At 38.4% G+C, this 118,415-nt stretch overlaps 1 protein-coding gene across 1 annotated transcript; it reads right to left on the bottom strand.

Moving 5' to 3' along the window:
- Positions 1-4,524: 4,524 nt before the first annotated feature.
- LOC124164980 lies at positions 4,525-80,247 on the bottom strand. Its single transcript, XM_046542219.1, has 12 exons — positions 80,177-80,247; positions 78,603-79,217; positions 31,251-31,657; positions 30,486-30,818; positions 29,261-29,403; positions 27,739-28,041; positions 26,768-27,113; positions 22,674-22,882; positions 21,490-21,637; positions 19,262-19,466; positions 17,265-17,932; positions 4,525-14,756 (listed from the first exon to the last, which is right to left on the bottom strand). Exons 1-12 carry the CDS (start codon positions 80,245-80,247, stop codon positions 12,535-12,537), a joined length of 5,670 nt encoding a protein of 1,889 aa, XP_046398175.1. The 3' UTR covers positions 4,525-12,534.
- Positions 80,248-118,415: the final 38,168 nt, after the last annotated feature.

Genomic DNA, 118,415 nt, shown 5'->3' with positions numbered 1-118,415 from the left:
AGAAAATTTGGCCACAAGTTCAATGCGGTCGATGTGATCAAGGTTCGATGTGGTCGTTTTGGAGGAGGAGCATCTGTGGAATGGCTCACATTGTCTGCCTGCTCATCTTGTATTGAGCCTGTTGTTGAGTCATAATTTTTATTTTGCCCCTTTCTGATTTTTTCATTCACTACTATGACGTCTTGAAGGAATTAGAACAGTCGCGTTTTGTTTGCAGCCAAGGACCACAGCAAATATTTGTGAGCCAAATTCTGATTAATATCATTTTTCATATTCCATTGATTAAATTAGGAAGAAAATACTAGATAGTTGAGAAAAGTAAAATGCATACACCATGAATAAAAGTGTTGAATAGTATAAAGTGAATTTTTTGTGCTAAAAATTAATGGAAATATAACAAAATAAAGCGAAAAATATTAAAGTCATTAAAATCAGATGATATAAGGAAAAAATGAAAGGTTGACAAAAACTTAGTGCTTTAAATCAAAATTATTTGATTACAGACCCAACGACGTTTGGCTAACAAAACGAATAACCGCAGTTAATCATCGTGGTCTGCCATCAATCATTTCACTGACTCAAGTCTACGATTATTTTCCAACTTTGAGTCCCTATCAATCGCTAAGTTGCTTTAGTGCAGTGTTTCCCAAACTTTTTCGAGCCACCGCCCCCTTGGATCCATAAACCTATACTCAATGCCCCCCTAATCGGTATCTTTTAAATAATAATCAGAATCATATACTAATTAACCAAATGAGGAACATTGTAATAATTAAATTAAAAAGAATGATTAATTAAATTACTAATAAATAATTAAGTTCTCTGTGTCGTGAAGTTGTACCAACGATAGACCAAATGAAACTAAACCCCTTCAAACGTTTCCCTTGTGCAAGAAAGGCTTGGAAATATTTTTCAACAGTTCTTACTTTAAAATGTAAGAAAACGCATGGTTTAAATTACTTCCATAAGCAGAAAACAAAGTAAACTTTACAAGCAAAGCTTGAAAACGAAGACAAAAGGAAGGTCATGGAACCTTCGTATTTGTCACATTGTCAGGACCCTCAGGTGCCCCCGTCGCCCCCTTGGCTCTTTTCGCCCCCATAGACTACAGCAACGCCCCCCAGGGGGGCGGTAGCGCCCACTTTGGGAACCACTGCTCTAGTGGATTGATGAGTCTTCAATTAATTTAGAATCACAATAATGAAGTGATTGAATCACCCAAGTGACAATTGATCCATAAATATTGAATCTCTGAAGAGAAAGACTTTCCCCAACTGCGCAAAGCAACAACCCTTGGTAAGACCACATATCATAAGCCTAAAAAACCCTTCAGTACTACAGGATTAGGCTAAAGATGTTCTAGCTAAAAATCTCTTCTGTATGCTAAGAACAAAAAAAGTGACTAAATGTAGGCATTCTTATTTACAAAATTTTTCATTAATTGTTTAGATTAGCTTTGATGATTGCAACATAAACATGTTAACTTTATTCTCAAGTACAAAAATGTAAGCTGTCGTGGATTAAAACAAAAATGTAGAGAAAAGACAAGGATGTGGAAATTTATCTTAATGACAGACCAGCCACTAAATTGGAGGTTCCCGGTTCAAAAAACTAGCTTTTTCCTATTCTCAACTGGCCTGAAAATAGCCATCACAATGAAAGCAGAAGGAAAACAACAATAGTGGTGCTTGGCGTGACAGACAGAATTACAAAAAGAATAATTGAAAGGGTCAGGGAGGGAGGTCTCAGTAGGGATAGAATTTTCCAAAAAAAATCAACACAACATGCATAGGCAGATTACGGAGTATGGAGATGTAATCTGTACAATAATTGTTTTATGTTGTTCTTAATACCAAACATGAGAAGACCATTTTCCTTTCAGACTAATGTGGCCCCCCCTCCTGAAAAAATCCAGGATCTGCCCTTGCTCATATGAATGGAAAATCTGACCATCCAATTCTGCATTGAATTGTATGGCACATGTACAGAAAAAATATAGGTTTGTACAGATAATATATAAAGAATATGATTGAATTAAAGCTTCTTTTCATCTAGTCTCAATCAAGTCTAATTTTCTATTCTGTGCTGCAAATGTAATAGATCACTTGACCTAGTTGAAAATACAGTGCTCTAAATCTGTTTCATACCAAAAAAGAGGAAGGTGTTAATGACATTAACAAAATTCTTCGTGGTTCTTGCTTTACCCTACACTGGCTAGCTAGTTTTTCAGGTACAGATATGTTGATGATATAATTTGTTTGCAGGTTACAACTTGACTGGTTTTTATCCATTTTAAATGGCCTCCAACAGAAAATTAAATTAACCACCGAATTTGGAGGACCAATTTAAATTTTTTCTGACCTGACTATTTCCATTGAAAATAACAGGCATAAGTTTTCCATTTACCGGAAACCTACTCATACAGATGCCATCATACCTAACAGCTCATGTCAATCCCATTCTCATAAACACATCCTTTCATGCTATGGTTCATAGTCATACCCGTTTGGGAAACTGAGTTTAAACAGGAATTAAATATTATAAGACAAATTGTTCATAAGAACAGATATGAGCATCTTTAACTACCTGGATTTTATATAGAAAATTAAAATGGATTTCTTACTCTTAATAAAGTTCCTAGCTACCCATCAAGCCTAAAAAGTCAACCAAATGGTGCAAAATACCTTTTATCTGTTCCCTATCTTATGCTGTATCCCAAGCCATCCCGAAAAATAAATATGTACATACAAGGTATGCTTTTATCATAACAACACCTAGGGAAGATGGCTTAACAATCCAAAAGATGTAATTAAACCTAATTTAAAATCTGGTATGTATAAATTAAATTGTGAATCTTGCTATGTTGGCCAAACAGGAAAAAATTTCAAGACAGGAGTGAAAGAACACAAGACACGCTGGAAGAATAAGGATGATTTGTCAGTCTTCGCCCAACACCCATTGGAGATGAGACACCAAAGCGACTTAGAGCCGGTAATACTGCATTTTAACAGGGAAGGAAGGAGGACGGATTCGATGGAAATTCGGGTGATTACACAAAATCGAAACCTTCTCAATGATGAAACCTTTCCTAACCGAATCCCACCCCTTATCACTCATCATCCCATCTCCCACCACCCCCTTATTACTCATCACCATCCCAAAACCCTCACCCCCACAATCTGAATGACAAACTTTTTTCCCCCACCCTATTCCCCTCCGTGCTTCACCAATTCCCACCCTGAACCCCCCCCCCACTCAAATAAACTCCCTTAACAAATACAAACCTGTCCCTGCCATATTATTCCTTTGTGTTTATGTATTTGATAATATCTAAACTGAAACTGGTCATAATTTTGAAATAAATTGTGGAAGTCATGAAGGGTAATAATTGCTAAGTCCATTATTCTTAAATTCTTCAAAAATTTCAGATAAGGACAATCTTCTCTCCTCACGATGCAGATAAAGCATCTCATAAAAACTGTCAAGGATAGAACTCCAGCACAAGTCGAAGGGGTCAACTGAATTCATTGCCAGACCTTTGGGAAGAACTACATCGACGAAGCAGGTAGATTATTCAAAACATGCCTAGAGGAGCACGAGAGAGCAATTCGACTGGGGCAGTCAACTAAGTCCGCGGTAGCCAGTGCTGGGCCACACAATCGACCTTAAGGAAGCAAAAATTGTTGCCAAATTGAAAGGTTTCAAATAGACTCGTCGGAGAAGCCATAGAAATAACTAAAGAGGAGAACAATTTTAACAGAACCATCGGCCTTAAAATAAGTCATACTTGGCAACCCATAATCCAGAAAAACAATTAACAACCTACTTCTCCAACCTCTGGCTCCCCTCCCTCCACCCCCTGACACAGATACATGTACATATATGAATTTCAATTCCCAACTCATCAGATTTCCTTGAGAAAGCGACCAGCATCGGTCGGGAAATGTTGGGGCCACCCAAAAATTGATGCGGCAACATATCCCAAAAGTTTTTATTTAACAGGACGTCCATTAATTATATGAGGTGATTTTGGCAATCTTTGGAACCTCCCCTCCCCCCTTTGAGAGATATCATGAGATTTGGGTCGTTCTCCTCCCTGTAATCTGGCGTGAGATTGTTTAAAATGCATATTTTCAATGTAAATACGTTAGTCAATGTTTCATTGCATAGGATTTATAAAAAAATATTTAATGATTTTTATTTAACATAAGCAAAACCTAGTAATGAATATTGCAATGATTGTAGTCTAGAATCACATTTTACACTGTTTCTTGCAAAGAAAAAATTACGTGATACTTGACCCCTCTCCCCCACGTGAGATTGGGTGAGAATAGGCTGGACCCTCTACGTCCCCCTAAACACCTCAGATGGATGATCCCCAGTAAGGAGCCCTTCCACTACATTCAAGCTCCTAGTTTCGATTTAATTTATTTACGACTATTAAGCATGCACTTTGTAAACCTTCGATCAAATGATTGTGTAGAACTTGCAGTACTAAAAGGGAATAATAGAAAGAACACAATATCAGTATTATGATATTTATTTATGGTATGTACAGTTAGCACCTATACTACTAAAATCTCAAAAGCAAAAAAAATACTTAAAAGAATTTAAATTACATGGCCAGCAAGTTGTAAATAATGATATCACAACAGTTAGATAACACAATTTCTATACCTAAGAGACATTTTATTTTGAATGTGGCCAACAGGTATGAACTGATGTCACCAAATTTGTATGGATATTTACTTCTTTTGTTTAAAATGCTCCAAGTATCACAGGTAGTTTAGAAAGCAAGTTCCCATTAAAATTCCCTTTCATTTTTTTAAATTTTTTCACATGCCCTTTTTGTACGAGATAAAGTTTGAAAAGCATACCTTTCTGTAAATGCATGCCCACTTTTTGAAATTTCCATTAATAGCATTCACTCCATTCATTCAATACCAGGAGTCTTTCCAGCCAAATAACTTAAGGTTGCCATGTATACGCATTCTCCTTTCCATCATAGTTTGGAAAATAAAGAACTAATTCCAATATTCTTGGCATACACATGTCACAATGCATTAGCATAAATGAAAAGTAGAGCATATTCACTTAATTGTGATGATTAGTTATACAAGATTATTAAAAACTTATGTCGTTTCAATTTCAATTACCTGAGTTACACTGAACTACATAAAATTTATATTGACTAAAGATAACCTTCCAAGTACAGTAGAAATTTGTACTCGAGATAACATTATTTTGACCCAGAGACAGCAATTTTCACTTGAAAATTCAAATGAAAATACTGTAAACCCTCTTTAGTCCAATTTGCTAATATTGATAACAAAAAGATGACTGAATTAAATAAAATATAATGGTGGATGATAGCGTTACTTACCCCACTCACATAGTAACATGTGTTAATTCTATAAATCAAGTGAAACAAAATACATAGAAGGGAATCTAATTCACCTAATCACAAAACATTCACATGTTTCATACCAGCCTAAAAAGTTTCTGAACAATGTTAAACTTAGGTAGTCTATAAACAGCTGTAGAGTGAATTAATCACAAAATAAGAAAATGCCATTTGGATTAAAAAGGATTTACTGTTTACATGTTGTGCACAGTAATAGAGGATGACAGGTACATTCACGCAGGCTTTCCCCACAAACAATGTCAACTAGGCGTGACCCATCGTAACAAGACAAAACAGACATTACATCAAACATTCTGAGTGCTTTCAAAGCACATGACAGAAACATAAGTAATTCTTTCGATTGGCAAAAGGTTGTTCAATTCAACTTATATTGAATACATGAAACAAATGGCAGATAATTAGGAAAATCAAAAGACGACTTTCTCAAGACCATCCATTGATGTTGTAAGATTTGGTCAAAAGGCGTAAGATTGAATTTTTAAAGACAGTAAACTGATAACCGTAAGTGAAAATGCACTTGCCTATAACAGCTTATATACAGCTTTAAATATCATGTCGCCATGAGTAAATACCAAATCATCATAGATGGACACTAAGTCAGGCAAAAAAAGGCAATTTTTAAATTTGTATCCCATATTCCTCTCATAAGAAAGTAAAAAGGTTAAGGAAAAACTCCACTCTAGCTAACAAACAAATTCTGCTTCATTATTTTCCATATAGAGCAAAATATGGCAACACATAGCATCTGACGGAACATGAGGATGTACTTCCTCTTGTCAGCAATGGTCTTCATTCACTTAGAAACATATCCTAAAAAACCAAAGCAGCATGAAATCTGATACGTCCCACATCAGAAAATCGTCTACTTTATAATTCATGAATCACTAACCTGAACTTATGGCCAATTTATGAACATATTGAATATTTGTGATATGAATAAAAATTATACTAAACAAAATTGAATAATTGGAGAGAGAGAAATAAGAGGAAATTACATCAGAATTTGAGTAAATATTTTAATTTTAAAATCATGCAAGTATCCAACAACATGAAACAGCCAGGATAAAGCAACATACCTATATAAAGTTTTGTACACAATCAAGTGCCACCTTGTTTTGATAATAAAAAGTAATCAAAATTAAACAATTAGTAAAGGATGTGACTTTTGCCAATGCTTTAAATGAATTACATTACCTTCTGATCTTAAATTTTTTACCAATGAAATATCATTTCATTCCACAGAGTAACAACCATCATCTACTGATATGAAACCTTATTTTATCTTAAGCCAAACAGACTTGCAACTTTCCTGCCTTTTTGTTTACAAATGTTATATAAAACATTAATTAACTATTGAATTTAACATCAGGATACACATTTTTACCATTCATAGCGGAAATAACTAAGAGTCACTCACACTATTTTTTCGTGGATGTTTTTTCAAATGTTGTACAATATTGGAGCACGTGTGTACCCTTAATGGACTCTTTAACAGCATATGTCCATTTGGGGAAGATTAATATGCTCTCAATCAACAAGGAAAATATTTAGAACATGATGGACTTCTTTCAAACAATCCTTGAGACACAATAAAATGATTCTTTGGCACACAGAAGCACTCAAGGCGTGGAATTCACTTGGAATTTATAAATAATGGTACATCATGAATCATTATTTGTATGACTAACACTTAACACTCTTCCACAAGAGCATGAATAATCCTTCAAGTGGAAGACGTCCCACACACTGACTAACCAAAAGGAATCAGATTCCCATGGTATCATTGGAAACACTGTCGAGCACAACATTAGTGGAATGAAAGAAGAAATGCTTCAAAATATGAACTTGTTTGTATTATAATACTCATTACATTGAAAAGGGAGTACAAAGTTTCAATGCTTGAATTAACACTCTGCCAGAAGATTAATACATATGGCACATAACACCCCTGGTCAACAACGAAGGTTTTCTTTACTTACATACTGGCAGGTGCAATACTTTGTGGAGGGGAAATACAAATAGAGGTCTCCACGATAATATAAACTTTTACCTAATTTAACCTCAGATGTCAAATGAATATCAATAGTTTTGGCCCCCTTTGTGAGAAAATCTCAGCTACATGACTTAATATTAGAATGAAATTCCTCAAAAAAAACTGCCAAGAAATTAACAAGGACTAGATGGATTTTCTACATCATAACAATCAAACTATAATACCAACTACGAGGCAGACTAAAAAACTAACATTCCTCTAATGCTTTAATACTTGAGAATTCTATAATTAATCATGTGTACCTACATATATATGTGTGCATACAAACATGTATACAAGCATTATGCATACATATATATGCCAACACATATACAGATATCATACATAAAAACATACATACAGTATGTATATACATATGAATTTCTTATATATGTACACACAGTCAGTTTTAATACTCATACATATATGTATATACAAACATATGTTACCATAATATCTTCTTCCTACATGAATCTTATAAAGCATTATTTACTTTGCTGTGATTGCTCCAGGTTGTGCAACAATCAAAAAAAAAAATGAAACAAATAACTATGTGATGGTGTTTATCTCGAATTAAAATCACTAGCATTTAAACATGCCACAGTAGAATAAAACATTGGTGTAGAGCATAATAATAAAGCTCTTAGAAATTACATCTACAGCAAATATTGCTCCATAAATATAATTACAGAGTAAGCAAATCTGAGAGAATAATGTAAAACATAAATAATATCAAGCATTCTAGGATAAATAATATAGATAAGTATAAGATTAAGGATGGCAAATAGAAAACATGCTTGCTTAACACAGACAATGCTGAAGTCCAGAAACAAGGGCAGAGAACAAGAAAAATAAAACGAACAATAGATACAGCAATAATTGTCATAATAATAAAGAGTAACAAAAATATATAAAATTTTCAACATTTTTACTCCTTTGGCAACGCTAAATGCAAAATTCAATGAATGACAACAAAGACGAGGCAATTTCAAATAGGCTATCAAGAAATCTTACACCGAGAATATCAACCATGATTTATCATTTAGTAGCGAAATAAAGCATAGATAATTAGTGTATTGGTGTGCGTTAGTACAGATATATGAAATAAAATAGATCGAAGGGCACATTATTCTCAAAGCCATTTAAAGTAAATAGGGAAGAACGGAAAATATTTGTGCTCATATTGAAGAAAGATGTATACTGAGAATCAAATATAAGATATGTGAAATGGATTAGCCATGATTCAAAGACACGATGACTAGTCTAGAAAGTATTTAAAGGAGTTTTCATGACTGAATGTGAATCCAGCTGGATACTGGCAAATCTTCTCAAACAGAGGCAAGAAAGCTCTATTAATGAGAGAGTCATGAGAGTTCGAAAACAAGATACATATGTGAGCAACATTAATGAAAGAGTTAAGACAACGGCACTCCATCAAATTATTTTCTAAAACTTCAGCCACTCAATTCAAAATAAATGTTTTTCAGTCTCCCATATTTTTAGTCTTAAGTTTAGCCTATTTGTCACTGCCAGAATGACAGCCATTGATTGGTGTTTTCAGAAAAATGGGAGACAGTGAAATATTTCATTATTGCTTTGATTTACCTGCACAATTTGATGAAAACTTTCTAATTAGTGGCGTCAAAATCTTGTTAGCGCCATATTCCATGGCTGACAATAACAACAGTTCACACTAAAGACTGACAACGCATTTCATTGTACTTTAGGATTAACTTTCAATCGAAGCCATAATTAACATAGGTGAATCTTTACCTATATTTTTAATGTAGTTAACAAAAAAATATTCCCTCTCATCAAAACATAAACCATTACTTCCCTTTACAAGTTACATGTAATAAAATTTAGCCAATTTTACTGCATGATGAACAATGGACATTCATTTTCACCATTTCTTCATCTCGAAATTAAATTTTTCCTTCAAAATCAGAGCACAATTTGAAATGAGATAATACCCACAATAAATCAACCATGCAAATTAAGAGATAGAACTCAATTGATGCTTCTTTTAATGGGCATTACAATACGTCTATTATTCTGGAAATCCATTACTTACAGACGCTCACTCTACATCTTAAGAAAAATATAACTGATGACTCCATTATGGGCATCCAAAAATACCTCACTGTACTCTTAATTGCTCAGAATCTCAATAACTTGTGTATACTGATAGATTCACTACATTATGCTACATATTTCATTGAATTAAACAACCAATTACGCTACTTAATTATGTACTTTCAATACATGAAGTGCTTCACAACAACTGCACACATTGTTCATGCTACAAGGTGAATTCACAGGCAAAATGATGGCTTGTAACATTTACGATAAAAATAAAATTATAAAATTCAGGAAAAGAAACAAAGTCAGAAATTATATAAAGAATAAGATCATAAACAATACACATGAAAAAATGCATTTAATTTACTTTCACAAAAAAATAGTGCAGTACTAAATAAAATTAAGAAGTTGGGACTAATGATAGTACCCACTATTATAGGAAATCGCAATGAAAAAAGATAACCAAATTGAGTGATATAATTCAATCTTTTGATGAGCTCTTTGGTTTGACATAGTAATATCATTATCTACAATAAATATTAATTTGAATAATGAAAATTATGAACACACAATTTGAATGGAAGCATGTTATCTGGCGGCTTTGTCCCTCAATTTTTTTTATTTTTGTGATTAATATCGTACTTAATTTTTAAATAGGTATTTTGCACTTTGGTAACATCATAAAATTGCCATCAAATTGAGTGTAAAAACTCACATGGAAACTTGTATTAACAACAATGGGTTATATGGTAGTCGGTTTATCCATATATTGTTTTAAATATATATTCTTCATCAACATTAAAATGCATATAATAAAGTATTCAGTTCTCTGGGGTGGTAGGGGGCAGTACAAATTAATCTAATATAATATATACTATAGTCCATAAAATCCCCTGGAGTATCAGAACCACCACAACAATCAACTTTCAACCTGGCCAACGGTGAAGAGATACCAAATGCACAGCTTACATAATCAAGTTTCATGGTCAACTTCACATGCAAATAAACTCTTCGCTGCTAAGTTATATTGCCAGAAACTTTAAGACCAATCTTCAAAGTGAGCTATCTGTCAGTCCCACTGGCCGAAAGATAAGTTTTGTCAATTTTACCAAGAACTGAATAACACTCATTAAAAAAAAACAGAATTAGCAATAAAAGGTAACAAAATTTCTATGATATTCCTTCCAGCAAAAATACAATTGCCGAAGATAAAAAATGAATTTTCAACGAACAAAACTGATAGCTACCACAAGTTGTATCAATGGTAGCCTGAAAGGTAAGTCCAACAATAACAAAGTATTCCAACACAATGCATTTATGCATGGGATGAAAGTTAAAGTAAAAATGTAAATAACAATTATTGAAATTCATTCTGCCCGAAGATAAAGAAGTGGACAGAATGAAAAGGTAATAAGTTGGATAAATTACAATTTAAAAACAATATCTTCAACAGGCCGCATTTGACTTTGAATTCTAAATCTGACTAGCATAACATATTGTCCATTTTCTCCCTAGAGTGCATTGAATATATAAACCCAAAGAGATGACTTCTTGATAAAATGTGAATGATAATTGAATTATCAACTCCACTAATGAGGCCTATGCCCATTAATAAGAAAGTAAATCATTCACCACAAGAAATAAATTAGGTTAGGCATCCACTAACGGATGCATTATCCTATTCAGCCTACTGAAACATGATGATGCATAAAAGACTTTGTAGTAAGTGATGCTGAAAAAACACAGCCTTCATGCAAAAGACAGAAGGAATACAAGAAATGCTAACATTCTTCTCATACAGCCGATTATGCAACTATTTTTCATTCATTGGTACAATGAAATTTACAAAAAAGGAAATTATATTCCCTTTTTACTTTAACACGTAAACTAAAATACAGCAGCATTTAAATAATGGTCACGCTGCACAAGTAAAGGACCATAAATAATTAATAGAAACTCTGAAGCCAATTCAACATGATTAAAATAACTGTAGCACTTGAAGAATCCATTATTCTCTAAAAGTGGAGCAAAAATCTTAAAGCTAAATTATCTTCCAGCATACGGACATATCACATAAGAATGATTTGATGAATATGAAGCTAAGATAAATACTGTTAAATTGCCTTTAAACTGCTTAACTGCACTGAATAGCAAGCTATGAAGTCCACAATTTCAGGCATATAGAGAGGTATTTCAAACAATTATATTTCTATAACCATACAATCAAGATCAGATGCATTCCCGCAAGATAACAAAGGAGCAACTTGAAGCATATTTACTCCCTTCAACACCTCTGAGTTTCAAGTATTAAAATCACTCTACCGCATGCAACAACAAATAAAATACTACCAAATTATAAAAATCTCAGGTTTGTCAGAAGACGCATTCTTGTGCATAAGAGCCTAGACCTCATGTGTTTCAACATGAAAACAACTATAGAGGTCCACACTAACAATGAGATTACAAGGTCAAACTCTTACTGGGCGTCCTAATTGTTACCTAAGGCAATATAAACTGTAAAAAAATTAACACATGTTCAATAACACTTTGCTCACTTTCAATAGAAAAATGAAATATTTTTGTGCTATACTTTGTGTTACTGTAACTACCTCATTACTCCTCATAGAAAGAAGGAGATAAGATACACAGCAGATTATCTGAGCATCGGAAGAAAAAGAAGATATAAATGGTCCTAAGCTTCACAAATGACCCATTCAATTAAATAAAAAGTCTCAAGTCTCAACCTACTAAGTTGGATGAGTATCACATAATACTTAAAAGGATTGATTTGAAAGCAAACAGAGGTATAAGAAAATTGTAAACAAAGGGGAATTATGACATCATACAGCCAAGTAAGAATGAATGAAAACTATCAAATAAATCTAGGAAGGGGGGGCAGACGTTAATCAGCAACGTTAGGCAGTAAAACGAAGTCAACATGGGGGTACCATTGCCATCAAGGTCAAAACAGATGGGAGAATATCACCCAATCCCTCTAATAATACCCCGAGTAATGGTGATAGGGAGATGGGGAGGCCGCTGGAGGAGGGGGAGGCATATGAGGGGCAGTCCTTGCCTGTGGGTGGTACGGTGAAGGTGGGGGTGAGGGAGGGTGCTGCGCCAGGCCCTGACGATGGTACGAAGGGGGCCCATGCAGATAGCCACCTGCCGACTGGTATGACCCAGGGGGTGGGGGCGAGAGGCCACCGCCACTGCCACCCTCCCCCCCATCATCCCCAACAATGCAGCCCCCTATCCCATCCACTCCACCCCCATGGGGGTGATGGTGTACATGATGGTGCGGGGACACAGGCGGTGGGGCATGACACAGGTGCCGGTGCATCGGCGACGGTGGACTCTGGCCTCCGGAACTCTGCTGCGGCCCTCCCACCCCATCTGACCCAACAAGGGACCTCGGAAGGGATAGGTCAACGCTGTGCCTTGTCCTCATGGGGGTCAGGTCGAGGCTCTGTGAGTATGGAGGAAGGGGAGGAGACGTATACGCAAGGCCTGCCCTCCGTAGATCCACAGAGCGTGCCACGTCGGCTGCTGAGCTGGAACCGTCATAGAGAGGGAAACACCTTGCAGCCGCAGCCGAAGGCAGGGCGAATGAGAAGGAACCACGGCTCATGTCCAGCCCTCCTGAGGACTGCTCAAAGCGACCTTCCACCACCTGCGGACTGCGAAGCACACGGAAGTCTTGCAGGTCGTCTGCAGAGGGGTCTCCGGCCCCCACCCCTGGGTTGCCTTCCTCGTCTTCCTCCTGCATGTGGTGCGTGGCCAGGCCAGCAGTGGTGCGGCCATAGTGACCAGTGGCATGCTTGTAGCTCATGTCCAGGCCTTCCTCCTCGCCCTCCTCCTCTTCCTCTGTCCTCTGCTGCTGCATGGCAGCCATGTGTTGCAACTCTTCCTCCACTTTGACCGCAGCCTTCATTCCCAATAGAGTCATGTTCCGTGGAGATGGCAGGCTGCCAGCCGGTGGGAGTCGACCATGGGGTTCAGGCACATACGTGTCTGGGTGCAGGAGGTGGTGCATGGCCCTGACGCTTGGATGCGGCACCACCACTTCATCCCGACCATCCGTCTCATCGTCCTCTGCCAGGCTGGTGTTCACAATCCTCTCGACGATGGTGCCAACACTGGTGGCCTCAGAGCCAGGTCCCAGGCGGTCGTCGTCATCATCGTCGTCGGGGTGCAGGCCAGCGCCGGCGCTGCCTGCGTGGTGCACTGAGGGGTGGTGGTGATGGGAGGAGGATGCGGCTGTGTGGTGGTGCGAGGGGTGGTGTGAGTGGTGCAGCATGAGGGCACCACCCTGCACATGGAGATGAGAGGCGGGAGGTGGAAGGTGCACATGGGGGTGTGCCAGTTGCGGGTGCAGCGAGAGGTGGTGCGGATGGTGCTGTAGATGGTGGTGCGAGGGGTGATGCGAGTGGTGTTGCTGTAGGTGGGAGGAGGGGTGGTGGTGAGAAGGCTGTGGGTGGTGCAGAACCCTATGATCTCCGTCGTCCCCTAAGTGACCCCTCTGCTGGTCGGGACCATTGGGGCGGGCAGGTGAGGGCGTCAGCTGGTACCCGTCCGTATTAGGCTCTGGGTGTGGCTTCGCGTCATCTTCTGCCACGCCTCCACCACCTCCCGTCATGTCCCTCTCGGCTGCATCGAGTGCCGCCTCGACCAGGAGGCTCGCGTTCGACTCCTCTGGCCTGCGGAAGCCCTCCTCGGGGCCAGCCTCCTCGAAGCGGCCGTCCTCGGGGAAAGCACCGTACACATCGGTCACCTGCACCTGCCCGTCCGTGGGCACGACAACCACCTCCTCTCGCTTCACGGCCTCCTCGTCCTCCAACTCCTCCTCCTCGTCTTCCTCCTCCTCCTCTTCCTCATCTTCCTCCTCGTCCATCTCAGCTTCGGAAGCTGGTCGCATGGGCACTGACCCGTCGCCCATCCACTTCTTGCTGCCCTTGCTGACAACCTTGCCACCGGGGAATGAAACACGAGTGTGGTCGGTGTACTGGGCCATGGTCGTTGGTGGGCCCAAGACAGCCTGGCCACCGTTGTAGGCCTCGAGTGTGGGGGTCTGCGGCGCTACCTCCGTGGGGAGAGGGCCAGGCTGGGGCGTCAGGGGCGGCGGCTGCGAGTCCACCATGCTTCCGAGCATCGCTGGAACGGGATAGCGAGAGTAAAGCGACGGACTAATGAACGTCCTCTCTCTGCTACCGATATCTGGAGAGCAAGGTTTCACAGTCAACATTCTATTTCAATCTTTCCTTAGATTTAAAAAAGCTAGGAAACAGTTGTCATACGATTGAACAAAGATAATTGCAAATGCTGAAGAGTACCTACACATAAAGGACATACATATAAACATTAGCTCTCCAATAAAATATTTCAACAGGAATTGAGACAAATAAATAATATGATAAGCATTTGAAGCAGGCAACTGGTAAAAAATTGATAAGTGGTGGGAAGACATGGTGCAGAGAAACCTTGCATTTTTGTTTACTCACTCTTATTGAGAGTTGGCAAGGGGACCATGACTTAATGTTTCCACTCAACACACATTGGGGTGTATTTTAAGAGTGTTATGTATTTATGGTTTCTGAATTTTTTCCTGGTTTCTGATTCTGTTTTGTTTGTCATGAATAAAATAGTTTGTTTGTTTTTTCAGAGCTCACCCAGAAATGCCTGGAAATAATGGGGTTTACTTAATTTTCCCCAGCAACTTATACCAGTAATTTTGGAGTGAATAACCAAAGTGCCCTCCTCTTAGCACCCACATTGATTCAAAAGAGTATTTTCTCAGAGACCTATAATTCCAAAAAAATACTGAGTGTGTAATAAGATTTCTGAGTGAGTTTAGAGAGAACATTAGAGAGAGGAGACAACAGAGCATCTTATGGCTCCCGGAATTTTCAATTTTATACTCACTATAACTGAAATTCATAAATATATAATGCATACTTAAAAAAGATGTTACATACAATTTTTAACATAATTTGTAAATAACTCAATACCTACCTGCATAAACGCTCCAAAATCGCCCACCGAATCAAATCCACTCATCTAGATAGCCCTAATAGTACTAGATGAGAGGATTCTATTCGGGGGGCGATTGTAGGGTGTTTGTGGAGTGGAAGTATCGAACTGGCACGATAATTTAGATTATCACCAAAAGGAGTATTACTTCAAGATGGATGTACACTATGGTCAGTGGTCCCTACTACACCGTGGTCCTTATTTTTTAAGTTTTCGAATTTCTCTTGGGACGCCCCCAGATTTGTTCCATTTGGTTAAAAAAATAAAACATGAAAATTATTTTTGCAATCAGATACCAGGAAAATGTGTAGCATCGCATTTTAAGCTTTGAAATTTTGGTATTTTTGCATGTTTTTCGAACATAACTGAAGATGATGTCACTCTCAGATTAGTCTATCAATTTTCTGCTTTTTACACTGACTTGTTAGACATTTATAGTGTAAGGCCCCTCTCTCGCTATGCCATGTTGGGCCTTACTGCTTCATAGATGGTTTCATGCATTTTCATCAGCAGCTACTACATACATCAGCAGAGGTTGAGAGAAAACCCTGACAATGGCTTCTCCGATGTTCATCAAATATTTCTTGCCATCTGCCAATACAAAAAACTCAGTTCGGAAATGCTGCACTCCACAAAATCTGGTCAACAGTTAGCATCGAGGTTGTGGAGGGGTTTTTCAGTCAGTGCAATCTAGTTGCAATCGACCGATGCAACCAGCTGAAGGAAGAAAGTTTTGAAACTTCTTCTATTTTGATGTTCAACAAGTGTAAATGATATTGAGGCTATTAATCTCATATTTAATTATTTACTATATTTATTATTCATTAATTTGTCATTGCTCTACCCCATAATTATTTAAACTATTCCACATTTTGTAATCATCTTATAATGATAGATTAGGAAAATAAAGAAAAAAAAATAGATGCAACAAAATGCTATAAACTGTAATTGAAAGTGCTATTCAGACGCACCTCTAATCATGCATAATGCTGGACAACTGGAAAGAGGATCTTTGAGATTTAACTATAAATCCTAGCTGAAAAAAAATCCTCGTGGTGAAATTTTAAAGTTACGGGAAATCATAAATGAACCAAGGAAGGAAGTGACTCAGTGCGCAAAAATTACATGCTCAGCCATCATAAACCTATCAGTTTTTTCAGAAATTGAAAGGCTGTGATAAATTTTCCAAATTGCTTGTAGTCTAAACTTTCATAAATGAAAACAAACTACAATTGGAGGTATAGCTCAGGAATACTACAAAAGATGATCCTCAACTCAGTCTCCAGATGTAATGTCATCCACCGCACATTTAAATGACTTTACAAAAGCCTCCACTAACACTGCTAATGGGCAAAGTGATCCAAGTTTCACTGAGAAATAGGCCATAATCAGGGCTGTTAACTAAAATTCACATTCCTGATGAAGTGATCAATCAAATTCATAAATTTACAAGGCTATTCCTTGCAAATGCAGATACTGTCCTGCAAAATACTGAAAAAAAGTGGATCACTCTAAATTCATAGCTGCACTGCGGACATTTCTGAAAACCAATTAAAAAGTGATCGAATTGGCAACAGCAATCAACATCATATGGCATGGAATGGGGCCTCCTCCATGTGGTCCTTGGTATAGCTATTGAGAGATTAAGAGATATGTCTTCACCGGGTGAAACAACAAAATAGCACATTCTCTCACCTTCTTTGCATTCGACAGACCCATCAGGCAGGCCTGGGATGACGGGAGGAGGCGGGGGCAGCACGTCTGCATCCTGGTGAGGCGGCATTATATCCTCCGGAATGATTGTAGGTGGCACCATCGAGTCCACCACGACGAGAGCGTCTCCCTCCACAATGCCCTTCACGTGCATCCCACCCCCGCTGTTCTCCTCATGCAGCAACGTCGCCGCCGTGGAGTCGGGCGTGATGGCCTCTGGGGTCTCTGATGGCACGCCCATTACCACCCGCCCTGCTCCGCTGGGCCTTCCAGGTCGCCGCCCTCTTCCCCTGCCACCCTTCTCCCTCCTCCCCTCCCCTAACGCTTCCTTCCGAACCCTCGGCTGCTGCTGAGGGCTTTCCCCTTCCGCCCCCATACACTCGTCGTCACCCATCTCGGAACCGAGTGGCTGCGTCGATTGGTTGCTGTCCATGTCGTCCGCATCCTTCCCGAGGCGGGTGCCGGCAAACAGGGGTACCTTGCCCCTTCCAGGATCCTCGACCGTCCCACCAGAGTATGCATCGAATGTGTACGCCACGCAACGTTCAATGGAAGGCATGTTGTCCTCCCCATACCCATGCACTTTCTTGTAGTGGAACTGAAGACATTGTTTGGTGGTAAAAGCTGCAGGGCAATTGTCTTCGGCACAACTGTAATAAACACAAAGTTGAATTTCACCAAAGGCTGCATTTCATCAGAGTCACCCAGAGGTGGAAAAAGACAGTCAAGATTAAATAATTAACCATATTTTAAAAGTTCCCAGCTACACGTTGGCAGTATCATCTAAATCTATATCACCATGCATCTGCCTTCAAAGTGTACTTGAGTGGGGCAGGGTGCCCACTCTAACTACATTATAAATTTCACGGTTTTTTTCCAGGTTTTCATGGTATAAATGTCATCAAATTCACGGTTTGTAGATAAGGCATTTTAGGCAGAAATATTGATCACGTAACAACCATCGGCCGCACGTTAACTAAAAGTTTAACAAATGCAACAGATGCCTTGAATGCAAACGCAGCAATGGCAGTGCTATCTCTCATGACATCACCTATAGTTAGCAAAATACAGGTCCAGCTAAAGGGCGTGAGAGGGAAAATGGAGAGAGCAGGGTGGCAGGGAAGTGAAGAAGTGCCTGATTTTTTGTCAGGGTTAATGTCTTCCAATCGCAGGCTTAAGGTCAATGTGCTGTCATGGCACACGGACCAATTAATAATTGCGCTTCGAATACACGTGTGAAGATAAATGCGTGGACAGTATCTGCACGTGACTCGGCCTTGAAACCTGATCGAAACATCGATTTTTCTTTTAACCTGTCTATCGTAGTTCTACAATCAAGTTTGAGAGATTTCTAAGGTTTTATGATGAAATTCACGGCTATTTCCAGGTTTTTTCACTAGACAAAATTCACGGGTTATTCACGGTTTTAAGGTTTTCACGGTTGAGTGGGAACCCTGGTGGGGGCTTACTGAACAAGATGTTGGGGTCTAAAGACCACAAAGAGGCAAAGGAGACCAGGTTGTTCCCAAAAAGCCACCACCAGAGAGACAAAGCAGGATTTTTTTCCCAAAGCATCTTGGTTAATTTAGTCACATGCACAGTGAAGGTATGAAAAGCTTGACACCAGGGTATGTAGGTTACGAGACACAGCAGTAATGTGCTACATTGAATGGTGGGACATATTAGTCTCCAGGGGAACACCAACACATAAGTACTAATTTAGAATATTAAGAAGGACACGAGGAAGAATAACCAAAGGGACTGAAGAAACTGCCTTGGTAGAGAGAGAAATGGAGAGGTTTACTATGCCAATCCTAGGAATGAAATAATTAATAGAATGAATTAACATCTGTGCTGAAAACTCTTTTGACTACAAACGCTGACTGTGTGGTCTATAGATGTTCATCGTTATAAAACCATGAGAGGAATTGAATATTCTGAACAAGAATCATAAAAATATAACGATGGTCCAGTTTTACCGAAAAGGCTTGACTCCTGAGTGTGTGAGCATGTGAATTTTGAGATTTGATTTATTCTGGAAGGTCTTCCCGCATCTGTCACAGGCACAGGCTCCGACGACATCTCTGTGGTGGACCTCCTTCATGTGGCGCTGGAGAGCTGCTCGAGAGCCAAGGAGCTTGAGGCACAGCTTGCACTGGAATTCTCGCAAAACGTCAGCCATATCTGCAGGCAAGGAGAGGAGAGAGTCGATGAGTAAAGAAAGCATACAAGATGGTGCACTTCATATGGGCCAAACAGTTAATTTTGATAGAGAGTTCACATTCATTTAATATAACTATTTAATATTAATAAAAATAACTCAAAAATATGCCAAGGCATCATCTATACACGGAACAGGCAATATTTGTTTTCCAACTAATTCACTCGCATGAGGTTGAGGAGGGTCAGCACTGTCGATGTCTTGCCAATTATTTTCTTGAAAATTCAGAGCAAAATGAGAAGGTTCTTCAATCTCTCCGGAAATAGAATCCAGAGAGTATCCAATTGAAATTTCCGAAGTACTACATGAGCATTCTGTGCTCTCTTCTTCCAAAGAATCAAGCACTTGCTCATTATTACCTATTATTATTACTATTATTAATATTGTGGCATGTAGGCATGCCTGGTGGCAGCATTAGATTTATATACATGAGTAACAAATGTACCAATCTAATAACTAAGTAAGAAAAAGAAAAGACACCTATCGTAAAAAAATAAAACATTAACTCTTATTATACAACTAACAATTGAACTATGACCCCAATAACCCAATTCCAAGCATTCCATAAAATAAATTAATTCTAATGTCGTACAAATAATAAATGAAGATTGACCCAATTAACCCCATTTCACACGCTCCCTAACAAACCACTATCGCACAACTCACGCTAGCTAGAAGCCATGGTCAACTAAACAGGGGTACAGATATGGAGTGGACCCAAGGTAAAAAAAAAAATCACCAAAGCAAACATAGGGGTGAAAACATCCCAACCCTAAGCTTCAAACGTCGTAAATAAGATACTAAAATGTGGGGATGCTGAGTGACAATGCCTGGATAGTCCATGCCTCCGCTATCATTGCCTCGATGAAAGAGAAAGGAAACGATGAGGCATAAAAGCAGATGATAATGAACCAGAGAGGAAAGCATTCAGCATTCCCACACATCTCACACAATCGCTAAGAAAGCACATAAACCAGAGCTTGAGTGGAAGAATATCTTTCATTAGCATCCACCAGACGCTGACCCCAGAGGAAGCATTTCCTTCCTGGCATCAGTTAGAAAAAAATATTCTAAAAACATATGAGAACGCAAACAAAGACCACACAAGGGCACAGAACAAAACCAGGCATATGTGTCTCACATATATGCTCACTAAAAGTATATATATGGAAACTTAAGAGATAGGAATACCTAATGAAACATTCGGATGTCTTTGGTACGTCGGGCACGCTTGAGGCATGGCAATTGGAGGATGCAAACGCTGGGTTGCACAAGCTGAGAGAAGGACCACAGGCATTTAAACTTGAGAGGTTAAAATAGTTTAAAACCCTCTTCTTAGTACCCTGCTTTTTTTTAATTTTCCTCTCAGATTTCGGACCACCTCATGAACAAAATTCCTGGCTACCCCACTGCTTTCAAATACATATACAAAACTCATCAGTAACGCGTAGCCATCACAATACTGCTGCACTGGAATCAAACCCATTACTCATAACCTAGCCCTTGGTTGGTAAAACACTTGCTCTCCTCCCTGTAAATGATTGCCTAAGGCAATCAAAAAACTTGTTTTGGAAATATTTTTCCTTCCACCTTTATTGGCATTTGGTCGTCGGACTAATTTTCATAGCTGTTTGCAAAAACTGACTGAGAAGAGAGTTTATACTCAATCAGTTCTGCACAAAAATAAAGATTACTTTTCTCCTGATTTACAAGACATGAGAACATAGAATAACGCATCCCATTTAATTTCAGGTTGAAATAATATTTGATGGGCAAACTTAAGTAAGAAACTCATAATGTCCAAGGATTATGCACCTCATTATATTGCCATTTCAAAAGGTGCTAGGACTCCAGATGATGATATCCTCCACTTATTGGAGAGTTTGCCGAATAGCCTTTTCCACATGGCAATGAAACACTAAGTCCATTGAAGAGATGACTAATATTATGCATTATCATAAGAATAATATGTAAATAATCTCTTACCACTGTGCATCCTTTTAATATGAACTTTGAGCTTCTGAGGTTGACAAAACTTGCGACCGCAAAAGTCGCATAGGGGTCTTGTACGCTGTGGGTTAGCTGCACAACCATATGTCCGATGCATCTCGAGGTAGTTTAGGCGAAGGAAAAACTGTGAAATGAAATTGGAAATTGTTAGTATTATTCCAGCATCAATAAAAATTACTATTAATACATTGCAATGCAAAATAATATGTATATTGAAGAAAGATCTGAGGTTTTCCCAGAGTATGATGACATTGAAGTTGTTTAGGGTTTCCCACCGGGTGAGGTTTTCCATCTCTGCCGACGTTTCAATAGCCCTATCATCCACCGTCATCAGGGCTTGAATTATAGGATGACAAGCCATGAACCATGGATGACATGACCATCGAAACATCGGCAGAGATGATGGAGAACCTCACCCGGTGGGAAACCCAAAACAACTTCAACATCAATATGTATATTGATTGAATAAAGCATACAGGTCAATGCATGCCATAGAATCAGGTACAACCAAAGAGCAAAGAATGATTTAACTGTGTAACTACTTTAAAACTCAGAATAAAACATTACCCATCATTTCATAAATTAGTAGTAGCTCAAATTGTGCGAAAAATCCACAGAGGAAAAATCATTCACCTTGACCGGGATTCGAACCCGGATCTCTCGATTTCCAGCCAAGGGCTTTAGCCAGTTAAGCTACCGAGGCGTCATTCTCCCCTGTGGAAATTTCCCGGTCAAGGCGATTGATTTTTCCTCTGTGGATTTTTCGCACAATTTGTGCATTGCGGGTGACTCCGTAAAAGTTGGCCGTGGCTAGTCCCGGTATACTTAAACTAGTGGCAGCTCATTTCTTAAATTAGTATTCATATAAGAATTATAAATTTGATTCAAAACTTTATAACCATGGAAAAATTGTTTTCACAAAAAAGATCATACAGTTATGAATTACATGGTAACAGAATATTTTTTAATAAAAACATTTTTTGCCACAGCAAAAATATCAATTACTCATAATATCCCAACATATGTACATAATTTATAAAATGGCCACTTTTTGCTTGAGTTGAAGAATAATCAACTACATTAGTACCAAATATGACTCGGGTTCATAACAAATAAGATAAAAATAATCAAGGCATTGCTTCCTTCATATAAATACGCACCTTTTTGCAAAACTGGCATTGGTAAGCCCCTTTGCCATCATGGTTTTCAGCTGCATGACGCATTATATTTTCTTTCCCAAGTACAGCTGCTCCACAAACTTTACAGTGATACTTTCGAATAGTAAGACTGAAGTTGGGGTCATGGAAGACGGAGCAATGGAGCCTATAGTACAGGGGGTGTCCAAAACGAAGGTTGCAACCACCACAATCTACAAAGAAAAATGAAATAAATATAATATTATGTATCAATACTCACCAAGAGAGAAAAAATGATTTTGTAATAGTCAATTCACTTTCAATGCTTAATTAAATAGAATTGCAGTTCATATGATAATGCACAAATCAAAAAATTGAAACTACAGGGTATGTCCAGAAAGTAAGTAGTATACAGTAAACTCTTGATTTTACGAAGCAGGATTTTACGAAGTTTTCGATTATACGAAGTGATATTGCGGTCCCGGTGAAAAGCCTATGCTAAATACATGGCGCTATTCGATTATACGAAGTTTCGATTATACGAAATTTTTTGAATTTACGAACCTCGGCTCGGTCCCTAGGAGCAAATGGCATTCGTTTATACGAACTACGGCGAAAAATTTGTCAACAAAACTAGTTACGCCGGCGTAAGTAGCTAAAAAATCAGCGCTTCCAACTGTGGTCCATCAAAAGTGCGAAATCGTAAATGATAATGCAACTTTGGAGAGAAATGGGTCGCCAAAAACCTCACTGTGGGAATTTAGGGGGAGTAGGAGTTCAGTTAAAATATCGCGGCTGACATTATGCCCCTATTTACGTGCCTGTTCGTAAACATAGCATCGACAATAATTCGTAGTTTAACATGTCAGGAAGGTCGCGCGGAGTATTTCGTACACCCCTAATTAACCCTTTGCACTGCTGTGAACGTACTTCGAAGACTACTTGACTACTTTTCGCCGAAGCACTTCGAAGGGTCCCTAATCCGGGACCCTTTCCTCGACGAGCTCACCCTCGCTGGCCCCTGAAACTGGGCTATTTTTTAATGCATTACCTGACGCAACCCTGGGTTTCAAAGGGCAAAGGTGCCATGGGGGGAAAAAGAGTAAAGTGCGTGTTACTGTGGGGCTGTGCGTCAACCAAACGGGCACGGACAAAATAAGCCCGTTGTCATTGGGAAATTTGAAAGGCCACGGTGCTTAAAACATGTAAAATTGGAAGCACTCCCCGTTTTTTACCATGCAAATAAAAACAGCTGGATGACCCGAGAAATTTTACAGCAAACGGTTATACGTCTACAGAGAAAAATTGCTGGAGAGAACAGCAAAATTGTTTTAATAATGGATAATGCCACCGTTCATAAATACGTGGAAGATCTAAAATTGGCTAATGTTCGAGTCCTCTTTTTACCCCCGAACTCGACTAGCAAGTCCCAGCCCTTGGACCAAGGCATTATCCAGGATTTTAAAGTCCTATACCGGAAGAAGCTTGAGCGGTATTACTTGCAATGGATCGGTATGTATACATTCATCTATTTTGCTCATGTGCGTTTGGATATCGATTTAGATATTTTTATTCATGATTATCATTCTTTCAAATCTATTTGCTACTTTTATAAATGGGAACAGAAATTAATAACATCCCGAAATGGACGTTGATACATGCAATCCGCGCCATAATATCTTTTTGTGTATATATTGGCCTTTGTGAATGAACAACTTAAATATCTTAAGTACTGGGCTCTATTTACCGCCAATTTATATTTCAGGCTTCTCGTAATGAAGACGCACTTCCAAGTCTAACCATGAACTTTCTTCTCACGCGCTTCCCCGTTCTCCCATGCTGGGGTTCTGTCTTTAAAAAAACCTTTGTCCCTTCCCTCCTGCCGCCTTTGGCTGATCTTGCTGACACCCACCTTATGCATCCCAAACCCCTCCTTCCCCAGCATTTCCCATTCACTCCCTCCCTAAGGAGACTGAGCTTGTGTGCGTCGCAAAAAAATACTGCCCCCAAAAGTAGACTGAGGCAGAGCTGAAGGCCATTTCCCCACCCTTCTTTGTCCTGCCCCCTTCACCCGTCCTTGTGCTGACCACACTTCTTCCCTCAGGCAATCCCCATCCCACTCTTATTCACCCCACCCACTGGGAACATTCCCCGATTGTGGAGAAGGGCATGGTTCATCTTTACCTGCAACGGGGGGAAGTTATTAACCGGAGAGAGGCGGAAGAAGTATCTTCCACTATCGGGAAAATGGTGCCGCGCTTATAATTGTCTCTCTTCTTCTCAGCTGACTTTTCAATTGAAATTAATTTCTTTGCTCTTTCCACACTATATTTATTTACGATTATGGCGCGACTATTTTTTAGTGCTAAAACTAAGAAAATATTTTCTCTATGTCAATGATCCTTTGCCTAACTTTCAATACGGCGGAGAAAGGAACACGAAAACTAAATGAGGTGACGGTACAGGTTTTTGCGTGTCATTTTTTGGGAATTCACGCTAGCGAACCAATACTTAACCACGTTGAGAAATGATAAAACATCTCTTGTAGGAAAACAATCAATGTGGATAATAACGTTTCTATCTATATTTCTCCGATACTGTAAGATGTTTCTCCTGTCGTTTTCCGGTTGGAACCTTGCTCCTGTCGGCATAAAAGGAGAGAAACATACTATATGAACAGGTCACCTCACACCCGGTATGAAGAATACAGTCCTGATGAAGAATTAAGTCTTTTATGGCAACGTCTGCGAAGATGATGGAACACAGTAGTCGGACGGAGAACTCAAACAGAATTTACTTCAAATATTCGCCAGAAGATAATCACATCCTACGTTATTTATGATCGTAATTGAATCTCAGTGAAAATAGAGCACATTCTGCTGAAAATACGAAGTAACTCGAAATTTAACTTACGAAGGTTATTTTGGAAACGGGCTAAGACCCTTGTTTTTCTTTTTTTCTCGTCACTGAGCGATAGAGGGCGACATAAATGGCGGTTAGGCCGGCTGCCGCTAAAATTCCGTGGGTGTCAGAAACAAATATCTATCTTTTGCATACTTAATAGTAGCTATTGGCTCCTAACCACAAATTTATTACTGTTAATTCTTATAATAAACATTGCAATTCATTATTTGATTACGTTTTCTAAACTGGTCGGGAATTTCTTTAGCGATCGTTGATGTTGAAGTATGAACAAGAAATGGGAATTTTATGGTGGTATAATTATTTAACGATTTTTCACATCATAAATCGATAGCAAAAAGCCTTTTCTATGAATTATACCGAGAATAACCACCGAAAACATTTAAATAAGACCACTAAAGACAAAAAACAGCGGAAGAAACAAAAGCGAACATTTTTTTCGTGACTTATGAAAAAGGTTTGAATTTACGAAACTCGATTTTACGAAGTGCCAATTTTCCGGTCCCACTGACTTCGTAACATCAAGAGTTTACTGTAATTAGTTTTCCCTGACGACCCAGAAGGCTGAAGTGTTACGTCTGGTGGGGGATAAGTCACTGGGGGACTTAGGAATGTAACATGATCCTTGCTAGTTGCCTGCTAGCCATTTCCAAGTCCAGATTGCTGGTAGAGTGTCTCCATATTAGAGAGACTTGTAAGGAGATCAAAACGTCATGATTCACTGAACAGTGACACACCATTCAATTTTGTTTTAAGCGAGGGTTATCAGGCTCAAAGGCTAAGACGACTTCCATTTGATTCTTTGAGTAAATAGAAGCTGAAAGGATCATTGTTATAAGACAGTAGATGCAGTGAAAGTGGCTGTGACAAGGGGTCACAAGGGTATTCCTCTCAACATGTTTCTTGAAGCCTACCAGAGCTGGCATGATCAGAAGAAAAAGTGAATTAAGGTAAAGTAAGGTTGCTATTCTGAAGAAAACTTGTAATTTCATTTTCAATAAATTGTAATTTGAGGATTTACTCAGCGTATTTTCTGGACATCCTCTGCATTATTATGGAATTGAAAAGTCATTATTTCAACAAATAATAATGAAGAAATTCTGCGTAAGAGAATTCATTTTTTTCCAAAAAATCGATTAGGCTCAAGAGTTAAAATTTCTTAGTTGTGCATCTACAGAATTACTCATAGCTCTCACTTGTTTTTTCCATCTTCTTCTTGGCCCACCCTGTGCCACTCGATGAAGATGCCGACGAAGACGATGACGATGAAGTGGATGAAGGGTTTGAGGAAGCATTTGGAGTGGACGATGCTGCTCCCCCGGAAGTTGGGACAGCATTTGCACCGGAAGACTCATCGGGCCAGTAGAGTAACTCCTCCCCCACTTGCAAGGGTGCGGTGGTAACAAAGTACAGTCGATCCCCTCTCGTGACAGGGGCCACGTTTCGCTGTTCACGAGTTGGGGCTGGCCTGATAAATCGCAACCAATTGGAAGTTGTGGGATCCTCTGTGCTGAGGAGGAACCTTCCACTGGCCCCCATTACCTGCAGAAAAACATAGGAGGAAAAATAATGAAAACTTTTATCAATGGAGAGGTTTCTTGAAACTGGGAGATAACAGAAAATAGAATCCCATTCAAAAATTGATTGCAGAAGGAATGAGTGTTGAGAGCACTAAGCTTGCCATATAATCAGTGACATTTCTTGAAGTATTAATGAAATGCACATATGGTCATGAAGGCATTACGTTCATATAAACTTTAATATAAAAAATAATTACTTTAATGTTTATTCGCCTTCTCTAAATACATAAATATCAACAAGATGAATATAATCTGAAGCCTGGATTTTTCTCTATCCATAATAAAACCAGAGAAAATTAAACATGCACTTCAATCATTTTCAGTCAGACCCACAACAATGGGTCTTTTCCTTATTCAGGAACTCCATAACCATGAATCTGATTAGGAACACAAAACCACAAGAAACCTTTCACCAAAGGCATTGGTTTTTCACGTCATTTAAGAAATTATAAAGAGATACTATTTATCTTCTGAAAGTTCATTGATAGTGCCATTGTATATTAGAAAATAAACAGCATATCCTCGCCCAAACATTCAAATACAAATTTTCAATGAGTGGAATCCCAAAATATGAAGATATTCATTACCTCCCAAATGTGCCGCATCCCAAAGTCATCAGGAATGTCCATTTCCCTGATCTTTCTGCCGAGCAGTGGACCAAACTGAGTGAAACGTGCAATGGGCCTCTTAGCAGTTACTCCGGGTCCATGGCTGGCTTCCCGGGTCTCAAGTTTCAGAGCCATTGGGAGTGAAGCCTCAGCAAATGATTTCCCATTGTTATTATTGCCTCCACCAACTGTTGCGTCACTAGCAGAGATTGGGTCAGGCATTGGGATAGGTGATGGATGAGAAGCAAGGGTGTCCGTGGCTGATTCCAAATCATTCACAATCTACAAAAGAAGTCAGCGCAAATTAAGCAAACATTTTTATGATTATCATACATTATAAAGGTATAGGTAAGCAAATTAGAGCAAACACAATCGATATTCAAAGTGCACAATGCAGAAAGTTGCAGACACTGAAATATGCCAACGCGTGAACAGTTAATTTTTTCCTGATCATTTTACATATATGATTCTACTGCTCCACACTTCCACTGCACTCAATTGCCTCATGCACAAGTCATGTTTAAAATCTTGACTTTCGTGTAATTTTATTACTATATGATACCCTAAAAATGGAATTTTTTAAAGCATTAGGTAATTAAAACATTAACAAGAGCCATAAATATTCATGACGCATCGACCTTAGATATATTTAATGGAATTCATGTGGCTAGGCTCACAAACTAAATCAAAACCTTCATTGAGAAAGAGGAATAAAATTCTCAGTTATACCAGTGCTGCCTTATAATAATAATAATAATAATAGATTTATTAGTCGTTAAGTAAATAATTTACACTTGACCTTGTCAGTTCAGTGTTACATACATATAATTACAGTTTGCATACTTAAATAAAGAACAGGATTATTCAGAAAACCATATCTGCTTCCTGAGTAAAAAACTCATTTACGGAGTACAGTGCTTTAGATGCTAGCCAGGAGTGTGCAACAGATTTAAATTTAGTACTGTTGCTTCGTCTTGCAGACGCAGGTAAGTGATTGAAGAACTTAATACCCATGTTTGAGAAGGAATTTTGTGTTATATTTAGTCTCATTTGACCTGCAAAAAGGTGATTCTTTCTTCTAGTGTCGTGGTCATGTATGTCGGATCTAATTGTGAAAGACTCGAGATTGTCTTTCGTATGTACAAGTACTCTATACACATACAGACTGTAGACTGGGAGTATGTTAAGTTTCCTGAATAATGGCCTACAATGTTCAGTAGAGGGAGAATTAGTTATTATTCTTATGGCTTTTTTCTGTAACTGAAAAACAGATTTTGTACCTGGGGCATTACCCCAGATCTCTAGCCCATAACTCAAGTGACTGTTGAAAAGAGCATAGTAAATGGACTTGAGATGTTCTGTTCTTCTTATGATACTAAAATAAATGCAGCACTCCTGGAACCAGCTCAGCACCACGACATAAAATACAACAGGTCCAATTAGGATATTGCATGAGTATGACATACAGTATAAACTAAGAACTTCAAAACTTTGAATTTACCAAAGGCTTAGGTGACAGAGATGCAGCTGGAACAAGATTGGCATCCCCATTGGATAGCATATCCTCCTCATGAGCATCCAGTTTATTTTCAAGTCCAATACTTGACTCCTCTTTCACATCCTTTGAGTCAGTCACGCTAGCATCTTTTATCAGAGTAAAAGAATTTTTAATAGATTATGCTAAAAATAGTTATACTAAAAGTGGATAAAAAGAAATATTACAAAAGCCAGGTTCATTACATATTCCGTAAAGGAAAACAAATGTAAATCACATGCATCCTCACAAACATAAACTGACGACACACATGCTGCAGAATTAGTATTTCTTACTTATGATTCATTTTCTACCAGTAAGTGCAAACTGAAAGTATTTATGAGTTGTAACATGGAAATAGATGATCATTAGAGAAATCATTGGACAGAATACTATGCAAGATTTAGATTTAAAGAACGTTTATGAGGTGACCATGTTTAGATTTTATTCCCTAAAATTTACCCATTCAAGGCTAACCAAAAAAGGTAGTTAAAAAACATTACACCCAGTGCTACTGAAAGGAACATTCTCTTTTCAATGCCTCATCAGTCATATTTGATTGATATTAAGGATGTTATTCAAAGGGATATTTTAATGAACTATTCCACTACCACAGTAATCCTCGCCACTACCACACTTCTCCACTACTACAGTCATAACTTCAAACATTCATTCTCCTCTGCAAACGCATAACACACACTGTAAAACATAATTAACTAGACTCGATTTGAAAACAAGTGGAATTATAAATTAATGAAACTTATTAAGAGGTTGAATTTCTGAGATGATTAATTTTGAGTCCATGGGTTATTTTGAAAAAATTTTCATATTTATCATAAGGTAAATTCTAGAGATGTACGTTAAATAGACCTACATATATTTGCAAGCTGTAAATTTGATTTCACAATATTTGCTGTGCATTTTCTGTATGAAAATAGCTCAGTAAGACTTTTGTGTCTTCAGAGTGAGGTCAATACCAGTCAAAAGTCATAACCCCTTTTTACAGATAAATATCAAACAACTTCTTGATACATAGTTTATTAATCACTAAGAGGCCAAAAAAAAGGAAAACAATCTGGATGAAATAGTGGATAAAAAAATAATGTCTTTGGATGTCATTCTAGATTTCCACCAAGGTAATTCACCAACTAACTTCATGATAAAAATAAATACACCAAATACATTCACTCACCACTGTTATCTCCATTAACTTGCTTTACTTCATCCTGAGCTGCCATTACGACTACCTGACTCCTATCTCCACTGTTCTGCTGATATTTCCCATTGGGTACAGACAGACGGTCTTCCAAAGCCTCAGAGAATCCATTCCTTCTCCTCCTCCTGTCCTCCTGCTCCTTTCCCCCAGAAGAAATTAAGGCATCCTCATTGTCCTCACCAGACTTTTTCTTCTTCTTCCTGCAACTAGCATCTTGAGCATCTTGTGTATCATCAGCTTCTCCTTCCTCTTCCTCTTCATTAGCGAATTCCTTACTTTCATTATCACCAAATGGAATTCTCTCTGCCCCTGATATTGCAAAAGGACACAGATATTAAAAATAACCGTCTAAAATTTTTTTCTCATTACTGATTACATGTGACCAACTACATAAATGAAACTGATATTGACATTACAAGGGCAAGGCAAAATCATTTCTATGGCTACATTGACCTTTAAAAGCCATTCAACAAACTCTTCATTAACTCCCACACTTAATCTTATGAATCATTTTAACATACCAATGACCAGGCACGTTACTTGATAGACTAAGCAATGGTTTTCTTCACCAATATTTTTCCAATTTTACCTCTAAATCTGATATAATTAGCCAATTTAAAGGGGCTGTAACACTTCTGAATTTTTGATCAATTGCTCATTTCTTAAATTTTCAGGCACAATACATCAGGGTTATTGACCCTTTAAAAACCAAAATTGAACATGATTTTTTGAAATCCTTACCTGGTTCATCATCTTTAAGCTCCTCATCTTCAGTGGTTTCCCTAAGTACCACAGTGTCATGGATTATGGTCAGGGGCCTCTTGAGTGGGCAAGCATCCAGAACATGCCTAGAGTCACACTCGCCACACAGCGTGATGCGGATGGCAACCCTCTGCTTTGTGTCCGCTTGCGCTTTCCCCACAGCCCCAACAGCAGGGTTCGCTCCTGCAGGGAGGGAAGACTGGGCCTGCAATGGAGTTGATGAGGGCAAACTGGGGGCAGAGGCAGTATTGGCTTGGGACTCATGGGGAGAGCCCTCTGAGGGCTCCGGTGGTACATTTTCCAGGTTTGGCAGGGGAGTACCAGAATCAGGAGGCTGCTCTGGAAGAACACCGTCCACAGGGACTTTTCGCACGTCATGGTGTTTCCTGGAAGGAAATTAATCAAATAATGTAATATGGATGTACTCATACACTCTGATAAGGGCTTACCACAATTTTACCTACAATTACCATAGTGCACATGAGACAAAGGCAGAGGTTTGCTCTTAGCGGAAAATCTGAGGCGAGTAAGTGAATTTGATTTATTTTTGTGGTGTGTTGGTCACTTCAATAGGAGATATCCTAATAAACCTGAGTGCGTACGTGCAGGAGACCTACTCAGAAATTTGCTCCAAGAGGAAAATCAGTGAGTTCAGTGGGAGGGATTGTGTTTTTCTTTTCATTTTGCCTACTTTTTAATATTTCATTTTCATCAGTGTGGCGTCATGGAAGAATTCCTAACCATCATAAGATGTTTAAGACCAACGAGGTAATTTGTACCATTGGGAAAATCTGCAAGTCAAGTGAATGAGCAAGGGTGTGTTTGAGTTTTCTTCTGTTTAATTTTTTTATATACTGATTAATTTACAATGATTTATTTCATTACATTCTTTTTTACCCAAGACAATCTCTTCACTTTCCTACTGAGGATACAGCCTTTCATTTTCTAGATGAGTGTTAATTAGAAAAATCTCCAAACCGAGGAATCACATCTGCCACATAGTTTCTGAACATAACAAAACAAACAAGAGAACCAAAATATTGACTTGAACATTAGAAGACTTTAAGTCCCAAGATGTACTAGCGATTTTAGTCGTATGCATTTTAACTTTGTTAGTACGAATAAAGTCCAATCCAAACACAGCAAATAAGAGGCTTACAATCTCAAAACCATATCATAGACTTAAACTTCTGAATTAAATATTGGTATCCTGGGTGCTATGCAACACGTGCAACGGTAGGTCACGCCGTAGGTTTTACTTCAGGGGCAAAACTTGCATCTTCTGAAAGTCACAAATGGTGCACTTGCGGTTCTCATTAAATGACTTAAAAATAGGGGTATGCAAAAAAAGCTTTAATATGAGTGAATCATACCGTGAGGTTTTTCATCGCAGATAGACCTAATGTGCGACAGTCAAATTACGACACACATCCTATATTTTATGAAGGCGAAAACATTAAATATAGAATATTATTTTTTTTAATCGTCCATCCAAGAAAATTATGTGGTGAAAAATGGAAAGAGTACGGTGATTTCCGTCCTACCTCCGTGAAGCAAGCCTGCCAAATAGGGAAAAGATGATGGTGGGGGCACATGGGCCCGGCTAAGGGGCATGTCTTCGAGCGATAATATAGGGGCGTAAAAATATTTGCCGTGAAATTTTCGAAGATAATCTATAAAATGAACGCTAGATATTAGATATAATTAATTTCCTAATTCGAGGGATTAATGGCTAAAGAAAAATTAAGATAATACACCTCATTCACGAGAAAAATATAATCAGGACCGAGAACAGATTCGAAAACATCAGAAAATTTAATCGAAAGAGCAGAACACAAAGTAAACCGAGTTCTATATGCTCACGCCAGTATGAAGGGAATCAATCGAACTATTTATTTTATTTCCGTTAACGTTCAACAGTACGAAAATTAACAATTGAACAATATTTAAAAAGGAATTCATTAAAATATGCCCTGTAAAACTTGAAAATTGGTACCAATTAAGGAATTTATCATGGCACAACTTGAAAAGTTGATTAAAACTTAATATTTCTGTAGAGTAAATTTTACGCCCCATACAAACGTCATAATCACCTTACCATTGATATTCATAGTACACGAAAAGAAAATTTTTGAGCAACTCATCAATAAAGATGCACAATTCTTCAGAGAGAGAATTCTAAAATTTTTTTTTAACGAATTCCACTCGGAAAAACTCGTATACTTCCCATTATGAATGAACGACCATTACAAAAAAATGAATAAGCCATCACTGCAAAAATATTTACACTCAGTACGCCTAGTGAATGCGTGTTCCCCTTTACTAGAGCAGCGCACGCAGCGCCAATTCATAAAAGGATAGCTCCAAAAATATTAATTTCGATTTCCTATATTATTTTCCCACGAATTACAAAGGAATCCCAAAAAAATGTTACCTGTCAATCACGTCTTATCGAAATAAAAAGGAAGAGAAGGAAAATCAGGGTCATTAAAGGTTTGTGAGAGGCGACTGCTCAGTTAGCACGAAGCGCCGATAATTTAATTTAATACGCCGATGACCTCTTGAGCTTAGTCCCTTCAATGAAAGAGATTTAAGAACATCCGGTTGCACAAATTTTATACCGGAGGTCAAAAGGTATTCCTTTCCGTTAGACTGACCCTTGAATCACACACCATTATCGTAAATAAAATGACCTTTTTCATCCGCGAATAAACTTGGAATCGCTAATTCGATAAGTTACATTTTCATCAGGATTCACCTTCATCAGTCTTTATGTTATCGTTTTATTATTCAGCCATCAGCGTACACATGGTAAATTAAAATTCTATACATCGATATCAGAGAATTCCAAAATAACTAAGGTTTGATTTTCAAATATTATAGAGCCGAGGTCGGAAACATTTTAATTTATTATGTGGAAGCACCCTGAAACTACACGAGTTCTATTTATAAATATAACATAACAAATTTAAGCAATTTTCTCTCTCAATTACCATTATCTCTTAATTAAAAACTAAACAATCAAACCGACCAAAAAACGATTAAATTTCAAACTAATATCCGAATCAATTGATTTCATCAACTTCAGTTACACGGTTAACTTTTCGAATTAATTTTTTCTGCTTTATTCGATTCCAAAGTTTGTTCGTTCAATTTTCATTCCAATATTCGATTATAAATTTCGTTCATATCGTAATATGTATTTACATCAAAATAAAATTTCAAAATCTGATTCAATAATGTTTATAAATTCTAACACGGACGATTCAAATGATAATAAACATTAGAGATTAATTATGAGCTGGGTATGAAATCGAGGGAAGAAACAAAAATTTACCCGTCACTTAGTAATAATCTTTTTCCGATCGATGACCAACTTCTTATCTTTTTATCTACTGACAAGTTTTATAATCTTCTGCATTAATCTTTTTCACAATTTTCCCTAGTTAATAAAAATAATTGGAATTTCGTTGACTAAATTAACCCAAAAGTTTCTTAGACCAGTCGTATCTATATGAGATAAAGTGTCGCACGCTTAATGAAATGTTCTACTGAGTTTGTACAGAGAAATATTTTTTTTAATACGTACTTTTTTCCTTTGTTTTTTTCAGCAAATTAACAAGGGCCAATTCTTTCTACTGCTATAAATTAAATATAATATTCCTGATGAGTAAAAATCAGGAATTAGGAGGACTATCAATTTCAAATTTAAAAATTTGCACTCGAATGTATGAGCAAAGTGAAGCCAGAAATTTGAGATGTTAGTGACCAGTATTTTTTAAATCTCCGCACATAACCTTATACTGAGAAGATGGCTATAAACCCGGTAAGGGATTTCACGAAATTAAGAGTTCAACTATTCATGAAAACATACCCGCCAAGGTCAATTTTTAATTTAGTTAAAAATAATGGCCACTAATACTACAAAAAAGCCCTAAGAAGCACGCACAAAATCGCGGCGAGAATGCTGCTCATTATCAAATACATACCACTGGCACAAGTTACTCTTGCCAAAATATTAAACTGCGAAAATTTAATAAACCAGAGTTTTAAAAATAAATTACCTAACACTTCATGTCCCAAACAAAAATCATCGTGATTGTGATTTCTGATTTTTAACGCGCTTAAATTCATCCCACTGCGAATTCACGCCGGGCACCACATAATGATGCCTTTAATATCCTCTTAAAGGAAGAAAAACAGGCAACCCTGAATTAATCCAAGGTCGCTAGTCCACTTCATGGCGTAAGATGTGATGACGTGAGGTCGGCTAAGCGGAGACATGGCTGGGTCATTCGCAACGGCCGCCGCCGGGGGGGAATGACGACACGTTTGGCCGCATAGAACACGCCCCCTCCACAAAAGGAGCATCAACCTCCTCCATCTGTCCCGCGGGGATCCGAGGAGACGGAATAAAAATGGGTCGGCCGCGTACAGACTCGCAAACGAGGGTCCATGCAAACGTGACCCATCCCGGCAGCGATAACCTCCCACTTTGCCCTAATAGAGAGAGTTAAAGCAGCGGTGCAGAACAGGCATGGGGGGCAAAGTGGTACTCCAAAAAGCAACGGTACTATACCCAAGGCCGGATCCAGAATGTTTGACCGGGGGGGAAGACATAGGGGCCTGACAGGCAAACGGTCTTCTTAAATTTGAGATTAAAACTAACATACAACAATTACTATGCGAAATACTCTCTTTATTTTAATATGAAAGTTAGCAATATGAAATTAAATAATGAAGGCTCCGTAATATACAAAACAAAACGAACGTAATGATAACCGTATTAAAAATCTAGCATATTTTTCAAGCGTCCGACGGGGTGGGGGGAACGTGCCCCCGTGCCTCACTCTGTATCCGCCAATGACTATACCAATGAATATTGACGAACGGATAGGTTAAGGAATTCGTTTTTCCCCGAAAAATAAACGACTTTAATAAATGTCTCCTGACTCAAGCTGAACTCCGGCAATGAAATAACTCATTTCGAGCGCTATTCTTTGTGAGTGATGTGCAGAGACCATCATCTTAGAACCCCACCACATTTACAAATCCGACAAAAATGATAAATGAAGGGTGATATTTTTCCAAACGGATAGGTATCAGAATTCTTTTCCTCCAAAAATAATTTACTTTGATATATACCAGGCAAGATTCAGAATATGAATCTCCATTTCTTTTTGCACACTTTTTCTTACCTTGCCTAGTATGTTTCATCGATGGAATCTTGTAATTGATTTGTAAACCATTTCCCATTGTCATATCAGATTGAAATTTTGCTGAACTGAACTTGCTTGCTTCTAATGACAATATTATATTTAAAAAATACTTTTTTTTTTTTGGGTCACATCTGGAAATATACCTTTCCTTTCCCCTAGATCTCGAGCTTGCTTCACTTGGCACCCGCCTTTCACCGCTCACAGCAATGTTCTCGTCAAAATTCGACAAAATAATCTGACATTTGGAATTTTGTTCCATTGTGCTCAAATTAATTAACTGAAATTTCCAAATGGATTTTTTTACATATTCTCAATAGTGGGGCTCGTTATAATTTTTTAAGAGAAAATTCTTTACCTGATATGTTTAATCGATTACATGATTCATAACTAAGAAACAGAAAATTAAAAAAATAAATAGGGATGTTGATAAAAACAGGCTTATTCCAAAGACAGTATATCAAATGCATTAGAAAGTAAAAAAAAAATGCTTTTCTTCACTCGGAGAAAAAAGCGCGGGAGCTGATTAGTTTTATATTTATATACTAATACCGTATGTTTTGATGAATAATCATGAATTGATGTTGGTGAATAATCATGCGAATGATAATGCTGAATGATCATGCCATCATTCACGGGATCATACGGACAAAATTGAACTTGTTCTAATTTTCACTGAATGATCATGCGCATGTCGGTTCATTCGCGAATTTATCCGTTATACATGGCGATTGATTTCATTCGCATGATCATTCACCGTGTATAGCGGCCTTTACTCACTTATCAGGCTCTTTGACACCTATTTTAAATAAACCTAACCAGCAGGTACCCACCATTTACTCCCCGAGTAAAACCTCTCACAAGGCTTATTTTTTTTTAACTTTTTATTGCATTATATACTGTTTTTGGAAAAAAGTGTTATCTATTCTTTTTTTTTCTATTATTCTAGCTAACGGCAGGTTTCCCAACACCGTTCCGTATGGTGCTACATTATGGAACTAAGACAAGAAGAATTTAGGGGGGGCATTATATTGCAGTGGCGCAGCGAGGGGGTAGTGATTTTGGGGGATAACCCCCCCCCCCAGAGCTTAGAGAATATTTTTTTATAAAAATATTTTAACGTAATTTTAATGACAAATTTTGTAACTAACATTAGTGAGACGGATGACTCACAAAGAAAAAATCAAACTATACACACAGCCGTAAAACACCCCATTTTGAACCGTTTATCTTAAAAAATATTTGGGGGAGGGCCCCCGCGCCGCCTCGCTTACCATGCGGGTATTCCATACCCCCAGCCATACCCCGTTTAAAACCCTTCTTAGCCTTAATTCTTATCTGCACCCCTGTTATCTTGGAGACCCATAAAATTTATCCTCCAACATAAACGATAAATTAAGATGAATATTCGCAGAACGGATAGATATAGGAATTTGTTTTTGCCCCAAAAAATGAACGACTTTAATAAATGCTAAGTCGAACTGAACTCATGCAATCAAATTACTCATAGCGCGCATATTTTCTTCTTTTTTGTATTCTCAGGTAAAGGAATCCTCCCGTAAAGAAAACCTCCCACCACACGACTGCCGAGACGACTTGCATTAAATGGTAGGTACATTTAGATTTAAAAGTAAAAATAAGAATCATGAACTATATGAAATGGAATGCACGACCTATTAAAGCCTTCAGCGTCGATTATACGAATAAAACGATTTAAAAAGAATTATTAACTTAAAGCTTCATCCAATGTGTTTTATTCTCAATCGCCAACAATTTAATCAGGCATTGATTAAAGGTGGAAGTACCGTTGTTAAATACTCGTGATTAAAAGTATGGATTAATTACATGAAAATAAATATTGGTATAAAAATGTCAGTAGATCTGCCAAAATTCGTCTCACTTTGTGGGCATAATAGAACTTATTGGTACAACTATCAGTTTTAAGTTTAAAATTCTATCGTCACAGCACCTTAATGTGGGCTTAAATAAACATAATGCTCAACTCGTTCACAATGAAGAATCATAAACAAAATTATTTTAGTGGTGGGTTGATCATCTCTTTGCTTTTTTATTTCAATGGTGCCACCAAATACTTTTGGTAGTACTGGCCGGTACTTCCAAAATAAGAAAAATACACCGCGTGCTACCCCAGGACAGTATACTTCATTCACCTAGAGCAGAGGAATTTACAGAGAGAAGTTGCGATCCGTAATGCCACATGACAGCATACTATTTGGAAATTTCATTAAGATATCTTCCAAAATACCTAGTATTTTAATAACTTGAAATGATAAAATGACAATTTTTACACACACAAGTATATATATTTTCATTAGGCATTTATCAAGTGTGTTTTGATTCAGCTCATTTTTTTCAATGAGGATTATGTGGAAAGATATCTTCAAATATAGCATCTAAGTATCTTGAAATAATAAGATGACATTTAATTCGTATTAACATATAATGAGTTTAATTCCAGTAGAGGTTTGATTGACAAAAATAATCAAATCTCTATAGTGGATATTTATCTCTGAGTTAAGATATTCAACCGCTTTACATGGAAAATGTTAAACGGGTATTATTCCAGATTTGTTCCATTGCGCGTTTCACGGTTAAGATTGCCGGTGGAGTTAAAGGAGAGGTTTGATTGATAAAAATCATCAAAGCCCTGCAGTGCGTATTTGTCATTAAGTTAAGCTATATTCAACCAGTTTTTATGGAAAATATTTACATGGTGTTACACCAGATTTGTTCAATTGCGCGGCAGCTGCGAGCAAGTGGCCAAGAAGTGATCTCTTTAAGTCTTTAAGCTGGGAACACACAAGACCCTCAAAGCTGCTTCCACAATCCTGGGGCCGCGAATCTTGAGCGTGGAGGGGCGGAAGGTCGTGAATGAGAAAGGGAGATGATCCCCAGCGGGAGGGTTCCCAGGGTGGTGGGGGGGACGAAGGGGGAGAGGGGGGTTCACTCCCCCCAAAACCCCTGGCTGTCAACGCTCCTGAGTGGCTCACCCCAATTAAGCCTCAACACACACACACGTATTCGTCTTCCTGCCTTTATCTCCAGTTTTGATTGGCGGGGATGGCACTCCGCCAAAAGCCGAACGACGACAGTTTCGCCAAAAGCATTCCCTTTCATCTTAAGCTTTAATGTGACGCGTACCTTTTGACCCCCTTCGACCGTCCTTGGTACCTAACATTGCCGAGATCCCGAAGGAATCTACATCCCTTGAATACATTTGAGCCACTTGAAAACAGAGTTATCAGTCTACCTTTTAATCCTGAATAGAGCCATCTTTTTAAACTCTTGCGAGGGTAGGAAATACGGTAGTTCCCTCTGACCATAAAGCGAAATTCATTGAAAGAATTAGATAGATGGAAGGGAAAGATAAGTTACAACAAAAAAAACTCTCCCTCATTAGGCCATTCTCTTACCACTGTAAAATAACCCATCTGTATATTAACACCAACCAGGAAGGCCAACTGAGAAATATTTACTGTAGGTACTTTCCATCTGCAAGAATTACTCGATTCAAGAATCTCCGATTAAAGTAACTGGTAATAAATTTTAGAGAAAAATTTTTGTTTTCATAATCACTTAAATTATGCATGAGACGAACTAGGACATATTTTGAATTAAATGTCCCCACTAAAAATTCTTTACCTCAAAAAATATAATGTATCAAAAGATGAGGCCGTCGAATGCTATGTTTTGATGGCTAGGGGTGGTACATACTCCACTACGTAGCCGAAGGTCAATACTTTGCAAAATAAAATGAGTGTGCATTTGATGTCGAATGAGAAAAATGTGAAAGTAGAATATAAAATTGAATGTTTGATACCATTAAGAAAATTGTATAAATAGGCGACAATTTGTGACAACTTTTTCACGAGTACCTTTAATAGAACAGAGCAATAGAACTATTTAATACGCATGATAGATACCGGCATAACTGCTACGAATAAGAACGTTATGGTAAGTCTTATAACGTCCATGGTAAGAGTTCTTTGGCGCATATTCACCCTACCTTTCTAAATGATTTACCTTTATCAAATTAATATATAAAGAGTAATCTGATTTTTTAATAAGAATTTTTATTTTATTCTCAAAATCAGTTAAATAGAGCTGACTAAAACTGTAAAATTAAACTACTGTTCAATTTGTCCGGCATATTTGTATGAATAAAGTTGTGTCCAAAAGTTACACAACAAAACAAAATAATATTTAATGACGCCACCTGCTGTCAAGCCGTTTAGGCTATGTATGACCTAAATGGTATTTATTCTCTGTATTTACTTCCGTATTAGCTTTATTGCGTTGATTGGATGGTAATAATATAGTAAATTTCTTTTTCTTTTATTTCATGATTGACTACGGCTTAGAGAGAGTATTAAAATTTCATTACATGTATCACACTTAGTAATGTAATGTCTACCTTTGTAATAATATTATTAAAAACTGAATAGCCTTAAAAAATAACCGCGAACGTAGCCGTCCACTTTTCATTCGATTGGTCCTCACACTCTCGTTGGGAGAGGACCGCTCATATAGGGACGGGACCGGTCACCAAGAACGTAAACAGCAAAAATCACGCGTGGCCGAGGCAGGAGTAGGTTAGAAGTGGACCCCGCTCATCGGAAGCGTGCGACGTCATAACTTATCTGCGATACGAAGAGGCCGTATATTTGCCGCCACGAATAGCTCGAAAGTCTAAAAATTTTCTGAAACGGCTTTCTAAAACATGTGATATATAATGACGAAAAACCACGTTTGAATTAAAACCGAGTAAATGAATGTAACGCCGAATTAACGGCGATTACCCTTCAAATAACTTTCCTCTTACTTTCACTCCGATGATTAATATAACAATTTCATTAATTTTCCCCTGCTATTGATGCCGGTTAAAATAGGGTAGTTTCCTTCATCAAAGAAAACGATAGGCATTGATTGCGATTCGTTACCCACCATTAGTGTATTCATAATACACAAATTATTTGGTTTTTGAAATACCGGTTTAGACGAATGGAAAGGGTCAAATTTTATCCTCATTTGAAAAAGGCCAGATTGGCGCCCATGCGATTCCACTCCGCGTGACGTCACAGGGACCTAGTTTCTACACGAGAGGATAGGAGTTATACATCGTCTGAGGTTACCAATGCATGCATGAGGCACAGAGCTCAGGGAAACATGTCTTAATAATCACCTATTAAAACTGGCTGAGGTCGGAAAGTTTTCTTCGTTTGATAAGATATTAATAAACCTTTTTTAAGCCAAGCGCTACCATTCAGCAAGGTACTCTGCTATCCGCTAGCATCCTGCGTCCTATCAGCGCTCAGAGCCTCGATCAAGGTCACTTCACAAGGAGAGAGGGGGAACCAGAAATGCGTCGCACGGACTTTCCTACTTACGCGTCGCGTTTTTGCGCACTTGAAATTTTTCACTTTTCATTTGATCGCGAAAAATAGATATCGTCATTTAAAAATCTAAAAGCGCGAAATACGTACTCCAGGAGTAATAATCTTTCGATTTAGGCAATAAAAAAATAATAGGAAACCACCCTATTACAAAAAGCATAAAATGTTTCATATTTTTTCATAATTTCATTAGTTTTCACCTTTTGTTATTATTTTTCATTAATAACGCCAAACTAACGGCGATTTCCCTTCAAATAACTTCCCTCTTAATTTCACTCTGAAGATTAATAAAAATATCATTAGTTTTCACCGTGTTATTGACGCCGGTATAAATTAGACAAAGCATTAAATTTTTCATAATTTTCTTCCATTATGTCATTAGTTTACAACGTCTTATGACTACTTTTTATTACTAGCAGCGAGCTAACGGCGACCTTTCAAAAGAATTATCCCTTAATTTCAATCTGATGCTAAAAACAATTTCATTAGTTTTCACCGTGCTGAATCCATCAAATAATTACGAAGTATTTTTGCCAGCAAGAAATGTCGAGAATGATCAAAAAACAGAAAAATACGGCTATTTTTCAACCTTTATCCTAATCCACAATAAAAACATTGGTGAACGTGTCCACTTCCACGACTTTGAAAAATCTTAAGAGTAAATAATGAAAAGAAACCGACTTAAATAATAAAACATCGGTCTAAACCACCTTTTTGAACCATTTTGAGAGCTGAGAATTCCCACGGCTTTGCTGAATCTAATGAATAAATTATGAAAGTAAGACGATTTAAAATGTCTATAGCTTCAATTTTAAGGCACCAAGCAAAATTTATTCATTGAAAACTCATAAAATTCGTTCAGGTATTAACTAGTGGAGGGTTTCATCCGTCACAGAAATATTTCAATGGCAAGTATAATGTCCTAAGTGGTATATGTGCAGAGAATTAGGTACAGATTGAAACAGGGGAGAAGAAGTTTTTTCTTATTTCGTCACGAAATTAACATAATAAGTTCCACCTATCTTATTATATGTTTAGGCATTCAAAAAACTTCTGAAGCTAGCCTAAGAGTCAAAGAGCTGATTCTCTTCAAAGTTTCATGACAAGAGTAAGACGGGAATTATTGTAACCATAAGCAGGAAACTAAATAATCATATTACAACCTGAGGAACATTTCAAAACAAACGGAAAAACAATGAACAGATATCATACGGAAAGAAAATAAATTTCCCCATTTTTTTAAATAAATACTGACACTCAGCTAGTTTACAAGCGTTGAATTACGTAAACATTAAAATGTGATGCTTATGAAAATAGGTCAGTGACACATGAAATCCATTAACCAAATTATTTTAAATCAAATGCACATAGAGTATGTTATTTACTTAATTGCAGTACTTCGTTCATTCTTTCTAAGCAGTCTTTTAAAACGAAAATGAATACATACATCATTTAGTTTGAAATCACTAACTCACGATCATTTTCCGCTGTTTCAATACTAAATAAAATAAATGATGCCCTTCATTTCTGACCGTAAGCCAGCAGTCCCGGCTACCGCCACACTCTAAACATATACAGCAGATTCCGTTTAATGGGTCCACCAGTTACTTGGGGCAGCCGCTTAATTGGGGCAGATCTTGAAGAACAGAACCCAATAGAGGAATATCCCAGAGTATTCTCCGCTTAATTGGGACAGCATGCCGCTTTATTGGGCCATGAGTCGGCGACATAGACTATACTCGCGGCGAAATTAATTTTTTTGTTTTCAGAATACTATTTTTTTTTATTTTCCTCCTTTGATTTACTCTTATTTTTCACAAATGTTCCTATTCTTGCCCTATTTTGAAAGCTCTTGTTGTTATACTATCCGCAAGAGGATAAGACTTTTCTTTAATACGACTTAGTAAAAGACATTCATTCAGCGTCGTCCGAGGCTGTGAAAAATATTTTTAAGAAAAACGTTATAATTCTTTAAAATGATAATAAATTAACTAAACTCGCTGATTTATTAATCAAATTAATATTTTAATAAACTTATGTTGCATTATAAACATTCTTTAGTCTTTTTTCTATCATTTCAACGTTTGTTTATCCCATATACAAGAGAGTTCGCCTAATTGGGGCAGCCGCTTAATTGGGGCAAAAATCACAAGTCCCGATATGTCCCAATTAACCGGAATCTACTGTATGTGTAAATTAGAAGAATGACAAAACGACTTCATTTTCTTCCACGGAATAAGTTTTTTAGTACAACATGTTTCAACCTCAAGAGGTAATTTTTAACAACAATTTTTGTTTAACATCTGGTGTAAATGGTGACCATAACCGTCATCCATTACCTCTTCCCGGTCCCACCCCCCTCCAACCTTATCAAGTCCCTTCTGGGTATAAAAGATTTTTGTACTTGAAAATGACCTCTTGAGGTTGAAACATGTTGTACAAAAAAACTAAATCCGAGGAAGAAAACGAAGTCGCTTTGTCATTTGTAAACTTCAACTTCCACAAAGTTTAGCCGGAAACCATTGAACGTAATAGAATGATATATTTCATAACATGTTCGCTAATGCTCAACCACAGTACTATATTCCTAACGTAGCTTTCATTATTTTTCTTCAATTAATATACATTTATCAAAATTAAGAGTCACATGGAATTAAGTCATATATATCACAGAACGTACTTGAATCTGCAAATAAAAAGTATCAAAGTTCAGTAAGATTCGTCTGTTGCGACTATTATTTAGGCATGAAGTACATTAATTATGGAATTTAAACGTGACACATGATAGAGAATATTTTTAAGATTATATTTTTAATCTAGAATTCAACAGCTAACGAATTTTATTGTAATTTTTCAAATTCACAATAGCTTTCTTTTCACAGCAAGTTCTTCAAGAAATGTTTTATCCTCTTATAACAGATATGAGAAATTCCGAAGGGGTGCGTGGTATCCAACAGGAGAATCACGAGCGAAGAACAGCTGTGATACCATCCCAGTATTTAACCAAATCCACGTGAGTGATTCAACGAAGTGTTCATTTATTAATGCAACACATATTTGAGGAACAGATTAGAAAATAGGTTTAGTTTATATACGAGTCACACACGTGAACAGAGAATTCCCCATAACGTTCGTATAAACAGAGGATTGGAGGAAGTAATGAGTAGAGAATATCAACAAATGACATTTATACACGGTCACAATGGAACTGAACGACCCACTTCGTGGCCATCGCCACATTTTCTACGGTAAACAAGAACTAATAAATATTCCACCTTTTCATTTCAAAATCATCAAGTCATGGAGAATATCTATGAATGAGTCATATTTCTTGCACTGGTGTCTCTGAAAACGGTACCCATTGACGAAAAATTCTGATCAATATTGTAGTAGAAGTTATAATAACATTTCGCCAGATTCGAATATTATCACCCAATTTTCCCAGTAGCCCATAAAAATAACAGACAAATATTTTCGATCTGATATCTTCTTAGTGAGTAACACAAAAACGATGCAAAAGGATCAAAGACAGCAGAGTATTGTCTAAAAGGATAGCTAAACTGCACATTAAGTAAAAACATATCCCATATTAAATATTTTGAGCTATTCGGCGGTTATGCATGACTGAGAAACTAACTTTCACTTTCAATCCCCGGTAATGGGGCATTAATGAGTTTCATTTAAGAAATTATTAAGGATGACCTCTAGGATGACTTAATTTACACACAAACCGCCAAAATGGAAAATTACCTACTTGATAAAACAGTTTCAGCTGAATTGAAATGAAAATGGCAGTATTGCATTATATCAATAATTTATCTAAAATGGACGACGCTAATGAGAGGATTTTTCATACTGCTTAATGAGTGATATAGATGTACAAAAAACTAGTGACACAAGACATTCATTCAAAATGACTGATGCCTCCAAACCACATTAATGAATGAAGTAAAAAGCTAAACCCGTAATACAGTGAATTATTGCTAATCCGAACATCCGCTTAACACGAACAGCACCGTGATGAATGTTTTTTTCTTAACCTTTTGTTATTTACAGTACCGTTCTTTTATTTAACATTTTATCCTTAAACACAGTTCAATAATTCATTTGCGGGCAAATTTTAAAATATAAAACTCGATATAAACTATTAACAACGTATAATATTCAATGACTACTGTATTAAAAGTAAATTACAACACAATGTTGAAACTTATCACCTTGCTTAGTACGAGTGAATTGACGCAAATAAAATAAGTGACATTAAATTAAATATAAAATTCTGGTTCTAAGGACTACTACGGGAGCAGCGAGTACAGCCATGTCCAGCTACGTAGTCCCATGCACTGTGCACTTTCGTGATTCGTTCTTCCGTTTCAAAGCGCTGTTTACATTACTTCGGCAAACTCGAATATTCATTTAATCAGAACAGGGTTCGGTCCCTATTAGTTCGGATTAGCCGGACTCCACTGTATATGTTTTTGGGCCCTTGTCTTGCGTATTTGAAAATTCTACAGCAAGATTTTATGCCTAAGATTCTTGTTTTCGATATACCATATTCCTATTTCACCGGTCTAAGAAATTCCCGACGGGGGAAAGCAAAATCATTTTCTCTGAATTATAAGACGATATTTTCTAACAAATTCGGCGGCGCCTAGTGTTGCTGGCTCAAGTTTAGGCATTAAGGCACTGAGAAATTAAGAACCAACATTACCAAATAACAACCAGTCGCAATATTTGTTCTGATTTGCAACAATTTTTCGAAAAACTTAACGGAAATAATAATTTTAACTAATTTCAATTGTTTAAGCCTATTCATAGTGTAATATTATCTGAGTAGTGAGTAATATTCAATAAGGCCATAGAGTAGTATTACTACTTTTTCCCATAATAAGGTGCACTCCATCAATATCTCGAGAACTGATGACGATAAAAATTGTCAAAAGCTAGGTCGTCGACAAAACGTAAACCATTGAGATCCATACAGTTCTTATTTCCAGCATAGAAAAAGTTCATATCATTGAAGTTGTTTCGCAAAAACTTATTATTGACATTGATAACCTACCACTAAATGTATATTTTACTTATCAACTCCTCATTCCCCATTTCCTTCCACTCTTTTCCTTAACCTCATTGAAAATTAACTGAATAGGGACAAATTGTTTGGACGTGACATTAAATATTTTCCATTACATTCATATTGAAGACTAGAATACTATCTCTAGTATGAAACGAATTGACTCCGTTGAATAGATATCGCCAAAATTTTCGTTTGCATAAGTGAAAATCCGGTTTACGAGGCATTGAACTTATCTAACTTCATATAATGAAACATGGAATTAAACGGTTACGTATATTTCCTAGTTGCTTATTTCGATGGGACCCCAAAAGGTAGCACCACAGTCGTAAATTAGAAGAGTGCTTCCAGAATCATCGTCACACTCAGCACCTGGTCCAGGGCCTGGGTTTATCACCGATCGATACCTATCCAAGAGCTCCACCCGTTTGAAAACCACACCGCCCGCCCAGTGGCTCGAAAAGAACGCGGACTGCGCCGTTCATACACAGCGCGTAAAGCCATGCCGCGAACAAATCGCAAACAGTAGAATGGAAAACACAAAGTTATGAATCACCAACGGTTAATTTTGAAGGACAAGCCATTCGCAATTCCCACGGAGTAATCTACCCTAGGTGACTTAAGAAGCATGTTTTTGCAACACTCGCATATATGTCGAACATGAAAATTTTTACAATGGAGAATATCGAGGTAAATTTTTCAGATTAGAGTTAGAGGCAATATTGACGAATGTCTACTCAATATACCCTGATAATTTCAAGATAATAGCTTCAAGCAAGTTTAAAAAAAAGTAAAACGCCACGAAAAAGAATGATCAAGTAATTAAGACGCGTACTCCTAAGCGACGAAGGGAAAAACACAAAAATCTGAAAAAAATGCCCAACTACCAACTAAAAAAACTTTCACCAAACAAGGTTTCCCTACCCATAATTAGAAAGTCATTACATTAACATAAAAGTGCTCTAAATTATTTTAACGGGCCCATCATGTCAAGAAAAAAATTAATGCCAGACAAAATTGACGCGAAAAGCTCGTCGCAGATTTTTCTTAATTTTAGAAATAATCATCGTTAAATAATCGCATACTTTCCCCTTTTAGCCCTGTTGAATTTAAATCGAATGACTTTCATTCCAACTAAAAATTCTTTTCACTTTGTCACGAGACAAAATGTTTATTTCATAATTTCATTTTTATCTCCCCACAAATGCTCACTCGTCACGAAAATATAGACGCTTAAACGATCTGCACGCAACGGCAAGGTCATCGCAGCCCGTCTAAACATTTTTATTTTCAGACAGTAGGAAAATTTTTCATCGACTACGCTTCCGGTGGGTGATAACAACTCAAAATATATGATACCGCATTAATTAACGAAATATATTACATGAACCGTTACATCCAGAAAATCTGGCATTCCAAAGCTTTACCGATAACAAATGGGATCGAAAAAAATGATATCAAGTTATGAAAGTACAATTTAACAAATCATTTTGCTTAATTTCCATCTGTGCGTGCACATGATCAAACTTTGAATATATCGAGCCAAAAATTATGCAGAGGCATTTACTACAAAAATGACCCATTATAGTCTATAACACTAATAAACAACGTTTTTTCTATGGTATTTTTTCTCTACTTTTGGTTCACCTATTAGGCTTTTCTTCTTGCAGCGTATGCTTTCTATATGTAAACATTCTTAAGACATCGGACGTGTAACCTCAGAGTGAATATAAACAACAGATTCAGCATGACTAAATAATGCAAAAGTAAATAAAATAATAAATGCAAATATACAACTACAAATGTAAGGCTAACAAAGTAATCATCCAATCACATCATCACGTGAACTCGGGTTTTGTCATTTCAATCTCGGTCCTTTGCGTATCAAATTATCCCTCTTGTATATGTTTTCTCAGAGGAAATAACCAAAGAACAACTTAACCCTTAACCAATGACGTGCAATTCTTGTTACACTACCAGTGACATGCGGTCTGGGGGACCGAAATAAAAAAAATTCGTAAAACGTTGCAAAGTCATTTTTACTGTTTAGTTTCATGTTTCTTTGACTTCTCGACTATTATAAAACTTATATTTAATATTATGCATTCCAAATACGAACCAATTTTTTCAGTAAAAATTCTTATTTGAAACAGGATCAAAAAACTGATATAAAAACTCTTGAGTTATTATTTTTAATATGGCACTTTTTTTAATTAACTACTTAATTATCCACGTTATGCAACTAAAAAAGCTTCCTCACAAATTTATAATATAATAATTATTCCTGAAAAATCACTAGGAATTGTTTTTAACAACTTTTTGATTCATTTCCACCAGCATTACGTTTATTGGGTTTCCAATTTAGTGACGTGAGTTCTCACAGACCGTTACTCAGATTTAGTTGCAACTTTTCAGAAATAAATAATAAGAACGTTAAATTTTAAGAGTGCCATGTCCTTATTATGCAAAATTATGACGCTCACTATTATTATTGATATTTTGAAATAGCAATTTTGAAAGTATTCGTAATTTTAGAAACGCAGCGGTCTCTCAGACCGCACGTCACCGGTTAAGGGTAAAATCAACCTCGGTTACCTAACCAGCAGCGTACGAACGCGAATACGCCCCAGACCCAGAAAACAACGATTCTTTAAATTTCGAAAAAAAAATTCTATTAGGTTCAAGAGCAAACAAAATCGAGAGAAAAACTTATTTCAATGCAAAGGGCGCCTTGACGTATGTTACTGAGCCGGCCAGATATATATCTAAAAGAGCGTTCGATCACTATCATTGTTCCATCACGGGAAAACGTCTGGAGAAAGTAGACGGTCGACGAAGTCGCCATTAATCACTGTCTGCAGCTCCAGCGCGCGAGCGTGGATCCCGGACACTGTTGCTGCTGCTGCTGGCGGAGGGGCGAAAACGGGTCGAACCTTCCCGATTCATCAAGTGGCAGCCGAGCCCCATTAACTTGAAACCTCGAAAACTCGAGTTCTTCAATGGATAGATTGGGGCGACCGCGGCGTCTTTAACAAACACTGGAGTAGGGCTTTCAAGATCTCGCTTATCGTGGATCGAAAGCGGATAAAAAATGCATCGGAGGTCGATCTGTCATTGCTATCTTGCCAAAATTTTCACGACTCTATTAAAAACATTAAAAAAGGATGGCAGCAAGACTTGACTACAGTTGATTGTTTGAGGCGTAACTTGGTGAAAGCGATCCATTATTAAAATTAAAAAGAAGAACTTTGTGCTTTTACATTAATATTTATTCACACATTGACGACCATGGTTTCAACGTTAGACGCCATCATCAGGATTACGTCTAACGTTGAAACCATGGTCGTAAATTTGTGAATAAATATTAATGTGAAAGCACAAAGTTCTTCTTTTTAATTTTAATACTTGACTACAGGTAATTTCGGTTTAAGTAAAATAAAAGTTGAATGATACAAAATTTCCAGCAGGTGGGCTTCATAATAACGTTTCAAGATCAAATGAAAGGCTTTATCAAATACATACTTTATCCACGCACACATTTGTGGCAATTAACACTATTTACAAGCAAAGGAAAAATGCTATGAAAACCCCGAGTGATATTGGAAATGAAAGACCTGACTCATATTCGGCACACTTGAAAACAGAGGATTAATTTTCATTTCAAAAACATAATTCGTCTTTACGGAAAATAATAACACGATTTTGGAAGAGTCACCATTTTTTCAGTTTCTTTGTAAAAGGTAAAGAATACGACACATTTCGCAATGTGACCGATGTGCGCATAAAACTTTCAATTTTTCGTAGAATTATTATCCAGTTAATGCAAAAGGAGTTTCATTAAAATATCGCTAAGGAGGAAATATTAAAACTGGTAACAAAAAATGTTTATGACGGATCATCACTTGCCGTAAAAGTATAAAATAGATGGGGAAAATAAAATGAAATATTAATGTAACAAAGATAGTAAATGGAAAAAAATCACACCTATGTATGGAACACGACCTTATTTAAAAACTCTAGTATTTTCAATCTGTTGAGGAAGGGAACTTCCCTTCACTTGGCTCGTCCAGCTGCAACTCACAGCTGGAAACGCATCTTTGCACTCGCCTGCGCATTGAGCTTCAAAGCCAACGTGCCAAAAGACGCCGTGCAACGTAAACAAACTCTTGCACACACGACCGAGGGCCGACGAAAATAAAGCGTTGCTTTGGCAACGACAGGCGCTGAGGAGGGGAGGACGGGGGAGAGAGAGGTCCGGAGGCTGGTGCCTGCACCCCACGCCCGCACCTCGGCCCGACGCCGCCGCGGGGATATCATCATCTCGTTTATTGATCGCCACGTGGTGCGGGACAGCGGGTGAGGGGAGGGGTGCGGGGGAGGAGGGCGGGTGCAGCCGGAGAGGCGCTCCAACACCCCGTCGATATCCCCCACCCTCCGAGCTGCCGTCTCGCTACTATGGAAACGGTTCACGCTCGCAGCAGCGGCTGGAGGAGATCGACTACGTGGCGAGCAATGAAACGCGCTCCCACAGCCTGCAGTTAAAAGAGGTGCTATCACTTGGTTTCAGGGGCGTATAGGCCCCCACCAATGAGAAAAGTAAGAGAGTTTAAGCTGATAACTACCAGAGTACTTCCTATAAATCAACTATTACCTCGCACTTGTTAAATTTGTTTAATTTCACACTTAATTTACAAATAAATTATTATCAGATGCCCTTAATAAAAATTACTTCACCTGACCTTCCATTGATCTAGCTGCCCCACACCCCAAAGATGTAATTTATACACGCTCATGCTTGGTTCCATAGCATATAATAAATAAATACTTCGGAGTCAATAATATGCAATGGCATGGGATGTTCCGCGCTCATGTAACGGGCTTGTTCATTTATTCAATCCCTAATCAGTACTCAAACAATAATAAAACTTACCTTTTACCATCATTTTTCACCCGAGCATAATTTTCTCACAAATGCTGCGAATAATATTCGCCAAGTCGTTTATTTTATCACGCCATTTTCAATTTTTCAAAGTATAATAATCACTTCCACTTTCCCACTTTCTTGTATTAAATTTTGCTACGTTTTTCCAGTACATTTCGCCTGAATCGGTTGCACTGATAATAAGCAGACCGATATCAATAATCTCCATCTCGGATGGGGAAATTTTTCAACAGAGGGAACACTGAGGAAAAATTTGAATATTCCAGATATCAGCTATCAACGACAAGGATCTGGACTGAACCTGCTATGAAAGATGAGAAAACTATAACTGATGATTTCAGGCTTAACTGTGTGAAACCTTTCCATTAAGGGAAATGAAAGGTGTCATCGTCAACCTGACGATGTTACTATGTTATGAAACCCGGGTCGTGCCTTTTCAAATATATTAGTGAACCTAACAAAGTTCATTCTTTCGTTTTCCAAGATGTGATAACGTTTCAGCACGTGACGGGTCAATAGATTAGACCCGTCGAGAGGGAGTGATGCGTCTTCTTAAAGCGTCTTCCACTTATTGAAGTTGCTTCTACAGTAGTCGGATGCTTTCAAGTGGCACACTCTTAAGTGTTACATACAGTCGAGGTTATATATCTTCCACAGCGTATAATGTTTTCAGAACGTGAACACTGTTGACATTGACAACTGAGATTATGTTTTTAGTGACCATGAATTACCACAACATACCGCCAGAGTTGCCAAAATTCATCGTCAACACATTGAAGGCTTCCCTGTGGCACAATGCCGTTCATTGAATCTCCCTGTTCGCCATCAACATGAACAAGTTCCTAGACACCACAGAATCGGAGAAAGTAAGGATCGGGTTGACTATTGCCTTATCCGAAAGTGCCAAAGAATTACACACACCTTTCGAACAAAGTCGAAAAATAATCATCAATAGCAACTTCAGAACTTAAGTTCTAACTGATTACCTCTTGTTTATGTAATCTAGAGCCCGTTTACTTATTGAAGACAGCATCGTTGGCACTTTTGGAAACAGTACACGCCTTCGCCTTTCATGAGAAAATTCCACGGAACACATTCAGAGGGGCTTCAGAATTGCATGCTACGTGAAATGACTTAAGTCTGACTCCAGGTCCACGGCATTCCGCGTAATAAAATGGAAAAGATGAAATTTGGAGAGCCTAAGACGTCATTCCTACAGAAATTCTGGGACATCGGCAAGGTTTCAGTCCGTACTGACTAAGAGATTTACAACGGAAAACTTCAAAACTTTAACCTAACACTTTGATCAAAATATGACCCATCTTTACGTTGAGATCCAAAAAACGATGAAAATACAATTTGTAAATATCAAGTTAGTTAACCCCCATCACGCGTCGGGTCCTTGGTTTGGCAAAGTCAGTAAACATGAGTTGAAAATCACTTTTGGCTGTCATCCCGATCCCGTATACAAATGTCTCGACACTCAGCAACATCTGATATCTAAAAATGTAAGCAGGTATTAACAATACGAAATAATTTAATGATTGATAGGAAAAGAAATTCTTCCTAGAGATGTAAATAACACCTATCCTTGATAGGAAATGATTGAAGCAATTTCGAGAGTATCCTCAAAATAGAAATATCATCGGCTGATTGTATAATACACACATGACAGACTTGCCCTAACTCCTCTCTTGATTAAATATAAAATACATACACAGATCTTTCCCCTGAATATATATTCCGAAACACTTTACCAGTAGGTTCATTAATTAAAATTTAATACACGCAATTCTTCGAGAAAACTTTAAGCAGAGCAGTCGTATATAGTAACGCTCATGAGGGGAACGTTTTCCTTGAGGTCTTAGGGTGTCTAAGCCACGTGAATAGACGTTCGGGCTCCAGAATGATATTGCGCACCAAGATATACAAATAATAGTATTCCGAAGTGGCGTACCTAGGAATATGCTTTGGGGGATGTGGGGTTCTGGGGGGGATGAGGGGACTTTGAAGGGGATGAGGGAGGGTGATTAGGGGCTACCCCCCTGGAAACGGGGAAAAATAGGAAACATTTTGAAAATTAATATGCCTGAAAATGCATTTTACATCATTTTGGCACTAAAAATTTAACTTTAAGGAGATGAAGTTATTATATATCAAATCCAGAAAATATTTTTAAATAATTTTTTGATTTCTCTGAGGCTTTGGGGGGGATACATCCCCCCCATAGTTACTCCATTGATATTGCGCAATGTAAATACATATACATGTCACTTTCATGCATGTAGACCATACCGCGAATGGAGTTTAAACCCATATAACTATTCGTGACTCCATTTGGGATCAAAGAGCAACAGATATCACCGCCAACACGGGGATGACCTACGAGGCGAGGACCGATGAACGCCAGGAGTGAATGAAATCTCGCCGCTTGAATGGCCGAGAGGTCAACGACCCCTCATAATTTCGCGGGGAAATTCCTAAATCGTTATCTTTCGGAACCAATAGAAACTATGAAGGACATCAGCACAAAGGCACCTAAAATCTCTGCCATCATCATTCACTGCTCCACATGTTAACCCGTTCTACTTCAATTTATTTTCTGAATATCGTGCTCCTATCCTCTATTTATTTTCCTGTAGTGTTTTTAAATGAAATGGTTGGTAATGAAATGATATCTTGTAGTTTGTAATCAACGCAGAATAGTGAAATGAAAAGTGATTATAATTTCATATTGTAAACTATGTTTTAATAAATAAAAGATCGTAGCACTTTTCCACAATATGTCTAACTTCCACCAATTGAAGCATGAATTTGTTGAACTTAAGGTAAACTATGTGTTTAAATACATCGAGAACACGGCTATCGCTACTTGTATAAAATCGTTTTATTACTTCCCATGCATCATATTTCGTTAAATAGGAGTTCTTTATGCACACTATGGATTTTTTAACATTGTTAAACTTTGAAAATATTTATACTGTTCCCCTAAATAGTGCTAAAATTATGAAAATTTGATGACGAGCCGCTCTCGCCATCGTGCGATTTGGCATCGGGAGTTAATTACGAGCTAGACTTAGCGCAAGGGGTTCATTGATGACCCACAACTTTAAGGGCGCTACTAATCCATCCAACCCAAATACTATATACAAACTTTCCCCATATTATTCAAGTATTCTGAAGGTTAAGGTACAATCACTTTCAGTAGTTTTAGGACAAAATTTGTAACGCCACTTTTGCATCTCAAGAAAAATTAGTTTCCCTTACTCCTTTTGTTTTCTTTGGCCACGCACCGCAAATATTTCGTTAACAGCATATATTTCGCAAATCTAACATCAATTCTGGGTTTTTATCCACCATTTACCGCCGGATTACCCACTTTTACAAATTCCTAACCTTCAAAATGTAGCCATTCATAAAAAGGAGTCGTCAACTCTTGCCCTATTCCTAACTTTAGGCCAACGCAGAGCCTTGCAATGCAAGTCATATAATACGCGAGATAGAAATTGAAAGTAAAAACCAGGGTACTTACGCGGTTAATTCACACAAAATAATTACTAAATCCAACATAAATCGAAACAGAACGGTACATTTGCAATAGTGAAATAAATTTTCCCTTTGGGTGCATATATACTCACGCAGGGGCGCAGCTAGAAATTAAGGCTGGGGGGGTTTGGGTGCAACTAATACCGGGGTGTGTGGGGGTATGGACTACCCACCAGGATAAGCGGTATGCGTGAGATTAATAAATTGTGGAATTTTAAGATAAACAGTTCAAAATGGTGAGTTTTACGGCTTTCTGAGGGATATTTTATTAATCCTTATACTATTTTATTAGTTATATCAATCCGATTAAGTAAAATGGATTATAATTAAAAATTTCTTGGAGCTCTGGGGGGGTTTTAACTCCCAAACCCCCCCTCCCTCGCTGCGCCACTGTACTCGCGCACAACGAAGTGTTTACGGTGCGTAGCCAAAGAAAACAAAAGGAGTAAGGGAAACTAAATTTCCTTGAGAAGTAGAAGTGGCGCCACAAACTTTGTCCTAAAACTTTTGAAAGTGACTGTAGGTTTGCGTGAAGGATTTCACGAATCACTCCGGTCTTCACCCTCCACCTCACATTCAACTTGCTTTTATAATTCACAACAAGGGATATTACCACTTGTTCTACCCGTATACCCTTTTCCGCCCAACTTACTCAAAATTCTTCCCTCTCACACAGTTTTCAGCATCTCCTCCCCACTTACCACTCACTCCATTTAAACCTTATCTCCTCTGAATCTCCTCCAAAAGTTTCCTCTCCTCACTCAAAAAGTTTGGCACTCCCCCGTTCTTTTTCCTCTAAACCCACGGACAATGTAGGGGAGAGTGGGGCAAAACCGACCTGCTAAGCTTTTTCATGAGAAATTTGGCTTTCTGGTACCATTTATTACACAAAATTAGCGTAATTGCAATGTTTACTATTTAAAAAAATAAAATACTGATGCATTATTCTTTACTGATACAGGTTAAATTTATATGAATTTTTTTTCCAATACTGACAAAATGACGGTTTTGCCCCTCTTGTGGGGCAAAACCGACACCCATATGTTTTACATTAAAAAAAGTTTATAATGCTATTTTTGCGAATTTATATCACAAAGTCACTGTTTTTACAATGTACAGCAATATTTATTAATGAAAAATAAGAAATTAACACTGTGTGAATTTAGATTTACATTTTAGGAACAAAAGTCACATATGAAATTGTCATCTTCTTCTTCACAATTAGCGCTCACCTAATGAGCCCATCCTTTACAGTTCAAACACTGGTTGGTTTTCATTTTCTTCGACTTCACTTTGTATATTTGGGGGGCTGTGGCTAGGAAAGCAAGCTTTCTTTTAGGATTTTTATTTTTATCATTCTTCGCCACTGTTCCTTTGTTTTTAGCTTTCATTCTTTCTTTTTTAATATTCTTTTCCTCCTTTTTTTCTCGTCTTCCTCCAGTTCTACTTTATAAGGTGACGATATAAGTGTGGCTGTCTTTCAGGTTTTCTTCCTCCTTTCTTTTTAACTCTTACCTTTTCTTGTGGAGGTGGCATGAGTAGTTTGGGTGAAATGTAATATCGCAGTTTAAAAACTCAATTTAATGCGGGCAAAGCCGCAACGGGTACAGCTAGTACTTAATAAATTGGGTTCTATTATTTTATTAGGTATAGTGAAGCACAGCTGATAAGTTGAAATATCGTGGGGCAAAACCGACCCCGGTCGGTTCTGCCCCACCTTCTGTTGACGGTTTTGCCCCAAGGTACACAGTAAAACAAATATGGCAATTTGAGGTTATCCAAAATCATTAGCTAAGCTACTCGTACGTTAAAATATAAGTAAACACAGTAAATAAACACATGTACTCACCTTTGGTAAACCATATTGTGGTTACACTTCTCAAATCAAAATAAATATGACATTAAAGTTGTAAAATAAACTGGTTAAAACTTCAGAACTCTACATAACCCCAACATCGTCAAGCATGCCAACGAAACCAAGCTCGATCTGCTCGAAATGGCGGCCTCTTCCACTAGTTCATAGTTTTGCCGCTTGAAATCTTCACCTACTAGGAAATATTATAGGGGTCGGTTTGACCCGCCTGGTCGGTTTTGCCCCACTCTCCCCTACAATAGAGAGGCCATTTTTTTTATTTTCACGAAAATGACAATTAGATCCTTTTTCAGTGGAATTTTTTCAAGTTGAAAATACTTTATCAATTTGAATATAATGAAAGCGGATTTTATTTTGAACGGTATCTCATTAAATTAATAAAGAAAAATATTTAATTCTGATCTCAGGGTGGATGGTAAAATTGTTCAATTGTATTTGAAAAGTAAAAATGCATCACCACAAAACCGCACGTTAATCAAAGTAATCTGTAAATGATTATTTAATGCAAGGTACGCAAATAATACATAGGATGAAGGATGTTTCGCCTTAGCCTATGAATGATTTCGATAATTTCTTGCCGGATTTCCAAATAGGATTATTGCTCATATGATGTTCGACGTTTCTTCCATATTTTATCGAAATCCGGACGCCTGACTAACGAGTAAATAATGCTATTCACCATACACATTATTCCAAGAATAATTAACTATTGACAAACAAGAGTAAATTGTTATGATATGGTAATTTATATATTTTTAGTACACCTAAAAATAATAACAGACTGACTCTATAAATGAAATCTTCTACCTAAAGCTCTCCGCACATTCTGATCAAAATAGTTACTTCAAATATGCTTAAGTCCCGCCACTATAGTAAAATATATCAACGCAATAATGCGAATGAAGAATGAGTCATTACCAGATATAATTATTCTTTTAGGCACACAATGGATATCAATGAATATAATTACTTCAAAACAACTTATTTCAACTACGATCCATCCTCATACAAATGATTGCATTAAAGAAATTATTAAAGAAACAAGGACCGATGCTAACTGTAGAGAATTACAAGCATTAACCGGAGAGGATTTATTTGAGAATCAAGTATTCACTTTGAAAGTTAGAATAAATATCATTGTAGGTCTTAAGCCTGTGAAGAGATCCCACAAATAGAAATTAACATATTTTTTCGTAAAAAAAACTCGAAAAGGCACGCGAGAGAGTATACATGAAGTTTCTCACGCAATCCTTATTACTGGAATTATGAGATAGCTTTTATTTCGATCTCTGAAAGTAAGGATTTAAGTTTTGGGCGAGCTTCACTCAATTAAAGAAAAAAATTCAGGCTTTAAGTTCATTAAAGGAAAATTTCAAGGGTACAGAATAAGACGGCGGATATTTCTAAGCAGCATCACAGACGAGGGCGGGAATTATATCCTCCTTAAGCCTAAGTTGAGCACTAAGATTTCGTTTCCGACATCGTCAACGTGCTCCGTTCGCCTCAATCGGGAGTTGGGAACACCTCTGAGGGATGAAAAGATAAAGAGATCACACGAATTTGTGATTATCTTGCACCCGACAATAAGACACATTGTAATTTGAAATTCAAGAGGGATAGATCATACTTTTATAATAGGAGTGGACCCCAATACTCTTCGTAATAGTTGAATGTGACCGATTAGACGAAACGGCAAATATGTAGTACGCCGTACCTGGATTCGCATATACATGGGACTCATAAGTCTTCACACACATTCTTAAAAACTGTACGATATCAATTTGAGAGAACACCGCACGTCTAAAGTAATAATTTAAGAGAGTCATTATCGAAATCTAAACATTAAAATAATACAGAGTCGAAGGAACCACAAATACCACGATTTCCTATTTATGAACAATTATTTCATTTTGGCTGGTTAGAAACTTCGCTGACACAAATAGATAGGGAGTTAATGAACAACTAAATGCGCTCAACTGCTAATAAAACAATAACCCCAAAAGCAATGACCCGGAAAGAAAATAATGAAACGCAAGAATTATTTAATGCGAAATTTTTACACTTCCCGGTAAGTTAGATATAGTAAACTTTCCCCTTAATTCCGCACTCTACTTCCATCCATAAAAATGTCAATAATGAATTGAACTGAAATTTCATTACTAACCGATATTAAACGAGCGATCAAACAAAATACGATTAATTACCAAAATTAAATAATTTTGCAAGGCTTATTTATCGCATGTCAAACCAAAAACACTAATTAAAATATCCATCTCAAAGCGGAATTGAATGATTTAACTTTATACCAATTTTTATCATCTTATCAACGCTTAAACGTACGAAAAGCGAGGAATAAATTTAAACCTATAAATCAGCCCGAGCACTAGTTTTCAAAATTAACAATAGATCGAGCACTATACCTAGTTTGAAGGGAGATATTACGCATTACACTAGAAGCAAACTATTCATTTCATTTTCCGAAATAAACTATTGAGCTTGTACACTAGGCCGGCCCTTATTTTTCATAATTGCGAAAAGTTATGTTTTCCTAGTCTCAAAATGATCCAAATGAAGTTTATAATCATATGTTAAAATTTGGTTACTTTAAAATAATACAATGTACACCATATCCGCAAGGAAATTACTACGCACGATAAATAGATAAGACAATCGTCATTCGACCGTAATTAGTGAATAATTCGATAAATCACACCCAGTGGGAAAACCCGGTGCCGGAAATGGAGAGACCGCAAAATTAATATCCATTTATAAGGTGCTTGAATCGAAAATTCACTAATTCACTCGCATTCAATGCCGATGAGAAGTCGAGCGATTTGAAAACATTCACCAAGCATAGCAAAATACCAAAACCACCACAGCGAATTGTAACGATTTCGCTCGTGACCCACTTGAAGCGGAGTTCAACGAGGCGAAATCAATCCTTCTCGATAATGCACCCTTTCATCATTTTAATAAGGCTTTTCACTAAATGGGGCAGGTGGGTCGCGAAACGCCCACGAATCTCGAGGCCGTGAAAGTGATCGTTCCACTCACGAACGCAAGAGATACAACCATTTCCCTTTCAATGTGGATCAACAACGCAATTTCTCATGCAGCCTTCATAGATTTGGAAGCAGCCTTTGACCGTGTCTGGACACTGGGCCTCATTCACAAACTCTCCTCTCTCCAGGTCCCAACCTACCTTCTCAAGATAATGCAATAGGGTAGTTTCCTTCATCAAAGAAAACGAAAGGCATTGATTGCGATTCGTTGCCCATCATTAGTGTATTCATAATATACAAATTATTTGGTTTTAGAAATACCGGTGTAGACGAATGGCAATGGTCAATTTTATCCTCATTTGAAAAAGGCCAGATTGGCGCCCATGCGATTCCACTCCACGTGACGTCACAGGGACCTAGTTTCTATACGAGTAGATAGGAGTTTTACATCGTCTAAAATTACCAATGCACGCATGAGTCACAGAGCTCAGGGAAACATCTCTTAATAATCATCTATTAAAACTGCCTATGGTCGGAAAGTTTCCTTCGATTGAAAAGGTATTAATAATCCTTATTTAAGCCAAGCGCTATCTGCTAGCAGGGTACTCTGCTACTTGCTAGCATCCTGCGTCGTATCAGCGCTCAAAGCCTCGCCTCAAGGTCATCTCACTTGCGGCAACGGGAACCAGAACGACGTCACGCGGAGTTTTCCCGGCATTCATACTTAGCCGTCGCGTTTTCACGCGCTTGAAAATTTTCACTTTTCATTTAATCGCGAAAAATAGATATCGTCATTTAAAAATCTAAAAGCGCGAAATACGTACTCCAGGAGTAATAATCTTTCGCTTTAGGCAATAAAAAAATAATAGGAAACCACCCTATTCTTCACCCTCGTCCTTCTACGCCCAAGTCAACTTTGCAGCCTTCAGATTTCATCCTATGTCCTCCAGCATCCCTCAAGGCGCAATTCTATCTCCCAATCTATCTAACCTATACGGGAATGATACCCCAACCTCTCCATATACCAGCCCACTCCTGTGCGCATACGACACCACAATCTTAGCCCAGGGTTCAGAACCGGAGAAAACAGCAGGCATTATTCAGGCGCACCTGTACAACTACGAGGAGTGGGCAAATGACTGGAAACTTTCAGTGAATGCTGAGAAATGCGTGCATGTCTGTTTTTCAAGACCCCCCCCCAAAGCCGGTGATGGACCGCAACTTTCCTACGGCAAAAAAAGAGTCCCGAAACAACTATCTGCCCGATACTTGGGTGTTGATATGGAGAAACTTGGGCATTTCATATCTCAAAAACGATAAAGAAAGCCACTGGAATCAACGCATCCCTCTTCTCCGATCAAAATCTCCTCTGCCCACTTAGACGAAACTTCTATTATACAACGCCACCATTAAACCGCTCCTCTGCTATGCCTCGCCCGTTTGGCTACACGCAGCCGCCACTCGTATAAAGAAGATTCAGACAACGCAGAACAAAATTATTCGAAAAATAACACAGGCCAACAATGAAAAAACTTTTTTACTGAAAATACCTTATTCTTATGTTTTTTAAGTTGCTGAATCCAAATATGATGGTTTTAAAGTTGTATCACCTACCATTTAATCACATTATACAGTTAAATTTATGAAATCAAGTAATATTTTTAGAATTTAACAGCTTTTTTATAGTTATAATAAAATTGAAAAAGTAGATCTAATGAACGAAGATAGTGGGGTATTATTGTTGGTGCTTCACCGAGAAGTTCAACAAGCGATTCATCGCAGAAAAAGCTACACAAGAACCTTCAAGGAAAAAAAGGGGAAAAAATTTAAGACCAATTCCAGTTGACAAGTGAACCCTGTATTATCACGCTGTAATAAATACAATTTAATGACGATGTAGTGAACAGTAAATATAAACAATTTTATGATGTAACACAGTGTTTCATTGATTTCCCTATATACCGCATAGGGGTATTAGACTAAATATTATATACATATTACTTAGAAACTATGGGTGATACAAAAAATCTAAGGCCAGGTTTGGATTCGGCACATCAAAATCTATAAAGTTCAGCTATTAAAATAAAATATGTTTTCAAACGAAATTTTTTTGTTGGCCTGTGTGATTGGCGCGCCATGGTTCATTCTAAACTAAAACAATCGCAAGGATTAAAAAAATTACCCCAATACATACAAGCCAATCTTAAAACTGCTCTGGAAAAATTCTCACTCTCATTCAATAGAATTGATAATTCACTTTTGAAAAATATCTGGGACTATCTCTGGGACTCCAATAAAACCATAACACCTTGCCAACAAATATGCCCTTAACCCTTCCCATATTTCTTTTCCTTAACCCCACTTCTGCTTTTAAAATGCCATGACTCAAAATCATCTAAATGCGACAAAAAGTTTGCTCCTGAAACGAAATTCTAGATAAACGCCCAGGAGACAGCTAAAGCAGCTAGGAAGTGCGGCATTCAGAACACAGTCATATCTACTTGGACTTGGTTGGATCAACAGCTGGGGGAACTTAAGGACTCCCGTTCAACAATACGACTATCCTCCACCTGAGGACTTTTTACAAGTAAAGAAGCGGAATTGTGTCAAAATCAAATCAGGCTACCGTTTTCCACTTCCAGGGGCAGATTTTTAAAATACGTACATATATTCAACTATCGGTGAGTACACTACTTTTCCTACTAGTAAGGGATTAACTTTTACAATGGATAACCATATTAACACCACGGAAGAAAGCGAAAAAAAGCATGTAGGGCTAGGTGAAGTCACAATATATAGGATGTATAGCGGTAGATTTTCAGTGAATAAAATAATGTTCACTCACCATTCCCATCCAATCAACTCCATCACCGTTTGTTTTTGGCAATGAAAATGTATTTAACATGGCTTCCCTATCATTATTAACCCATGGCATGAGGTGGAGTTCTCACACTTCAACTTTTGCTAGCTAGTACACCGGTGTAGTAGATGCCTCTATAAAAGAAAGAAAACTCGATACTATCCATAATATTTTTCATCTGATCGTACACGCTGAACTGTATGAAGACCGATAAAATTGAAACGAAAACAAACAGCTACAATCTTTTGTAGACTAACACTTCAAAAATATAAAAATTTGAAAAGAATAGCATAAATCAAGTCCAATAATTTTTTATATTGAAAATAAACTTAAGGAAGGGGAAAAATAATAATGATTACTCTATTCGTAAATAAAAATACAAAGCCAAGCAATTACATCGAATTTATGACATAAATTTCCACAAAGGCCAAAAAATTACGCAAAAATTTTAGGCTAAAACTCAAGAGGAAATAAGGATTAAGATATTGTGTGATATACCTACACATTCGTTCTTTCTCACTCGAAAATTTAAAAACTTTCACTCTTAAAGAACTTAATATGGTGAACTCGAGAGTTAAAACATATTTCCTCTTTAAGATCTGCTGTTGAAGAAAATGACGTTTGGAAGGGGTCGCATCACAAAAGCCAAGTCCCATGAAAGTCAAGGAGATCAAACAACCACGTGAGAGCGAAAAAATAGCATTCGTACATCTCACTTTAAAAATACGGATTATCATCCAATTCTCCAGATCAAGGGCCCCGCACACACCATAAAAAAACAGCCATCAACTTTAATCGCTCAAGGGTCAAATTGCAACCATAAAGAATGAGCTGCCGCTGACTAGCCACTTTAAGCTGACAAACGATAACACGCCTTCCCATTTGAACTCACCGCGGATTCCAAACTCAAAACGCCACTCATGTGTATCACACATAACAGCGAATATAATGACATAAAAATTACGACGAAAGCTATTTTCAAAGGAATATAGAACAAATCTTTAAGAAGCGATTAAAATACTGTTTCACGACGCTTGGCGAGTCTTAGCAAGCGGGGGGGGATGGATTCAGTGAGTACAAACCATCTCAGAAATGTTTGGGAAATGCGGCCAGGGATGTAACCCCTTCTAATAACCCCTCTCCAAATAATACACCCCCCAAATTGTTTTCCTGGCTACAGCCCCGATGACTGGAACGCCACTGAACAATGAATTTCACGATATATTTAATGCATAGCGGTAGATTGTCAGTGTATAAAATAATTTTCATCGCCAAAAATCATCGAAAACCGGCGTACTAAAAATGCGGGAATCCGGGAGCATTCTCTATCAAGGGCTTCGAACACACCATAAAAACTTAAATGCATTTATCAGGGTAGCTCACACAATATAATCAGATTCTCAAGGCCGTGCTTGGAGGTAATTTTTCCACGTGTCATCGCAAGAAATTGCGGAAAACAAAAAAGACATTTCCCTAACAATTTTCGAAATCTTTCTTCTGCCCGCTGACAGAAAAAGGAAACAAAATAGCCATGTGATATTTATCCTGGCTTAATCTTGATCGCGTACAATTAACTTTATACGACAAAGCGGAAGAAGTTTGTCTAGATCCAATCAGACTACCTTTTTCCGCTTCGGGAGAGAGATTTTTAATACATAAATTCAATTTAAACCATTGATGACTATACTACTTTTTTGAGCTAGCAATTAACTTTTACTTCGGATAACTATATTAATTCCACAGAGGATTGCGAAAAAATCATGAACCAAGCTCGGGGCAAGGCGAAGACAAAAGCACGAAGGTTTTAACATTATTGAAAAAAGTAACTCGGTTGCAATGGACTGAATCAGATGGTTTTTCCCTTGATTCATAATGAACTTTCAAATCGCTACGTCCCAAAATGAGTGAATTGAGCTTCATCCATAAGAACTTAAAAAAGGTGCTAAGTAAAACCGTTTCTAAGTGAATTAGCACCACTAAAAAGAATCGAGTATTACAAGTTAAATGAATTACAATTGGGGAGTGAAGCATAAAGAGACTTATCAGGGTAACTACTTACTAAGTTCACACTCAAGTTTGCTAGACTATTTTAAAGAGAATCGCGATCGCGTGGACCCTTGCGGCCACCAATCTCCCACCCATATCCTGTTCGCGGAGTGCTTATTTTACTTGTTGTGCTTTTGTGTGGTGATGTGGAAATTAACCCTGGTCCTTCCCCAAGTGATCTTTTTCGAGTATACTACCAAAATGTTAGAAGCATCAAAAATAAACTCTCGATATGTGATTCTCATGCTCACGAACTCTCTTGTTTTGATGCTATTGCTTTCACAGAAACGTGGCTATCTTCAGCTGTTAGCAACAGTGAGTTGTCTTTCTCTGACTCGCATAAAATTTACCGCAGGGATAGATCCTCTAGAGGTGGTGGTGTACTCCTCGCTATAAACTCTAACTTTTATTCAAAGCGTCGCAAGGACCTGGAGACGGGATGTGAAATTGTGTGGTGTGAAGTTTCTCCTTCTTCTCGCAACCGTGGGAAATCGAAAATTTTAATAGGGTGTTTCTACCGCCCCCCATCAAGTGACATCATAATATTAGAAAATTGTTTGGACTCAGTTCTTAGTGCTATGAAGCTTGGTGATGTTATTCTTTTGGGAGATTTTAACCTATCAATCCGTTGGGACTCCCCAAATTGTGGCCATCCGCTTAATGTCCACGATCGCTATTTTCTTGACCATTTCATAGCTGGCCTTCAACTCTCTCAACATAATCTTCACCATACTCGCGATTTGGCAACACTGGATTTCCTTATTTCGTCTCTTCCTCCAGAAGAAATTACACCGGGGCGAAATATCTTTGCTTCTGACCACGAATCCCTCGATGCCGAGTACCGTTTCTACCGTTCCCGGACAACCCGTGCACCTCCCAATGGTCCTTTGTTTCCCCTCCCTGCCTGGTCAAAAGTTTGCTGGGAGGACATCAACCGCCGCCTCGACCTCATCCCCTGGGGCGTTCTATCGTCTTTATCCCCTGAGGAAGCGGTCGACTACCTCTACAGTGTTATTGAAAGTGTCATTAAGGACTGTGTGCCCAAGGTAAAACGCAGGACCAGAAAATTTCCTTCCTGGTTCAAGCCCGAGACCTTGCGTATTCTTGGAAATAAAAACCGCGCATGGTACCTCTACAAATCCTGCCCAAACGAGTATACCCTTCGCTCATTCAAAGACCTGCGTCGCTACTCAAAGGTCCTCATTCAACATGACTATGCTGAGTTCACCCAGAATGTCACTTCATCCATTACCACCAACCCAAGAAAATTTTGGTCATTTGTAAATCGCCGCCGCAGTAAACCTAGAATCCCTGAAATAGTTTCTTACGGTAATGCTAATGCCGTTGGAGAAAACAGGACGACCCTCTTTCTCAAATTCTTCTCTGAATGCATGACGCCCCTCTCTTCCCCACCTCTCACCCATGATCACTTCCCTGCACCCATCTCCAGTAATTGCCTCTCTGAAATCCGAACCGACCCCCTTGAAGTTCTTAAATATTTACGCAAAATTCCCCTTCAACGTTCATCAGGCCCTGATGGCCTGAGTCCGATATTTGTTCACCATTGTGCTGAATCACTCTCCATTCCTTTAACTTTGCTTTTAAACCGATGCTTTTCCCTTGGCATTTTTCCACCACAATGGAAAACTGCTAATGTTATCCCCATTCATAAAACCGGGCCAAAAAATGTTGCATCAAACTATAGACCCATCTCCTTACTTCCAGTTCTCTCTTCTGTTTGTGAAAGAATAATCTTAAATCGACTATACTACTTCACCTCCCCTCATCTCTCTGATAATCAACATGGTTTTCTTCCGGGTCGCTCATGCATGACCAACTTATCCGTCTTTCAGCATAATGCCATTAACTCCATTAATAATAAATCACAGTTAGACACCATTTTCCTGGATTTTTCCAAAGCTTTTGACTCTATCAATCATAGCCTCCTCCTCCACAAATTAGGTGAACGATTTAATATTTCTGGTAATTTCAAAAGTCTCCTAACTAGCTTCCTCAACAATCGAACTCAAAGGGTTATTCTTTCTGGCTCATCTTCTCCTTGGTCTCCTCTGACATCTGGGGTTCCTCAGGGGAGTGTCCTTGGTCCTTATCTGTTTAACTTGTATATTGATGATCTTGCCTCTTTGCTACCTTCTTCCCAAGCACAAACTCTCCTTTATGCTGACGATTGTAAATTGTTCAAGGAAATTCAAAAACCATCTGATTGCCAAGACCTACAAGATGCCTTACGTCAGACATCGAATTGGTGTAATGTCTGGAATCTTGCATTAAACCCAGATAAATGTAGTGTGATGTCCATTTCCCTAAAGAAGATAACTCATCAATTTGACTACAGTATTTTTAATCACTCGCTGAAACGTGTATCAACATCTAAGGACCTAGGCATTATCACTGATGATAAATTAAATTTTTCTCCACACATACAATCCATCAAGTCTAAAGCAATGTCCCTCTTAGGACTCCTGTTCCGTTTCACTGAAATTAAAGACCCCCAGGCACTTCGAACTTTTTTTTCATCTATCATTCTTCCAATTCTTACCTACTCTTGTCCCATTTGGTCTATCTCTTCACAAACCAACCTCTCATCCCTGGACTGTGTCAGCAATTTCTTTGCCAATATAGTAAAAAATAGAATACCGCATTTACGCAACATGTCCACTAATGCTATTCTCTCCTCCCTCTTCATCCCTAATCTCACTACCCATAGGCTCACAGCTGATTTAAAACTTATTTATAAGATTCTCAATTCCACCATCGACTGCCCAGCATTGCTCTCTTTTATCAATTTTAAAGTTCCACCCCGCCCTACCCGTTCTCATCCCCTAATCCACATGCCCATTCCTAGACTTTCACTCACTAAACGTTCGTTTTTCTACCGCATTACTTCTGTGTTGAACTCACTCCCTCCACACATCGACCCCTTTGCACTTCCATTGAAATCCTTCATAAGCCTTTCCCTATCCTATCTGTCACCGAAGTAGTCGTCACTGCAGTTTCTTGTTGTCCTTTTGTTTTTGTAAATGAAATTATTGTTTTCTACATGTTATATTGCGTCTTCGTCCTCTTATTTTAGGTATTGTTACCTGGCCACTATAAAATGGCATATGCTGTATGTGGTTATATTTCTTTAAAATAAAAAAATAAAATAAATAAAAATAAGACGGCGCGCAACGCACCCCTATTTGCTACTGCGAAATGCAGCCTCGGCAGGCTGCATTTTTACATATTTAAAAAAACGCAGAATTTTTCATCCTATGTCTTTTGAGGAACATATCTTTTGATGCAGTATTATCAGAAGAAACTTCGAGGACGATTTCTCTCAAGAAGATAGACTCACCGGTTTCGGAGCTAACTTCTTTTGCTGAAAGAATAACAGCTAAGCATTCATCATGGCTTTTGTGATGAAACTTTGAGATGCTAATTACAACGCTACACAAATTAATAATTAAAAAGAACCTTGTAGAGTACGAAAATACTAATTTAGGCGTCACCAAAGTTACACCAAACATCGCAGAGTAAATAAAAAACGATGTTCTTTTTTCAATCTCAGCGCATAAAAATTAAGTAAGATTGCGAACTAAATCGACTTCAACTACCCTAAGTAAATCGAAACAAGCTTTCCGTTGATGCATGCTTCGAGCTGAACTGTAAGCTTTCAATCCAAAAGGTTCGCTTTGATTTTTGAAACGGAGAACATGCCTAGATTGTTTGAACAGTTGAGAAAAGACATCTTTCAGTTGATACAGACATCATGATTTTTGAACAGCTCATTTCTAGTATAATAGAGAGAGCTACATTTCGAAATATGAGAATTCTTATTTCAATTGAAAATAGATGGCTGGCCGTAATACACTCAGATGTATAATCAGAACACCACAAAAGGTTTTAATATACTCTCAATTTCGGATTCCCCGGCGGGTATCCAAACATCTCCTCACCATGCAATAATTGTGGCAGCTTTCAGTCAGTAGGTGTTTAATTAAACCTTATTGGTGTTCTACACCTTCCAAATGTAAAATACAATCAAACGTTTCACACCCACGTGCCTCGGAAAGAAAATCATTCCGCCATTTCCATGTCGGCAGGGCGCAATCGCGCAAGTCAATCCGAGAGCAACAGCTTTTGAAGATAATATATTAGGATGATAATTGCGAAGAAATTCTAAATACTTCGAGAAGTCCAAAGGGTATATGAAGGTAGTCTCAAAAATATTAATTTAAAATCACTCGAAACACGGAATTATAAGGAGAAGTACGTCATGATACGCCAGTATCGAGACGTCAAAAACTATAGCGCTACTAAAAAAAATGGAGCGAGACATTATTTCATAAAAACGAGTCTCTTCCAATAACATCTTTGTATAATAATGACATTATACAATACTGGCGTCCGTAAGTCCCTAGCTTCGGCACAACCAATATGGCAATACGCAAATATAGCCGTCATTTAATCTCAAAAATAATTACGTAGATAAAAATAGAAAAATAAAGAACACCTTAGAAATTGCTTTTCATAATAGAAAAAACGATCGCGGTTTTTAAGACGAGACCGGAAAAAGTACATCTATACCGAGACATTATAATAGAAGAATCATGAAAACCCTAATTGCACAAAAAAACTTAAAAGTTTCCTTCCATGCATAATTTCATGACTCTACGTACGCTCCTTCCTGTTAAATTTCATTTTCCTCACTATTAATAAAGATATCAACTCACCTCTCGAGTATTTGAGCGTCTATTAACTTGAGCATCGATATTCTTTGATTATTGGTGCTTCAACTAGCTTTCAAAGACACCAAGTTCCCTAATTCTTTCCAAAAATTTCCGAACTATCTTCACCTCATGAGTTAAGCAAGAACATATTACTCACAAAGAATTCCTTCGGTCTAGAAACTGCATATATTTAGCAGGTATATTTCTTATATCCACCTAGTCCAATTAACGTGTTATTAGCTCCCAGTTGTTTAAAACCCATCATTTTCTCAGCAAATCATGACATAATTTATTAATAACGCAAATAAATGTTGGTAAAACATAATTTTTAGTTAAATAATACAATCTTGAGCAGTAAATAACAAAAGTCCGAATAAATAGCTCTAAAATATGTGCAGAAAAATAGTGAAAGAATAGGGAGAACTAGCCGTTTATCTACACAATGAACATTTCCTATCATATGTTAGTAACCAGACCACAGCCTTTTGGCTACTTACCTACATGAACTACACCACGAGCCACCTCAATAGGCGTGTAGCATGGGTTGTAAGAACACCAGCTGCTACTAAATAAAAATTAAATGCTCTAATGAAGTTCCACCTAGCATTTACTAAAGTCCTTTATTGTTCGGGGGGGGGGGGGGGCGAATTCCCATACCTATCCGTTTGGCAAAATATCTCCCTAAATTTATCGTTTCTATCGGATCTGGAAAAATAGTGGGGTTCTAATATGAAGTTCTCCGAATCGCTCCGAAATTGATCTATTCTTAATTGATCAAGCAATGTAAGCGCGTATCCTCTTAGTCTCTAGTGGCTTCCAGCCTAATTCGTGTAACATCTGTGTAACGTTTTATGAACCATCGTTTCCCACAATATGTAGACACCCACGAGCCCCGCTTTACTGGTGTGGTCGGGTCGGTGAAAACTTGGAAGGTTGGCTCTGAATCCTTTGCCTTCATGGCACCAAGAGCCGACGCAGGCGCGACCGATCTACCGAAACTGGAGTTAAACTCCAGCGGGCAAAAGACCAGCGAATTTCAGATTAGCGGATGGAATGCACTGAGGAAACTCGCGTCCACAACCTGTCGAATAGGGTAGTTTCCTTCATCAAAGAAAACGAAATGCATTGATTGCGATTCCTTACCCACCATTAGTGTATTCATAATATACAAATTAATTGGTTTTAGAAATCCCAGTTTAGACGAATGGCAACGGTCACTTTTAACCTCATTTGAAAAAGGCCAGATTGGCGCCCATGCGATGCCACTCCACGTGACGTCGCAGGGACCTAGTTTCTATACGAGTAGATAAGAGATTTACATCATCTGAGATTACCAATGCATCCATGAGGCACAGAGCTCAGGGAAACATCTCTTAATAATCACCTATTAAAACTGGCTAAGGTCGGAAAGTTTTCTTCGTTTGATAAGGTATTAATAATCCTTATTTAAGCCAAGCGCTACCAGCTAGCATGGTACTCTACTACATGCTAGCAGCCTGCGTCGTATCAGCGCTCAAGCCTCGCCTCAAGGTCACATCACAGGGCGGCAGCGGGAACCAGAAATACGTCACACGGACATTTCCCACCATTCCTCCTTAGCCGTCGCGTTTTCGCGCGCTTGAAATTTTTCACTTTTCGTTCAATCGCGAAAAATAGATATCTTCATTCGAAAATCTAAGAGCGTGAAATGCGTACTCCAAGAGTAATAACCTTTCGATTTAGGCAATAAAAAAATAATAGGAAACCACCCTATTGTTTTCTTTCTTACTCCGAGGCGAGGTTTTTTCCTCTCCTAAGGTTCATCTTTAGACTCACCATTAAGTTTCACTAATACGTGGCTCCATAGCTCCGTATTATGTATATTCTGTACGCGGTATACGTAGGTGAAGTTCTGGGAGTGTTCGAACTCCGACGCAATCACTTTTTTTCACTTTTTAAAAGAAAGTTATTCTTAAAATTAACATACTCTATGCAGATAACTCAAGGAAAAGTTATTACCGAATTTTTCCTGACTATCTACGTTCACACATTCATTTCTAAACAGATTCATTCAAAGAGTGAAAATAGGCAGAAATATATTGGTAAATGAACTCTTAGCACTAATTAATCCGATGACTTTTAATAAATATACATTGATGACCGACATAATAGTCACTCATGTCTTCAAACTTTTTATTCGGGCTAATCCATGATTTTACTATGATGTAATTTCTTCAGGGTAGAATTGTAGAATTTCCACCTGGTCCTTATAGCTAATTGTGGTTCGCATACCCAATGTTACGATAGCGTTTGTGCTTTCGTACATGTAACTTCCCACATTTTTTCGTAATCAAGTACAAGAAATTTGAAGACTATGATTATCTCTCGAATTCCAATTATTTTTCTTAATCTAGGGTAATCAAAATTATTTCAACTATGAGTGTATTTGGTGGTTATTTAGCGAGAATTGTAGTTAATATGAGTATGAATTTTTATCAACTGATATTGGACAGAAATTAGTCGAAAGGACACGAAGATATAACCTCTTTCACTTCCTCTGCTTTTTTCCTCTCAGTGAACGAATCTGCTTACAATAAAAAATAAGTGTGCTAATGTAGATAGTCATTATTGTAATAAATTTCGTCCTTTAAAAAAATCGGTGTTAATTGAAGAATGATCGTGGGTTTCCCGGCGTATAGAATTGTGGAAGGTTACACGGGATTTCCACCGGGTCAGGTTCTCCAACTCCATCTCGGCGGACGTTTCGATGGGCGAGTTGTCCATCGTCTTCAGGGCATGTCGAGTCTAGAATACACTGGCTACACTCTGAGCGCCTCATGGAAACCAGTGCTGAGGAGCATTCGTGAGGAACGAGGAAAAAGGCGGGAAGCTCTCGACCAATCACGCAACACCTGCCCCGGTTGATACCGCCGTCTTCCATGTATAAGGAGGACGATTTTCTAGACTCGACATGCCCTGAAGACGATGGACAACTCGCCCATCGAAACGTCGGCCGAGATGGAGTTGGAGAACCTGACCCGGTGGAAATCCCGTGTAACCTTCCACAATTCGGTGTCGTTTATTTACTGAGTCAACTGTGTCTATTGATTGTATATGTTAAGAATGATTCTTTTCAAAATTATAAAAAATTATCATTACTTCGGATTCGAACCCTCCCAAAACCCAAGCGCAACAATTGCGCGTGAAACAAACCTACTGAACTACGGAGGCATACCTATATATCGTGTAAACGGTGAGTCCAAATGTGAATCCAAAGAGAGGAGAAACCTCGACAAGGAGTCCGAAAGAAAACACTCCCACGGCTCAACCTGTGCGTGAACGTGAGTATCCTCAGTGCATTCGATTCCCTGGGTCTTTTGCGCCTGGAGTTTGACTCCTGTCACGCTACACCGGTCGTCCCCGCGTCCGTCCTCGTCGGCCCTTGGTGGCGTACGGGTGAGGGATGCGGGTTACCTCATGCGCCAACCTTCCAAGTTTTTACGGACTCGACCACATCAGTTAAGTGGAGCTCGTGGGTGTCTACATATTATTGGAAATGATAGTACGTCCGTGCCTGTTTTTGACGAATCGCGCAGCTTTCCTTCGTATTTTATTAAGTTCTCGTATTGAGTCTTCTGCGCGTGATCCCATATGCTCGCTCCATATTCAGATTGTGGCCGGACGAGTGCGAAATAGCACCTCTCTCTTACTTTTTCATCCGATAACTCCCCGTGACTCGCAACACACGCAAGACGAATCCTATCTTCTTCAGGGCTCTGCCACAGATATTTCTTGAAAGTGTTCCCCACGATTTAAGTCGTCGCATTTATGTTGACACTATCCACAACATATGCATGGGGATAGTTGGACGACCTACCCACGTCATCAGCAAATAAATTTTACTGCTATAATGTCAATCGGACTAATACCTGCCAGTATAATGTAAACTAGCCAATTGGAGACAAAACATTTTTACGTAACAAATAAGAAAAATACTCATTATGGTTCAGCAAGCAAAATATTGGATTCTGGATACTCATTTACTGCCCTGGAGAAACACCAATAGCATATTATAAAGTTCAGGTGGTCTCCTCTACGCGTAGGCAACACGCATAACAATAAATTCTGCGGGTTTCATCACCGAAGGATATAAACATCATTCGCGGGAACTTGTTAACACGTTGCATACCGGGGTATTTAAATTCCTTGGAACACCGATTCTGGAAATATGTGCCTATTAGGGCGTAATGCATTTGGTTTAAACATGGTTAAAAAGCTAATGTTTAGAATATAACTTTGCCCAATCAAACGTTATGATGTATCAATTCATTATGAATAACGAACAACTGAAAATGTACCAACGAATACGTATTGTACATTTTAAAATTGTTTAGGTTGACGCGCCTAAATGATGAGAATCTTCGTCATCCGTCCCTAACGTTCGGGAAAAAAATGATGAGAATTCTCGCCATCCGTACGCAACGTGTTAAGGACTACATATTTAAACGCTTATGACGAAAAAGCACAAAAATATAACTATATAATATGAGAATATTTGCATATTCCTTTATTGAAAATTTTCAAACTACCAATTGAAGAAAAAATGTTACAATAATATAAGAGGTTGATCTCAAGCTACGCCCGCTTCGGTGAGGTAAGGTCCTGGCCTACCAAACCTAAGATCGTGGGTTCTAGTCCCACCAAGGTAGGTTACCCATTCAGGGCATGGGTGTTTGGGATCGTTGTATGTTATTGTCAGTTAGATTCCCTCACATATAAGGCCTTAAATGCAGTCAGTGAAGATTAAAAAAAAAAAGTTTTCATGGGTTATAGGGCAGGTGAGACGCTACCCAACATTTCAAGGTCCGACACCTTCCTGATCATTCTCTGATCACCAGAAATACATGAATTCGAAATGCTGGCTACCATAAGACATATCACTTGGCGTAAAACCTGAGGAAACAGTCATCATAATTAAAACGATTCCTATAAAGATCTCTCAGTTAAGTACAGCCAGAAAATTAATCATTTTTGATGTATTCTAAATGTCTATCAACACCAATCCCAAAACATATGATTCATTCAGTAATAAATTACCAATTAAGAAACAAATTAAACTATGCTTTCGATTTTGCAAGACAACATACAATCACAAAACAACCTTACTAGAGCAAAAATTCACCAAATACTCAAGAGCAAAAACTAAACCAAATAATGCCTACACAGTATGGTGACAAATCGGTCCACAGCTCAGAAAAGATTAAATGATGCCAAAGATGCGATTACCCTGACTAATTTCAGTTCATTTCAGAATCTGATATTACAAATAATCATTAGAGTCGGTGAAACATGCATAATGACTGGTATATTAACGAGGTAAAACATCATAGAAGTTATACTCGCACGCTCCGCGCGCTCGTTAAGGGGCTCCGCCCCTTAAAAACCCCGGTTCCGGCTTCGCCGTCTATCTTTGTGGTTCGAAGACTTTTGAAGTTCGAATAATCTCAACTCAGCTAGGGGCCGGCTTCCCCGGCCAGGGCGTAGGGAAGCGCCCCACTCATTCCTCGGAACGGCTTCGCCGTTATTCGCTGAAGGGCGGCTTCGCCGCCCAGGGATTGAGTGTGAGTGGAGATGGGGGAGTCTACAGCGGCTGCGCCGCTTAAACATCGGGGCGGCTTCGCCGCCCGAGGGTTACTGAAGCTCCTCCTCGCCTACGCCAGTATCTCCTCGGAACGGCTCCGCCGTTCCTCGTTGTGGGGCGGCTTCGCCGCCTTGGGGTTGAGGAGCCCCCCCGCGGCTGCTCCGCTTAGTCCTCATTAATGCTCTTCTCCACCGAGAGGGGTGCCCAGGGGGATTCGGGGGTATTAATGTGTTATGCATGCGGTCACTTATCGTCCACAGTGATCACGTAGCGATGATTGTAAAGGGTAGTGCAATGCGGAGTGATAGTAGCGACAAGTACCCATAGAAGAAGACTTAATGGCAAGTTTTTCATTTTTTGCGGGGGGTTCCAACGGAATACCGGGGGTTTTATACTTGTGTTAAACCAGTGGTCACAAATCGTTCTCATAAATTCCGTGCCGATATTTCCTAGGGGTCCGGAACAGTGGTCTGACGATTCTTTTACCTGGAGAGGCGATTTATTTTGGGTGGTTTCACGGGGTTATCGGGGGTTTTAATAGGTGGTAGGGGCACCGGTTAAATTGTGACGAAAACTATTCGGAAAGGCGACTTTAAAATTTTTTTATTTTTTTTTCGGCGATGTTCCAGGAGGTGATCGGGGGTTTTCTGGTATTTTTTCCTGTATGGTTTACGGTGGCTTGCCCTCACCAAATATTCCGGATTTAGAGCTCAGAGGGGACGGGTAGTGCGGCGTAATGTTTTCGAGAAGTTCCCCAATCGGAGGCTAAATGACACATTTTACATTTGGGGGGATTTCAGGGGGATACCGGGGGTTTTAAAGTGTGTACTCCTGGCGGTCACCATCCGTTCACCCAAGTTCCGTGGGGATGAGTCGTTGGGGGCGGAGGAATAGTCACGAAAAGTACCTAAAAAGTAGACTTATATGCAAAATTTTATTTTTTGGGGTGGGGGGTGTATGTGGGTTTACCGGGGGTTTATAGGTTTTTACTGCCAGCGGTCATCAATCGTCCACATCAATTCCGTAGCGATGAGTGGTAATGATTGGAAAAGCGGCGGAATTGGGACGAAAAGTACCCGAAAAGGCTACTTATATGGAAATTTTAATTTTTTAGGGTGTTTCAGGGGGTTTAAAGATGACGATACTATATGGTGACATTCATTTACTGACATTTCTAAATTAAGTGTGCCCTATGACAACCATATTTCGAGAGTAATACAATAGAAAGCAAACCAGTCCCTGAAAAAAGTGAGTAGTGCCCGCCATTTTTATTTTTTCGCGGTTAAATCCATTAAATTATTTATCAAATGTTAATGTTATCTGAAAGACAATGCATAGTTGTATGTAACTACAAAGTTTGAAAGAAATCGGTTAGGTTAAAATAGACAAAATCTTGTGTTGATCTTTTAGAAATCGTAATTTTCGGTGATTTTCGGAATATTTTAATTTTTTTCTGAGTAACCAAGGACGACGAAAGAAAATTGTTACCTATGTTTCGTAGACAATGTTATGAGCATATATAATAATCATTTTCGTTATCCAACACCTTAAAATAAGTCGAGGGGAGGGGAATGTATGAACTTTTTTTCGAAAAATCAATTTTTGGACGCCATTTTGGCCGCAATTTTCTTAAAAAGAAAATTAAAACATTACATTATTACGTGCCCACATTTATTAGCTTTCAAAATATGCATTAACGATCCGTGTGGCATGCACGGTTAGCCCGCAGTAAAATAAAAACCGAAAAACTGTTCCCGGGAAATGCGCGATTTCGGCCATTTTGTCGTCCTAGCGACGACACGTGGCGGAAACTTCCGGTTTTCGGATTTTTCCTCCGGATCATTTCGGAATCCCCGCACGCCTGCCAAATTTCAGCTCTCCAGCACTTCTAGAAGTGGCCGGGAATTTGTATCCATGAGTGAGTCAGTCACCACACCGGCTGTATATAGATAGGAAGAATCATTTCCAATGGCTTAGAATTTATCAATGAGGGAAAGCAGATGAGAAACAATATTCAATAACACAGAATAACATCTCCCACAAACATTCTGGCACTGGTAAGAATGTATTTGTTTTTAAATTGAGCCACTTTTTGCTTCTTGTTGTTCTTCCCTACAGTGACGCACATCAATTGACAAAGGTACCATTAATATTGTCATTGGGGCAAAGTAAAATGTTTCAACATTATAGGCATAACAATCAAATTAGGTTAACCTATCGAACAACTGCCAGCTAGGTATTGCTCTCTAAGATACCTATCAAAATTTCATATTCACCCTGAACACTTCAAAAGTTTCACCAGAGTACACGCTATGAGGAAAAATGTTAACTTGGCAATAAGGGATGCCAGAGGACATTAGATGTTCAAGGGAAATAATATGCGGTTTCAGTTTAGATATCTAGAATTCCAAAATAAGAGAGGACTTCAACATCACTTTACTACCATGTAATAATCTGCAAAAGAATGCTGAAGATAAGGCCACAGTCATCTGGTATCCATTTCTCATGATTTCCTGATAGATTTACCAATTTTCTACACTGTTCAACAACTAAAAGCTCACCTAATACTGCAAACTTGTACGTAACTATGATTAAATTTTGATTAAGGCTTGAAAAGATTACCCACAAATTTGCAATGCTCAAAATATGCACATTACATTACTAGTCACAAAAACAACCAATGTAAACATCACATGAATAGACTTAAGCTTTGAAAATGAATTCCCATTTGTATGTTATTCATCTCATCCATCACAAGCAACACACTAAGATATAAATGAAATTCTATCCCAATTTTATCCTGATGAATAAATGAAATCCTAGACCTGGTTAATTGGAGAAAGATTTAAAGAACCTATAAGAAAAAATAAAGGCCAGATTCAATAGAACCTGCTTTGGGCAGACATCATGGGGACAAATGGAGGAAGCAGAATCTGTAAGTGGCGGATGCAAAAGGCAGGTTTTACTGCATTGCCTCCATCTGGAGAAACAAATTTTTTCCCTACCTTCTGTTGCTGTGGCCCTCTCCATGCCCGTGCTTCCTCTTCTTGTGCTTGGCTGCTCTTCGTAGGGATCCGAGGTGATCTTCGCACGATGTGTCCCCACCATTTCCACCCTCCCCTTCACCCTCCTCCTCCTCCCCACCCCGACTGTGCCTCCTCTTCCGACGACGCTTCAGCTTAACTCTTTCCCCCACCTCAATCAACACACCCTCCTCTTCCTCTTCAGCTTCGACAACGCCCCCTGCCGTCGCCCCGTCCACATTGTTACCCTCACTCCCTGGCTGAATGGCCGTCCCACCCTGGGACTTGTCTTGGTGCTCCAGGGATTCCGTGTCGTCGGGAACTCCCTCCACCACCTCGTAGCGAGGAAAGTTCTCTTCCTCCTCCACGGGATCGGGGGCAAAGTCTTCCTCCTCGACTGCGACAGGAGTGACAGCAGTCAGGGTGGGTGGGCACTCTTCGATGCTCCTCTTCTGCCTTCCCCTCTTTTTCCGTCGCCTCTTCCTCCCCTCTCCGCCCTCCCAACCCTCAACCCCCACGCCCTCTTCACCGTCTCCTCCGTCTTCACCGCCCTCTCCCTCATCCTCCAAACTGTCCCTGCTCTTGCGACTTTTCCTTCTGAAAAGACAAAGTCAATGGAAAATCAACACCGGAAACCTACATGGAAAGTGAAAAGCATATAATCACAGTTAACCCCTTATACTGGCTCTCTCAACCCTTATTGCTGGCCTCAGTGGCGGCAGGTTAAAGTCCTTGCTTGCCAAACCAAAGGTTGCAGGATCAAGTCCCACCTCAGTGGGAGGCCCCTATCTAGGGCATGGATGTTCTTGTATGCTTAATTGTTAAATGTTATGTAAATCCCAATGTAAAGGAATAGCACTTTGAGTGGGATGTGAGACATTAAAATGATACCATAAGAGATTGCTACCTGAGAATACAAAATTTAGTAAATAATAGGAGAAAGACACAGTGGTTTAGTCTACGGATAAAGCATTGCACTAATTTCAAGAGTCATAAACCAAATTTAATTATTTCAAAGAGAGCAGAAATGAGCATTATCCAAATACATTTCAACCAACAGAAGTATATGGGGTCATTCACTAAATCTGAAATTGCAATTCATTTAAATAATTTGGTAGAGAGAAGGGAAAGATAAGTTTCAACAGGAAAAAATATTTACAATTCAGCCATTCTATTATCATGTAGTTCAAAATAAGAAAACAGTTAAGTTGCCCCCACTTTTCTTGAGATGATGATGTCACTACAGTATTGGTTCATTAACTTGATTAGAAAAAATCTCTGACAAAAGATTGAACCACATGAGTCCTATGTACAAAGCTGAAGTATAGCTGAGAAGAAGACACATGTTCATAATGTGTTCCTGACATTATCAACACGTCTGCAAAGGAGTTAAAGCCATCAATTTTATGTCAAGAATAGCTTAAGAGGTACGCGAGGGATAGAGAAATGGGGGTCTATTTACTTTTCAAACTCTATCAAAATCCAATGCTTTTATTATAAAAGCTGAAAAAGCTGAAAATTCATAGATGCTGCTAAAAATGAATATCCTGCATTACATATCACATTCTACAGGACACTTGGCCAGATTCTCAAAGGTGACTGTGATTATAATGCCCAATGCACACATCATCTATAGAGCTGCTAATTTTTCACCAAAACAACAGCTAATTGGAGGACTAGATCAAGAGGAGAATGCATTCAAAAATCTATGAATAGTTGACAGGAAAAGCTTCGGATCTTGTTCAGCACACCTTGTTCTCCAATATACTTTCCTACACAAGACCATGTTACGTTATAATTACTTAAATGCATTTAAAAGAATATTTAAATAAATGGTCCGTGTCAATTAGATAAATTATTATAAGTGGATAAAATCAAAAGTAAGGAAGATATGTAGTCTTACTTGTGATGCCGATGATGTTTAGATACTCGATCACTCTCCCCTCCTTCAGTCACAGCAAATGTTGCTTCCTCCACACTCTCGGTATTGTGAGTTGCAACAGCATTGTCATCTCTCGTAGCCTCCTCAGGGATCACATCTTTGAGATGGATTGGAGAGGGACAATCACGAGAGGGCTCGTCCCCTACGTTCCCATCAACAGCCTCCCCCTTCTCCTTCTCCGCATCACCATCCAACTCCACGCTCACTGTATCCGCAACGGCTGCAACGTCCAGCGTGACAACCTTTTTCTTCCTGCCTCTCTTGCCCTTGCGTGGGGGCTCAACCTCGATCACGGCTGGTGCCGAGTCGACCGGCTCCACTTCCACCACGTGCTTCTCAGAGACGGCAGCTGCGGGGACAGGGGGCTTAACTGCGCCACTCCCCCCCTCCACTGCACCGTCCGCTTCACTTTCCTCCGCCCCCTTTGACACCCTCTCGATGACGACCCCAGCCGCCTCCTCCTCAACCCCTTCGCTCTCCTCCCCCTCCTCCTCGGGCTCGTCGCCACCGTCCGCACCCTCCACCTCTCCCTCGCTGCTGCCCTCTAGCCTCTTCCGCTTGCGCCTCTTCTTCCGCTCGCGCCTCCTCTGGCGTCGCTCACTGCGGTCCCCGCGCTTCTTCTTCTTCACGGTGATCGTCTCCTCCTCTTCGTCGTCGTCGTCCTCAACCTTTCCTTCCACCCTCTCCTCGCCCTTCCTCACTTCCTCACCCTCCACCTCCTCACCCTCCTCTTCTAATGCCTCCTCACCCTCCTCCTCTCGGTGAACATTCCTCGCACTCCTCCTCACAGACAGCTGCTGTAAATAGAAGAGACAGCATTAAATATAATTGACAATAAACATCAAAACAAGACAAGCTGAACCATGATAAAATATAAAACACCAACAGTACGCATTAAATATAATTAATAATAAACTATAAAACAATACGAGTTCAACCACGATAAAATATAAAATACCAATAGTACACATTAAATATAGTTAACAATATACATTAAAACAGGGCGAGTTGAACCATAATAAAATATAAAACACCAATACACCAACACAACCCCATAACTGACAATGATTTCAACACTTTTAGGACATTTTCTCCGTGCCGAAAAGTGTTGAAAAAAAGAGTCGAAACCAGGGTTGGTGGTGGAGTTGTGTATTACAGTGAGGAAATTACTATTGGTATTTTATATTTCATTATGGATACATAAAATTTCCATTAAATCAAGCTTTTAAATCCACTTTATATGGATGAGTTGAAGAACTTAAAAAAATTCAATAAAATTACACATTTGAAGTACTTTTTGCTAATGATCTGAATGACCAGGACCCAGGTGTAATTTTAAAGCTAATTTTACAAGTTTCCAAATTGTGGGTCTACTGTTCACCTTAGCTCTGCTACTTGGGCTTCTTAGTAAACATTAGAGCTGATAAAAACAAAACAAATGTACCAGAGTTTCATGAAAATTACAATTACATGAGATAAATAATGGGAATAAAAAGATATATGTAGCTTGAGCAAAATAACATTACAAGTTATCCATGGAACATGAAAAAATGGAGGAATTACAGGCTGCAGAAGCTATAACCCCATGCCCAAGCATCCCACAGGCTTTATATGTATAGCCTGCCCAAGCTGGGCTTGTGCATCATAAAGAAAGTGTTCGTACATTTTTGAGACAATTGCTTTAAACTGGATAAATTTGGAAAAATCGAAATCCTTAGAACATCCTTTTCGAATGTTACCTCACTTGTTTCTGAGCTGTGACAGAATTTGAAGTTCTGCTATATTCATGATTAAAATCTGATTTATCCTCAGATATTACCACCACTCGTCTCCTCTTCCTACCCTCTCTTATGATTACTCAACTATCCTTCCCTACCTTTCCCTCTGCCAAACCACTTCCTCCTCATTCTTAGATATACATGGTGCTCAAAGTTGGGGTATTGAACCATTAAATCAAGAAAATGACTGTGTACACATCGAACCTATTTGAACAGAATAAATATTGCTGAAATAAAAGCAAGCCTATTCAGATCTTGTTTAATCTTACCACACATCAAAGAGAATTGCCTGAATCTTTCTACATTAAAAATGAGTAAGAATTGAAATCATTACCCTTGGATGCAAAATGTTTTGTTCTAGTCACATACACTATGGATGCGGTTCTTAAAATTCTCCCAAAATTGGGCCCAAGATGTTTTTGATCCCAAAATGAGCTGAAACTAGGTCCAAAATGAGCATCACAAAATGAAAGACACGAGTCAACCGAAGGTGAGAGCCATGGATGGGACAAACATATGCTGGGATGTGTTGATTGTGCTGAGACATTAAGATGTCCATAACTCTCTTCAAATCAAGTGTACTGGGATGACGTAAAAAACTGTTATTATTGCACCAAACCCAACACACATTCATAAGTTTGCCATATATATGCCACATGTTGGTTCGGTGTATGAATAAGAAACATATAATTAATCCTACTTTTCAAGCTACATTTTCCCTAGATTTTTCACACATTTGCTCACCAGTCAATATCTGATTGAATATTGTATCAGATAAAGTCTAATTTGATTACCATACGTTACAACATGGAAGAAACTAAGTGAGAGTGGTGAAAAGCAAGCTAGAGAACTAAATGAAAAAGTCACCTCTAACTATGACGTAAATTTTAACATAAATAACCTATGACATTGGAGGAGGTAGATGATGGAAAGAAAATGATACGATCGTCATAATTTAAAAGCAGGAAGTAATCAAAATATCAATATGAAAGTAAGTCTTAAAAAATACACTTTAGATGGATACCTACTTTTAGCACTATGCCCTTCAATAACTAATTGACCCTCCATTTGAGATTGATATTCTTTCAGATACATAACTGCAAATTAAACTTGTGGCTAGTCAAATTTTCATATATTAATACTTAACTTACCAAGAGATTTTGACCTTTATAGTAGAACTTTTTACATACTACTTCCCCAATTACCAAAAAAGTCCTCATGTAGACATATCCTCCGCACAGTACACTTCTAATGTAGGAAGACATCATTCCCTCATATGAGGGGAGCAACAACCCCCTGAATCAAGCGGGGGGCAAACATCTTCAAAAATGTTTGTAAGCTACCTAAGCGGGATGGAGGAAATAAGTTTTTCCTCAACTCTATTGTATATAAGAAGCCAAAGGAGGTAGGTGAAGGGATATTCATCTTCTCCATAAATAAATTATCGCAGTGTTCAGGATCAGAGCAGAATCACTCGGGATGAAGGCAAATATAATTTTGCGAATCAGATAGTGTCCATAAAAATTGAGCTGCAACATCTTGATTCCTGGGGGAGTAGCCCCGGCCACAATAATTAGTAGAGTATTTGGAGGAGATGACTGATAGCTTCTGGGTTAAGCACCATAGGGAAGGTAGAGAATGAAGGGTGGAGAGAAAGCAGGCATCAGCAATAGCCTACTTTCAATGAAAGGTGCCAGGAGACAACGGCTTATCAATCCATTTGACAAATGGAGCGCTAAACTTGAAGTCTCCTGCCCACAACACTCAAGTAGGGATTGGATGGCCCCTGAAAATTGTCAGCAAATTCTGTGATTTGAACCCAGGCCCCCGGGGAATGCAGCCAACACTTTAGCCACCACATCAACCTCAATCCCTCCCACAATCCTGCTGGGGGGTAATACCTTCCCTGCCCCCCTATCTCTGTACCCCTGCCTCAAATAACCAGAGTGTCTTATGCTGGCAAATAAGGGAATGAGAGAACAGTATAACCTCTTCTTTGGTAGGCGAGAACTTTATTCTGCCATCACCAAGGCCGGCAAAAAATATATCACCCCTGGGTCAATCTATTTTTTGATGGCCTCAGTGACGGCAGGATGAAGTCCTCACTGGCCAAACAAGAGAGTCCCACCTGGGTAGGTTGCACCTATCCTGGGCATGGTTGTTCATGTACATTGTAACATGTTGAAAATCCCAACGTAAAAGGCTATTTAGAGCTGTTATTCGGTGGTATGAGAATAAAGTATATGAAATAAATGAATAAATTATTACCTTGGCAATTTTGTTGGTTGGGATGCTCCTCAAACTCCTTCGCAGGGGCTGTCGGATTCCCGTCCACTCCCCCCTGCCGTCGTCCTCCTCTTCGTCTTCCTCCTCGTCTTCAGCCTCCTCTTCCTCGTCGACCACTTCACGCTCACTGTCATCCTTGCCTCCCCTCCCACATCCCCTCCTGCCTCCACCTCCCGCCCCCTCGTCCTCTTCCTCCTCCGCCTCTTCCTCCTCCTCCTCCTCCTCATCACCGTCTCTACCCTCCACACCGTCCGTGGCGTCATAGTCACCTCCCTTGCTCACTTCACCCGGGTCATCCACCGAGCCATTGCAGTCGACATCGTCCCCTCTGCTTTTCTCACTTCTGAGTGAAGATACATGATAGCATTTTCATCAGGAATGAAAGACAAGATAAAGACAGGAGAAGTGAAATTGAATTCAACAACTCTAGTCTCCCCATATATAGTCAACATCAGTCACCAAGCATTATGGAGCAGTCGCTAACATAATGCTCACATCAAAAATGGTCGGGGAAATTCTTCAAACTTGTAGATGGTAAGGAAGGAGATTAGGGTAAATCTAAACTCAGCATTTTTTTCCATTGGAAAGGGAATGTTTTAAAATATTCTCAAGTAGCAATTCATTCCCAATACCTTAAGGAAAGAAGGAAGTAAGAAGGCATTGTGTACTCACTACATATTTGCCCTGATGCTGTTGTCTAAATATTATAACAAGTCGGAAATTAATAAACTTCAGTAAAAATTTAGCATAAATAGATATTCTTAAATTCATAATAGATTTTCAAATGTCACTCACTGCGGGCAGGTCATAAGAAGGGATACGGAGAGTCCAGAGGACATATGTAGTATTCATGTGAAATTAAGTGGTCTATAATTTAATATTTGAGAATTAGATAAAGAATCTGCCAAAATAAAATTGAATTGAAAATTTGAAACCAGTAAAGTCAAATAAATTTTTGAAGCTATTTTACCTTGTATTCAAAGACACCACACACAGATAATGGGATGTAGCCCTCCTAGCTCCATACTTTTTACTGCTTCCATTATCAAAAGATTTTGAGGAACATTTACTAGCAGAGGGGATGGATATACTGGAATGAACTGGAGACTTTCAGGTGTAATTACATGGGAGTCCATTATCTGAGTAAAGTTTGATCAGCTAAGAGAAATTTCTACCGATATTTACTTATTTTTTGCCAGTTATATTAAATAGGTAACAACATAAGGGACAAGAAAGTTTGAAGTTCTCGATTATTTCCCATTTTTTTTCTTTTAAGGGCTTCGATATGAATAATTACATGAGAATTTTTGAATAATTATTTTTATACTGAAATAAGAATTTAATAAGCATCTCGGACATACTCAGCTATTTTTCTTTTCTATCGATCAAGGGAGTTGCCAATTGCAACATATTCTAACTGTATCCAATATTATCAACAACATTAAAGTCATGGCTATTTTAGAACAGAATCAGATCAATATAAATATATTATATTTAATTCATGGACCTTCATTGCACTCATACCACTGAATAAAGTTGCTAAGATACATTACAGGAAAAAGAATGTTATCAAAAAAACACTTTATAGTAACCTTTTTCAAATATATTAACAAATTACCTATGAAAGAGAGTAACAACTACACACAGAGAACCCTTGCTTTATTATGGAAATCACCTTTTAAGTTCCTAATGTGAATTTTTTCCTTGAGCAAACTAGCATTATATCATAGTGCCATGACAATTACGGGTACAATGAAATAGAATTTATGAATATATTGGAGTAAAAATCATTTAACACATCATTAAAAATACACTTAAAAATAAATTTTGGCAGGGAGAATTACCACACATAAATCGACACCTTGAAATTTAAATCATGCACGTCATAACAGGACTTCATCATAACAATGCGTTTACCATATTAAAGCATAGGTCAATTGCTCCTTTAAGAGGAAATCCAATATTACAGAAATAGGTATTAAGTTTGGCCGCAACTATCAAGATGTGATCAAGACATCAACATCAAGTTTGGATCAGAACTTCATCAGGATGGCTACCGCTGCAGTACCATGACTTTCCTAACTCAGTACCTACATAATGCACCACGTGCAGATAAATGTGGACCCATAGACTTAGATATCCACATAACAGAAGATTAAAATGTTCTATCTTCAACATAAATATTTACTTTTGTGATTTATTTTGAATCCCTAGATTTGATGCATACATATTCCTATACATGGCTTTGCCAAAATATTACATTTAACATTTTAACATGATGATTTTCTCTAGGTGCATTTTTCTGTGCATAAAAATCGATACCTGTCCAGAATTGATGGCACTTTCCCAACAATTGCAGTATGATGACATTAAGTGTGGCGCATGTTCATACTCATTAAGCACAGAAAATGACCACACCATCCAGGATATCAATTTCTTTTAAAATCACTGGAAACATTATTGTGACACTAATGTGTGAAATAAAACTCAAGAGAAAAACCTATGAAAATATTTAGCCACCTATTACTTCAACAGCAGGATCGTTCAAATCAATTAAAAGCTTTAAAATAGAATGCATAGTGACCAAAGATAACACCATTGGATTTTGACAACCAATAAGTTTTGGAAGGCAACTTAATTAAATGAAAACCCTGCCATTAAATCCAACCCTAATGAAGTAACAATGGTCATCATAAATGCCATTGACATTGAACCGCAAATGCATAAAAAATTACAAGTAAATTTAAAATCAATCAACGACTGCAAAGGCTGCCATAATAAAGATATTTCATGTAATCATTATCGGAAACAAAATGCATAAGGGAATCTACTGAATAGTGATAGAATTCAGAGAAAAGTGATTCATTCAAGGCACAACATCTAGGAAAGCTGCACTACAAACATTTGTGACTGAATCAACAACTGTAGCATACAGTGAAATCACGTTGCTATCAAGTTCAAATTACAGGATAATACATATTTCTTCAACTCAAAAACTTTATGGCAAACACAAACCAACAACTTCCAAGCTGAAAGTGTGAAATAGCATCTAGTTGTGGATGCTCATCGCTGAAACTTCGTAACCACATAAATCCACATCTATCTTAAATGAAATTTAACCTCTAATTCTGTCACTCGATTCCAAGGCAACACATAAATTAACTTAAGCAAAATGAAAGGGCGAATAGGTCGATAAAAAGAATGAGATACATCCATCTGATCACAGAAACAAGTAGTTGCTCCGATAATACTAAAATATTGATAAAAGAACAAAAATTTAACCCCAATACTAACTTTGAACGAGGGCATGGGCAAGAGATTTCATACAAGTGATCCTCGGCCTAGTAATCATTCATAATGAAGGGGTTAGGAATGTTCACACAGCACTCCTTGGTGGTCTTATACATGAAAAGTTATCTTCGACGCAGACAACGATGTAACGGACGCGAATCGATAATGCTAACATAAAATACCTATTGAAGTTATGTCTGAGAGATTTGAAACATAATCACACGATAGGAATGCCCATAAAAATTACAATAACAAGACAAAGAAGTGAGACAAATAAACCGTTATGACGGCATTCACCAACTCTATACTAGAATAGTATCCTTATTTTAAGGCCATATATTTCTAGGAATAGGCTCAAGAGCTATCGGCATATGGTATTCGAAGAGCCATTTCAAAAGAAACATTGCCATGCCAAAAACATGAAGAATCGAATTTGGTATTCAAGTAGGTACTATTTCGACAACATTTATAGGTATTAATGAGATGACATGAATGAAGTTCATTAATTATGATAGGCTACCAACGATAATCCAAACTGTGGAATCCACACACCCAACATCAAATTACGGGATGATACAACTGACTTCAACATTCGATTACAACCAATAACAAACAACTTCCACGCAGAAAATGTGAAACTCTACCTTTCAGTATTGTCTTCCTCATCAACGCTCAGAGCTGGAACTTTTGAAATTGGTAATTTTTTCCCATCGGTATCGTCTTGATCTTTCCTCTCTAACTTTCCTTTTCTGCAACAAAAGAATACCACAGTATGCGAATTAGATACGTTTGAAGACGATTCTTTAAGGCAACTTTAAAAATACTCCTTTAAATTATTTAATAATCGCGGCACCCAAATATGGCTGAAGCTTCTTTACATATTCACCGGTATTCGACGTAAAATGAACAATCACATGAATGAATAAGTAGGTTTTGAAAACTCAAAAAGCTGACTAGTCCTAATCGAAAGTCATTCGTCTACCATTTCATCATTACTCTGCCAAATCCACCTCGAGGAGAGAGAACTAGGTATTGGAATTAATACATTGATTAATTTTATTGAAGTGGAAATAGAATAATAAGTACATATTTCCCTCTTTAATGAAGAATACTTTAAAGTGCCTTTAAATCGCACTGTTAGGAGCTTTAACATTTAAAAGGATCAACTCCTTTAAAGCATTGGTGCTGCTCGCCACATCGAGTTCTCACGAGCCATGATAGTCCCCGGAACCTTAGCATCACACACGGGAGGGAATGTTTTGCTGAACGGGGGCATAGATTAATGTGAATTTTAGTTAAAATCAGCAGAAGACAACCAAGGAAAATCCGCGAAGCATCACGGGTAGAAAATGGCGGGAAAAATATTGATCCGGAGGTCCCGGCTGGTCCTCTCATCTCGCAAACCCCGACCACACCCCCTCTGTGCCTCATTTCACTCCCTCTCCTTCCTCCCACGCCAAGCACTCATCCCCTACTCCTGTCTTTTTCCTAACCCTTGAACATTTCAAAGACATAACCGATCGCCAGAAATTCTGGGCACTTTGACAATCGCACACAAACTTTTCTGCTTACCCTGAAAACGGTTCCGCGAGATTCAACAGATATGCCACAAAATCCACATCACTACGATATTCCAGTTTCTTCTTGAGAATAATCCATCTCTTGGCGTTGCTCGCACCGATATAAATATTCTTCACGATCCTTTTCTCTTCTGCCTCACGCTTGGCCAATTTTGCTTTCCATCCAGTTCTCCTGAAGCCCCCGTTTTCCCTCGCACTTTTTCTCGGCATCACTACATCCTTATGATTCCAATTTGGCACAAAAACATTGGGACCCGTTCCCTATAATATACTATCTTCTTTATACCCCCTACTTATTGACCCACAACATGGCCGCTGTGCGGTTCCAGCAGCAGACGGTCTATTTACGAAGCGGACGAGCGGGAAGAACTTTCCTCGGTTACCTTCGGTGCCCTTCGGGTCGCCTCGTTTTTTTTGGAATGACGTCAAGTTCCAGTTTAAAGGCCCGTCTCCTTTAACGAATGTGATGAATATAAAAGAAAATCACTTTAGGGAAAATCTGCGCACTGTCTAGTAATACCGAGAAACAATAAACATAAATATTAACTTGGGAGGTATAAGCGATACAAACTGAGAAGCGTCGCCAAAACTGAGAATGACATATTATGAATTTGAAACAGAGTCATGAAGTTTATATATCGAAATATTATGTATTTATTCCTGACGCGCATTACTACGAAATATATTCCGTTTTAAATGCGCATTAATATGATTTGTTGATGCATTTAAATTGAAATTAATTGCCAGACGAGGAAAATTTTCTGGAATTATAAGTTATTCCTTGGGAAAAAGTTACCTTCAAAATAGTGAGAGTTAGCTTAAAAATTAATAAAAAGGTCAAAGAATGACTATTATGGATTCTTAAAATGATTTTTGTCAAATTTGTATATAAAAATAAAACATTCAATCAAGGAGTTATACATTATTGAATTTAGATTCAGATTGAATCATTTTTCAAATGAAAAAATAATCAATAATAATAGTATAATATTAATGTTATTATATGAAAAATAATCATTTTTCATTTAAAGGGTTTCAGATTTTTTAAAAACTCCCCTTACGTTTCTAAAATTATTTTTAATGGTGTATGCCGCCACTTCTGGTAATTGTACCTTTAGTTACGCACTCCTTGAGGTTATATAAACACATTTAGGAGGTAAAGAGTATTCATTTTTAAGATATTTTCATATGAATGACATAGAAAAATACGAGGGTGGCCGATGCAATTACCTAATTGCGACTAAAAAATACTATCACCAGCCTACTACTGACGGTGTTTTTCCAATGCCAGCCAAAAATAACTATTTTTCCCTCATGAAAAACGTAGCCAATGGATTCATGACAAAACGAGCATATCATACGGGCAAGATTTTTGATCATATTAATAAAAACATGTTTTTAAATGTTTATCCTTTCAACCGATAATGCTCCTATAACTCATAAATTTTCATTGAAAAAGAATCATAGACGCTCAATTTTTAATTATAATAAACTCATTTATCATTGCCTTAGTGAAACGATAGTTAAATTCTTCGTAACTCTTGAATGCTTAGTAAAATTATGTTCGCTCTGTGCCGGAAATAATACATAAATAGTTTATATATTTCAATGTAATAGGAAGGTGCTATAGTTGGCACAATTAAATCTGCGGGAAAACGCCCCACAATATGTGTACCAAATGAAATAAATCCACGCGACAAACATATGCGTGAAAATCGGCAAAAATGAATGAAAATTACAATTCAACATCGGAAAATAATATTTGAATAACAAAAAATGCAAAGCAAACCTTAGGAATTTCGCTGGATTGGTTTAAAAATAACATTTAAACGCAGAAAAAATAGAAGCCTAGGCAAACTGCATCTTTCCCCCAAAAAGATACAAGAACATTTTCCGAGTAAATGCGAAATTCGTTAATTAAGAGTAATTAAAATGACCATCGTGAGGAAAATAAAATAGACTACACATTTTCAAAATATTAAATAGGAATGCGATATATATATATATTTCTTTGATGCACTTTAAAAAGTTTATTGCTATAAAAATGAAAAATCGAAGAATGAGTAAAAAAAAGAACGGATATAATTAAGGATGACCTATAAAATTTCAGCCAGTCATTTCAACGTTAGGAATTTATTTCCTAAATTATCGTAAGTAGATATGTACCTCCGATCGCGTGTTGATGTTCAAAATCAACGTTGATGATAAAAACCGACGCTACTATTTCATCGTAAATGAATTAGCAGGATACTGAACCAATAGCTAATTTAAGCGTTCCATTCAATAAAAATTACAGGCTCCATCGAGACATCAAATCCGACGGCTCGACTTCCTTTCGAGGTAAAATACGGTAGTATAGTAGCAGTAAAGTACGGCTAAAATACGGTAGAAGAAATTGCCAAGACTAGGGAATCGCGTGGTGTGATGCAACAGTGGACGATCGCATCGATTAAATTTTCAAGCATCCTTTCAACTCGCTGGATTTAGCTCATGTACCATTAAGGCAACAATGGTGCACGTCAAGCTGTAATTGGCTGAAAGTGACGTCGAGAGAAGAGGGGAGAAGGCATACGTAGAGAATCGGCGGACGCGGCAGGAAAAACATGATTGCGATTGGCTCTCGGTAATGAAAATGCTGAGGAAATCATGCCAACAGCCTCGCAAATTACCGTACACTTCCACACTTGATCGACTTTAAAAAAAATGTTTTTACATCCACTCAAAGCAGGTTAAAGTCTTTGATGATGATAAAAAAAGAAAATGCTAGGGCAATCTAAAATATCGGAAAATGTTGAGAAAATTTAAATGAACATCATGCCTTTCACACTCGAAAGCCTTTCTTTAAAAATTTCCCCATCTCCATTTAAACCCGGTAAAAAGCCTCTGATAACGATAAAAATCAACAAAATGTAAGATAAAAGGATATATTTGATGCAAGTGGTCAGGGTATGAGGACATTCCAAACATGGCTTTAAAAAACCCGGTAAAAAGCCTCTGATAACGATAAAAATCAACAAAATGTAAGATAAAAGGATATATTTGATGCAAGTGGTCAGGGTATGAGGACATTCCAAACATGGCTTCAAAACGATCGGTCGTTGAAGGGTATTTTCTTTTATCCTGTTGATGGAATTACACTCGTCGTTAGAAACGCTACCTTTTAAGTTTGCTTGGTTCCAGCAATTGATTAGTACTTAACTTTATTTCGATGGCATTTCATAATTTGGTATACACTTCATTCCTAGTCCTCGTCCTGCGTTCGTTATTGAAAATAAACGTTGCGTCAACTCTAAATCTAGGTTGAAATTTTATATCAACCAATTTTATATGGACTGATTAATCTTTTGATATGACGTGAATGGATTTTTTTAAAGGGAACGATTACATAGTGTTGATTACATGTAATAAGGAACAACTTTCAAGAGTGAGCAAAATTATACCAATCCTTGACAAATGAACTTTAATAGAAAATACTTGAAAAAAAACTTTTGAAGTATTTATCGGGGATGGTTCTGAGATACAACGAACTGCATATACCCAATACCTAGACATCGGAAGTAAAAGAAGTCTAATAGTGATTTTAATTTTTTATGGGAGAGAAGGTGTACGAATCCATAACTATTCTCTCCATTTTGTTCTCTCGCTGAAAATTTGCCATAAAAATAGCATTAGGATCAGATCAGCTAAATGGAAATCAATTTTAAGGCGTTGTTTAAGTACTACAGCTTGAACTATCGACTGGTAGATGTAGAGCAGGGGTGTCAAACTCATTCACCTTGGCGGGCCACATTAGCCAACTCATACAGCTCGAAAGCCACATATGTATTTCAGGACCAATTACAGGAGAATTATATAAAATACTACCGCAACTACATTATAGTTATTATTATTTAAAAAGGCAACTGAAAGAAAAGAAAGAGTTTATTCACTTTAATCCCTGGTACTAATACTTCCAGATACTTGACACCTCTTTGCCTTTACAAGTGCATGAAGAAATGCATGTGGGTATATGGATGAAGTGCCAGTAAGTTTTGATCTTCCAACTGCAAGAGCTGTAAATCTTAAAGGAGCAAAGGAAGTGTCGATTGCGATTGAAGAAGTCATGGTGCCTCGGGCCGTAGATTGTAAGGGAGCGGGCCGCATGCGGCCCGGGGGCCGCGTGTTTGACACCCCTGATTGTAGAGCATCTCGTCAAAAATCACGCACCCATAGAGGCGAGCCCAGGACCAAATCCCAGAGAATCTGCGCTATTTGTTGATCAACTGATATCATTTTGGGGATGGCATTTACCAAGTGGGGGCTATTACTTGTGTAGGGAGGAGTACGACATTAACTTCATCCCATTATCCTCACCTTGATTACTTGATTACTGCCGGCGTCAGATTTAAATTCCCTCGGTAAGTTATGATAGTGGGAAGAGGTAAGGAAGAGTGTTCACACTATAAAATGCTATATCAATGTTTGCAGTATAATGTATGGCTAGGAATAATCCTGTAGCAATTTGTAGTACTAAACAAAATCCTAATAATGACCCAAAGTTTCACCAAATAGAAATATTTGATGGAGTTGGTAAATCTACCAAAGCACTATTTCCAATTTTAAATAATGGATGTATTAATCGTATTGGTTTATTCATTATTCTGTTGTTCGTAAGGGACCTTGATGAGACTCTGTAATTTTTACAACAACGATTAATGTTAAAAATAAATAAATTACTATAAATAATGTTAATAAATTATTTGGATAATTAAATAATCTTATTATTAATCTTGATGTGCTATAGTTTCCTCTATTATAAATTATTATATTTTATTCAGAGTTATTACTTAATAATATTGGATCAATTAGCATAAATCTCAGAAAAAAATAAGCTATTTAATACTAGCAAAACAATAAATGATGATATTTAATTTATTTATTTATATTATATCACTTGAGCCATGAAGGAAGGGTGAAGAGGAAATAACTCTGATAATAAATAGGAAAGGCGCCAAGAGGTCCACCGTACAACGTCCCATCCGACGGACGGAGCGCAGTGCTCCAAGCGTCCTCCACCCAACAGTCCAGTCTGCAGTCTATGACGAATTTCCGCTTCCGCCAGGATTTGAACCAGAGCCTATGGGTTGGGAAGACAACGCTCCAGCCACTACATCAATCCAATCACCGAAAATTGTCCTCTTTAGAAAGCAGAAATACCTAAACTTCACTTTATCGGCCGGGGCACCGTGATGTGGAGGAAAAGGAGAAATCTGCATATCCGCCTTTGAAGATACAAACTTGCAATCTGTCACTGACGAAATGGCCTCCCAAAAAATGTTACTGAGGTAAACAAACCACAAAAATAATCTCAAAGCGGGGATCAGTGGGTGGGGAACAGGTATCGACAGCAGTCAACATATCCAAATGTCGCAAAAAATAGATGTGCTATCAGATCTCCTAGTCATTATATCAATAATTCAAGATGACTGCGGACTAATCGGCTGCTTACCTTTACGATGTCATCCACAATTTCATATTAATGGATAAAATTCCACAGATAAAAATTCGTTTGCCATAATTTCGAATCCCGGCCAATGCAAATGATTTTTCATAATTGGAATTTTCTCAAATTATGTGAACTCTAGATTTTTTATTGGCTGGAAAATCTTAGAAATGTAAAGGTGTACCCCAAATCTTCCATTCAAATGCACGAGTACTCGTATTTAAAAACTATCCCTCTCACATGATGTAAACAGGAAAAGCTGAACTCTGAAACGCTATGCAGAATACTGGATGCCAGGTTCTATCATCTAAACTCAAATTTGTGAATACCAAATTTTATCGGTAGAGGGGAGGGTGTACTCTATACCTCGGACAGAAGATCGCAAATAGAATTATTTTTAGATCGTTTGGAGAGGATGTGCATCATTTACGGGGGATGGTTCATTTGGACGAGCTTTAGGTTATATTATATTTCCCAACAGTTTTTTGGGGGCATATGTATATATATGAATAAATTAATATGTATTTATTTACATATTTATTTATATGTTTATTTATACTTTATTATTTATTTATATTTTGGAAATTTAAATCTGTTTTAAAGCAATAGAAGTGGTAATATTTCGAATGAATCAAACAATTTCAGATATAATTTAAGAAATAAGTCAAATTATGCAAGACAAAACAATATTTATATGATGTAAACAATTCTTTTTTTCTTGTATGGGGCAAGGATATCAAATACATTGTCCAGGTTCCCAGGTATTCATAGATATAGCTAGATATCCTTAGATTTAACTAGATATAGCGATGAATAAATTCCATAAAGTGACGCCTGAAACCATCAACTAGATATTGCGCTTTTTTTGAAGGTACACTGTATTTAATTATAGTGGGCGGCAGTGGCGCAGCGAGGGGGGGTTTTGGGGGATAACCCCCACCCCCCCAAAGAGCTCAGAGAAATTTTAAAGTTTCATCCATTTTACTTAATTGGATTGATATTACTAATAGAATAGTGTAAGTATTTATAAAATATCCCTCAGAAAGCCGTAAAACTCACCATTTTGAACCATTTATCTTAAAATTCCGCAATTTATTAATCTCGCACCTACCGCTTATCCTGGTGGGTATTCCATACCCCCACTTACCCCAGTATTAGTTACACCAAAATCCCCCCCCCCCCCAGCCTTAATTCCTAGCTGCACCCCTGGTGGGCAGTGTATATAATATCCTGGGCCCCATACAAAAAAAAAAGGAAAATTTATGTTACATTATTATTGTGTTATTTATTTCATAATTTGACTTATTTTTAAAATTATATTCGTTAATGTGTTATGTGTTCGACATAATGTCACTTCTATTCCTTAAAAAAGTTTGAAAACCTAATAGAAATACACAAATGCCCAAGAGTCAACGATTCGAGGACCACAGTGAACGGGAAAGGATACATAATAGAATAATTTGTGGATAGAAGATTTCGACATTAGGTGGAAATTTATTTGCTTATTTTTCAAATCCCCCAACATTTATGATTACTCCGAATTTTTTCTCAATGGTGCAAACTGTGTCATACATTGCCCATAAGGGTGGCCCCTTGTCCTAATCACCTGAATTTCCCTCATCTCATCATCTACTCCTTCAAGGAATTTCAACGCAACCAATTATCTTCCGTACAAAAGAATCCAAGAATAGCCGCGTATTTAATTTTCAATATTGCTCAGGAATTAGAAGGTCCTTCAGCAGCTGATATCGCCCAACTTTTTCTTCATGATGCATATACAACATTACCAATGCGACGCTTTAGCCCTTCATACTCAATCTGCTATATTATTTCTACTGTAAAGATACCTTTTTCTCAACTTATACGCAGCCAAAATCTACAAATGAGGTACCAAAATGCACAGAATTTATCAGAGAACATGCGACGGCATATCTTACTTCCTAAATATTGCTATTGTTTCCTAAAATTGGCTTTTAAATAATTTAAAAAAAACAAAAACAGGTACATATTACTGACATTAACGGCGCACAAACTGATACATTTGTTCATTTGCAACAATATCTCGCATTCTTTAAATAACTTTTATCAAAATGCGGCTGATTCCACATTCAAGTCTCCTGTTGATACGTAAGTATGAGTCATCATATGCGTTTAACAGAGGATCGTGTAATTACTTCCAATATTGTGTTTAAAGAGGTCCTCTGACCTCAATTTGTACATGAAAATTCCAATTAAATTTGTACATAAGACCCTGCCTTTTTTCTACATTTTAAAATTAGAAACGCGCCTATCCCTCTGTGGACCTGCATTGAAAAGAGCGGGGGGAGCCCGCTGGGAGCGGGTGCAGCACGCTCGTAATTATTTATTCGCATCCATAACGCTTCATGAATTCTTTCATGTGGTATCTAAGATACCCGAATTAAATATTAGGGGAGGTTGATCTCCCTTATCACTGAATTTTCATTGCAAAAATATCTAAATAACACTCACAGTCATCTCATGTTCTTTGTACCGCTCTTAGCTTCAAATAATCCTGCTGATACTTCCCTTTAAAAAGAGCTGTTTAAACAACTTGACCCGTTCCCTCTGGAATCCATCTCAGTTTCAAGTTTATCGTTCCCTTCGTGGAGACCCGTATTTTGTTCCCCCCACGTCCCCCATCCCCGAGTCTTTTATTTTTACAACCGACATCCATTTCGTTCAGTAAAGAAAGTACCCGCCTTGTTATGAAGTTAAAGATTCCGCGGGAATGCGTTAACGAGACGGGGAAACCTTCCTCCAGCTTTACGCCTCGACCCATTCTAAAATTGCGATTACTCAACTCCGTAAGTCGTAAAAAGTGTCTGTGAATGGAAATATCCAGAGTGAAACATCCATTTTCTCCATTATTAGCATTTCTGTGGGACTAAAAAGCAATTAAGTGCACAGTTATTTTTTTTTAATCTTCTTTTCTTTCTTCCTTGCTTCCATTTACAGACGAGTTAAAAATGAGTCACAACCTTTGTTCATTCTTACTGACATTACTTACATTTGATAAATTATTTTTTCACCATCTTTTTTGTATTCTGCGCCATACAGTTCCACCCCACCTTCCAACCTACTTTCAATGGCGCATTCTATGTCATGCATTCTCAAGAACCGATATGATAACCGTCAGTTTTTGCAATCAACTATCTTAGAGTTAGTAGTACGAAAGTTGAGCCATTAATCCCTCTGCTAACTACTCATTCGATAAAATAATTTATGCATTCTTAAACTTTTTCAATTTGAAGGGAAAATCTCTCCGTGGGTATTTTCCTGCCAAATTCGGTTCTAAAATCATATAAAATAGAGTAGAATTAAAATATATAAGAATATATAGATAAATTAGAAATAAGAGGACCACTATTAAATCATATAAAATATGATTTTTATCGCGGTCCTCTTCGAAAAATTATGATCCTTCCGGAGGATAGGTGGGTGTGGTGGCTAGCATTGGCTTCACACTCAATGGGCCCTGGCTCAAACCCTGCCAGTCGCGGATATTTTTCAGCGACTGTCCTAATAGGGTAGTATACTTCATTAAAGACAACGAAAGGCATTGATCGCGATTCGTTACCCACCATTAGAGTATTCATAATAAACAAATTATTTGGTTTTAGAAATCCCAGTTTAGACGAATGACAATGGTCAATTTTAACCTCATTTGAAAAAGGCCAGATTGGCTCACATGCGATTCCACTCCACGTTACGTCACAGGGACCTAGTTTCTACACGAGTAGATAGGAGTTTTACATCGTTTGAGATTACCAATGCATGCATGAGAAACAGAGCTCAGGGAAACATATCTTAATAATCACCTATTAAAACTGCCTATGGTCGAAAAGTTTCCTTCGTTTGACAAGGTATTAATAATCCTTATTTAAGACAAACGCTACCAGCTAGCATGGTACTCTGCTACTTGCTAGCATCCTGCGTCGTATCAGCGCTGAAAGCCTCGCCCCCAGGCCACCTCACTTGCGGCAGCGGGAACCAGAACGACGTCACACGGCGTTTTCCCAGCATTCTTACTTAGCCGTCGCGTTTTCGCGCGCTTGAAAATTTTCTCTTTTCATTTAATCGCGAAAAAAATATCGTCATTTAAAAATCTAAAAGCGTGAAATACGTACTCTAGGAGTAATAATCTTTCGATTTAGGCAATAAAAAAATAATAGGAAACCACCCTATTGAGAGTTACGCGGAGGGCAATTCAAGTTCAGCTCTCCGTCCGTCGGATGAGACTTGAATCCATTTAAGTTCCTTTAAGCTCCTTTCGTTAAGCGCAGGCTAATGCCGACGTCGGGTTTCACTCCACCCTTCCTTACAGTGGCGGATACAGATGGGGGCCGCCCGTATTGCCAAACATTGCAGAACCACAATTTTGACTTTTTTATATCATAAGATGGCATTGTGTTGTATTTTGACATAATCACTTTAATTAAAACCTTTTTAAACTTTGAATGTGACTTGATTATTTTTTATGACGATAAAAGTAAAGGTAACTCAAAGTATCTTTTGCGCCCCCCCTTGAGCTTTTTTCTGCATCCGTTACTGCTTCCTTCCCTAACCTCAATGTAATCCCCTCATGCCACTAATGACTAGTTGACAGTCACCTCCTCCAAATACCACAACATATCTGTAGTCCTTCCCGAGGGCAACCCCGCATTAACAAACAAATATCAGGTGTCCATCAGCACATTAATCGCTTGCAGCTCCTCAAGTCCGTCACGTGAATCCCTCTCGGGTCCCATTGGCCCAGATTCACGGAAACAGGCGCCACTTCATTTGGATAGCAAAGTGCATCGATTTCCTTTGAGGCCTCACAGCTGTGAGCGTTGCGAATAAAGGGGGCGTTCTCAGTGACTCGCGGAATCTCTTCGTGAAAGAAAGAAAATACAGGATGCGGATATCTACGATCTGCAAATACGCGTCCTGGCGGATCGCCATGGCAACCAGTGGAGAATTAAGTGCGGAGGAACGCCCCCTCCCTCCCCTATTTTCTGGAAAATTGGAGACGTGGTAATTTAATAGGTGGTTCTTCAACGTAGTTTTTATCTCACAACCTTAACGATGTATTTTTTTCAAATAATGAATGCAGTGTATCCAAAATTCCCTTGTCTAGGCACATATGACTGAAGCACAATCTTTGCGAGGATTTGCATACCAACAAGGCGCCGTTGAAAATACCTAATGGAGCCTCCGAAATTGTACCGTATAAAGTACCCCCGTAATTTTTGTAAAAATTGAAAAGATGTTACCCTTTATGATGGCTCTTCAATATAAGATCTTATTTCATAAGCAAAACAAGCTATGTTAAAAATAATTGATGAATATCCAAAAACCCCTTGTCTACGTGTATCAGACCTCAGACGTATTAGTTCAGCGAGGTATTGCTTTCCAACAAGCCTCCACTGAAGTTAATAGTCGACCTCACCCCAAAAAAATAACTTGCCACTGATGGCAACTCACTTTAATCATACACGCTGACAGATATGCCTCTTTACACCTTTCACCATTGAAGCAGTTGGGTTCAAACTTCAACCCGTGACGTCATACTGTTTATCTTTCCACCTGAGGAGCCAATTCATGACAAGTTTTCAGCTTGTTGTTTGGGGTTGCGCATTCCTGGCACGGGACAGACTGAGTAGGGCCTCTTGATTTCACGAATACAAATTTTCACGATCTCATTTTTTAAGGTTATACCTAAGGTAGTAAGGTCTGAAAACCTTTTTAAATCGTAAATAACGACACCAATCGGAATCCTTGCTCAGGCTATAAGTGCTAGAAGGCCGTAATTAGACTATTAGTTCTCATTAATAACTTAAAATAGATAACATTAGAAAAGTATGACCAAATTACGGTTGGTTTAACTCATTTTAAATCGGGACACACCATGCTAATTGATATGTAGGCACCTGCGAATAATAAAAAATATACTCGTGACGGAGGCGAATTGCTGCTGCCATGCTCTCGCGCTTTATTCATCAAATTGATTCAGACTTGGGTAATTTTGTACTCAATTTTCTCATTTCTGGAGGAAAGGGTTCCTCCCCCTTGTTTACGACCCTGCTAAACGAACGCGAACACGTCCACCTAAGCGTAAAAAAGGGTCCGAAAAATGCATGGAATCCTTACGCCTTCATATGAGAATTTTAAGAAGAAATCTTGCCTCATTTCATATGGTTGAATTATTTCTGTTGACGTAATTTCTATCACCGTTACTATGGCTTATTTTCCCTGTCAGAGCAATGAAAGAAATGTCACAACTTTCGCCTATTAGCGCACAGTACGGCGCACGGTTTAAGTGAGGTTGTCCTTCCACCAAGCTATAGGCTTCGAATATCTCCGGCCGTTTTTGACTACTTGTGAAATTTTAAGGGATCCCTAAACGATGGACTGAATACAAAAAACTCAATAAAATTCTCCATTAATAGGGTGGTTTCCTATTATTTTTTTATTGCCTAAATCAAAAGATTATTACTCCTGGAGCACGCATTTTTTCGCTTTTAGATTTTTAAATGGCGATATCCATTTTTCGCGATTAAATGAAAAGTGAAAATTTTCAAGCGCGCGAAAACGCGACGGCTAAGTATGAATGCCGGGAAAACTCCGTGTGACGTCGTTCTGGTTCCCGCTGCCGCAAGTGAGGTGACCTTGGGGCGAGGCTCTGAGCGCTGATACGACGCAGGATGCTAGCAGGTAGCATAGTACCCTCCTAGCTGGTAGCGCTTGGCTTAAATAACGATTATTAATACCTTATCAGAATAGGAAAACTTTCCGCCCTTAACCAGTTTTAATAGGTGATTATTAAGAGATGTTTCCCTGAGCTCTGTGCCTCATGCATGCATTGGTAATCTCAGACGATGTAAAACTCCTATCTACTCGTGTAGAAACTAGGTCCCTGCGACGCGACGTCACGTGGAGTGGCATCGCATGGGCGCCAATCTGGCCTTTTTCAAATGAGGATAAAATTTGACCATTGCCATTCGTCTAAACCGGTATTTCAAAAACCAAATAATTTGTGTATTATGAATACACTAATGGTGGGTAACGAATCGCAATCAATGCCTTTCGTTTTCTTTGATGAAGGAAACTACCCTATTGCGATATATACCTCTTCGGGATTGAGAAAAGACAGTCGACACTTTATCTTTTCATTTATGTGGATTGGACCAATGTATATTATAATAGGAAAGCAAACTTTCTCCCTCTTGCCTACGCAGCTCACAACATGAAAACTTGCCACTGGTCAGGGGCGGAGGTGGAGAGAGGGAGGCTGGGCTGGATCTAGGAGTTTTGTCAAGGGGAGCAAGATCACTTTGCCTCTCCCCTGATTCCCCCATCCTCCATACCTCCACCTCCCCACCACCAAGGGTGGCAATTGAAACGAAATTAAAAATTTTCGTATCGACCCGGAGTGAAATGAAAATACAAGGCCTGGGTTTAGTTTCGTTCCCGCACGAAATTAAAATCACCAAGGAGTTTAGTTTCTACCCGGGACGAAACTTTACTCCCCGGAAGGAAACTAAATTAATCGGAGCTCCGCTGCTCATAGGTAAGTTTCGATACGATGAGTTGAGTGGAGGGGGATAAGAGGGAATAGTTTCGACCCATTAGCTTTGACATACCCATAGAGAGTTTAACCCATTATAACCCAATGTTGCTTCTAAGCAACATCAAAAACGTATAAACTTTCAGCTCTTTTGAGGAGATATCTAAAATACGCATTATTTTGTGGTGCAAAGTTTAATGACGAAATATTTGGCCGCCATAATAATTATGATTGGTTGCAAAAGTTTGAAGTTTTCAAAATGAAAAATCTTGTAACTTGATTTCTCCCAGAAACACCTCTGGGTTTTAAAGGGTTAAAACATTGAGCTTAAAAATCGATTGGCCAGCCAGTTTGCGTACACCATCCTCCTGTTTGTGGTAAAAATATAAGTGCTCCATGCATCTAATGGCGGTAGGCCGAACCGCCACTACATTCGACCATTCCTCGTACTCGGTGAGTGGGTCGAAACTAAAGTGTTCGAAGGTGAAGCACGTGGTCCCTCCGGTGCAAAACATTATCTTTGTTTCGTTTCGTCCCAGAGTTTTAGTTTAGTTTCGACCCGAAGTACTGACTCCGATTTCGTTTCGACCCTGAGTTTAGCTCCCTGGGTTAAAATCCATTTCGTTTCGTCACTACATTCCGCTCACGGGAGCGAAACTATTGAAATTTTACTAGTTTTGATTTTCGTTTCGTTTCACTTGCCATCCTTGCCCACCACTAAAATTTAATACTTCCGTAAGCTATTTTTTTGAGACGCGGTAGTTGAAATAGCACTCCGTGTGTTTGTTTTAATGATTTTTATTGATAATATTGTTTTATAATTTATAAATTAATAATTATTTTTAGGCAATTTATCAAGAAAAATTAAATAACTTTTTAAAATAAACTTTTCAAATTTTGCTGCCCCCTGCAGTCTGCCGCCAGCGACAAGTGTCCCCTCTGCCCTGCCCAACAAGTAGTTCCGGAAGAAGGGAAAATTTTTACCCGAATTGACTTAAAATATTTTTTTCAGGGTAATTCTAATGGTTTAAATCGTCAAAACCGAGCGTAATTGATAGACTACGTCATGAATTATAACTTAATTGATAAAGAAGAAAATAATTATATAATACAGATTTTGTCTCCCAAAGAACTTAAAATTTCGTATTACATTTGATTCTATATTGCATGATTCATACGCTCTCCCGAAGTCGCTCCCCCAAATAATGCCTGCATACACGACTTCCAGGTATACTGCGGCCGGGTTAGACATAAAAATAAGTCGGAAACTCTCATGCCTTCACTTTACATTCTAATGCTTTCCGGCGCAACCTTTGCAATAGCTGAGTCGAACGATGTAGGAACTTTAATTCTCTCGTTTATCATCTTTCGCGAGATTTCATCCACTAATCTAATAAAATTATAAAAAATTGATTTAAATCATATCCACATTGGACTTTTATGATAATACCCTCCATAGAGTCTTGGATTTAAGGGTCCCCAGCATAATGACCATGAGAATACCGTTCCAGATGATGTCAGCAAAAGAGAGACGCGCAAGTGGGGTAGGTATAACCCTCTCAATCAACCCAAAATATCTGCATCTCCTAACTAAGCCGGCGAATCGTCGGGTCGTCTCTCAATTGATATTTTATTCTGATTTTAGTAAGTGGTTTCCATTTTCAGTCTACAATTAGTTAGGACTATTCTATTTACACAAAAACTAATTCAAGAGTTAAAACATCTACATAAAGTAACTCGAAATTAATTATTAGCTGTGACTTCTTTCTAAATAGTAAAATGATCGATTAAAATCATCATCATCATTGGTCAGCAATAATAAGATTGATTTGGCGCAGCTCTCCACTCAATTCTCCCATCAGCTAATCTTTTCCTACCTACGTATTTCTTCTTTTTCACATCCTTCATCCTTATTCCTGTTCCATATATTTCTTTCGAGGCCTTCCTCTTCCGTTCTTGCCATCCACTTGTCCCTCGAGGATTGTCTTCATCAGGCCATCATGTCTTAAATGTGGCCTATAAGGTTGTTCCGTTTTCTTATTAAGGTTTAAATGTGGTTTCTCTTCTCTTCTACTTCTCTTAGGACTTCCTCATTATTAACTCGGTCCATCCATTTGATCCTCATCATACTTCTATAGCACCAGGCTATTGCTTTCTCGGCTCATTTCGAAGGCTATTGCTTTCTCCGCTGCTGTCATTGTCCATGCCTCACTTCCGTATAGGAGCATACTCCAAATGTAAGTTCTTATAAATTGTTTCTTTACTTTCATATTTAATTTTCCCGCTGTCCGCAGGTCCCTCTTTTGGTGGAATGCTCTCTTCCCTTCGGCTATTCTGTTGATAATTTCTTTCTTGCTTCTCCTGACGCTAGATATACTCTTTCCGAAATAACAAAATTCTACCACCTCTACCAGTTTTTGCTTCCCTATTTTAATCTTAGTCCAGACTTCTCCTCTTCTGCTGCATTCTAATATCTTGGTTTTCGTTGTGTTTATTTTCAGCTGATATTTACCCATTACCCTAACCATATTAACCAGAATATTTTCAAAGCCTTCTGTTTCTGCTATGACGGCTATGTCATTGTTAAATCTTAGCATACTAATTTTTTCTCCATGGATATTTACTCCCGAGGCCTTTTCTATTATTTCTTAATGACTTTCTCCGTATAAACGTTGAAAGTTACGGGTGACAAAGCACAGCCTTGTCTCTCTCCTTTCCTAATTCTTCCTTCTTCACAGTTGGGGCCTAATTTTATCACCGCTACTCGGTTTTTGTATGAACTGAGGATGATTCTTCTTTCACTGTAAAGAACTCAAGTTCCTTTTAGAATTCCAAGCATTTTGTTCCGATCCACATTGTCAAATAAATGCCTTCTCTAAGTCCGTGAACGCAACGAACGCTGGTTTGCTCTTTTCCACTCTCTTCTCCATGAGCACCCTGAGGGCCAAAATTGCTTTCCTTGTACCTTTGCTATTACTGAATCCGAATTGGCCACCATCCAAATTCTCTTTCACTCTTCGATCTACTCTTCTATAGATGATCATTGTCAGAATCTAGTCAGGCTTATGGTTCTAAAATCTTCGCAGTTCTCAGCTCTTTTCCTCTTAGGAATTGGGATTATAATGTTCCTCTCGAAGTCCTTTGGTATCTCACCTGTGAAATATATTTCACTTACGATTTTGAACAGCTGGTTCAACGTCTTTTCTCCTCCATTTTTAATTAGCTCTGCGGGAATATCATCAATTCAAAATACTTTATTTTTCCTAAGATCTCTTGCACCCGATTCAAATTCTGATCTTAGAATAGGGTGGTTTCCAATTATATTTGTATTGCCTAAATCAAAAGATTAGTACTCATGGAGTACGCATTTCACGCTCTTAGATTTTCGAATGACGATATCTATTTTTCGCGATTAAACGAAAAGTGAAAATTTTCAAGCGCGCGAAAACGCGACGGCTAAGTAGGAATGATGGGAAAAGTCATCCTGGTTCCCGCTGCCGCCCTGTGGGGTGACCTTGAGGCTAGGCTTGAGCGCTGATACGACGCAGGATGCTAGCAGGTAGCAGAGTACCCTGCTAGCTGCCAGCGCTTGGCTTAAATATGGATTATTACCACCTTATCAAACGAAGGAAACTTTCCGAGCATAGGCAGTAGGCATAGGTGATTATTAAGAGATGTTTCCCTGAGCTCTGTGACTCATGCATGCATTGGTAATCTCAGACGGTGTAAAACTCCTATCCTCTCGTGTATAAACTAGGTCCCTGTGACGTCACGTGGAGTGGTATCGCATGGGCGCCAATCTGGCCTTTTTCAAATGAGGTTAAAATTGACCATTGCCATTCGTTTAAACTGGGATTTCTAAAACCAAATGATTTGTATATTATGAAAAGCGTAACGGTAGGTAACGAATAGCAATCAATGCATTTCGTTTTCTTTGATGAAGGAAACTACCCTATTGGGGCTACCATGTCATCCTCATCCACTTTCCTCTCGTTTTCTATAGCATTCGTTCTTAGGCTGCTTCCTTTGTACAAATCTTCCAGATATTCCTTCCATCTCTTCCGTTTGTCTTTGTTTTCAATCATTAGTTCTCCATTTTAGTCACTAAGGGTATTACATCTTACGCTAATTTCCTTGGAGTGGTTCCTCACTATCCGATAGGCGAACTCTACTTTTCCAAGTACAAGATTGTTTTGTACGTTTTCACAAATATTTTTCAGCCACGCTTTTCCAGCCTTCCTCGCTTTACGACATATCTCGTTTTTTATTCCCTTGTAACAATTCTACCCTTCCTTTGTTTTTTCAGCCTTGTATTTTCTTATTTCTTCAATGAGATCAAATACTTCCTGCCAGTGGCGTAACTAGGAATATGCTTTGAAGGGGGATGGGGTGGTCGTAGAGGGCGACCCCCTCCCCCAGGAGAAAGAAGGAGTCTGGGAAAATTTTTGAAAAATGGCATACCTGGAAATATACTTTACATAATTTTGGCACTTAAAATTTAACTTTAAGCAGATGGAGTTATTATATATCAAAACTACACAATAGTTCAAAAAATTTATTTCTCTGAGGCTTCGGGGGGGATCTATTCCCTCATCCCCCCATAGTTGCGCCATTGCTTCCTGCGTGATCGATGGTTTTTTCGTAACGACTTTTCTTTTACCAACAACATCCTCGCTGCTGCCTGCAGACAACTTGTAATGGTTTTCCAACTCCCTTCCACTGATTTATTGGACGTATCCTCGCCTATTCTCTTTTCGGCAGATTCTTTAAAAGTCAATAGGGTGATTTCCTATTATTTTTTATTGCCTAAATCGAAATATTATTACTCCTTGAGTACATATTTCACGCTTTTAGATTTTTTAATGATATCTATTTTTCGCAATTAAATAAAAAGTGAAAATTTTCAAGCGTGCGAAAACGCGACGGCTAAGTATGAATGGTGGGAAAAGCCCGTGTGATGTCTGGCCGCTGCTGTGTGAGGCTACCTGGGTGCGAGGCTATGAACGCCGCTACAATGCAGGCTGCTTGCTGCCGAACATGGCGGTAGCGCTTGGCTTAAATAAGGATTATTAATACCCTTTAATATGAAGAAAACTTTCCGACCATAGGCAATTTTAATAGGTGATTATTAAGAGATGTTTCCCTGAGCTCTGTGCCTCATGCATACATTGGTAATCTCAACGATGTAAAAACTCGTATAGAAACTAGGTCCCTGTGACGTCACGTCGAGTGGCATCGCGTGGGCGCCAATCTGACTTTTTTCAAATGAGGTTAAAATTGACCATTAACATTCGTCTAAACTGGGATTTCTAAAACCAAATAATACGAATCGCAATCAATGCCTTTCGTTTTCTTTGGTGAAGGAAATTACCCAATTGATGCTGAACCTCTTTCAATTTTTCCACCTACCATATTTTTTTCACGGTTTTCTCTTGCTCACTGTAGATTAGCCGCGAGCGATTTGCATCGGATCGAAAATAACCAAACAAATGGTTTGATGAAGGGAATTTTAAAGAGGGAGAGCAAATTGCCAGGAACGTATCCAGAAGGGATGGGCAGGGGCAGTCTGGCCAGGTCGGCTGGTCGGTAATCGCCGACGGCCCCGAGGTAGTGATAAACGAGTCTTTTTGTTGAGCTGCCTCAATGCTCACAGAACAATCCAGAGGGCCGCTCGCACAGTGCAACTCAGCAAAGCGTTTCTGAGTTCTGTGGAGGAGGTAAGAGGGGAGTGGAAGAAAGGTAGGGAGAAAGGGAGGGATTTCTGAACTAAAATTTAAAATACAACATTTCCTAGATCACGATTTGAAATATTTATTTCAAATCAATCACATATAGCCTAATCACAATGCTTAACTTAGGGACCATTTCCGCCGATAGTTTTATCTTTCATGAAAGACGGACAATATATTCCGCCTCCTGTGCTTAGAGATGACAACAATTTTAAAAATTCCGTTGTATCAAAATATTCTCTCCGAAACTACATGATCATGTTAACAATCCATAATTCTTTCCCTTGATCAATCTGCTGTTTGTGTTAGAAAAAATTTTCATTTATGTCTCGTTTCATTTTCATGAATTTTCCTCTGACGAAAACTTTTACATGAGCATCTTCGGCCGTTTTTCTTTCATGATGTAAGGGAAATACAGGAGAGAGAATTACGATAAGGGTCAGATGAGGTTTTTTAGAGCAATACCCAGACAATGAATCTGGAGAATCTTTCAAGCGGTGCGAAAAAGTGAACAGTGGGCTACACGCGAAAAGTGCAATGTGCTCCCTTTGACCCGACAAATGTGCGATGAGCCTCCCGCGGACAATGTGTGCGGAGGGAGTCGTGTGATCATGGAGTCGGACTCCCAGCGCGCACGACTCCAACACGCACAGTATGCGCGGAGGGAGTTGTGAGCACCGGGAGTCCGACTTCGCCACGCACAACTCCAGTGCACAGTGTGCGCGGAGAAGAGTCGCGACTCACCAAATAACTCTCTCGTCTCACAGCTCAATCTGCTGGGTCGCACATTTGAACTGACACACTCGCACAGTGCCCATCACTACCCCCACCCCCAGGCAGGGGCGCAGCCAGGAATTAAGGCTGGGGGAGGTTTAGGTGCAACTAATACCGGGATGTGTGGGGGTTTGGTATACCCACCAGGATAAGCGGCAGGTGCGAAATTAATAAATTGCGGAATTTTAGGACAAGCGGTTCAAAATTGTGAGTTTTACGGTTTGTGAGGGATATTTTATTAATCCTTACACTATTCTTTTAGTAATATCAATCCAATTAAGTAAAACGAGCGTGCTGCGCCCGCTCCCAGCGGGCTTCCCCCGCTCTTTTCAATGCAGGTCCACAGAGGGATAGGCGCGTTTCTAATTTTAAAATGTAGAAAATAAGGCAGGGTCTTATGTACAAATTTAATTGGAATATTCATGTACAAATTGAGGTCAGAGGACCTCTTTAAACACAACATTGGAAGTAATTACACTATCCTCTGTTAATCGCACATGATGATTCATACTTGCGTATCAACAGGAGACTTGAATGTGGAATCAGCCGCATTTTGATAAAAGTTATTTAAAGAATGCGAGATATTGTTGCAAATGAACAAATTTATCAGTTTGTGCGCCGTTAACGTCAGGAATATTTACCAGTTTTTGTTTTTTTTTTATTATTTAAAAACCAATTTTAGGAACAACAGCAATATTTAGGAAGTAAGATATGCCGTCGCATATTCTCTGATAAATTCTGTGCATTTTGGTACCTCATTTGTAGATTTTGGTTGCGTATAAGTTGAGAAAAAGGTATCTATACAGTAGAAGTAATATAGAAGACGGATTAAATTTAAATATTTCTCTGAGCTCTGGGGGGGGGGGTTTAACCCCCAAAACCGCCCCCCCTCGCTGCGCCACTGCCCCCAGGGACTAAGGAGTCTCAGGCTCACCTCAGCATTTTTTACCTTGTGGCGACTACACGCTACTACTACTGAGGAGACCACAAATCGAGGGATTTTAATCTTCTGGCACTTCATTTCTCTATACAGTTACATTTCATAATGTCCGCGAATAACTAACCATGAATTTAACTTTCAGCATATGCAAACGAAATATATAGCTGACTTAATTAAATGTATGTTTTTCCTATGCGTGCGAATTGACAACAAAACATCAGTATAGGCCAGCTGCTCATTTCCCTGACACCCCTCGAACAAGAGTACCTACTTGTAAAATATATTGGGGGCCCCCATACCCACCACTTGGTTTGCCCCCCCTCTAGACCATGGCTTGCCCCCCCCCTCCCCTACAGTGGCGCAGCGAGGGGGGGGTTTGGGGAATAAAACCCCCCCAGAGCTCAGAGAACTTTTTGAGTTTAATCCATTTTACTTACATTGGATCAGTCTTACCCCGGGAAATTTTATAAATAGTGAGTTTTAAAGTTTTTTTAGCATCTTAGAAGAGTCATATCATCAACATTAGATCCCTGAAAACCCGCCTCTCGATAACTTGACACTCCGAGAAAAACGAAAAGCATGACATATCTTTTCCTGCCCCGATATCTAATTTTCGAGTGGGCTCGGGCCCCCTCAAGCCCCACTGCCTTCGAAGCAACTTTCTGGCTACGTGCCTGCACAAAATCCACTCGCTATAGATGATGCTGAAAGGTAGGTCTACCCAGACAAGGGCGTACCCAGCGGGGGGCAGGGGGGGGGAGAGGCTGCCCCCCTATAGATGCAAAAATCGCACAAGTCTTAAAGCAAAACCAGTACTGAATTGAAACGAAAGCATTCAACAAATTTTCTTAAAACCCACGATAAATGATATGTATTAGTATAAGATATGTAACTAAAATTAAACTATTTTTTCAAGGACATAATCTCATAAACTAATGTCACCACTTGGTTTGCCCCCCTCTAGACCGTGGCTTGCCCCCCCCTCCCCTACAGTGGCGCAGCGAGGGGGGGGTTTGGGGAATAAAACCCCCCCAGAGCTCAGAGAACTTTTTGAGTTTAATCCATTTTACTTACATTGGATCAGTATTACTTATAGAATAGTGTTATGATTAATCAAATATCCCTCAGGAAGCCGTTAAACTCGCCATTTTGAACCATTAATCTCAAAATTTTCTGGAGGAGGGCCCCCACAATTCCTGCTTACCCTGGTGGGTATACAATACCCCGCACCCCAAAGTATTAGTTGCGCCTAAACCCCCTCCCCCAGCCTTAATTCTTGGCTGCGCCCCTGCCCCCCCTAGTTATGATCCCGGGTACGCCCTTGTACCCAGAGTCATTTCCTTCGATAGGCAAATGAAATATTAGGTCCCAAACAGAATCACTTCAGTCGACTCTCTTTAAAACGGCTGAGGGCAATATTAAAAAAAACTTAAGTTCATTTAGATCAGGAAAATAAACCGAAATTGGCCGAAAAATACTAATATTGACGCACAGAGGGCTTTAAAATCTCAATTATATTGTCAACACTCACAGGCGTACACAGGGGAACAAGCCATGGTTTCCTTCCAAACCTTCCGTAAGGTTTCTATTCTGTGCCATGGTCTAGAGGGGGCAGTGGCGCCGACTCCATGGGGCCTGAGGGGGCCCGAGCCCCCCCAAAAATTCGTTATGGGTGTGAGGAAAAAATGTGACTGGCTTGTCGATTTTCCCCTAGTGTCCAGATATCGAGATTCGAGTTATCAGGGTTCTAATGTTGATCATATGACTCTTCTAAAATGCTTAAAAAACTTAAAATTCACTGCTTATAAAATTTCCCGAGGAAAGATCCCCGGTTTGGGCCCCCCCAATATTTTTTGTAAGTCGGCACCCCTGAGAAAGGGGGCAAACCAAGTGGTGACATTAGTTTATGAGAATATTTCCTTGAAAAAATAGTTTTTTTTTAGTTACATAGCTTATACTAATATAGGTATATCATTTTTCGAGGGTTTAAAGAAAATTTGTTGAATATTTTCGTTTCAATTCAGTACTAATTTTGCTTAAAGACTTGCGATTTTTGCTTCTGGGGGGGGGGGGGCTGATGCCCCCCCTTTCCCTCGCTGGGTACAAGCATCTAAAAACTCCCAGGAAGTCCCCCCTTTCCTACAAAATTTGTTGAGTTCCATCTTCAAATGCGACATTGATTTTACACAATAGAATATGACGTTAATAGTGCCTTGCCTTATGAATTTTCAACCAGTTAGTATGAAGGATGACTTCCTGATATAATACGCCCTCTTCATAGAGGAGGATATGAATTGATTTAAAATTACGTTGATCTTCTCTTCTTCAGTTTCAATTTTTGAGCAATATTTGACTTTTAAGGACTATTATTGTTAAGATCGATAAACTTTTAGGAGGTAAAATATCAGGTTAATCTCAAACAGAAACAATTTAGTCTTTATTGGCGCTTTTTTGCCTTTACCTTCCTCAAACTAAAACATTTTAGGCGGTTCGAGACACTTGATGATGCAGAAAAAATGGATAATGCTATTTTTTAAATAATCGTTCAAAAACCGACGAAATTTCTAAACTTCCACTACCTACCGAATTTTCTTTAAAATAAAATTTAAAATTGAACTTTTTTCCCATTGTCTCTAATTTCCACAAATTTGAGAGGATAATTCTAGGAAATATTAAATAGTTGTTTCAAAATCATCGCATTTAAATGACACACTATAAAAGAACTTAAAGCAGCTCGAGTCTACGCTCTTGAAACTAAAAGATTTGGACTTTTCCATTACACGACTCACCAATCTATGAAGATAACTGTAAATCACGAAATTTATAAGTAATACATCTTTTTATCAGTAAGCGTCAGAGTGAGTGCATGCGCTGACAGGAGGCAGCTGTAGTGTTGTGGAGGCCGCGAGGCTTGCACCGGCAGACGCAGCATCCAAACTCTTCAAACGCTGGCGAGTGATGAGATGAAAGGGGAACAAGTAAATGACGCTCAAATCTGGCACCACGATGAGACCATCCTCCCCCTTCGATGACGTACTCAATCAAACATCCACGTCACTCGGCATCGTTTCGAAGGCACCGGCAGGGAGGAAGGATGGGTTTCGCGGTCAGGGTCGGAGGAACTCCATAGCGGGAAATACTTCGGGCGCGGGTATCACAAAACAACGAGAGACGGTATACTAATAATAACAACGATTATATTCAAGAGGACGCATCGCTCCCATTGCATCGATCTTTTCTCCAGACGAATTACTCGTTTGGAACTCGTGCTTTCATATTGAATGGGGCCGTTCACTCACACAGACTAGAGAGAGGGGTATGGATAGGCGACCTCCTCCAGACATTCCCGGAAAAAAACAACGAAATGGCATTCATGGACTCTTTTTAAACTAAATTTTCTTTTAATCAGTTAATCAAAATACGATGTTCACGCGCTCCGTGTCTAATCAATTTTTTAATGACAATATTCTAAAAAAATTGGAGATTATGGAATTGCATACACTCCAGGTACAACCAGGTTGACCTTTTTTTCTGCATAATTTGCCCACACAGTCAATAATAGATCCCAAGAAATTGCTTCCTACAATACGTCCCGAAAGTGCACCTACATGAATTTGGTTAAATGGGGGTAGAAATTGACCCGCTACTCATTACAATAAATTTAAATTTTTTTAATAAAAAAGTTGTCCAATAAAAATTAAAACATTTCTCATCATAATAGTATTTCCTTTTATGAAAAAATATTCTTATAGGAATTGAAAATAAAAAATGCGTGAACATCTCATTTTCTAAAAAATTATTCACATTTGGCTACTTTACAGCTGGGGAGTGGTGGTTCTGGTCGACCAAATGCTCCACTCGGAATATGATTCCTTATGGCACCAATTTTTCTCTCAATTGAATCAGAAAGCGTAGCAGAGGGGGCTGACATCTCTTCTTTGATGTACTGAGGAGGATATGCAAGGACCCGTGGCACACTGTGCTGCACTGCTTCACAGTATATGGCACTCATTGTCAGTGGTGCAGCAAAGGGGGGTTTTGGGGGATAAACCCCCCCCCCCCCCCAGAGCACAGAGAAATTTTTAAGGTTAATCTATTTTACTTATTTGGATCAGCATTACTGAGGACAGTATTCTCCTCTCTGGTATTACTTACAGCATAGTGCTATGATTTATCAAATAAACCTCAGAAAGCCGTAAAACTCGCCATTTAGAACCATTATTCTTCAAATTTTTCTGAAGGAGAGCACCCGCAACTCCTGCTTACCCTGGTACGTATGCAATACCCCCACACCCATAAGTATTAGTTGCACCTAAAACCCCCCTAGACTTAATTCCTAGCTGCGCCCCTGATGGCACTAACTAATTAATTCCCACACTTGAAAAAAAATTCTGAGATGCCTGTTTCCCCAGTTGGCAATCACTCTGGTGACATGAAGTTGCAGCCCACCTCTACAGAAAGTTTGACACAACTCATACCTGAATAACAGTAGCGTACATGATTACTCAAGAAATAATTAAACCTGGTTTATATGCTGAAGTTAACAGCTTTAGCTGTCCACTAAATATTTGATGTTATGCTTAACTTGTACATGTGAACAATAATTGCATGGAGAACAATGCCCTGCTATGGCTTCAGTCAACGACCACACACAAGTTGAATAAGATTGTCAACTACTATGTGTAAGCCAGACTTCAGAGGCCATTTAACCTCAAAAACCAAGTGCCAACACATGTAGTCATAAATGGTTAAAAATGAACTTCTAGGTCCTCTACCTCCTACGCCAGGGGAGAGAGGATGTGAAATTTGTGAACGCAAAGCGGTGGAATTTAAGTGGTTGGAGTTTTAGGGTGAAATTTAGTACTCCCAAATTTATTCATGTGCATTAGGTGTAAACGCTGCAAACATGGCAAAGGTTCATTAGGCTTCAAGATCAAGTGGAGCCTACTTTCAAATTGTTAGCAAGATTAAAAATACACCATTCTAAAAACATTGAATCAAAAAATAAATATTCTTCACACGCGAGACTAATGAGCAGATATGCATAAAAATATAATTTTCAACTCATGCGAGGTGAAAGGGCCTCGTAATAGATATCAATTGGGGCCTCTTTTCAACTATATCAGGCTGCAACCTAGATTGAGCCAATGATAAATAAGGAGTGGGAGGTGACTTCCTCGCTAAACCCATCAGAAAAAGAAAAATTATACTCTTATCTAACTTGGATTTCCAACTTATTTTTTGATTTCACGTTGAAATGTGTACTAAAACAAAATTTAAAGAACAATGCTGATGCCCTTCACTTCTATCAAGTTTTCAAAGTATATTCTGTATAACCTTTTCGTATAGATATACATATATGTATCCCATACTCGCCAGCATCCAGGATAAGTGGTAGAATCAGAATTATGACCTAATTGTAGCCCTCTGAGTATAATATCTAAGGTCCAGAGCTAAATGATATGCCACCAACTATTAGCCGGGTTCCCAAAAATATTTTTAGGTGAATAATGCATCACTCACATAGTAGGAGAATCATTTGAGTGCATAAATCCTGTTAAAAGTGGCCAATAACAGAAATAACTTAGAGCATTCCTCCTCAAAAGACCAGGTGATGCTTCTGAGAAGTGCCACTCACAGTGGAATAGAGAATTGGGCAAGCCAATCCGTAAACACCTCATTCCCTCATAAATTCCGTAAAAAAATGTAAATTGTTTGTGACTTGTTTTTTAAAGCATCACCTATCACATTCTACAAAACAATTTATCACATATCACACTTCCAACAATTACCAATCACAAATATTCATGCCTTGGATTGAGATGACTTACATAGAGGGAACTCTGCAGGCTAAGATTTTACCCCAAAGCCATAGAGGCTTGCGGAACTCAATTCTTCCACAACAAATACAACCTTATTTAAGTATATCTGGACTAGCCATGGTGATAACTTTACAGAGTCACCCGTAATGCACAAATTGTGCAAAAAATACAACCTTGATCACCCACTAAATACCATTCATCCGATGATGTATCACTTTGTTTTTTGGATATTACACAATTACTTATACCACTTCTTTTTTAAAAGTGGTATACCTAAATGTGTAATATCCGAGAAAACTAATAATGGAATGCCACAAAGTTAATCATGAGTTAGTGAATTTTTATCTATTACTTCCGTAACCATTCCCCTCATTCACTCTCTCCTAACTAACCCTTCATAGAACAAGTAACTTTTGAATAGAATGGATGGAAATGATTCAGAGAAAGCATGGTACACAAACCTAAGTATAAATTTATTAAAAAATTATTATTATACTTTCAACAATTCACTATGGCATTTCCCTTGATTAAGATGGTTACATTAAGTTTTACTATTTCTCAACTTCAAACAAATGCTGGTCCTTATCTCCATTACAGTAAAATTTGAATTTATACTACTCACTTGATAAGCGACAAGTAAAAAACATTGGACACATGAAATGATAATGAAGAAACCACCGTAAAATGAGCAACTGCATATGTTTGTAGAAGCTAATGAGTACAAAAAATAGGAGGTAGAGTACGACACAAGTGAAAATAAAAAAACATCATCAATCTTCCACCAGGATAACATTGTAAAAAGTATGAAAGGATATAGAACATAAATAATTCATTTAATTCATCTACTAGCTTTTAAGTCCTGGTTTCCACTGCACATCCTAGGCTGCATAATAGCTTAACACATTCAATGTGGGCCCGATTTTCATGAATGACGTCAGAATTGGCCGATAAAATAAGAAAGAAAAATAGAGTGGTTTTCGTGCCATAACTTCCGTTCAAATACTGCTATTTACAAATGGCATATACAGGTCGAAAGAAGGAAGCTTGCTGAAGGCCATGCACTTGATCGGAAGTGGATAATAGTGACGTACGGAGGCGGAGAAAGTCCGACAAGCAGAGCGCGTCAATTGACGTGCTCCGTGCTGAATGCGTTAAATGCTAGATTCTTATCAAAAACACCACCCAAAGCAACAAGAATATAAAACTATGAGAGGTAGGTAGAACTCCACAAGGACTGCATTTAATTTGTGAAAGAAAGCATATTTTCCCCCATTCATCTTCTTTGTGAATTGATTTCTGTATTTTCTTATTCTTAAGTTGTCTAAAAAAATTTATTATTGAAAGGTCAAGTACATACTTCATTCTATTTTGCATATTTCAATACAAAATATCTCCTTTGACATTAACAGACTTGAACCCCATAAAAATACATTTCAGATTTTAAATCAGACAATGTGAGATATATTTTCCATGGAAAAAGGATCTGTAAATGGTATATGCAACAGCTCCAGTTTGCTGCTTTGCCTTTGAGATCCAGTTCAGGAAACCACGATTTTAATTGGAAACTGGTATGAAATTTTTAATAGGTGAAGCTACACCTTGCATGGACGTCATTCCCACACTTAATGAAATTGGCATGAGACTAATTCTACAATCCATCACTTCTACAAAAAATTACCACATTTGGGTTCACATCACACAGGAGTTAAACTTGCTGTACCTAAGCTTAATTTATTTTGTGTCAAAAACATACTCTTGCTCTGGATAGAGGTAAGTAAAGGGGGAATTGGCCATGCTACCACAAAGGTTCAAATAACATGCTTCCAATTCATCAACCTAATGATAAATACAATAGAGCTTAGTGAAAAGGCTTGAGAGAACCAATTCACGCCATAAAGATTCTTAGATAGCATTCAGACCTTAATGGAGCAACCACATGACCAGCAACATCATGATCCAGAGTGAACTTCCAAATATGTAGTTGTTTCTAGACTGACAGCAAAGAGAAAACTTCCTGCTTTAAAACAAATTTAAAGCACTAGAATATGGAAGACGGGTGAAGGCACAACCTCTAGTCAGACATGTTTACCTAACCATGGTACCAATTGCAAGAAAATGACCGTACATAAGCCTTGGGAAGTGGTTCAATGTGAAGGCCATGGAATCCAATTCTTCAAAACAGTAGAGTGAGAAGGTAAGCAATAAGTACTACCACCTCCATTGACAGATACTCCTTACAACAGATTTATAATGCACTCACATAACCACAGCAGTTAAATGTATTTTTAAACGCAATAGAGCTCAGTGAAAACTAGAACCTTGCACCATATCTGTACTGCAAAGATGAAGAGGAGCAAGAAGACAGCACTTGGCCATGTCTCACCCTTATCATTTGCTATTTCCAGGGAAGTTAATATTGTATAGCACATGGATCGTCCCTTGACAAATCAACAAAAGTTGAATTTAAATTTCATGTGGCTAGATTCTGCTAAAATTTAGTAAACTCATACTGTGTAGATACTAACGAGTAATATTTTTTAATTTCTCCATCACCAGCTGTTTCCTAAATATGGCTACACAAACTGGCAAAATGCCATTATC

Source organism: Ischnura elegans, chromosome 9 (assembly GCF_921293095.1).
Source record: "Ischnura elegans chromosome 9, ioIscEleg1.1, whole genome shotgun sequence".
Lineage (NCBI taxonomy): Eukaryota > Metazoa > Arthropoda > Insecta > Odonata > Coenagrionidae > Ischnura > Ischnura elegans.
This window is presented reverse-complemented; position numbering and strand designations above follow the sequence as displayed.

Coding starts and splice junctions, on each gene's coding strand:
- LOC124164980 (XM_046542219.1), bottom strand. CDS start 80,247: ATGTGTGCATTGGGCATTATAATCACAGTCACCTTTGAGAATCTGGCC. Junction 30,819..31,250: donor GCTTAAAGATGATGAACCAG/GTAAGGATTTCA, acceptor TTGCAATATCAG/GGGCAGAGAGAATTCCATTT. Junction 19,467..21,489: donor TATTAAAAGGATGCACAGTG/GTAAGAGATTAT, acceptor CCTTGCCTGCAG/ATATGGCTGACGTTTTGCGA.